Raw genomic sequence first — 144179 nt, 5'->3', positions numbered from 1 at the left:
GTGATTGTGGATTAAATCCTCTTTGGTTAGCTTCTAACAAAGCTAAGTATTCATCCTTCTCTTCATCATTTGAAGGATATGATGTCAAAATTTGTTCTAATGGATCCTTAACATAGTTGAGTTCCTTCTCCATGATTAAATCCTCTAAATCAAACACTATAGAATAGTCATCAATTGTGTCAGGAAAGTGCATAGACTTAAAAATGTTAAATGTTACCTGATTATTCTGAGTGCGCACAGTAAGCTCGCCCTTCTGCACATCAATAAGGGTCCTTCTGGTTGCTAAGAACGGTCTTCCTAGAATGATTGGCACCTCTTTGTCTGCTTCAAAGTCTAGAATCACAAAGTTAACAGAAAAGATAAATTTGTCTATACATACCAATACGTTTTCGATTTTTCATTCTAGATGTGCTAAGGATTGATCTGCTAATTAAAGTGTAACCATAGTAGGTCTAACTTCACCTAACCCCAACTTCCTCAATATTGACATGGGCATCAAGTTGATACTCACACCCAAGTAACATAATGCTTTACCACAATATATTGTTGCAATATTGCAAGGCATGGTAAAACATCCAGGATCTTTCAATTTTGGGGGTAGTTTGTTTTGAAGATATTCACTGCATTCCTTTGTCTAGGCTACCATTTCAAATTCTCCAACTCTTCATTTTTTAGACAGGATATCTTTCATGAATTTGACGTAGTTCGGCATTTGTTCAAGTGCTTCAACCAACAAGATGTTGATATGAAGTTGCTTGAGTACGTCTAGAAAATTCTTGAATTGAATTTCCTGCTTCTGCTTTTGAAGTATTTGAAGGTAGGGTGGTCGACGTTTCTTTACTAAAACTGGTTTATTCGTCTTCTGTGGTAATTCTGCATCTAATGAAGTTGTTAGTTGATCAGAATTAGCTAGTTCTGAAGTTACCTTGTCTGATTTGCAGATTCTGGTTCTTGTGAAACTGGAATTTTAATACTTAGTTGAACTTCCTCTGAGTCTTGAACGTTAGCTAGCTCCTTCTCAACATCGACGGAATTGGGCTTTAAAGTCTTTTTACTCCTCAATGTCAACGGTTTACAATGCTCCTTCCCTGGATTCCTCGGATTCTCCGTATCACTAGGTAAAACACCTTGCGGTCGGTTCCTGAGTTCATAGCAAGCTAGCCCATTTGATTTTCCAGATTTTTCAATGTAACTGCTTGGCTTTTAATTAAGGCATCATTATTCGCTATGTATTCCTTTAACAAATTTTCTAAGCCATTGGATGGTTTAGCTTGGGTTGTTTTTTGAACTTATTAGGGAAAACAAGATGGCTGGGTCGATCTAGGTTGGGTATAAGTGTTACTGGTTCCAGCCCCTTTGTTACTCCAGGAAAAATTAGGGTGGTTTTGCCATGATGGGTTATAGAAATTGGATTGCAGTCCTTGCCTACGTCGATTTTGGTTCTGGTTACCCCTGTAATATACAGATTTTGGGTTTTATGGACATTCTTCAAACAAATGTCATTCCCCACAATAAACACAGACTATATTTTCAAATTGATTTGGTGGTTGTGCTGTAAAACTATTGACCCATTAGTAGTAAGGTTTTTTAACATTGAGGATATTGATAATACCTGATACGAGTGAAGTAAGAGCGTTTACTTCATGTATTCCAGCAACTCATCTTCCTGATGCTGCTCGATTGGCTGGCCATTGATAATTGTTGTTGGCAATCCTCTCAATGATTTCATAAGCCTCATTATAAGACTTAGAAAGGAGAGCATCGTTAGCATAAGCATCCACTACCATCCTCGTGTGAGCATTGAGACCATTATAAAACATCTCAAGTTGGATGGAATATGGGATTCCATGAGAGGGAACTTCCATAATAATGCCTCATACAAGGACTCATCATCCATTTGTTGGAAGACAGTGATCTCATTCCTCAACTTAGCATTCTTGCTAGGCAGGAAATACTTCATGAGAAATCTTTCTGCTAACTCTTGCCATATGGAAATTGAATTTGGTGGCAATGAGTTCAACCAGGTTCATGTTCTGTCCCTTAGTGAATACTAGAACAACTTCAATTGTAATGCATCTTTAGGTACCCTGGCTAACTTGAAAGAATCGTTCACCTCCATAAACAGTCTTAAGTGTAGGTGAAGATCTTCAGTAGTCATTCCACTGAATTGGCCCATTGTCTGAAGCATCTGGAACATGACTAGCTTTAGCTCAAATTGTTGTGCCTCAATTTCAGGTCTCCTAATACCTGGATAAAGATCATTAAACACTAGCATTGCATACTATTTTAAAGCTCTATCCCTATCATTAGCAATAAGGATAGGATTTTGAGCAAGGTCTGCTCTGTTTCCTTGATTCGAATTTTTGAAGTTCATCTCTTTATCCCTTCTCTAACTTGCTTGTCTTTTTCGCTATAGAAAAGTTCGTTCAATCTTACAGTCTATAGGGAGTAAATCAATAATTCGGCCAATACTCATAAACACCTAAAATAATCATAGAAAAATCAATTAAGTTAAAATTTAAACAGAAAAATAAACCAAAATGCAAAACTAACAATTTCACAAATAATGAACTTTTAAAACAGTCCCGGGCAACGGCGCCAAAAACTTGGAACGACGAAAATGTGCAAGTGTACACAATCGCAACAAGTAATAAAGTGACAAGTAAATGTTGAGTTATCGTACCCACAGGGACTATAAAAAGAATTATTTATGAATGCTATTTAAAACACTTTGATGAAGAAAAATATTTTGTTTGAAGAGGGTGATTAAAAACTAAATTTTAAACTAAGTAAACTAAATAAATTAATCTCAAATGCACAATTTCAACATATGATTTTAATTAGGATGACATAATTGTGTTAGAATAATTACATTTCTTAACTTACTCATGTTTATATTGTTACGAATAAATTCATAGCAACTTGGTAATTTGCTAACTTATGAACATACTCACCTACCAAAATCCATTTATCTCTTGACTATATCCCTATGTCAGTTCAATCGATTAAGCAAATCTTTAATAGGCAAATATGTTATTGCACATACATACCTATTAAATTGAAATAATCTATTGTACATATCCCTATGTTAGTTCAAACGATTAATTAAATCTAATAAGCACATAAAAGACTACGTGAGGTAACAAAGTATCCCTACCTTGAAACAGTTTTATCACAATAATCTTGCAAGTTATGCAAGACAAATGTATTGTCAGATACCGTTGCTAATTTAACTCTCAGCTACCTTAGATGATTAAACTTGCACTGATTAAGTACTGTGTCCATTAATTACAATTTCAATCTATTTAAATAATTAATTCATTAGCTACCTCACAATTGTAATGCAAGAATAACTTAGTCATGATTTTACTTAATCAAGCATCTTACCAAGGCCTATAACAACATAAACACAATTTTAACAATTTTAACAAACAAAATACAATCAACCTATCACGAAATAAATTGAAGATAAATTGATTAAATTAACCATTCCAACAACATAAATATTCATAGATATGTTCATCATAACAACAACAAAAATTAAAGAGATAGGGAACAAGAATCAAATTTGGTGTTTTTCCGTGGCCTAACTAGTATGCTCTGTTCTTCCTTCTCTATTGTCCGCGTCGACCAAGGCTGCTATGAACACTTAATTGCTGCTTCAAATGGCTGATGAATGCCTCTTTTCAAAGAGGAGAAATTGGAAAGAGAGCAAGGGAATTTGGAATGGAAAAGAAGAGAGAAAAGATGTGAATGCTTGAAATGTGTTTCAAATGACCACCGAAAGGGGTTGTTATAGCTGAAGAGGGCTGCTAAAAATAGCTAAAATTATTAGCAAAAGAGCCCTCCCTTGGTCAGCCACACATGTGGCAAGGTTGATAGTTTCAACTTTGCTAATTTAGGCTTAGGGCAAATCTATAAAGCCACCAATTGTGGAGAGGTTTGTTTGCAACTTGAACAAGTCTTCAAGGGCCTCTCTGCAAGCTAAATAATCAATCAATAAGCTGATTTGGGTCAGGATATGGACGGTTTTGGGCTGTCCACTTCTTGGTCAGTTCAGTTCACTCAATTTGGCTCAACTCGACCACTTTTTCATAATTAATTAATAATAATTTATTTAATCCAAATTAAACTGGATATAAATTAAAATTAACTATATCATGAATTAATACACATAATTGGATCGACTTAGGCTAAAAATTAATTCAGATTGATACTTCAAATTGCTTCTCGGTTTTCAACTTCTAACAGTGTCTGCCGATTTTGCCCTTTGTGCAAATCTGTCGAAAAATGATCAAAATTAATCAAAATTAATTATAAATTAATTAAAATTCAACACGTTCATAGAAATTGACCGGGGTTGAGGTGTTTTGTGAAAACTTAAAATTTTGAATCTTTAATGATTTTGTTTCTTTGAAAAAAATACTTATTAAAAATATAATCTTTTGAAAGTAAAGTGCCACATTATATTATAATGTCATTTTAAGTTATTTGAAAATAAAGATTTTGTATAATAATTATTTAATAAAAAGGTATTGGGTAAAAATCTTTCGCAGTGGACTTTCATAAAACTACTTAGAAAATTACTTAATTACAATTTTGTTTAAACCATGTAAAATCTTAAATAATTTAAATAAACTCTATATTTTAAAATACTTGAAATTGCATAATTTTTTCTTGCATGCATAGCAGTTATAAGTTATAAAATAACTAACAACCCAAAATAAAAGAAGTGTCCAAAGTCCACAAATAGAAACCACATAGTTTAAAAATCCATAAAATAAGCCATCTCAGAGGCTCCACCAAATGTTGAATCCAATCCCTATGTTTACGTATTACCTGAAAGGTTATAACACTAAAGGGGTGAGCTTTTAAAGCCCAGTGTGGGTCTTTTAACAAATAAATGTAAATAAACACATAATCATCAATCAAGTAAATATTTCACTTTATGCACATGATCATGGCGATGTTGTTTTATAAAACATTTACACAAATTTATTTAAAACATCCTACCCATCACCGCTACACACCACAATCGAGTTCCCCAGAACTCGTCCATCCAAACACTCCAATTTGTGAAGAGTGTCACAGTAATGTAGATAAACTGCCACTTAATAATATTGTGAACAAGCCACCACTTTTGAAAATAAACTGCCACTCTATAATATTGTGTATGAGCCACCATTTTTCTAGATAAACTACCACTTCGTCCTCCTTTCACATATCACACCCCATGCATGTGATGTGGCCACCAAAATCTCTTTTTCACTTTAAAAATCAAATTTTCGCTTTGGCATGTGAGACATGCTCATTATATCACTTAAAATCACATAGGCGTGCTTAACATGCTAATCACATATTTACACAATATATATATCAATATTTCACATTTTATAAATAATGCGAAAATCATGTATGCCATAACATCACATAATATGATAATGAGATTTTCATAAATTTTATATCAATAATAATAATCAAGATCACACATCATAAAAAAAAAAAAAAAATTTGTTTCACTTAGTTAGATATTCCAATTCGGTGGGTTTTTATTCCTCTTTTCGGATACAAGTATTCTTGATAAGCACAATTTAATAATACAAATAAAGTTTTAACAACATGAAACATATTTTCATATTTTTTTAATTAATGAAGAACCCACACATGATTGTACGAAAGCATATTTTTGGTGAGTGTTTGGAATCGCTGCTCGTGGATAACTCATTGTGTAATTGGGAATTTAGAGGTAGCCTAAACCTCTACTCTAAATTCCAAGTGTAAGTGTTCTCACGCCTATGACTAAATGTGATATATATGTGCTTGTGCAATTATGAAAATATGAACCTATATGAGATGCTATGACATGAGCTATAAGCTTGGGATGACTGTTGTGAAAGAGAATATGTAGGTATGTTATTCATGTCATATGACAATAAATATGTGGGTATGTTTTCATACCATGTCTGTAACACCCCAAACCCGGCCCAGACGTTATGGCCGGATCCGACGTGTCACATTGAAGATTTTAAGAAAACCCATGCCTCTTTCAACGTCTTTCTTCGTGTTTTAAAAGATAGTCTTTGCTAAGTTAATAAAGTGAATGGAAGCTGTGCACCAGGTAGGTATTCGAAACAGAGCAGGTGAGCCATGAAGGCTGCTTAAGTACCAAGCTCTTGATTGGATCCAATCCTAGACATGCCCACAACCATTGCCACACTTTAGTGCTAGGTTAGGTTTTGAGAAAAATGAGTTGGAATTCATTTAAGTAGATATTTTTGATAAATTGATTAATTATATCATTGCGTTATTTTGAAAACAATTATCATTTTGGAAACGCGTCCTAGGTCTAACTAATATTGTTATAAAAAAAATATAGGGTATAAGATAAAATAATCCCAGAAAAATAATTAAAATGGCCTTATTACAACCCAAAACCAAATAATAATATTAATAAGATAAAACTTATAAAGAAATAAATCGGCTACTTATTGCAATTAAAAGAAATGAAAACAAGAGTGTGGCCATCTCCGAGTCCCTCGCAGCTCCAAACCATCTAAGCTTAGGGATTACCTGCACAGTTAGAAACGGGGTGAGTTTACGAAAACTCAGTGTGTAATCCCGAACAACAAACAAACAGTGAATAACACAGTGTCATTACAATCTGGGCCAAAGCCCTATTCAGTAACAGTAAAGTCTGGGCCTTAGCCCTTAAACAGTAGCAATATGAGCCTAAGCCCTAATTCAGTCTCGACATATACTGGGCCGAAGCCTTTTCATAAATCATATCACTGGCTAAAGCCTTTACTATAAGTGGTATGGCCCATAGGCCTATTTCAATATCACATGTAATATTAATGAATGTATGTAAGCCCATTTGGGGAGACTACTCAACCCACCATCCGCTACTCTCCACCCGTACCAACCAACACACCATGTGGGGAATAACTCAACCCACCCAACCAAACTCTCCATCGGCAAAGATAGTGCATGATAATATAACCGAGGCCTAGCCTCTTTTAATAATCGGGCAAAGCCCTTTTTGATAAATCGGGCAAAGCCCTTTTGATGAACCGGGCATAGCCCTTTTAGCACTTCCTCCATTTATAAAACCCAACCCATGCAACATGTTATGTATGCAGAATGTCATGCCCATATTTGAATCAAACAATCACAGTCAAGTCATTCATATCACCAATATATATTCACAATCAAATCCATCAACCACACAGTCCAAGTCAATCACTTGCCCACAAGGGCAAAATAGTCATTTTTCATATTATAAGGGTAATTTCGTAATTTTACCAAATATCAGGGTTTTCCATGTTCATTAACAATTATCAATATTTCCGAGTGTTTAAACAATGATCTTTGACCCACTTTATCAAATTCGGGTTTTTGGGCCCAAAACCCCTAATGGCCCTACGAATGCTGATTTAGCCCACTAAGCCTGCTTAATCCAAATTTTACAGTAGTACTAACCGTGTTAACATGAAACTTTTCTAGATTCCATTTTCTATCAGTTTTACCCAAATGGGCCCGATTCCAGCCAATTGAGGCCCAACTTACCATCGTGCACAAAATTGCGCTCTTACCTGCTCCATCGATCCAAACACCGAAATCATATCGTATTTATCACATCTATACCCACATGCAACATTACAAGTTCCCGAAATACCAGTATTTTAGCATTTCGGCTTCTCAGCAGATATTAATCTAAGCTACTACGAGGGTTAGTACACACCTGTTATGGGTTGAAGTTAAAACCTTTCCAAAATCAATCACCTATGATAACCACCACCTATCACTCAAACTTAACTAATCCAATATCAATATATGTAAAACCTAAGCACATCAGTCATACGGAACATAAGGGCATATTTGTCATTTTACCATACAGGGGCTCTACGGTCTTTTTACCTATTAGGGGCATTTTAGTCATTTCATCCTACAAGGGTGTTTTGGTAAATATACAAACCAAGGGCATTTTAGTAATTTTGTAAACCGAAGGTATTTCTGTAATTTTGTAAATCAAGGGTATTTTGGTAATTTTACAAATTGAGGGTATTTCGGTAATTTCACAAACCAGTGGTATTTTGGTAATTTTACAAACTAGGGGTATTTTGGTAATTTTACAAACTAGGGGTATTTTGGTAATTCTATCCTACAGGGGTATTTCAGTAATTTCGAAATCGAGGGTAAAACGGTAATTTTGTAAATCGAGGGTAAAACGGTAATTTTATAAATCGAGGGTAAAACAGTAATTCTGTAAATCAAAGGTACTTTGGTAATTTTACAAGTTGAGGGCATTTCAATAATTGGTAAACTAAAGTATTCTAAACAGGGATAACAATAAAAATGGCCCTAAAGCCCATTCTCGGCCCAAATGGGCCCACACGCTCTATGGTCCTTTTAGCCCAAATCTAGCCACGAATATGAGATTCACCTAGCCTAGTCCAATATTTACTACACAATCAAATAACTTATCCAATTGGGCTGTAGGCCCATTAGGCCCACATAGCCCCTTTCGGCCCATCGCGGCCCGAAGTAGCCATCCTACAGCTAGAGTGGTGAGAAATACACACCTGATAGGAGACTAGAGTTAATCCACGCTCCAAGCACTCTTAGCCGACGCCCAACCCAAACGAGCACGCCATAAGCGAAAGGGATCAGCCAAGAAAGGTACCTTTACTCTCCTCATGGTTCCCTCTATTTAAAGCCAACTTCGCAACCACTCTTATGTTAGCTTCCTGATGTGGGATCCCTCCAACATCAGAGTTTAAATTCAACACCAACTCTTGCCACCCCCTGTTAGCAAAATAAATGCTCCTTGCTTGCCATGGGATTCGAACCCATGTCTCCCCTTAGATGCTCCACACGCTACTTGCCATTAAGCCACAAGGCTTTTTGTGTCATATTTTATCCCCAATTAATTATAAAGTCTAAAGGCCAAAGTCCAGGTTCCCTTAAAAAACCCAAAATAAATTGCAAGAGCCAAGGCTTTAACCCAGGCTCCCATACAACCTTAATGATGCCACAACCACTAGACTACAAGCTTCCTTGTGTCATTTATTTAACACAATAATTTAAAAGGCCCTCATCCAAGCATCTAGGTTTTTTTTTTCACTTAATACCAAAATTTTTGCTATTTCCCCAACACTTCTCAAAGCCATTAACCACTAAAGCAAACATTTAATTGTTTCATTTCATTGCACAATTAAATACCTATATACAACCTCCTTACGGACCCCCACTCAAGGCCCAATACTTTTAGGCCCAAATTCGGGGTGTTACAATGTGGCAGTGATTATAAAATGCTAACGATGTGAATATGCAGTGAAATTAAGCGAATAATCAGTAAGTAAATATGTGATAATAATGTGGATATTTTGGCCTTGTGATTTTATGAGACAGTTGGATACAGTTGGCGTGTCATAGGATTGTGAGTACTCACTTTTGTGATGTAATTTTGGGGTGTTGAGGCCCAAAGATAGTTTTCAGAGAGATAAGGGAATGTGAACTAAGCTCCATTCACCGGGATATGTGTGCTTGGTATGTTGGAGAGTGTTAGCTATATGCATCACTTATGGGACATGATCGACTCTATGAGTCATTTTGGTGTGCTAGAGATCTGTGTATTTGATGTGTAGTGATAGAGTCCACATTATGTTTCATAACCTCAAGAGCCAAAGTATCATATAAAAAGTGACTAAATGTGATTAAATGTGTTTTATATGTACTGTAACACCCCGTACCCGAGACCGTTGCCGGAGTCGGACACGAGGGGTTTGCAGACTTAAATCACTTGCTTTCACAGTCCATTTTAAAAATTTTCAGGCAGTTGGCTAACTGCGTTACTGTCACCTTAAAAATCATATCTTGAGTTCCAAGACTCAAAAATCAGTTTTGTAATTTTTCCCTGAAACTAGACTCATATTTCCATCTACAGATTTTTTTCTAGAATTTTTGGTTGGGCCAATTAGTACAGTTTATTAGTTAAAGTATCCCCTGTTACAGGGTTCGACTACCCTGACCTTCCTGTAATACGACTTAGATAACTCCTTGTACAGGGCTTCAATACTTATGCCGTTTGTTTCTAATGAAAATATACTAAAAAAGGAATCTATATATATATGGTATGACTTCTAATTGTCTCTGGTTAATTTATAGAGAATTTCCAAAGTCAGATCAGGGGATCCAGAAACCGTTCTGGCCCTATTTCACAAAAACTTTAACATCTCATAATATAATGCTCATATGAAAGTTTTGTTACTTTCCTATGAAAATAGATTCATCAAGGTTCGATTACATAATTTATTCACTATTTAATTCCATTCCTACTATTTTTAGTGATTTTTCACATCCACATCACTGCTGCTGCCAGCATCTATTTTTAAGGTAAACTTTACCTATTTCATGATCCTCCATGGATCAACTAGAGTTTGTCATACATATACCAAAAGTGATCATGAATAACCATTCCCATGGCTAACCGTTACCAACATTTCCATACCTCTCGACGGACAACATACAAAATGATTGTAATGCTATGATCAAAGTATATTTAAGCCATTTTCGCATGGCTATCCAAATTTACACAAAACCGAAGGGTTCATGACCAACAACAAAACGGTAGTCCTATACATGCCATTTCAAAGTTCAACCAAAAGTATACCAAAAGGATCTTTGATAGTGTGGGCGACTTCGACTTCAAAATCCCGAGTCCGATAGCTGAAGAACCAAAATCTATAAAACAGAGAATCAAAGAAACGGAGTAAGCATTAAATGCTTAGTAAGTTTTGAGCAAAGAATTTAAGCATATCAGAAGTATAGCATTCATATAACTAAACGGATAATTCCATATATACATATTCTCAAATCATTCCTACTTCACATTCCAACCCCTATATTCATACATAAGGGATCATCTTAGCCAAATACCGAAGCTCATTACTCGATCGAGCGAATATTATTCAAGGAATCAACTATTCCAATGCACATACTGAAACATACCTCATTGTTGGGATTTTACAAGCGTATTAACTGAAATTTTTACAGCAAGATCGCTCATTCCTGAATCACGTACCTTCGGAATTTAACCGGATATAGCTACTCATTCAAATGCCTTCGGGACATAGCCCGGTTATAGTAACTCGCACAAATGCCTTCGGGACTTAACCCGGATTTAGTGACTCGCACCAATGCCTTCGGGCTTAGCCCGGAATTAGTAACTCGCACAAATGCCTTCGGATCTTAGTCCGGATTTAGTGACTCGCACCAATGCCTTCGGGCTTAGCCCGGAATTAGTAACTCGCACAAATGCCTTCGGATCTTAGTCCGGATTTAGTCACTTAGCACAAAGCCTTCGGGACTTAGCCCGGACATCATTCCAATAACCATGTACATTTATCAATAAATCATGACACATCCGTATTTCATTTTCATTACCAAAGCTCAAACACAAGACACTTATCACACTTGAAATTTCGGCTCAATAGCCACATATAAAGAGCATGATTTTGATTTGCTAAAAACATGATCTAATCAAATCATAATCTAAGTTCCATTACTCGAAAACTTACCTCGGATGTGGTCGAACGATTTCGGCGGCTATTCGATAACTTTTTCCTTTCCCTTATCCAACTATGGTCCTCTAAGCTCTTGAGCTAATTCAAACAAAATTTAACTTATTAAGGTCTCATTATGCTAGCTTATGGCCGAGTATGACAAGGAGTTTAATAGGTCATATGGCCACCCTTTAGCTCAAATACACAATGGTCATGCGCATTTTTAATCACATTAAGCAATTTAACACAATTCATTTGAACATCAAAAGAGAACCTCAAGGTACTTAGCCCATATATACATTAGGCATTAGAGCCACATATATATGGAAATCATGAATCAAACTCAACATTTTAGCCCACACTCTCTTTTAGCCGATTATCTAAGCCAAGATAAAAGCATCAATATGCTTGCCTCTAACCGAACACACATACAACACAAATCTATTTCATGTGGCCGAATATGCATTCCTAGGTTGAGGCCGATTATATGCTTAATACTTCCTACAAATATGGTTACTTGTATCGACTACATGCCATTTTGTTTCAAATTCAAAACTCGGCTAATACACACATACACACTAGTAAATCAAACACTAACATTTGCTCTTCACCTTACTACCATTTCTCATCCAAATAACGTGAATAACAACCATATTTCTCCTCTACTTTCTACCATGGCCGAATGCATCACAACACCATACCATTTCGATTTTGGTCATGGTTAAACAAAGAACTTAATGTCTCACTCAAAAATGCTAAAAAGAAGATTCAAGAGTCATCAATCCACCATCACATGCATCATTACAAAGCTTCATTTTTAGCATGTAAATGACATCAACACCAAGCAAGAATGATGCATCCATGGCCGAGTGTCATTTCCATCACATAGCAAGATTTAGACCATGGGCTAGGTAGAACTCAAGCTACCAACTAAAACATGCATGCATCTCATGGAACATCATCAAACATACCTTAGCCTAGTTACATGCATGGCCGAACCTCTTCAACCCTTCTTCTTCCTTCCTCCTTAAAATTTTCGGCCAAGGATGAACCAAAGGATGAAGCCTTCTCTTTTTTTTTTTTCTAGTTCGGCAAAATGGGAGAGGGGGGAAACAACCACACACTTTTTTTTTCTTTTTTTCATCATATTCCCTTTCATTATTTTATTACCATGCCCCTTATTTTATTTTTCCTAACATACATCACTAACATAGCATGTTTGTGACATGTTTCCACCCATAGCATGGCCGGCCACTATGCTTTAATTTGGCTAATTTGACATGCAAGGACAAGCACTTTCCCACATATATTAATAGGCCACTTGAACACTTGCCTAGCATATTTCTAAATTGTCTCACATAAGTCCCTACTAATAAATTTCACATACACTAACCAAATTAAAGTATGGAACTATCACACAAGCATTTACGCACATCATAAACATAGAATATAACATTTAATTATTTATAAGACTCGGTTTCGTGGTCCCGAAACCACTTTCCGACTAGGGCCAATTTAGGGCTGTCACATGTAACACCCCGAACCCAAGACCATCGCCGGTGTCGGACACGAGGGGTTAACAAGCCAAGTTCACTTGTTTTGCCCATCCATTTGACATTTCCAGTCAGGCTGGAAAACTGCGTCACTGTCGCCTTAAAAATCATATCTCGAGTTTCAAAACTCGGAAACTGGTTTCGTAAATTTTCCCTGAATTTAGACTCATATATACATCCATGGATTTATTTCTAGAATTTTTGGTCGGGCCAATTGGTACAGTTTATTAGTTAAAGTCACCCATGTTACAGGGATCGACTGCTCTGACCTTCGCGCGGTATAACTTGAATATCTCTCTGTACAGGGATTTAATGCTGGTTACGTTTGTTTCTAATGAAACTAGACTCAAAATGGAATCTGTACATATAAGGTATGTCTCCTAATTCGTTTTGGATAATTTATAGTAAATTTTTAAAGTTGCGACAGGGAACCCAGAAACCGTTCTGGCCCTGTCTCACAATAGCTTTAATATCTCTTAACATGTAACTCCTATGACCATTTCGTTTCTTCCATATGAAAATAGACTCATCAAGGTTCATTTACATAGCTTATTCACTATTTAATTCCATTCCTACGAATTTTGGTGATTTTTCACATTCACGTCACTGCAGCTGGCAGCATCTGTTTTAAGGTAGGTCTTGCCTATTTGGTAGTCTCCATGAACCAACTAGTCTTGCCATACATAGGTTCATATATGATCATTTTAACCATGCCAATGGCTGATCATATGACCAACATTCCCATTTCCAAGCCATAGCCACATCATGACACCAAATATATACATACAAACCACAATTAGTCTAAGTCGATACTTCACTTTTACGAGCCATTTTCGCATGGCCGTACATATATACATCACAACATATTCAACCAACAAGGGGTAGTCCTATACATGCCATTTCAAAGTTCAACCAAAATTTATACCAAAATAGAGGCGTGAATAGTGTGGATGACTTCGACTTTATTGATCCCGAATCCGATTGCTATCGGCGAAATCTATAAAACAGAGAGCCAAAGTAACGGGTAAGCATTTTTTATGCTTAGTAAGTCTCAAGGAATATAATCAGCTCTAATTACAGCAATACATTCACATAGCCAAATGCATCATTTCATTAATACACATTCTTACTTCACACTTCATCATTATATACTTTCACAAAGTATCAATCAATTCAATAACTGAAATTCATTAGTCGATTGAGCGAATGTTGCTCAAACATGTCGACTTTCCAATGCACATATAACGTACCTTATCCTTTGGGCTTTTCGAGTGTACTAATTGAATTCATTACAGCAACCAACACTCACCTCCAGCCCAAGATTCTTCGGAATATAACCGGATATAATCACGTGCACAAATGCCTTCGGTCTTAGCCCGGATAGAATAACTTCGCACGAATGCCTTGGTCTTAGCCGGATATAGCCACTAGCACAATTGCCTTCGGTCTTAACCGGATATAATTTCCAGCATAATTGTCTTGGGCTTAGCCGGATATCATTCAATTTCTCATGTACACATACATCAATAATCATTGGACATACATATTTCATTTTCGTTACTAAGGCTCAAACGCACATATATTCACAAGCATATTCGCCTTCGAGACTTAGCCCGGGTATCATTCAATTTCTCATACACACATAAATCAATAATCATACACATCCATACTTCATCTCACATAATTCAAGTAAGGTCACTTCTTGAGGACTTACCTCGGATGTTGTTGAACGGCTTTTTCGGCTATTCGATCACCTTTTCCTTCCCCTTGTCCAATTGTGGCCCTCTTAGCTCTTGAGCTTAATCTTGATGCAAACTTAGCCAAATCTCCTTCTAGGTCTCTTCCAACCCAAGCATGAAGCAAAAATCCTCCCCCTTTTCCCTTAGTATTTTCGGCCAAGAAGATGAGAAAGGATGAACAAATTTTTCTTTTTTTCTTTAGGACATTCGCCAAAGTGTTTAGAATGGATGAACAATTTTTTTTCTTTAATGCTAGTCTTTATTTTATGACTTCCTACATACACCACTAGCAAAACATGTTGGAAACATGTTCCTTGCCCATAACCTTGTCATGGCCGGCCACTCCTCCTTAGGAAGGGATTATTTGACATGCAACTCCACCTTTTTGTTAACATGTACTAACAAGCCATTTAAAATTAGCCTATCATATTTCACCATGTTTCACTTTGATCCCTATTTAATACTTTCTCATACAAATGGGTAAAATTAGAGAATGAAATTTCCACATATGCATGCACACACATAGTAAGCATAGAATATAACAATTAATTATTTTTATGACTCGGTTTAGTGGTCCCGAAACCACATTCCGGCTAGGGTCTATTTTGGGCTGTCACATCACATGTACTATGATATATGCTTAAATAATCATAGGGTTAATGTGATGTGTAACATCCCTAACCCATATCCGTTGCTGGATTAGGGTTACGGAGTATTACCATATAATTAGAAACATTTAAACTTAATTTCAATAAATAACATAATCAAATCATAAACCAAACATATACACACATATCATCCCTAAATTGAGCCCTCGAGGCCCTAAAAATAACTTGGGAACAAATCGCGACCAATTTGAAACCATTTGGAAAGTCTAGGAAAGAATCACAAAAAACTGGAAATAGAGGTCACATGGTCGTGTGCCTCACATAGCTAAGACACACGCCCATGTCTCAGGCCGTGTAACCTTCAAACTACGGACACACGGTCGTGTCCCAGCCTATGTTCTCACCCATATAACTCTCTGAGTAGGGTCACACGCCCGTGTGCCAGGCCGTGTAACTCTCTGTGCTGCCTCACACCACAGTGTGTCAAGCCGTGTGTTAGGTCGTGACTAACTTGCAACTTAAGGAACTTACCAAATGACACACGGTCATGTCACCAGGCCGTATGTCTCACACGACTGAGTCACACGCCCATGTCTCAAGTTGTGTGGACCCAAATTTACCTAAAATCAAGCCAATTCAAAACCTTTCCATGCATGAACATTTAAACCAACTATTCACACTTTCAAAACACCAAAACCTCACTTAAACACACATATAAATGCCATTATCAAGATTCTAACTCAATTAACCAATGTGTCATTCAAAGGTACCTCAAATGCATTCAAAAACACTTACCTACAGATGTCAAATTTACCATATTTCAATCCATTACTAGTTCAATACTTTCCAAAACATGTCATAACTTGACCATGATCATACTTATTTGAAACTTACCATAGGAGTCATTCAAAACATGTATCATAAGATAACCAAAATGACACAATCTAGTAAGGTATCAAATGGTACCAACCAAGTTAACTTTCACAACTTATACACGCTAAGTCACCAACTAAACATTCAACAAAATGCCATTACAATTCACCCTATACGTGCCATTATAAAACTTGGCCAAATTACTCAAAAACTACCGATATTTTTGTTGGATAGTGTGATAGATTTCTGATGAGCTTCCAACCAAATCAAGCATCCAATAATCTATCAAACATTGGAAAGAAACTATGTAAGCAATTAATGCTTAGTAAGCTCATATAAATTAATACATAACTTACCATTTTATTTGCATAATATAAAGCATAAGCATAATATAACGCAAACCATAAGCTTGGCATAAGCCTCTACATCACCATCAATAAATAAGTTAGCACACTTTCACATGAATCAAATTAATCAACCATAATATAAGTCATTTTCCATATGGAATACATCAATTAGTTCATGCATTCTTTCCATAAGGTTATGCTTGATTCCATTTGAATACGTACCATTTCAATCCCTTTTCTTTTCTGTTGAACCATCTATAATTTCATCGGATACTCGGGAAAGCTCACACTAAGTTTGCCTTTACATATAACCGTAACCTTTCCTTTGCATCCATGCTCACACGAGCTGTGAAATGGGCCTGCTCACACAAGTTGTCAATTAGAATGTAAGCTACATGATGCTACTTACACGAGCTGTGGAGAATTCGCAACAATTGCAATACCTTAGCCATCGGTAGGACATTCAAGACCAACACCCAAAACATGAAATCCCTAATGACACGTCATTTGTAACTTACGAATTCCTAAGGTTCAACAGAACTCGATAACTGTCATAGAATTGATTTTTTTATACATCGATCTAATCTAAAGCTTTTGCTTTGCCTCGATCTAGGTCCGTACGTGGTTTATCTTGATCTAAATAGACAATTTCAATCGATTTAATACTTTTAGTATTCAATTTAATCCACATTTCATATTTATGCAAAATTACCACTTTTCTTGAACATTTCAACTTTTCACAATTTAGTCATTAAGCTTGTAATTTGAAATCTAATCATTTTAATCCCTCTTATAGGCTAACTGAATTCTTTATGAACTTATTCCAACCCAAATAAACTATCATTTCATAAATTTAACATTAATTTCTACTATTTTTACAAACCAATCCCTAAATGCAAATTTTATTAAAAATCACTTTACAAAACTTGTTTATTTCTCAACAAAGATTCATAATCTACCATTTAACATCAAACACTATTCAAGAACATTCATGGCATAACTCTCAACATTTAACAATTTTAAACATTGATCCATGGGCTAGCTAGATTAAGCTAAAACGAACTCAAAAATATAAAAATCATTAAAAACAGAGCTTGAATGCATACCATGCAAGAAGAAATAAGCTTGGTCAAATTCTCCTCCTCCTTTAATGGCTAAAATCAATTTAGGGTGTTTAATAAGGAAGATGAAACAATTTTGTTTTATTTAGTTTAAGCTTAATTTACGTAATTACCATTTTATCTTTTACAAACTTTAATAATTTCATCAAAACCATGTCCATAAACATCCACTATCACCTTAATTGGTCTAATTACCATTCAAGTCCTTTAATTTAATATTTCATATCCGTTTGACCCTTTTAACTGATAGAAATCAACTTGTCCCTTTATACGATTTAGCCCTTTTCACTTAATTAACCATGCAAACATAAAAAAATTCTTAATGAAATTTTAATACAACCTTAATAAAATATTGTAAACATTAAAATAATAATTTACTCGTCGAATTTGTGGTCCCAAAACCACTATTTCGATATCAATGAAAACGGGTTATTACAACTCTCCCCCTAAAGAAATTTTCGTCCCTGAAAATCTTACCAGAAAATAGGTTCAGGTATTGCACTTTCATAGCTTCATCTGGTTCCCAGGTAGCCTCTGCGATTCTGTGTCATTGCCAGAGAACTTTAACTAAAGTTACACTTTTATTTCTCAATTCTTTAACTTCTCGAGCTAAAATTCTGTTCGGTTCTTCACCATAAGTCATATATGGCTAAATCTCAACATCTACAGGTGAAATCACATGTGAAAGATCTAATCGATACTATCATAACATTGACACATGAAATACATTATGAATCTTTTCTAACTCTGACAATAATGTTAACTGATAAGCTACTAGTCTAATCCTCTCAATGATCTTATACAGCCTGATAAACTGCGGACTAAGCTTTATTTTTCGGCCAAATCGGAGAACTTTCCTCCAAGGCGATACTTTTATAAATATTTTTTTCATTGACTTGAAACTCTATATATTTTCTTTTAAAATTTAAGATTTATGATGATCAGAAGTCGCTTTCAAACTATCAGTATTACCTTGACCTTTTCTTCGGTTTCTCGAATCAAATGACCACCGAATATCTTTTTCTCACTCAACACAGTCTAGTATAATGGAGTTTGACATTTTCAACCATACAAAGTTTCGTACAATGCCATTTTAATGCTTGCTTGATAATTGTTATTATATGCAAATTCAACCAACAGTAGAAATTTCTCCCAGTTACTTTCGAACTCCGAAACACAATATCGGAGCATATCTTTGAGTACTTGAATTACTCACTTTGACTGGCCATCATTTTATGGATGAAATGATGTACTGAAATGTAGTCGAGTACCCAGAGCTTCATGTAACTTACTCCAAAATCATCATGGATCCCTACAAAAAATAATAGAAATTGGTACATTTTGTAGTCTAACTATCTCTAAAACATACAACTCTGTTAATTTCTAAAGTGAATAATCTGTACGTACTGGAATGAAATGTTCATATTTCGTCAAACAATCTAGAACAACCCATACATCATCTTTCTTTCTCAGAGATAAAGGCAATCCCAATACAAAATCCATTGTAATACATTCCTATTTCCACTCTGGAATCATCACAGGTTGCAATAAACTAGAAGGTACTTGATGCTTGGCTTTAACTTGCTGACAAATCAAACATTTTGGTACGAAATCTGAAATCTCTCATTTCATACTTGGCCACTAGTACATCTATTTCAAATCACCATACATTTTATTGCTTCTAGGATGTATCAATAAGCTACTACAGTGAGTTTCCTATAAAATCTTCTGAATGAGATCAGAATTTCTCGGAACACAAATTCTGCTTTTGAAGTATAAACTATCCTTGAAACCAGCATGAAAGTCTGATTTAAATGTAAAATCAATCTATTTTCGTTAGAAATCAATTCTGTATCACTTTTCTAAGCATCATAAATTTGTTACAAAAACATCGGTCTAGGTTTTAATTTAGCTAATATAGAACTATTATCAATCAATGTCAACTGAGTGCTCAAAGCTCGCAAAGAAAATAAAGAATTTCTACTCAAAGCATCAAAAACGACATTAGCCTTTCTTAGATGATAATCAATGATCAAATCATAATATTTCAACAACTCAAGCCATCTACACTGTCTCAAATTCAAATCTTTCTATGACATGAAATACTTCAAGCTTTTATGATCCGTGAAAATCTGACATTTTTCTCTATACAAATGATGTCGCCAAATCCTTAAAGCAAAAACAATAGCTACAAGCTCTAAATCTGGAGTCGAATATTTCTTTTCGTGCAGTTTCAATTGTCGAGAAGCATATGCTGCCACCTTGCCTTCTTGCATCAAATAACAACCTAAACCATTTAAAGAAACATTACAATAAATTAGAAATTCTTTACCGGACTCTGGCTGAACCAATATAGGTGCATCAGCTGACAATGCTTTCAACTGGTTAAAACTTTACTGACACTTTTCAGACAATTCAAACTTGAAATCTTTTTGAAGTAGTTTTGTCAATGGCGTAGTAATTATCGAAAATCCTTTCAAAAATCTTCTATAATATCCAACTAAACCCAAAAAAATTTTGACTTTTGAGACATCTCTCAGAGGTTTACAGTCCACTAAAGTTGATACTTTACTTTGATCAACTTTACTTAGATCAACTCTAATACCATCTACCGATACCACATGTCTAAAATATCCTACTTCTCGAAGCCAAAACTCACATTTGCTAAACTTAGCGAACAATTATTTTTACGTAAAGTCTACAAAACAACTCTCAAATGTTGGGCATGCTCTATCTCATCTCGTGAATAGATCAGAATGTCATCAATGAACACAAGAACAAATCTGTCTAAATACGGCCTGAATATTTTGTTCATCAAATCCATAAACACAACAGGTGCATTGGTCAAACCAAATGGCATAATAAGAAATTCATAATACCCGTACCTTGTTCTGAAAGTAGTTTTCACCACATCCGAGTCTTTAACCCGTATTTGATAATATCCAAAATGGAGATCAATATTTGAGAATACTGTTGCCCTTTCAACTGATCAAACAAATCATCTATGTGTGCCAATGGATATTTGTAACAATCCGGTTAATACCTTAGTCAGAATAGTGGTTTTGGGACCACAAATCCGAGTCAGGAAAATTTTTTAATATTCTGTGCTTATAATATGTGAATCAACATGTGTGAAAGTTTTGTATGAAAATTTGATCATTTGTGTGCTTAATTTTGAAAAAGGACCTAATCGTATAAAATGTAAAAGTGGCCTTCTATTTGTTAAAGTGCCTAATTGCTATGTCTCTTTAATTGTAAGGTCCTTATGTCATTATTTGACCATGGAATGTATTGAATGACATTAATGGACATTAGTTGGTAGAGTTTTAAATGTATATTATAAGGTTATAATTGTAAATTGTGTATTAATGTTTACTAATTAAACAAAACATAATATTGGCTTCCTTTATTCATCATTTGGCTGAATATATCAAAGGAAAAAGAAAGATAACTCAAGCTTAGGGTTTGGCTAAGAGTGGTGATTTAGGTATGTATTTTGTTCGGTTTTTGATAATTTCTTCGTTTTTGTAATCGTTGCTTAGTAATCTATCAAGCCCATGCCTTAATTTCTGATTTTATTTATGATTTTGAGTTATGCCATTGTTGATAATGTGAGCTTTATGAAGTTTGATGGTAGTAAATGAAAGATATGTGTTAGATTACTAAGTTTTGTCAAGTTTTGTCTTTGAATTTTTGATGAATTTGAGTAATTGGTACTAAATGGTAAAAAAAGGAGATTTTAAGGGACTAAAATGTGAAAAATGAAATATATGGGCTTCTATGAATACTATGAGAATTCGGCTTTGTAACACCCCTATCCCGTAACCGTCGCCGGAATGGTAAGGGGTATTACCTGACAGACAGAACATTACAGATCAATACAGAATCACAGATATCACATTGTATTAATGCATAAACAAATCCACAATTCATCCCTTATGGAGGTCTCCAAGACCTAAAACATACTTTTAGAAAAGGGTCGTGATTAAATCAAGCACATTCATAAATTTCAGAACTTAAAAAAAAATTAATTCTGTTGAGGTCACACGCCCGTGTGACCAAGCCGTGTGCCTTACACGGGCACTAAACATGCCCATGTGATCTAGTCGTGCCAAAACAGAGCATACATACTGACTTTCACCCATGGCCAACAGACACGCCCGTGTGCTATGGCTGTGTGATACTTAGCTAGCTACTGACTTAAGCCCACGACCATATGACACGTCCATGTGTCTTAACCGTGTGACCTTAAGAGGTTACTGCTTTGCATACACGACCACAAGGCACGCCCGTGTTCCCTGACCGTGTGGCACAATGTAGGCTTGGTTTAAGCCAACTTGCCACCTCTTTTTGGGTCATTCCTACAAGCACTATTAAACAATATTTATACCAAAATTTCAGCCAATTCCATGCTCATAACATGCTTCAATATAACTAAATCATCATCATTTAATAACCTATTCAAATCTATACCAAAACACATTAAAAATCTTATTACAACAACATGCCAAAATGCTCATTCCATAGCTCAATTATGGCACCTTCTAACTCATGCTTAAACTTACCATTTCTTTAACTTGGCATATTTTAAAATGATCATCACATATAAGGCCATATAACCATTACAATCATACACAATTTGGCATCACAAACCATTTACCAAAACTAAGCACAAACATACCATTTGTTAGCCAACTCTCACGGCATAACATATATACATATCAAAGTTTAATACATAGACCTTCTAGCCTATACATGCCATACTTAGAATATTTACTTCGATAGTGTGGTGACAATCCTCAACTATCCCCGAGCCTTTAGTAGCTAGATAACTGTAAAACAGACAGAAATCACACAGAGTAAGCTACATAGAGCTTAGTAAGCCAAATACAATTGGTTTAACTATAAAAGCATATAAACTAAAAGTCAATAGCATAAATTTATTGCCATTTCACAGAGTAATTCATGAGTCTAACCATGCTCATTTTCTTGTATACATGTCATGTTTCATTTCGAAATTCTATACATACTTCACATTCATTATTTCATAGAAACAGAGTCTTTCATATTCAGGAATTTAGTATGATACAAACGTTCCTATATAGATTATACATTTTATATATTCATTCCCATATTTCATACTCTATCATCAAACAGTTCTGAAACAATACAGATGCTCATAAACGGGTACAATGTTGACGTCCCAGACGTGGTCTTACATGTAATTCAGTATCGATGCCTCTGCCTGAAACAGGGTCTATATGAAATCAGATACGATGCTGATGTCCCAAACATGGTCTTACACGTAAACCTCAAATTGAGGCTTATACAAGACAAGGTCTTACACGATATCTCAGATCGATGTTCACATTCTTTTAGATACATACAGAGCTTTTCAGATACTAGCATATTACCATAATTTAATCAGAATTCATTCATCAGGCTCTCAAGGCCTTCCAATACATATTACAGTTTGTATGCGCAAAATTTAGTCAATTTAACACGTAATTGTAATTTGACTTACATCGTACGGATTTCTGACAAAACGAGTCGACTATTAAACTATTTTGAACTTCCCTCGATCTAAGTCTGATTTTCTTTGTTCTTGATCTAATGCAATTCAAATTGAACCATTCAATCATTCATTTCATTCAAAATAATCCATGAACACATTTTAAGGCACGTTACATTTTAGCCCTTACATTTTCACACTTTGACAATTTAGTCCATTTTTCACAAAATCACAATTATGCAAAATTCACCAAGACTATAGCTTGGCCGAATATACATAGCTACCATAAAAGCCCAATTAACATATTTAATTTACAATTTAGTCCCTCAAAACCTCATTTTCACAAATTAGCCCAAATAGCTCTATTCCTTCAAAAATACAAGAACAAAGCATGATAATCTCACATATATCTTTCATAATCCATATAAAAATATCACTAAGCTCATATAATCATCAATGGCACATTTCATAATCTTCAACAGAAACAGAAATTCAGACATGGGTTTTGAAGAACACGGAGCAACGATCATAGAAACATAGAAATTATCAAAAACAGACCAAGTACATACCTTAAACAACCAAAACAAGTGCCGAAACTAAAAGCTCTTTTCTTTCTTCTTTTTCTTTGATTTTCGGCAAGAACAACATGATAATGGCTATTTTTATGATTTGTTTTATTATAAAACATATTATTACACAAATGACTATTTTAACCTTACCTATTTCATTTTAAAATCCACCAACTATTGTCCATATTTGTCCACCATTAAAACAAATGGTAAATTTGACATGCAAGGACCCTTATTTTAAATGCCAAGGCCAAATAACCCCATTAACAATTAGCAATCAACTTTTGCATTTTACGCGATTTAGTCCTTTATCAAAATTAAGCACAGAAACAGACAAATGAAATCACAGAAATTTCGCAGATATAAATTCACATATCAAGAAACAAAAAATAATATTAAAATATTTTTCAGAATCGGTTACGTGGTCCCGAAACCACTATTCTGACTAGGGCCACAACCGGATTGTTACAATTCTCCCCTTTAGGGACTTTCGTCCTCGAAAATCTTACCATTAAATAGATTTGGATATTGTTGCCTCATAGCATCTTCAGACTCTCACGTGGCCTCTTCAACACCGTGTCGATGCCACATCACTTTAACTAATGGAATTTTCTTATTTCGTAACTCTTTAACCTCACGGGCTAAAATACGGATCGATTTTTCTTCATAACTCATATTAGATTTGATTTCAATATTAGACGGGGAAATTATATGCGAAGGATCGGATCTGCATCATCGAAGCATCGATACATGAAACACATTATGTATCTTTTCTGACTCAGATGGTAGCCTCAATCTATAAGCAACTGGCCCAACTCGTTCGATGATTTCATACGATCCGATGAACCTCGGACTCAACTTGCCCTTTTTACCAAATCAAAATAGTTTCTTCCACGGAGATACTTTCAGAATCACCGATCTCAAATCTGATATCTTTTCATTTTAAATCTGCATAAGATTTCTAACGATCAGAGGCTGCTTTCAGACTATCTCGGATTACTTTCACTTTCTGTTCTATTTCTTTTATCAGATCAATACCGTAAATCTTATTCTCACTAAGCTCAGACTAGTATAACGATGTTCTACACTTTCTACCATATAAGGCTTTGTACGGTGCCATTTTAATGCTTGACTGAAAACTATTATTATAAGCAAATTCAATCAAAGGTAGATACTGATCCCACATACCTTTAAACTCAAGAATGTAACATCTCAACATATCCTCGAGTATCTGAATAATCCGTTCAGATTGACCATTTGCTTGCGGATGAAAAGTACTGCTGAAGTGCAATTATGTGCTGAAAGCCTCTAGCAATTTCTTCCAGAAACGCGAAGTGAATCGTGGATCTCTATCAAACATAATAGATATAGGCACACCATGTAATCTCACGATATCAGAAATATATAACTCAGCTAATTTATTGAGTGAGTAATCATATCGAATCGGAATAAAATAAGTTGATTTCGTCAAACGATTAACCACAACCCAAATTGCATCTTTCTTTCTCGGAGACAGGGGTAAACCCGAAACAAAATCCATGTTACTCGATCCCACTTCCACTCAGGAATCATAATCAGTTGTAACAAACTAGATGGCACCTGATGCTCAGCTTTAGCTTGCTGATAGATTAAAAATCTCGAAATAAAATTAGAAATATCTCATTTCATTCTCGGCCACCAGTATAGTTGTTTCAAATCGTTATACATTTTTGTACTTCCTGGATATATAGAAAATCTACTACTGTGAGCTTCACTCAAAATTGTCCGAATAAACTTCAGATTTCTCGGAACACAAAGTCTACTTTTGAATCTCAGACAGTCATCAACATCTATTTGGAATTTAGAATCAGAATCAGAATTACACTAAGTTCATTTTGCTATTAATTCGTTATCAACCTTCTGAGCTTCGATAATCTGTTGTAAGAACAAAGGTCTCATTTTTAATTCAACTAAAACTGAATCATCATCAGACAGAACTAAATGAGCATTCATTACACGCAAAGTAAATAACGATTTTTGACTCAAAGCATCAGCAACAACATTTGCTCTTCCCGAGTGATAATCAATCACAAGTTCGTAGTCTTTTAGCAGTTCGAACCATCTTCTCTGTCGCAGATTCAAATCTTTTTGCGTCATTAAATACTTCAAACATGTGACATTTCTCACCAAACAAATAGTGACACCAAATCTTCAAGGCAAACACAATAGCAGCTAACTTGAGATCGAGAGTCGGATAGATCTTTTCATGCGGCTTCAACTGCCTCGAAGCATAAGCAACAACTTTTCCTTCTTGCATTAGAACACAACCGAGTCCGTTCAATGAAGCATCACTATAACCAGCGAATTCTTTACCTGATTTAGGTTGCACAAGTATTGGAGCTTTAGTTAACAAAGCTTTTAACCAATCAAAACTTATCTGACATTTCTCAGACCATTCAAATTTCACATCTTTCTGAAGTAACTTTGTCAATGAAAAATATTTTACAAATCGTCTATAGTAACAGGCAAGTCCCAAAAAACTGCAAACTTCAGAAACATTTCTCGGAGGCTTTCAATCCAGAATAGCAGAAATTTTGCTCGGATCAACTCGCATATCGGAGGCTGGTACAATATGACCCAGGAAACCAACTTTTCGCAACTAGAATTCATGTTTATTGAACTTTGCATACAACTGTTTATCTCGCAGAGTCTGTAGCACTATTCACAGATGTTCAGCATGCTCAGACTCATCACGTGAATAAATCAATATGTCATCAATGAATACAACAACAAATTGATCTAGATATGGTCTAAAAATTCTATTCATCAAATCCATAAAGATAACAGGTGCATTCTTTAATCCAAAAGGCATAACTAAAAATTCATAATGCCCGTACCTCGTTCTAAAAGTAGTTTTCAGAATATCAGAGTCCTTTACTAGTAATTGATAGTAACCTGATCTCAGATCTATCTTTGAAAACACAGTAGCACCTTTCAACTAATTAAATAAGTCATCAATTCTGGGTAGAGGATATTTGTTCTTTATAGTCATTTTGTTAAGCTGACGGTAATCAATACACATTCTCATTGTGCCATCTTTCTTTTTTACAAATAGAACAGGAGCACCCCATGGTGAAAAGCTCGGTCTAGTAAATCCTCGATCAATTAATTCTTGTAACTGAGATTTTAATTCCTTTAACTCAGTCGGAGCCATTCTATACAGAGCTATCAAAATCGGAGTAGTACCAGGTACTAATTCAATGCCAAACTCGACTTCTTGAATCGGAGGTAAACCCTGTAATTCTTTAGGAAACACATCAGAGAATTCACAGATGATAGGCACTAATTCAACTTTCTTATCATTCACTTTCGAGTCTTACACAAAAGCTAAGTAGGCTTCACAGCCTTTCTTCACATAATTTCATGCTTTCATTGCAGATATCACAACTGGTAGTCCATTCAGATCACTAGACTCAATTCGAATTATCTCATCATTCTTACACCTTAAATCAATGACTTTTCATTTGCAATTCACAATAGCATCGTGCAAAGTTAACCAGTCCATTCCCAGAATTATATCGAATTCATCAAAAGGGAAAAGCATCAAATCAGTAGGAAAATAGATATCTCGAATCAATAACGGGCAATTCTTGCAGACTTTATCAACCAGAACCTTTTTCCTAAGGGGTTAGATACCCTAATTACGAATTCAGTAGACTCTACAGGTAAAGTCTTACTGTGCACTAAATTCATACAGATATAAGAATGTGTTAATCCAGGGTCTATTAATGCAATCATAAAAGTATCATAAAGAGTAAACGTACCAGTAATCACGTCGGGAGATGAAGCTTCCTCACGAGCTCAGACAGCATAGGCTCTTGCAGGTGCTCTGACCTCAGATCTAACAGCAGTATCCCTAGTAACTCTTTGACCACCACTTGCATTTCTCGTATTTCTAGAAGGTCTACCACTAGCTGAGGTGTTACTCGATCTCGGATTCTGTACATTCTTTTGCTCAGCAAGTTTAGAACAATCTCTTACAAAATGGTCCAGGGATCCACATCAGAAACAGGCTCAGTCATTTAATCTACAATTTCCCAGATGTCTTTTACCATAATGTTTACATTCAAGTTTCTCAGATCGGACATTCCTAACACTTGCAACAGAAGTAGCAGGAGCTTAGAAATTTGAATGCGATCTAGCTCGATCTCGATTCAAATGTCCTACATTAGCCTTAGAACGGCTATGATCATCCCGGAATTTCTTTGACACGAACTGAAATGATCTATTTGAAGATCTCTTTCTAACATCTCTGGCTTCAGAATCAACTTTTCTTTTCTCTTTGCTTAATTCTTCAGCTTTACAAGCTCGCTTAACGAGCACTACCATTTCTTTAATCTCTAAAATCCCAACTAACAGACGGATATATTCATTTAGTCCATCTTCAAATCTTGTGCACATTATTGCTTCATTTGATACACATTCCCGAGCACACTGGCTCAATCTCACAAATTCACGTTAGTATTTAGTAACAGAAATACGACCTTGATTAAGCTCGAGAAACTCTTTACATTTCTGATCGATAAATCTTTGACTAATATACTTCTTCTGAAATTTAGATTGGAAGAAATCCCACGTAACTTGTTCACTCGGAACCACAGATGTCAAAGTTTTCCACCAACGGTAGGCCGTATCTCTTAGAAGGGAAACATCACATTTTACACATTACTCAGGGTTTAGAGACATTTTATCAAACACTCGTATTGTATTCTCTAACCAGAATTTGGTTCTTTCAGCATCATCATTCGTTGTAGCTCAGAACTCTTCCGCTCCATACTTTCTAATCTTATAAACTGGTGGTTTACTCAACTGTACCGGGTTCACTCGTGGCATATCAGAAGTTTGGGGAGGATTAACCAGGGGTGGAGGTTGTTGAACAATCGGATTGGTTCTAATATACTGAGTGAACCAATCATTCATCATCTAATAGAAGGCTTGTTTAGCCTTACCATCACGGCTACTCATAACTGGTCGAGAATCAGCTTGCACCGTCCCTTGTGCGGGAGTAGGCACATTGCTTTCAACATCATCAGCTACAGCTCTATCGGGATCCATTTGCTATATAAAAGCACATTTCAATGTCAGGATTCATCACACTATCGCAGTTTCAAATATATGGCATGTATAGCTAGACTCACATATGCTATAGTAGTTCTAGAACTGACTAAACCATAGCTCTGATACCGATAAATTGTAACATCGCTATCCCGTAACCGTTGCCTGAATGGTAAGGGGTATTACCAGATAGACAGAACATTACAAATCAATACAAAATCACAGATATCACATTGTATTATTGCATAAACAAATCAACAACTCATCCCTTATGGAGGTCTCCAAGACCTAAAACATGCTTTTAAAAAAGGGTCGTGATTAAACTGAGCACATTCATAAATTTTAGAACTTAGAAAATTTTTTCAATTCTGTTGAGGTCACACACCCGTGTGGCTAGGCCGTGTGCTTTACACGGGCACCATACATGCCCATGTGATCTATCCGTGCCAAAATAGAGCATACATACTGACTTTCACCCACGGCCAACAGACACGCCCGTGTGCTATGGCCGTGTGATACTTAGCTAGCTACTAACTTAAGCCCACAACCATATGACACGCCCATGTGTATTAACCGTGTGACCTTAAGAGGTTACTGCTTTCATACACGGCCACAAGGCACGCCCGTGTTCCCTGATTGTGTGGCACAATGCAGGCTTGGTTTAAGCTAACTTGCCACCCCTTTTTGGGTCATTCCTACAAGCAATATTAAACAATATTTATATCAAAATTTTAGCCAATTCCATACTCATAACATGCTTCAATATAACTAAATCATCGTTATTTAATAACCTTTTTAAATCCAAACCAAAACACAATAAAAATCTTATTACAACAACTTGCCAAAATGCTCATTCCATAGCTCAATTATGGCACCTTCTAACTTATGCTTAAACTTGCCATTTCTTTAACTTGCCACATTTCAGAATGATCATCACATATAAGGCCATATAACCATTACAATCATACACAATTTAGCATCACAAACCATTTACCAAAACTATGCACAAACATACCATTTGTTAGCCAAATCTCATGGCATAACATATATTGTGACAGCCTAAAATTGACCCTAGTCGGAATGTGGTTTCGGGACCACAAAACCGAGGCATAAAAATAATTTAATGTTTATTTTGATGCCTATGATATGTGTTAATTCGTGTGTGACATTTTTGATGATTTGATTTAGGATTATAAATGTGAATTTCACTAAAAAGGACCTAGTAGTAAACTTTGAAAGTAGGAGAGGGAAATGTGTGATGACTAATTAAAGCATGCATGCAAAACAATGGTCTTGCATGTCAAATACCCCTCTTTTTACAAGTGATGGCCGGCCATGACAAGGGAGGATGGGCAAAACATGTCATAGACATGTTTTGTTGGTGCATTAGGGAGAAACATTAAACTAAGGTGTATAGGTAATAAAAAAAATGAAAAAAAAATGTGTGTGAAGGCTTATCCCCTCCCCATTGCCGTGAGTTGAAGGGAAAAAAGAAAGAAGAAAATTTTGTTCATCCTTTCTTTGAGCCAAAACTAGAGAGAAAATACAAAGAAAAAAAATGTGTGTGTTCATCCTTGAACATCTTTTGGCCGAAAATTTAAGGAAAAAGGGAAGAAGGGAGTGAAGCATTCGGCTATCCTAGGTCACTATTAAGCTCAAGAGCAAAGGGGAGCTAAATCCGATAAAGGGAAGGAAAAAGTAGTCGAGTAGCCGTCGAAATTGCTCGACAACATCCAAGGTAAGTCTTCGAGTAATGACCCTACTTGAATTATATTGAAATCATGCTCCTTGTGTGTGGCTATTGAGCCGAAATTGTAAAGGTTTGATAAATATTTTGTGTTTGAGCCTTAGTAACGGAAAATGAAATATGGATGTGTCGTGATTATTGATATATGTGTACATGAGCATTTAATGATACCCGGGCTAAGTCCCGAAGGCATTTATGCTAGTGATTATATCCGGGCTAAGACCAAGGCATTAAATGCGAAGTTGTTATATCCGGGTTAAGACCCGAAGGCAATTGTGCAAGTTACTAAATCCGGGTTAAGACCCAAAGGCAATTGTGCTTGTGGTTATATCCGGTTAAATCCTGAAGGTACGTGACTCGGAAATGAGCTATCTTGCTGTAAAAATTTCAGTTTATACACTTGTGAAAATTCCAGCAATGAGGTATGTTCGTATGTGCTTGAATTAGTTGAGTCCTTACAAGTAAGTATTCGCTCAGTTGATAAACGAGCTACCGGCCTTTGGCTAAGTTGTTCTTTTGTGTATAAACATAAGGGTCGGTAATGTGAAGTAAGTATGATTATGAGAATGTGTATTAATAAAGTGATTCATTTAGTTATGTAAATGTAATACTTTAGTCAAAGCTGATTTCATTACTTGAGACTTACTAAGCATTAAAATGCTTACCCCGTTGCTTTGGCTCTCTGTTTTATAGATTTTGCTCGTTAGCTATCGGATTCGGGATCATCGAAGTCGAAGTCATCCACACTATCAAAGCCCCCATTTTGGTACAATTTTGGTTAAACTTTGAAATGGCATGTATAGGACTACCCCTTTGTTGTAGGTCATGTACCTTTCGGTTTTGTGTAAACTTGAATAGCCATGCGAAAATGGCTTATATACGTTTTTAGCATAGTACTATAATCGTTTGTATGTTGATCATTATGAGGTATGGAATTGTTTTGAAACGATTAGCCACTGGAATGGTTAATCATGATCACACTTTGTGCTATGTATACAAAAAGGGCCAATTGAATCATGGAAATCATGAAATAGGTAAAGCCTACCTTAAAGGCGAATGTTGACAGAAGAAGTGATGTGGATGTGAAAAATCACTAAAAATAATAGGAATAGTATTAAATAGTGAATAAATTATTTAAATGAACCTTGATGAATCTACTTTCATATGGAAGAAACGAAACTGTCATATGAGTTATATGTTAAGAGATATTAAAATTCTCGTGAAACAGGGGCAGAACGGTTTCTGGATCCCCTGTTCCGAATTTGGAAATTCATTGTAAATTAACCAGAGATAATTATGAGTCATGCCATATATGTATAGATTTCTCTCTGAGTCTAGTTTCTATAGAAATAAATGGAATCAGTATTGAAGCCCTGTACAGGGAGATATCCAATTCGTAATGCGTGAAGGTCAGTGTAGTCGAACCCTGGATTAGGGGAGACTTTAACTAATAAACTGTACTAATTGACCAGACCAAAAATTCTAGAAAAAATATGTTGATGGACTTATGAGTCTAGTTTCAGGAAAAATTAAGAAACTAATTTTCGAGCTTTAAAATTCAAGATATGATTTTTAAGTCGATAAAGGACGCAAAGAACCAACTAGTCTGGAAATTTTTTTTTAGGACCTGTGAAAACAATTAAGTTAAGTCTGTGTGCACCTTGTGTTCGACTCCGAACGGACTCGGCACGGGTGTTACAATTTTATTGGTATCGAGCTACGGTTTAGTCGATTCTAGGACTACCGTAATACGTTTGGGTCTAGCTATACATGCCATTATGTGATTAATTGATAGTGTGGTGATTTCGACATTTGAATTTGTGTTTATTTATTGTAATGGATCCCGATCCCAACCGAGCGATAGTGATGATGTGGAGAGTGTGGCGCTGCTCCCGACAAGGGACAAGCCGCGGACTCTCAACCTATTGCTAGCAATCCGAATGATGAGGCTAGGCAAGCCTTTTATAGCGTGATGAATGATTGGTTCAACCAATACATTCGAACTAATACGGCTGTTCCACAACCTCCATTCCCAACAAACACAGCCCCCGCACCTACAATGCCTCCGGTAACTGACCAAATAAGGTCGAATAAGCCCCCAGTTGACAGGATCCGAAAACATAGGGCTACTGAATTTGAAGCTACGGATAGCGACGATGCCGAGCAAGCTGAATTTTGGTTGGACAACACTATCCGGGTACTCGATGAGCTATCTTGTACACCCGATGAATGCCTAAAGTGTGCTATGAATGCCTAAAGTGTGCTATCTCCTTGCTACGTGATTCTACCTACTATTGGTGGAGCACTCTGACTTCTGTTGTGCCCCGAGAGCAAGTAACTTGGGAGTTTTTCCAAACTGATTTTCGGAAAAAGTATATCAGTCGAGATTTGTTGATAAAAGCGGAAGGAATTTCTTGAGCTTAAGCAAGGTTCTATGTCGCCATCGATTACGAGCGAAAATTTGTTAGACTTAGTAGATACGCCGGGAATGTGTTTCGTCAGAGGTGTCATGTGTAAACACTTCGAGGATGGGCTGAATGAAGACATAAAAATGTTCGTTGGCATTCTTGAAATACGAGAGTTCGTAGTACTTGTCGAGCGAGCTTGTAAAGTCAAGAGCTTAGAAAAGAAAAACAAAAAGTTGATGTGGGAACTAGAGAGTTTAAGTAAAAGATCCTCGGGAAAGTCTCTTCAACATGCATCAAAGAAATTTAGAGATAATGTGGGCCGGTCTAGAGGCACTTCGGGCCTTTTTAGGCGAGATCGTGATCGACCCCGTGGGTAGACGAGGCACTTGGTCGCCGGTGTTGGAAATGAACGTCGAGACGAGCGGAGTGTCGACATTGTGGCAAATGGCATTCGAAGTCTGAGGTTCCGTGACCGCTCTGTTACAAGTGCGGATCGGTCGACCACTTTATTAAAGATTGCCCGAGGTTGCTCGAATGAATACAAATCGAGTGGGAAACCGGTGCTACCACCGCCGAGGTAGACCATCCGGAAATACGGGCAATGCTAGTGGTGGTCGAGAGGATCTATAGATGCTACGACCAGATCCGAGGCTCGCGCTCCTGCTAGGGCTTATGCTATACGCGCACGCGAGGATGCTTCCTCGCCGGATGTTATTACTGGTACTTTCACTCTCTTTGATACTAATGTGATTGCTTTGATTGACCTGGTTCTACTCATTCTTATATATGCGAAACCTTAGCATCCAAGAAGACTTTACCTATTGAGTCATCGAGTTCGTAATTCGGGTGTCAAATCCCTTGGGTCATTACGTGCTCATCGACAAAGTGTGTAAGAAATGCCCCCTAGTAATTCAAGGTTCCTGTTTTCTGGCGGACTTGATGCTGTTGCCGTTTGACGAATTTGATGTTATCCTCGGTTTGGATTGGTTGACCGTGCATGATGCGGTTGTGAATTGCAAAAGCAAGACTATTGATTTGAGGTGCGCAAATAACGAGATGATTGAATTGAGTCTACGGACTTGAAGGGGTTGCCAACCGTAATATCATCAATGTTGGCCCGAAATATGTAAGAAAAGGGTGCGAAGCATACCTTGCGTATGTACTTGATGATAAGGAGTTAGAAATAAAACCGAATCTGCGGTGGTTTGTGAATACCGGATGTTTTTCCAAGAATTACCGGGTTTGCCACTGTTCGGGAGATAGAGTTTGGTATTAAGCTTGTACCAGGACCACACCGATTTCGATAGCTCCGTATTGTATGGCACCAACGGAATTAAAGGAGTTGAAAGCTCGATTGCAAGAGTTGGTGGATAGAGGTTTTGCTCGCCTTGAGTTTTTCACCTTGGGGTGCACCGGTGTTGTTTGTGAAAAGAAGGACGGAACCATGAGGTTGTGCATCGACTATCGTCGACTTAATAAAGTGACAATAAAGAACAAATATCCGTTATCACAGACGATGATTTGTTCGATCAACTGAAGGAGCCTCAATGTTCTCAAAAATAGATTTGAGTTCGGGCTATTATCGATATAATTCGAGATTCGGACATACCCAAAACTGCCTTCAGAACGAGATATGGTCACTACGAGTTCTTAGTGATGCCGTTTGGGCTCACTAATGCCCCTGCGGTATTTATGGATTTGATGAATCGGATCTTCAGACCGTATTTGGATCGGTTCGTAGTTGTGTTCATTGACGACATCTTGGTCTATTCAAGAGATGAGACCGAACATGCGGAGCACCTGAGATTAGTGTTGCAAATTTTACGGGATAAGCAATTATACGCTAAGTTCAGCAAGTGTGAATTCTGGTTAAGAGAGGTTAGCTTCTTGGGTCATGTGGTATTTGAATCGGGTATTCGAGTCGACCCGAGCAAAATTTCAGCCATACTTAACTGGAAGCCTCCGAGAAACATTACTGAGGTTCGGAGCTTTTTGGGACTTGCCGGTTACTACCGACAGTTTGTAAAAGGATTCTCGATGATAGCCACACCCATGACTAAACCGCTTGTAAAGATGTCAAGTTCGAATGGACGGAAAAGTGTTAGAAAAGTTTCGATCAATTGAAAACTCATTTGACGGAAGCTCCAGTATTAGTGCAGCCCAAATCTGGCAAAGAGTTTGTCATCTATAGTGACGCATCCCTACTTGGGTTAGGTTGCGTATTGATGCAAGAAGGTCGAGTTGTGGCCTATGCGTCGAGACAATTAAAGCCACATGAGAAAAATTATCCGACCCATGATCTCGAATTGCTTGCCATCGTATTCGCCTTAAAGATATGGCGACATTACTTATTTGGTGAGAAGTGCCATGTGTATTCGGATCACAAAAGTCTCAAATATTTGATGACTCAAAGAGACTTAAATCTGCGACAAAGACGTTGTTAAAAGATTATGAGCTTGTCATTGATTATCACCCGGGAAAGGCTAATGTGGTTGCGGACGCCTTAAGCCGGAAATCACTGTTTGCTTTACGAGCGATGAATGTACACTTGTCCATTCTACCCGACAATGTGTTAGTAGCCAAATTAAAGGCCAAACCATTATTGACTCATCAAATTTGTGAAGCTCAGAAAGTTGACGATGAGTTGGTTGCAAAACGGGCTGAGTGTGTTCCGAACAAGGAATCGGAGTTTCAAATTGATGATGACGATTGTTTGAGGTTCAGAAGTCGTCTGTGTGTTCCAAGGAATTCGGAACTCATTTCGATGATTCTGAACGAAGCCCATTGTAGCCGAATGTCAATTCACCCGGGGAGTACGAAGATGTACAACGATTTGAAACATCGGTTTTGGTGGCATGGTATGAAACGAGACATCTCCGACTTTGTTTGAGATGTTTAATATGTCAACAAGTGAAAGCGGAACATCAAGTGCCTTGAGGTTACTTCACCGATCATGATACCCGAGTGGAAATGGGATCGAGTCACAATGGACTTTGTGTCCGGACCGCCATTGTCGACAAGCAAGAAGGATGCGATTTGGGTTGTTGTTGATAGACCGACTAAGTCGGCTCACTTTATCCCCGCGTGCACGGATTTTCATTGGGTAAACTAGCTGAATTGTACGTTTCTCAGTTGTGAGATTACACGGGTACCGATTTACATTGTGTCGGATAGAGATCCGAGATTCACCTCGCGATTTTGGAAGAAATTGCAAGAAGCTTTGGGTACCAAGTTGCATTTCAAAGACCGCCTTTCACCCCCAAACCGATGGTCAATCCGGCGGATAATTCAGATATTTGAGGATATGTTAAGATGTTGCATCCTCGAGTTCATGGTTCATGGGAACGGTATTTACCTTTGATTGAATTCGCTTACAACAATAGTTTTCAATCAAGTATTAAGATGGCGCCTTACGAGGCCTTGTACGGGCGTAAATGCCGTACACCATTGTTTTGGACCGAGCTCGGTGAGAGCAAAATTTTCGGAGTTGATTTGATTAAAGATGCTGAACAGAAAGTAAAAGTAATCCGTGAAAATCTGAAGATAGCCTCCGATCGTCAGAAGTCATACGCGGATCTGAAACGAAAAGACATTGAGTATCAGGTGGGAGATAAAGTGTCTCTTAAAGTTTCGCCTTGGAAAAAGATACTCAGATTTGGGCGCAAGGGCAAATTGAGTCCGAGGTTCATCGGGCCATATAAGATATCCGAACGAGTCGGTCCGATTCGCGATCGTTTGATTTTGCCCCGAACTTGAAAAGATTCACGACGTCTTTCATGTTTCGATGCTTCGACGCTATAGATCTGATCCGTCGCACGTAATTAGTCCATCAGAGGTTGAAATTCAAGCCGATATGAGTTATGAAGAAGAACCGATTCGTATCCTAGCTCGTGAAGTGAAGGAGTTGCGAAACAAAAGGGTTCCGTTAGTAAAAGTGTTATGGCTCAAACACGGGATGGAAGAAGCTACTTGGGAACCCGAGAACTCTATGAAAGAGTGTTACCCAAACCTATTTACGGTAAGATTTTCGGGGACGAAAATTTCTTAAGTGGGGGAGAGTTGTGACAGCCCAAAATTGACCCTAGTCGGAATGTGGTTTCGGGACCACAAAACCGAGGCATAAAAATAATTTAATGTTCATTTTGATGCCTATGATATGTGTTAATTCGTGTGTGACATTTTTGATGATTTGATTTAGGATTATAAATGTGAATTTCACTAAAAAGGACCTAGTAGTAAACTTTGAAAGTAGGAGAGGGAAATGTGTGATGACTAATTAAAGCATGCATGCAAAACAATGGTCTTGCATGTCAAATACCCTCTTTTACAAGTGATGGCCGCCATGACAAGGAGGATGGGCAAAACATGTCATAGACATGTTTTGTTGGTGCATTAGGGAGAAACATTAAACTAAGGTGTATGGGTAAGAAAAAAAAAATGAAAAAAAATGTGTGTGAAGGCTTCTCCCCTCCCCATTACCGTGAGTTGAAGGGAAAAAAGGAAGAAGAAAATTTTGTTCATCCTTTCTTTGAGCCAAAACTAGAGAGAAAATACAAAGAAAAAAAAATGTGTGTGTTCATCCTTGAACATCTTTTGGCCGAAAATTTAAGGAAAAAGGGAAGAAGGGAGTGAAGCATTCGGCTATCCTAGGTCACTATTAAGCTCAAGAGCAAAGGGGAGTTAAATCCGATAAAGGGAAGGAAAAAGTAGTCGAGTAGCCGTCGAAATTGCTCGACAACATCCAAGGTAAGTCTTCGAGTAATGACCCTACTTGAATTATATTGAAATCATGCTCCTTGTGTGTGGCTATTGAGCCGAAATTGTAAAGGTTTGATAAATATTTTGTGTTTGAGCCTTAGTAACGAAAATGAAATATGGATGTGTCGTGATTATTGATATATGTGTACATGAGCATTTGAATGATTCCGGGCTAAGTCCCAAGGCATTTATGCTAGTGATTATATCCGGTTAAGACCAAGGCATTCGTATGAAGTTGTTATATCCGGGTTAAGACCCAAGGCAATTGTGCAAGTTACTAAATCCGGGTTAAGGCCCAAGGCAATTGTGCTTGTGGTTATATCCGGTTAAACTCAAGGTACGTGACTCGAAATGAGCTATCTTGCTGTAAAATTTCAGTTTATACACTTGTGAAAATTCCAGCAATGAGGTATGTTCAGTATGTGCTTGAATTAGTTGAGTCCTTACAAGTAAGTATTCGCTCAGTTGATAAACGAGCTACCGGCCTTTGGCTAAGTTGTTCTTTTGTGTATAAACATAAGGGTCGGTAATGTGAAGTAAGTATGATGAGAATGTGTATTAATAAAGTGATTCATTTAGTTATGTAAATGTAATACTTTAGTCAAAGCTGATTTCATTACTTGAGACTTACTAAGCATTAAAATGCTTACCCCGTTGCTTTGGCTCTCTGTTTTATAGATTTTGCTCGTTAGCTATCGGATTCGGGATCATCGAAGTCGAAGTCATCCACACTATCAAAGCCCCCATTTTGGTACAATTTTGGTTGAACTTTGAAATGGCATGTATAGGACTACCCCTTTGTTGTAGGTCATGTACCTTTCGGTTTTGTGTAAACTTGAATAGCCATGCGAAAATGGCTTATATACGTTTTTAGCATAGTACTATAATCGTTTGTATGTTGATCATTATGAGGTATGGAATTGTTTTGAATTAGCCATTGGAATGGTTAATCATGATCACACTTTGTGCTATGTATAAAAAAAGGGCCAATTGAATCATGGAAATCATGAAATAGGTAAAGCCTACCTTAAAGGCAGATGCTGACAGCAGCAGTGATGTGGATGTGAAAAATCACTAAAAATAGTAGGAATGGTATTAAATAGTGAATAAATTATTTAAATGAACCTTGATGAATCTACTTTCATATGGAAGAAACGAAACGGTCATATGAGTTATATGTTAAGAGATATTAAAGTTCTCGTGAAACAGGGGCAGAACGGTTTCTGGATCCCCTGTTCCGAATTCGGAAATTCATTGTAAATTAACCAGAGATAATTACGAGTCATGCCATATATGTATAGATTCGTCTCTGAGTCTAGTTTCTATAGAAACAAACGGTATCAGTATTGAAGCCCTGTACAGGGAGATATCCAATTCGTAATGTGTGAAGGTCAGTGTAGTCGAACCCTGGATTAGGGGAGATTTTAACTAATAAACTGTACTGATTGGCCCGACCAAAAATTCTATAAAAAACTATGTTGATGGACTTATGAGTTTAGTTTCAGGGAAAAATTACAAAACTGATTTTCGAGCTTTAAAACTCAAGATATGATTTTTAAGGCGACAGTGATGCAGTAACCAGCTAGTCTGGAAAATCTTTTTTTTATGGACTGTGAAAACAATTAAGTTAAGTCTGTGTGCACCTTGTGTTCGACTCCGGTAACGGACTCGGGTACGGGGTGTTACATATATACATATCAAAGTTTAATACATAGACATTCTAGCCTATACATGCCATACTTAGAATATTTACACTTTCAAAAGTACCAAAAATGAGTTCGATAGTGTGGTGACAGTCCTCGACTATTCTTGAGCCTTCAGTAGCTACGATAACTGTAAATCAGATAGAAATCACATAGAGTAAGCTACATAGAGCTTAGTAAGCCAAGTACAATTGATTTAACTATAAAAGCATATAAACTGAACGTCAATAGCATAAATTTATAGCCATTTCACAGAGTAATTCATGAGCCTAACCATGCTCATTTGCTTGTATACATGTCATGCTTCATTTCCAAATTCCATACATACTTCACATTCTTTATTTTATAGAAACATAGTCTTTCATATTCAGAAATTTAGTACGATACAAACGTTCCTATATAGATTATACATTTTCTATATTCATTGCTATATCACATACTCTATCATTAGACTGTTCAGAAACGATACAGATGCTCATAAAAAGGTACAATGTCGACGTCCCAGATGTGGTCTTACATGTAATTCAATATCGATGCCTCTATCCCAAGCAAGGTCTTACACAAAACCAGATACGATGCCTATATCCCAAATATAGTCTTACACGTAAATCTCAAATCCAAGCCTGTATCCCAGACACGGTCTTACATGATATCTCAGATCGATGTTCACATTCCTTTAGATACATACTGAGCTTTTCAAATACTAGCATATTATCAGAATTTAATCAGAATTCATTCATCAGGCTCTCAAGGCCTTTCAATATAGATTACAGTTTGTATGCGTAGAATTTAGTCAATTTAACACGAAATTGTAATTTGACTTACCTCGTACAGATTTCGGACGGAACAAGTCGACTATTCAACTATTTTGGACTTCCCTCGATCTAAGTCTGATTTTCTTTATTCTTGATCTAATAAAATTCAAATTCAACCATTCAATCATTCATTTCATTCAAAATAATCCATGAACACATATTTAGGGCACTTTACATTTTAGCCCTTACATTTCACACTTTGACAATTTAGTTCATTTTTCACAAAATCACAACTATGCAAAATTCACCAAGACTATAGCTTGGCCGAATATACATAGCTTTCATACAAGACCAATTAACATATTTAATTCACAATTTAGTCCTTCAAAACCTCATTTTCACAAATTAGCCCAAATAACTCTATTCCATCAAAAATTCAAGAACAAAGCATGATAATCTCACATATATCTTTCATAATCCATATAAAAATATCACTAAGCTCATACAATCATCAATGGCACATTTCATAATCTTCAACAGAAACAGAAATTTAGACATGGGTTTTGCAGAACACGAAGCAACGTTCACAGAAACGTAGAAATTATCAAAAACGGACCAAAGTAAATAACTTTATCAACCAAAACAAGTGTCGAAACTTAAAGCTCTTTTCTTTCTTCTTTTTCTTTGATTTTCGACAAGAACAACATGATAATGGCTATTTTTATGATTTTTTTTATTATAAAACATATTATTACACAAATAACTATTTTAACCTTACCTATTTCATTTTAAAATCCACCAACTATTGTCCATATTTGTCCAAAATTAAAAAAAATGGTAAATTTGACATGCAAGGACCCTTATTTTAAAAGCCAAGCCCAAATAACTCTGCTAACAATTAGCATGCAACTTTTTCATTTTACGCGATTTAGTCCTTTGTCAAAATTAAGCACAGAAATAGACAAATTAAATTACAGAAACTTCGCAGATATAAATTCACATATCACAGACACAGAAAATAATATTAAAATATTTTTTAGAATCGGTTACGTGGTCTCGAAACCACTATTCTAACTAGGGTTACAACCGGACTGTTACAGGCTTAACATAGGTATATAGAAATTTTGTGTATTTTGTGATTTCGTGAATTAAGGACTAAAGTGTCAAAGTTTGAAAATGTGACGGCTAATTTGTAAAATGCCCTAAATGTGTGTTTGTGGATTTAATTGAATGATTTGGTGAATAAAAGGGTTAAATTTGAAAGTGTTTAGATCAAGAACCAAAGAAAACGGATTTAAATCGGGAAAAGTCAAAAGTTGCCGAGTAGTCGACTCAGTTCGCCCGAATCTGTACGAGGCAAGTCAATATACAAATAAACATGTTTGAGTTGATTTATTTATGTTTATATGACATTAAATTCTTTTAAATGGCTATATGAGAGCTCAATATGTGATATCCGAGAAAGTTCTGATAATGTGACGATGTCCGAAAAGTCCCGTACGAACCATAGGAATAGTTAGGATACATATGTCATGACATAGGATTCGATATGTGTTTTCGTGTAAGACCACATCTGAGATGTTGGAATCGACTTATGATTTAAGTGTAAGACCATGTCTGAAGCATCGGAATCGTATTTGATTTCGTACAAAACCCTGTATGGGACAGTGGCATCAATATTTGATTACATGTAAGACCATGTCTGGGACGTTGGCATTGTACAAGCTTTCTAAGCTATTCGTGTATCCTTTTGATTCCGAACGGTTCAACAAGCATTCCAGAAACAAATGATTATATGAAATGTGTATCTGATTCAGGTATGTTTAAAATTGAGTATCACATTTAAAGTTGAAAGGTTAGTATATGTATCTTTGTGATCAAGTGATTATATGTGACAAAAGTATGAGAAAATATGCTAAATGTGCAAATGAATGGGGAATATATGAAATGTATTTGAGCTATGTGGTTTGTGATAGCATTTGGTTAAGGACTATATGGATATTATGATGCTTATATGTTTATATTGTTAAGTTTATTTGTATATGGCTTACTAAGCTTTTGAAAGCTTGCTTTGTGTGTTTTTCAACTATTTTATAGATATCGTAGCTACCGAGAGCACGGGGATCATCGAAGATCATCACCACACTATCAAACTTCATTTTGGTACCTTTTGAAAATGTGTATATCGAAGTATGGCATGTATAGGATTGAAGTAATTGTATATGTTTTGGTAATGTGTATATCTAGCCATGTGATTTGGCTTGGTTTTGGTAATGAATATGAATGAGTTTTTGGTATGAATTATGTGATGCAATTTTCTCTTTATGATATATTCTTAAATGGCCAAAAGCATTGGTCAATTTGGTAAGTTTTGATATGTGCCTATTATGGAATTTGGTAAGAATTTGGCATGAGAATGAATGAGGTAAATTGATGTTGCAAATCATTTGTTTTGGTATTTCTTTGGCTTATGAATGTTATGTTTTGATTTGTAAATTATGAATGAAATAGGTTGATGAATATATGATATGAATGATGCATGATTTTGATTATGAAATGGTTGAAATTCAATTGTAACCTATTTGATTATTGTAGGGAGGACCCTTAATGGGTGGCAAATTGGCCTTGTAAATGGCCTATTTTTGCCCACATAAGCAGGGACACGGGTGTGTGTCTCAGCCGTGTTGCTCAATGGCCATTTCAAAATAAGCCTAGATAGACCACACGTTCTCACACACGGGCTTGTGTTAGGCCGTGTGATCAAGTCAATTTCGAGCATGTACTAGACACATGAGCGTGTGATTGGCCATCTAACCCAAGCCAGTAGCCTCCCTAATTTTCACACGGCCTGGTACACAGCGTATCTTCTAGCTGTGTGGACAAGTTAGTATGTATGCCCTGTTTTGTCACAATCTAGACACACAGGCGTGTCTAATGCCGTGTAAGGCACACGGCCTGTTTACACGGGCATGTGATCTGAACAACTTTGAAAAATGTTTAAGTTTTGAAATATTTTGTATTAGCTCGGTTTAGTCCTGACCTATTTTTAATGCATGTTTAAGGTCTCGATGACCTATATAAGGGACTCGATTGTAATGTTTGACTATGATTGTGGATGATGTATATGAATTGTTTGTAAAATGTTCTGATTTGTTTGGTAATGCCTTTAACCCTATTCTAGCAACAGATAGGGTTAAGGGTGTTACATTTGGTTGGTATCAGAGCTATGGTTTAGTCGATTCAAGGACTAACGTAGCGTATGTGATTCTAGCTATACACTTCATATTTATGAAATGTGATAATGTGATGAATCCTGACAATGAAAATGTGTTTTTATATAGTAAATGGATCCTGAACGAGCCGTAGCTGATGATGTCGAGAGTAATGCGCCTCCCACGCAAAGGACAGTACCCTCTAGACTGGCTACGATTAGCCATGATGGAGAGGCGAGACAAGCCTTCTATTAGATGATGAATGATTGGTTCACCCAATATATTTAAACTAATTCTGTTGTTCAACAATCCCTAACCCCGACTAATCCTCTGCAAGCCTCTGTTATGTCACAAGCGAATCTGATACAGTTAAGCAAGCCATCGATTGATAAAATTAGAAAATATGGGGCTGAAGAATTCTGTGCTACTATGAATGATGATGCTGAGAGAGCTGAGTTTTGGCTAGAGAATACGATAAGAGTATTCAAAGAATTATCACTAACTTCGGATGAATGTCTCAAGTGTGTTGTCTCGCTTCTGAGAGATGCAGCATATCATTGGTGGAAGACCTTGATATCAGTGGTTTCGAGAGAGTGAGCTACCTGGGATTTCTTTCAAGTTGAATTCTAAAAGAAATACATCAGTCAAAGATTTATCGACTAGAAACGTAAAGAGTTTCTTGAGCTTAAACAAGGCCGTATGTCTGTCACAGAATACGAGCGAGAATTTGTATGACTGAGTCAGTATGCATGAGAATGTGTATCTACTAAGGCAATAATGTGCAAAAGATTTGAAGATGGTCTGAAAGAAGATATTCATTTATTAGTCGAGATTCTTGATATCAAAGAATTTGTAGTGCTTGTTAAACGAGCGTGTAAAGTTGAAGAGCTCAGGAAAGAGAAAAGAAAAGCTAATTCTAAAGCTAGAGATGTGAGAAAGAGATCTGCAAGTAAACCATTTCAGTCTACATTAAAGAAATTTTGAGATGATTTTAGCCATTCAAAGGCTAATGTGGGGCATTTGAGTAGAGATCGTGCAAGATCACATTCGAGCTTCAGAGCTCCAGCTACTTTTGTTGCTAGTGTTGGAAATTTCTAATCCAATTGACCTAAGTGTAAACATTATGGTAAAAGACATCCGACAATTGTAGACTGTATGATTGGGCTTGTTTCAAATATAGATCTTTAGATCACTTTATTCGAGACTATCCCGAGTCTGTTGAACAGGAGATAGCACAAAATCTGAGACCGATTAACACCTCAACTCATGGTAAACCTTCCAGAAATACGGGAAATATGAGTGGTAGTCAAAGAGGGACTAAAGACACTACTGTACGATCCGAGGCTAGAGCACCTGCCAAAGTCTATACCATTCGAGCACGTGATGAAGCTTCGTCTCGTGATGTGATAACTGGTACTTTTACACTTTACGATACTTATGTGAGTGCATTAATAGATCCTGGATCAACACATTTGTATATATGCATGAATTTAGTATCCAGTAAGACTTTGTCTGTAGAGTCTACTAAATTCGTGATTAAAGTATCAAACCCTCAGGTAAAAGTGTCTTAGTTTACAAAGTGTGCAAGAACTATCCGTTAATGTTTCAAGATATTTGTTATCCGACCGATTTGATGTTATTACCTTTTGATGAGTTTGATATAATTTTGGGTATGGCTTGGTTAACTTTGTATGATGCTATTGTGAATTGCAAACAGAAAACTATTGATTTAAGATGCAAGAATGATGAAATAGCCTGAATTGAATCCAATGATTTGAATGGGTTATCGGCTGTGATTTCGTCAATGAAAGCTTTGAGTATTGTGAGAAAAAGTTGTGAAGCTTATTTTGCATATGTGATTGATTCGAACGTATCAGAAAAGAAAGTTGAATCAGTGCCTGTTGTCTGCAAATTCCCTGATGTGTTTCTTGAAAAACTTTCAGGATTACCTCCGATTCGAAAAGTTGAATTTGGCATTGAATTAGTGCCCGGGACTACTCTGATTTTAATAGCTTCGTATAGAATGACTCTAACTGTAACTCCCCGAATTTTGGGCCTAGATGAATTGGGCTTTGGGCTTTGGGTTTCATAAAATTTTTAAGTGAGCAAAAAAATGACAAAAGACATGTTGGCTTTAAGGGTTTAAGGAATTTGAAGTGTCTAGGTTTGTTGGAGAAGTTCTGGGTTCGAGTTTTGTGGCGGAGGAATTTTAATTTAATTATTAAAGGAACCAGGGTTGGGAGTAGCTGGGCTTTTAAATAAAAGTAGGGGAAAATGGCATCAAAAAGACCTTGTGGTGAAGTGGCTAAGTGACGCCACTTAGGGTGTAGGGAGCTAGCGTTAGTGGCTAGCAAGAAGATCCAAGGTTTGAATCCTAGATTAGTATTTTTAGGAGTTTAATTTTGGCCTTCAACAAGGTTGGAAGTGGCGTGAAGATGGACTCCAAGGCGAGTGTTCAGAAGATAAAATTTAGGAAATAGATTGGGGAGTTATCAAGGAGAAAAATAAGGAGATAAGAAGGGGGAAGTGATGGAGCTGAATTGGGAATTGAGGGTCAGGCAGTTTGGCTAGAGGCTATAAATATGTGCTGAGTTTGGGATCCTAAGCTAATGCCAAATTTGTCATTTCCTTCTTTAAGTGCCGATTGGCTTTTCCATCTTTTCTAGTTGATTCTTTTGCCATTCTTTCTCTTCTCAGATCTCTTTTGATTTACCCTTTGGGTTAGCCTATTCCTTCTTCTATCATTCTTCTCTAATTTCTGCCAAATAAACCTTATTCACTATATTAGTTTGAAAGCTGAAAAGCCGAATCTCCCTTGGGCCGATTATTCTTTTGGTGTAAGTACCTTATCTTTTTTTCGGTTAGTATTGTTAATACCAAGTACTTCCCTCCATCACTATTTCTAATCAACTCTGGTAGGGAATTAGTATCGGATCTCAGATTGTAGCTCTCTACCAAATTGCTCCTAAGGTGTTTTGCGATTTTGGTAAGTATTCCTCTCTTTTTGGTTAAGGCCGAATGATCTTAAGTGAGATAAAGGGGTGAATTATGTTGGATGTGAGTCCCGTAGTATTTGGTTTTAATGAGTAAGATTAATGTAGATCTAGGAAGTACGTGATCAAGAAGAAGCTATTAGGGATTGGTGTTCAAGGTAAGGCTAAGGTGAGGTTTTGGTTTTTAGGTAAAATATGTATTAAGCATACAATTAATTGAAGGGTGATATCGTTTGTAGGTTGGTGACTAAGGGAATCGCAGCAAGCTTGCTCACCAGGTGTGCACATACACTGCACACACAGTATGAATTGGCAAAAGTCGAAATGCCGAAATGCGTGTGAAGGCGTGAACACTCGTAAGGGGGAGACCAATAGGTTTCCTGAGACCCACGGGCAATTCCGTGGACTTGGGTTGTGATTTGGCCATATGGGCCAAAATGGGCTAAATGGGCCCGATGGGTTGTTGGGCCCATAATAGGCAAAAACTGAATATTGATGCTATGTGATAGGAATTTGTATGTGAGCATGAATATGAATGTGGCTGGGCCTAATGGGTCATATAAATGTGATTTTGGCGTAATGGGCCATATGCAGGTGATTTGGGCCTAATGGGCCATATGAATATGATTGGGCTTAATGGGCCAGATACGGCTATGTGAATTTGTTTGGCCATTGTAAGGGGTTTTAGTCCTAGTATATGATAACTACATAAGACTTAATTAATATATTGCGACCGTGGACAAGTCACAGGGTTAATGTGTGGCAACGGGTATATGCATGTCTAGGATTGGATCTAAGGAGAGCTTGGTACTTAAGCGGACTTAATGACTCACCTCCTCTTCTTTGGAATCCTACTTGGTGCATAGTATTCGTTCATCTTAGCTCGCGGGACTTGTTAACGGGTCAAGGTAAGTGAAAACCATAATTAAGGAAAAATTACCCAAATGCCCCTAAGGGCAAAAATGACCAAAATACCCCTAGGTGTTCAATGTAAGTTTTACGGATGTGACATGTATACATATGATGTTCTGCTTAGATTTTATATGGGGTGGGGACTTTGGAACGGAGGATGTATATGAGGATCGCATGGTTGCCTGACAATCATGGATCTGCCAACGGCTTTTAAAGCCCATTATGTAATTGAAGGTAGTTCCACAACTGGGCTACCGTTGGTGTGTGGGCTGGGTGGGTCGATATTTATATCCCCATATAGTGTGACGGGGGATGGAGCTGGTGTGTAGCGGATGGATTATTGGGATGGGATTGCATTGCATGTTTGTTGTATGACGATTTTTGAATACTTGTTCTTTTTTATCGAGGGTTGTACACACTAAGTTGCGAAAACTCACCCCCTCTTTTATTTTATTTTCAGGTGAAGCTTAGTAGGAGGTTCGATAGTTGGAGGGACTCTGGGTGGCTAGCTAGCAAGATAAATTGGACTTTTTTTTTAAAAGCATACGAGATTCTATTTCATTAAGTACATTTCAATCCAGATTGTAATAAGGTTTCCTTTTTTTTATTATTTGGTTTATTATTTTTATGCGATGTAATTATAAGAAGTTGAACATGGTTTCTGATTGCATGATTTCATGATAGGTTTTAAATATTTATAATTACTCGTTCTTGAACTAAATATTATCGCGATGTAGGCAAGTGTACCTATCAAATAGTAGTATAGTTTTAGCAAGACCGGATTGTCGAACCCAAAGGAACTAAAAGTACTAGTAATGACTGTCTTTTTATTATCTAACCTAAGAATAAAGAGGTTTTGTTTTAATTAACTAATTATCTAAACTAAGAACTCACAGGGAAAAGAATTGGGGAATTGCTTTTGGGAAAAATCGATTGACTTAAGACAATACCTAAGGAAAAATCCACCTAGACTTTACTTGTTATTCTGGCTTCGAACCAGACGATTTATTCATTCAACTTGTTCCGTAGAGATCCCTAAGTTATGTTATTATCCCTATTCAGGACTAATAACATCTAATCCTTAGATTGAATAACTGACACTTTTCTCTAATTAACACTCTAGGGTTGCATTAACTCGATCTATGGATCCCCTTGTTAGGTTTCACCCTAATCCAGTAAAATCTTGTCACCCTATGTCTGGTCGAGCAATCAATTCCGCTTAATTACGAAAAATGTACTCTTAGACAGGGTCTATTCCTCCTCTGAATAAGAGCTTGTCTTGAATCAGTATCCTGGGATATCAAAACAAGAATTAAGAACACATAATTAAGAACAAGTTAAATATTTATCATACGATTTAGAAAATAATAAGAAGATTCGTCTTAGGTTTCATTCCCCTTAGGTATTTAGGGGATTTAGTTCATAACTAAATAAGAAAACATCTCAGAATAATAAAGAATACAAAACATAAAGAAAACCTTAGGTTTCATTCCCCTTAGGTATTTAGGGGATTTAGTTCATAACTAAATAAGAAAACATCTCAGAATAATAAAAAATACACAACATAAAGAAAACCCAAAACTCTTGAAGGGGAATTGAGGAGAGATCTTGAGTCTTGATGATGAATCAGGCTTCTGAGATGAATCAATCAGCTTCCTTGGAGTAATTCCTTACCCTCTATTCTCCGTCTCCCTTTTCTTTCTCCTTTAGGGTGTATTTATAGGCTTTGAAATGCCTAAAAGCCCTCAAAATTAGCCTTTTTTGAATTGGACTCGACTTGGGCTCGGCAGGGATACGCCCGTGTCACATGCTCGTGTTCGATTACTTCAGGCTGTGTTCGAGCCTGCCAAATTGACACGGCCGTGTGGTCTACCTGTGTGAAGAGGTCAAGGCCATGTTGATTTCGTACTTTGGACCATTTTCTCCGTTTTTGGCCTGTTTCTCGTTCCTTTCGCTCTCCTATGCTCTCCTAAGTATAAAACATGAAATTAAAGCATTAGGAGCATCGAATTCACCAATTCTAATGGGAAATCATTCATAAAATGCATTAAACATGGGGTAAAATATGTATAATTTACGGTTTATCAAATACCCCCACACTTAAGCATTTGCTTGTCCTCAAGAAAAATTGTCAACTCATAATCAAAATAAATTCTTCTCAACTTATAATTTCTATCGATAATATCTCACATTAATCCATAAGTAATCATACACTGAGAATTCAACTAAAAGAACATAAAAGTTCCTAACATTCCAAGTTGAGCATTTTATTCTTGCAAACATTGGTGTCTCCCTTCATCTAAGTAATTACCTCTGACTCAAAATATCATAGAGTTTTGCATACTCACTAAAGATTCACTCAAATCACTCGAGGTGTTTAAGGACAATAAATGAAGCACTCAATAGTCAATAATGAAAAGTCATTACCATAGGCTTGCATGAAAATCAAATCTCCACCACTATAATTTAAGATGATACATCAATCAAAAGGTCTTTAGAGGGTTGTAATAAGGCTTGGTTAGGGGGTGTGGTCACAAGCTGAAAGAAAGGGTTAGAATCGAGGTTGAATTAAAAAATTGCCTAACTAGAAAAAGAGTTAATCTTCACTTGCGTACAACAGAGCTTCTTCTCAGAATATGGAATTACTAATAAATATACATAGTTTTTTTTTTTTAAGAACAAGTTAAATAACATACACTAACTATTAAGAACAAAACATAGCTAAGCAATCCATTCAACTCAAATCTCGACAAAAATAGGGATTAATTTAGGGGATTTCAACAATAATTGTTAAGGGTTAATATTAAATGTAATACAAAGAATGGTTTCTTAGGCTCAATGGGGTTTACTAAGGGTTAATCGTGGAGGTAGGCTTTTCATGGCATGAGTGGGTTAATCCTAAGTGCCTTAATCATTTTGACATATCAAATCAAATGGTGTGGTCTCGACATGCATAATCTGGTCTCGACATGCATAATCAAGCAAGTTCTAGAATAACAGTTCAATACTGACACACTCAAAGTAATAATAAAAGTGAGCATGAAAGAATTAATAGATGCTCAAAAGGCTAAAAAATCTCACAAAAATTATGGCTTTTTGATGTTAAAAATTTGTGAATTCTAATTCAAAGTAATACCTAAACTTTGGGGAAATAGCCTAAGATTTTGAATTCTTAAAAATCAACTCATCATGCTTGATTCTCTAATCTTAAAGTTTAAACAATCAATGCATAATTGCCTATGTTTTAATTCAAGATATATCAATTAAAATCATAAATTAATTAAAATTTATCCTAAATATGATATGAAAGCTTTTCAAGAGAACAAGGCAATCATTCAGGGATTTTTCTGATAATGAAATAAATATCCCCCCACACTTAAGACGTACATTGCCCTCAATGTACAAAGATAGATATTAGAGTATGAAAATAAGGTAGGGAGAGAAGAAAAACTTCTTGTATGATGAATTCCTCGAACTGGAGTTCTGGAGAGTAATCGGTTCGAGAGTAGAGGAGGATACTTCGGCGGTCGTAGAGGTTCATTAGGCCATAAGTCCTGCACCAAAAAGATATTATCTCTAGTGGTAGCTATGGTCGTGGGAGAGTAGGACATGGCTGTCGTGGAGAACCTTTCCCGGTGGAGTTCTAGTTCCTATATGATGATGAGCTTAAGAGCTTGATATAACTCTGATAAAATTAGAAACTTTTTAGGGGATATTAGGAAGAATAATTACTCATAAAGAAACAACCGAAATTAATAATTAAAAATAAAATTCTAAAATCTAACAAAAATAAAAAGTAGTTTTAATAAAAATAAACATAAAAACATAAAATTATAAATAAATGTTTTTAAACATCTTCATCTCTAGATGGTTCGCAAGGTGGGACAGGCGATGAGATGTGGAGGTTCTGACAAATATGCTGTAGAGTAGCATCAATGTTGTCAAATTGTTGAAAACACTGCTGCTCGAATCGAGTGAGGCACTCAAAGATGTCAGTATATGAAGCCGTCGCTTGAACTGGACGAGAGGGTGGTGGTGGCTAAGTCGGTGGGTTCCTGTGTTGTGGGGGACATCATTAGGAATGTCCTCGTAGGCCTCCTCCTCGGTAGATTGGGCGAGACGATACTGGGAGGGTAGGTTCCTCAGTGCCTCTCGATCATCCTCATGCTAACCATGCTCGAGATGCCTTGTGGAGACATCTGGCCAATGAGGGTGAGGGATGATTCTTGGGCCGCGGTGTTGAGGAGCCCGAAGCGTCGCGCCAGTCGAGTCACGTAAGGGCCAATGGAGATGACCCCCTTCCTATGCCGCTCTGTCTGGTGCTGAATCGTGAGGGCAATGAAATAGGCAAGGTCGATGACATGCCCGTACAACATGCACCATAAGAAGTAGGTGTCATGGGTGTTGAAGATGCCGGTGCTCTCTCGCTTCCCTGTAATCGTGTGAGCTAAAATAGCGTGTAAGTACGTCAGGGATGGTGGGAGAACTGATGCCTTGGAGCAGCTAGGATTGTAGGAGGCCGCGCCAGGGGCCAAAGTGTGCCAGCACTTCGAGGGAGAGAAATGTATGTGGCGACTGAGAGCATGTAGTTCATTCTCCTCCTTTAACTCCTCTGTATATAAGCCTAGTGCAGCACTGAACTCTGGGATGCTTAGCTGGCAGATTAATCCGCCTAGGTAAAATTGAACCATGCCGGGATCATCGTAGTTCGTCATTACGGTCTGAAGATAGAACGTTGAGAATAGTTTCATCGTGAGCTCAAGGTATGTTGGCTCGATAATCCCAAAGAGTAGCTCCCAAGGGTCGGTGGTTAGGAGGGCTCGAATTGAATCAGCCAACTGAACTTGCTCTACAGCAGCCCAGTCAATGTAGCGGCCCGCAATTAAAGGTCGGGCTCGAAGTATTTGGAACAGTTCTTCCTGGGGCCCTCGGGGGAACTGTAGGAGAGGGTGACGAATTTTTGCGATCAGACCAGCGGAAGAGGATGCTCCCTTCCTCTTTTTTGAAGTAGGTACGACAGTTTTCTTTCCTCGTGAAGACAACATTAAAAGCCTGTAATGTAAAGAATAATAATAATAGGTAAACGAATTCAAAGAAGTAAAAGGCATAAATTTTGAACTAACTATTTCAGCCAACACTACTAATATGAAATGTAATGGGTATGAGGTTTTCCTAATCTCAATTTAACGTGGAGTGTATGATAACTAACCTAGGAATGCAATTTAAATGATAGAAATTGACATGGTAATAGCATGAGAATAAGCATAGTAATGTCATGGGTATGAGATGTTCCTAATAACTTGATTTAACACGAAATGTATGATAACTAACCTAAGAATGCAAATTAAATGATAGAAAAATGAACAATAGTTCATAAGATATGAAGATTATGTTGATAATAAGCATTAGAAATAAGTAAAATAGAAGTGAAAGGAGTAAACAAACGCTAAGGGAAAGAGATTGAGCGTCAACAATGAAGTGGGAAGCTGCGCAAGGGCGTGGAAGGGAGGCCGTGTGGAGTTGTAGCGGCTAGGGTTAGGGTTTTTGAATGGGGAAGAAAGTGAATAGTGCAGGGTATTTATAGATTTTGGGCCACACGGCCAGGGCACACGCCCATGTTCCCCAATTTTAGCCAGTGTGATTCGCGAATTTCGAATTTGGGCGCGTCTAACATTTAGTACACGCCCGTGTTCCTTGGGCGTATGGGTCCACACGGCCGTGTCGCATGGTCGTGTATGGCATTGTTTGCTTCTCCGACGCCCGTGTAGGAGGGCCCCACGCCCGTGTGGGAGGGCCCTACGCCCGTGTCAATCTAACAGGTTCGACCACGGGTGTTAGACACAAGTGTGTTACACGCCCATGCTATTTTAACATATTCAACCACGGGTCTTCCACAGGGGCGTGTCACGCGCCCGTGTTGTTTTGGCAGGCTTGACCACGGCCATGTCGCACAGCCATGGCGTTTTATTGTAGCCCGTGTTGGGGAAATCCTTGCCCTATTTTCACACGGCCATAAGCACGCCCGTGTGCTTGGTCGTGTCTCTGTGGAAAACCTGTATTCAAGAGCTCCATTAGTAAGTTAGATATTGAAGACTTAATTTTGGAAGAAGTTAATACAGTTAGTGCTCGGGTTGCCTCCTGAGAAGCTCTTATTTATAGTGTAAGCTCAACTAACCTCTTCGTTGAATGATCATGGTGGTTCAAGGAGTTTATACTCCTCATTCCCACTATCAATCTTAAAATAATGTTTTAAACGGGTATTGTTTACCTTAAAAGTGCCGAACTTGGGATAACTCACCTTCACCGTACTGAATGGAAAAATACTGAGTACCGTAAGAGGGATTTCCTCATTCGGAGTGGTAGTGAAAATGTGGGGATCTGCAGCATCTAATAAGACTTTATCACCAACCTTAAGTTGATTTGGAGAGGTATCGGGCTCGTTCTGCCATAGTTTCGATTTATCGTGTGTTCTCGATTTATGTGTTCGCCATTCATCTAGCTCCTCTATTTGCAGCCTTCGTTCTTCATGAATAGATCCTTTACTATTGTTTGAGAGTGGCTCATGTACTTCCTTCAAACTTATCTCCTGCAAAGTGGGTTGTATCATGTGATCAGTTTTAATAGAATGGTTTAGACGATCACCTTCAATTTCCGATGTGTTGTTAGAGTTGCGAGCTTGAAGGGTGAGTGTTTTGTCTCCTACGCGAAGCGTGAGCTCACCTATGCCAACATCAATAATTGTTTTAGCAGTTGCTAAAAAGGGTCTTCCTAGAATTAAAGGGGTGTTGCAATCCTCCTCTATGTCTAAAACAATGAAGTCAATGGGAAATATAAATTTATCGATTTTGACTAGCACATCTTCAATAATACCCCTAGGAAATCTTATAGTTTTATCTGCTAGTTGAATGCTCATCCTAGTCTGTTTGGGTTTCCCGAAACCTAGTTGCTTAAATATTTTATAAGGCATGACGTTGATACTAGCCCCTAAATCAACTAATGCATTATTAACATCTAAATACCAATTAAGCAAGGAATCGTAAAACTTTATGGATCTTTTAGTTTGTTCGGTAGCTTATTTTTCAGAATAACTGAGCACATTGCATTTAGCTCCACATGCGACGCCTCGTCCAACTTCCGCTTATTTGCTAAAAGCTCTTTTAAAAATTTCATTGCATTTGGCATTTGCAATATGGCTTCAATAAACGGTAAGTTAATATGTATTTTTTTAAGAGTTTAAGGAATTTACCAAATTGTTCATATGAGTGGTCTTTCCTTATCGTGTTGGGGTATGGCACACGAGGTTTATATTCAACATTCACCATTTTATTTTATTGTTATCTACCTTACCTTCACTTTTGCTTACCACAGTTTCTTGCCTCAGTTCTGGTTCAGGCTCAACAACTCCTTCTTCATCTTGAATATTAATTGCGTTGAGCTGTTCCCTTGGGTTGGGTTCAGTATTACTTGGCAAACTACCTTGTGGTCGTTCGGAAATTAGTTTGGAAAGCTGGCCTATCTGAGTTTCGAGCCCTTGGACCGACGATTGTTGATTTTTAAGTGCTATCTCGGTGTTCTGAAAACGAGTTTCTGACACCAATATAAACTTTGAGAGCATCTCTTCAAGGTTCGGCTTCTTTTCCTGTTGGTAGGGTGGCTGCTGAAAGCCCAAAGGATGTTGTGGTCCTTAATTTCCTTGGCCTCCCCACGAAAAATTGGGATGGTTCCTCCAATCTGCATTGTAAGTGTTACTAAATGGATTGTTTTGAGGTCGAGGATTATTACCCATGTAGTTTAATTACTTGTTATCCATGTTGTAGCCATAAGGTTGGTATTCTGAATGGCTTGTTCCACCTCCACTTGCTGCGCACTGCATTACTGGATGAACCTGTGAAAAATTAAGAAAACCATCAATCTTTTTATTTAAGAGTTTTACCTAATTAGAGAGCATAGTGACCGAATCAACATTATAAACGCCGGATGTTTTTTTTGGCTTTGTCCTCATGACTTGCCACTGATAGTTATTCAGTGACATCTCCTCTATAAACTCATAGGCATCTTCAGGTGTTTTATTATTGATGGTTTCGCCAGCAGCTGCGTCAAACCATTTGTCGAGTCGAAGGATTCAGACCATTGTGAAATGTTTGAACTTGGAGCCAAAGCGATAACCCATGGTGAGGGCACCTTCTCAGTAAGTCATTGTATCTCTCCCATGCATCGTAGAGGGTTTTTAAATCCATCTGTATAAAAGAAGAGATATCATTACATAATTTAGCCATTTTAGCCGACGAAAAATATTTTAGTAAGAATTTTTCAGTCATTTGTTCCCAAGTAGTAATTAACCCTCGTGGTAACGAGTTCAACCACTATTTAGCTTTGTTCCTTAATGAAAAAGGGAATAACCGAAGACGAATGGCATCATTAGAAACGCCATTGATTTTAAATATATTGCAAAATTCTAGAAAGTTTGCTAAGTGAGCGTTGGGATCTTCATCTACAAACCATCAAACTGAACAAATTGTTGTATCATTTGAATAGTGTTAGATTTTAATTCAAAAGTATTTGCAACTACAGCAGGTCTAACTATGCTAGATTTAGTTCCTGTTAAAGAAGGTTTAGCATAATCATACATAGTGTGTGGAGCAGGATTTTGATTAGCCGCAATTGCAGGAGGTAGCTAATTGTCTTGGTTTTCAGCCATCTCTTCGATTGGGGGTTGAGTATCGTCTCTTACTCATTCTCTAGGTATCGTAAGCTTTGCCTTATTTCTCTTTGATTTCTGCAAACTGTACGATCGATTTCTTCGTTAAAAAGTACTGGTCCTGACGGGTTTCTTCTAGTTATAAATTATAAAAACCTGCCAAGAGAAAGAAAAAGTAAGTTAATAAATAATAATAATAAAATTAAATTAAATTGCAAGAAAAATAAATGGCTAGAGTAATAAAAATTGAGCATTCCTAATATCTTAGTTCCCTGGCAACGATGCCAAAAACTTGATCGCGTGATTTCGTGATAGGTTTTAAATATTTATAATTACTCATTCTTAAACTAACTATTATCGCGATGTAGGCAAGTGTACCTATCGAACAGTAGTATAGTTTTAGCAAGACCGGATTGTCAAACCCAAAGGAACTAATAGTACTAGTAATGACTGTCTTTTTATTATCTAACCTAAGAATAAAGAGGTTTTGTTTTAATTAACTAATTATCTAAACTAAGAACGCACATAGAAAAGAATTGGGGAATTGCTTTTGGGAAAAATCGATTGACTTAAGACAATACCTAAGGAAAAATCCACCTAGACTTTACTTGTTATTCTAGCTCCGAATCGGATGATTTATTCATTCAACTTGTCACCCTAGGGTTGCATTAACTCGACCTATAGATCCCCTTATTAGGTTTCACCCTAATCCAGTAAAATCTTGTCACCCTACATCTAGGCGCGCAATCAACTCCGCTTAATTATGAAAAATGTACTCTTAGACAGAGTCTATTCCTCCTCTGAATAATAGCTTGTCTTGAATCAGTATCCTGGGATATCAAAACAGGAATTAAGAACACATAATTAAGAATAAGTTAAATATTTATCATACGATTTAGAAAATAATAACAATATTCATCTTAGGTTTCATTCCCCTTAGGTATTTAGGGGATTTAGTTCATAAATAAATAAGAAAACATCTTAGAATAATAAAGAATACAAAACATAAAGAAACCCCAAAACTTCTAAAGGGGAATTGAGGAGAGATCTTCAGTCTTGATGATGAATCTGGCTTCTGAGATGAATCAATCGGCTTCCTTGGAGTAATTCCTTACCCCTTATTCTCCGTCTCCCTTTTCTTTCTCCTCTAGGGTGTATTTATAGGCCTTGGAATGCCTAAAAGCCCTCAAAATTAGCCTTTTTTGAATTGAACTCAACTTGGGCTTGGCAGGGACACGCCCGTGTCACACACCCGTGTTCGATTACTTCAGGCCGTGTTCGCTTACTTCAGGCCGTGTTCGAGCCTGCCAAATTGACACGGTCGTGTGGTCTGCCAGTGTGAAGAGGTCCAGGCCGTGTTGATTTCGTACTTTGGTCCAGTTTCTCCGTTTTTGGCCCGTTTCTAGTTCCTTTCGCTCTCCTATTCTCTTCTAAGTATAAAACATGAAATTAAAGCATTAGGAGCATCGAATTCACCAATTCTAATGGGAAATCATTCATAAAATGCATTAAGCATGGGGTAAAAAAATGTATAATTTACGGTCTATCAGTTTCTTAAACTATAGTATGTTTTTCTACGCTTCCGTAACTCAATTTTAGAATGACATGTTTTCATAAAATCATATGCTTCAAACATGTTATGTTAATGAGTTTTTTTTAAGGTTTCTTTTTTTTTTAAGAAGGGTTTTCAATGAAAATACGGTTTTTGCTAAAACACTTCAATGTAACATGCCGGATACGGCCATAACATCTGGGTCAGGTTTGGGGTGTTACATTTAGTGGTAGCAGAGCCTAGGTTGCAAAATGCAGGCCATGAAGTGGGCCTTCTTACTTGATTTGTTTTTGTTTTAAAAAAATATATATGTAGTTTTGATTGAATGACAATGTTTTGGAAAAGGGGAAGTCTTGCTAAACGGCACACCAAGTCTCCGACTTCAAACCAAGTAAGTTCTCTTATTCTTAAACTTATTTAAATTGTTATATGGTAGATAGTTAGAGGACTACTTTAGACAATTAATTAGAAAGGAACTGAAGCTCGTAGGATCTTGAAATTTTTAAGGATTTACGAAAACAACTCTCTTTAAATACTTTCATAAAACATCAGTTTAATTATTAAATTAACTAAAATTTCATAAAATTTTTAATCCATAAAATACGTGAAACGTCGATGAGTGCTAGAAGAGGCACGAGAGGCCGTGGTCGAGGTCGTGGAAGTGCTAGGGCTAAATCATCGACAACAAGCCATATGTCCGATGTTGGAGTAGAGGAGGCACCAGCCTCACTTGTGGCTAGGAATGGATAGTATGATCAGACCACAGGGAATGATGCATTGTAGCATGCAATGCTAAGGATTTTGGAAAGGGTCGCTGAGCCCAATAATGGCACTAGAAATCGGGGGTCCATTCCGGAGCGACTTCGATCGAACGGGGCTGAGATCTTAAAGGGTGTGGCTCCGAACGTAGTGGAATATTGGTTGGAGGCCACAGAAAGGATAATAGAGGATTTGGACTATTCACCGAAACAAAAGCTGAAAGGGGCAGTCTCACTGCTTTGTGAAGAAGCTTACCAGTGGTGGCTGATAGTGAAAGAGGGCATTCTACCCGAGCAGGTCACTTGGGAGTTCTTCAAAGCTACATTCCAAGGGAAGTATGTAGGAGCGGGTTATGTGGATGCTAGAAGGAAGGAGTTCTTGAACTTGACCCAGGGAAACAAATTGGTGGCGAAGTATGAGGCCAAATTTCTGCGCCTTATTAGGTATGGAAGAGTTATGGTGGCAACGAACTACGAGTGTTGCGTTAGGTTTGAGGATGGGCTAAGAGATAGCCTCAGGGTATTGATAGCTCCACAAAAGGAGTGAGTTTTCTCGGAATTGGTGGAAAAAATAAAGATAGCGGAGGAAGTGAAGCGCACAGAGTGCCTGAATCGAGAAAAGGAAAGGGGTAAAAGCAAGAGGGAGGCTGCGACTCCTGGTGTTGGACAGAGGCCTACGGCTAGGGCCAGAGTTGATAGGCCAGTTGGAGTAGGGCCCCCTGCTACTAATCAAGGGGTGCCACCTGTACTGATTGTGGAAGAAGTCATAGAGGCGAGTGTTGGAAGAGAATGAGAGCTTGTTTCGCTTGTGGGTCTATGGAGCATAGGATTAAGGATTGCCCTCGAATGCTAAGTTGAGAACCAGTAGTGGCCCCAAGTGGTGCTCTGCCACTAAGGAGTGGTGAGCTGCCGCCAAGGGGTCCTGGGTAGGCCAGGGGCGGTAACGGCAATGGACGAGGACATGGAGCACCAAGCAAAAATACAGGCCATGTTGAGGCAAGACAGCCAGCGTTGTTCTATACAGCACGTCGTCGAGAGGACGGAGACGCTTCAGAGGCAAATATTGGTACGTGCTTTCACCATAATATGCTATTTACTTAGTTTGGAATTAGAGTGCGCAGCGAGAGCGTGGTGTGGTAGTCTATGTTATACATGTAATATCCCGAATTAGGGCCTAAACAGAATAGTGGTTTCGTGAACACAAATCCGAGACAGAAATAACTATTTTATAATTATTTTTATGTTTATGACATGATTGCATGATTATGTGAAAATTTCGTGATGAAATCCTATGCCTAAAGTGCTTAAATTGAAATTAGGAACTAAATCGAATAATTTGCAAAACTTGCATTCTAGGAGTTTTTAGTATGAAATTGCTTTGGAATATTAATGAGGAGGTCTTAAATAGCAATTTGACCAATTTCAAAGTCTATGGACAAAAATTAGACATGGATGGAATTTTTTTGAAAGTTTAGTAGGAAGGACATTTTAGTCATTTAGTTATTAAAATGAATTAAAAACAAAATTAAAAGCCAATTTTTGTCCATCTTCTTCATTAGGCCAAAATTTCAAGGGTTCTCCATAGCTAGGGTTTGTTTCAAGCTTCCAAGCTCCATAGTAAGTGATTCCAAGCCCTGTTTTTAATGTTCTTTATGTTTTTGGAATTCCGGTAGCTCGATTAAGCTTATGCTAGCAATAATTCAACCTAGGGTTCATATTTGGAAAAATACCCATAGGTGAAATTTGTGTATTTTTGTGTTTTATGATAGAATATGAGGTTTTAAATTATGTTAGAGAACTTGTACTACTCGGTTTTAAGTGAAAACGGCTAAAAGGGCTTAATCGGTAAAAATACCGAATAGTCATAAGTGCATGTTAGAGTGTCAATTTGATGTTGCTACAGAAGGGAAAAATGATTAGCATGTCATAAAACATAAGAATAAGGGATTAAGTTTAATTCCCGAGCCTAGGGGCAAAAGTGTAATTATGCAAAAGTTTAGGGGCAAAAATGTAATTTTGCCAAAGTTCGTATTAAAGACTATTTTGATGAATGTATGTATTAAATAAGATTAATTTGGCATTATAGATTAATAGAAACGAATATTCAAGTCGCGATCGAGGGAAAAATAAAGTTTACGAAGAATAGACTCGATTGCTAATATTTTGTATCGAGGTAAGTTCATGTGTAAATGTAGTAACATAATTGTCATTTTAAGCAATTTAATGTTGTTTATATGATATGATGCTTATTATTATCATGAAATGTTATGTTTTGTAGTTATTGTTGAATAATATGTAATTATGTGAATTACTTGATAAGTATGAACTATCACCGAAGTATCGATTTCGATATTCTGTGGAAGACAGAAAAGATGTGTAATCGAGGAAAAAGCCCATTTGAACCTTGGGAATAGATTAGAATACAAGTGACATATCATTAGGATATTTGAGTTCCGAACTCGTTGAGTTGAGTCCGAGTTCGTGAGATGTAACTAGGCATCCGAACTCGTTGAGTTGAGTCCAAGTTCACTTATGGATGCGAACGCCCGAGCTCGTTGAGTTGAGTCCGAGTTCACTTATGGGCGGGTTACATGGTAGCTTGGCTACATAAGTTCCGCAGGCTATTGAATTTGTCTAGCTGCTGGTATGGCACTTACGTTCATGAAATTCGCGTACTCGAATTATATTCCGATGTGTTCAACGGGTGAATCTTAAGTGAATGAGAAGAATGCCTAAAACGAAGGTGATATATTGGTAAGTGTGGTGAATGAGAAAATTTTACAGGTATGTGCTTAAATCCTCAGGTTGAGAACTTGGTATGATGAAATCGTAGAAAGATATTAAATGCAAATGAAACACGAATGTCTTGATGTTGTTTATGCAAATGATGTTTTATGTGGAATTGCATGATTATGTTACTTGCTATTTGCATGTGAACTTACTAAGCATTTATGCTTACCCCCTCCTTTTCATTCATTGTAGTTGTTGATAAGCCGACTTGAGAATCGAGATAGGTCGAAGACTCGTTCACACTATCCAAAGGCCTAAATTGGTAAAATAGCTTGTGTATTTTGAATGTGCCATGTATGGCAAAATACTCACTTTGTGTAAATGATTTTATGACATGGTTATGGTTTGGTAAGAAAAGGGTTTGTGAATGATTAGCCATATGAATGGCCAATCTAAATCATATATGATGTCATGTATGTTTAAAATGCTATTTAGTCCATGGAAATCTATAGTAAAGTGAAATTTGTTATAAAACAGAACATTGCTGTAGCAATGATGTGAATCTGAAAAATCACTAAAAATAGTAGAAATTGACTTAAATGATGAATAAGTTAAGGAATCAAAGCTTAATGAGTCTATTTTCATATGGATTGAACAAAATAGGTATATGAATTATATTTTATGAGATATTTGAATTTTTGTGAAACAGGGCCAGAGTGATTTCTGGGTCCCCTGTTTTGAATTTAAGAATTCACCATAAATTGTACAAAAATAGTTAGAAGTAATTTTTTATATGTAAAGATTCCTTATTGACTCTAGTTTTAAGAAAAACAAACGGCATAGTCATTGAAATTCTGTACAGAGAGAAATCTGATTCGTAATACATAGAGGTCAGAGAAGTCGAACCCTAAAATAGGGGAGACTTTAATTAATAAACTGTACTGATTGGCCCGACCAAAAATTCTAGAAAAAATTAGTAGATATATATATGAGTCTAGTTTCAGGAAAAATTATGGAATTGGATTTCGAGTTTCGAAACTCAAGATATGAATTTTTAAGCGAATATAACGCAAATTGCCAGCTTGTCTGGAAGTTTTAAAAATAAATTGTTTGAGCTGTATAAGTAATGAATTAAGTCCGTTAACACCTCGTATTCGACTCCATCGACGGTCTCAGGTATGGGGTATTACATTTGGTGGTATCGGAGCAGGTTTAGTTTATTCTCGGACTAATGTGTTGTATGTATGCGTTTTGCTATACATGTCATATATATATTGTGATAGTGTGACAACTTCTGACCTTTTAAATGATTTTTTTTATAGTAAATGGATCCCGATCTAGCTACGACTGATGATGCAGAGAGTAATGCACCAGCATCGGCTAAAGGGGCAGTGCCAACTGAAAATCCACCTCCTACTGTTGGTCAAGGAGGACGAGAAAGGGCTCGGGAAGCCTTTCTCTAGATGATGAATGCCTGGTATACTGAGTTCGTTCCTACAAACCTGAATGCACAACCTCCCCCACCTCCCCCGATTCCTCAACCTGTACCCCCAATGTCTCAATGCGTAGATCTCATGAAATTTCATAGAACTCCAGTTGACAGAATCCATAAGCAAGGGGCCGAAGAATTCAGGGCAAATATTGATGATGATGCCGAGAAAGCAGAGTTTTGGCTTGAGAATTCTATTCAGGTATTTGATGAATTATCTTGTACACCTGAGGAATGCTTGAAATGTGCTATATCATTGTTGAGGGATTCAGCTTATCATTGGTTGAAGACATTGACTTCAGTAGTATCGAAAGAGAAAGTAACTTGGGAGTTCTTTCAAGAAGAATTTCAGAAGAAATACATCAGTGAAAGATTTTTTGATCAAAAGCGTAAAGAGTTTCTTGAATTGAAGCAGGAAACATGATGATTCTTGAATCGAAAGGAGTTCGTCAAAGTTGAGTAAGTATGCTAGAGAATATATTCCTACAGAGGCTAAAATGTGCAGACGATTTGAAGACGGACTCAATGAAGATATCAAAGTATTTGTTGGGATTCTTGAATTAAAAGAAATGGTAGTACTAGTTGATCAAGCTTGCAAGGCTGAAGAACTACTTAAAAAGAAGAAAAAAGTAGAGGCCGGGACTAAAAATTGGAAGAAAAGACCGACGAGCAGTTCATTCTCACAGTAATCCAGAAAATCTAGAAATAAGAATCCTCGTTCACAGGTTTTGGCTGGAAAATCATATGGAAATTTTAAGAAGCAAAATGTGGGTCCTAAATCTCAGACTACTTCTGCGGCTAGTGTGGGAAATACGAGATTTGTTAAGCCCGAGTGCCAGCGGTGTGGCAGAAATTATTTTGGCCCATGTAGAGTGAATGAATGTTTTCAGTGTGGTTCTCCGGATCATTTTATTAGAGACTGCCCAGAGAGAGTCAAGAAAGAAAAATTTCAGAGTGTAAAAGGTAGTGGTGCAGACTCGAGGGGAAGATATTCGAGAAAAGCTGGAAATGAAGCAAGTAGCAAAAATGTAACCATAGATTCAGCAGCTAAATCTAAAGCAAGGGCTCCACCTAGAACTTATGCTATAAAGGCACGTGAAGATGCTTCATCACGTGATGTGATTACTGGTATATTTTCTTTTTATGATATTAATGTTATTGCTTTGATTGATCCCAGTTCTACTCATTCATATGTGTGCATGAAATTGGTGTCTAGTATGAATATAGCTGATGAGAACACAGAATTTATGATTAGAGTGTCGAATCCATTAGGCAAATGTATGATAGTTGATAAAGTATGCAAGAAATGCCTTTTAATGATTCAGGGTCATTACTTTCCGGCCAACTTGATGTTGTTGCCGTTTGATGTATTTGACGTTATTTTGGGTATAGATTGGTTGACATTGCATGATGCTATAGTAAATTGTAAAGAAAATGTTATAGAATTAAAATGTGAAAGTGGTGAAATTCTGCGGGTTGAACCAGACAAATTAGAGGCATTATCTAGTATGATTTCTTCGATGTCGGCTCAGAGATATTTGAGAAAGGGTTATAAAGCTTTTAGAATAAGGTACAGTCACTATGAATTTTTAGTTATGCCATTCGGGTTGACAAATGCTCCTGCTCTGTTTATGGATTTAATGAATCGCATGTTTCGGCCATACTTGGACAAATTTGTTGTGGTGTTTATAGATGACATCTTAATTTATTCAAAAGATGAGACAAAGCATGCTGAGCACTTGAGGATAGTTTTGCAAACTTTAAGAGATAAGCAGCTGTATACTAAGTTCAGTAAAAGTGAATTTTGGCTTCGGGAAGTTGGATTTTTAGGTCATATTGTTTCAGGTGATGGTATACGAGTTGATCCTAGTAAAATTTCAGCCATTGTTGATTAGAAACCACCGAAAAATGTAATGAGGTTAGAAGTTTCTTAGGGCTAGCTGGGTATTATTGATGGTTTATAAATGGATTTTCTATAATTGCTGCTCCTATGACTAGACTACTCCGAAAGGATGTTAAATTTGAATGGACGGAAGAATGTCAATAGAGTTTTGAAGAATTGAAAAAGTTATTAACTGAAGCACCAGTGTTGGTACAACTTAAATAAGGTAAAGAGTTTGTGGTGTATAGTGATGCTTCTCAAAATGGCTTAGGATGTGTACTTATGCAAGAAGGAAAAGTGGTGGCTTATGCTTCGAGACAGTTAAAATATCACGAAAGAAATTATCCGACTAATGATTTGGAATTGGCTGCTATAGTGTTTGCTTTGAAGATTTGGCGACATTATCTGTATGGTGAAAAGTGTCGAGTATATACAGATCACAGAAGTCTTAAGTACTTGATGTCACAGAAAGACTTGAATTTGAGACAGCGAAGATGGTTGGAGTTGTTGAAAGATTACGAGCTTGTTATTGACTATCATCCGGGAAAAGCGAATGTGGTTGCCGATGCTTTGAGCAGAAAGTTGTTATTTACTTTGAAAGCTATGAACACTCAGTTAAAGGTATCAGATGATGGTTCGATTCTAGCAGAGTTAAGAGCAAGACCAATGTTTTTACAAGAGATTTGTGAAGCTCAAAAAAAAATGATCAAGATTTGCAAGCCAAGAGAAAGCAGTGTGAAGCTAATACAGGATCAGATTTCAGAATCGGTTCTGATGGTTGCTTAATGTTTAAAAATCGGATTTGTGTACCAAAAAATGATGAGTTGATTAAAAATATTTTGCATGAAGCACATAATGGTTGTTTGGCAGTTCATCCGGGCAGTACGAAAATGTATAATGACTTGAAGAAAATGTACTGGTGGAGTGGAATGAAAAGAGATATTTTCAAGTTTGTATCAAAGTGCTTAGTTTGTCAAAAAGTGAAAGCTGAACACCAAGTACCTTCGGGATTACTCCAACCTATCATGGTTCCTGAATGGAAATGGGATCGGATTACTATGGATTTTGTATCATGGTTGCCGTTAACTCCGGGGAAGAAAAATGCCATCTGGGTAATAGTTGACAGACTGACTAAATCGGCTCATTTTATTCCGGTACGTACGGATTATTCTCTTAATAAGTTGGCTGAATTGTATATCTGTGAGATTGTTAAACTTCATGGAATACCTTTGTCAATCATTTCGGATAGAGATCCGAGATTTACTTCACGGTTTTGGCAAAAGTTGCAAGAGGCATTAGGTACGAAGTTAAATTTCAACACTGCCTTTCATCCACAAACTGATGGACAATCAGAGAGAGTAATTCAGATTCTTGAAGACATGCTTAGATGTTGCATATTGGAATTTCAAGGTAGTTGGGAAAGGTACTTACCGTTGGTAGAATTTGCTTATAATAATAGTTATCAGACGAGTTTGAAGATGGCACCTTATGAAGCATTGTATGGTTGTAAATGTCAGACGCCATTGTATTGGCCTAAACTTAAGGAAAATCAGATTTATGGAGTTGATCTAATAAAAGAAACTGGAGAAAAGGTGAAAGTGATTCGAGATTGTTTGAAAGCTGCTTCAGATAGACAGAAATCTTATGCGGATTTGAAACGAAAGGAAATTGAGTTTCAAGTTGGTGATAAGGTATTTTTGAAGTGTCTCTATGGAAGAAAGTCCTTAGATTTGGACGGAAGGGCAAGTTAAGTCCGCGTTTTAATGGACCGTATGAAGTAATTGAAAGAATTGGACCAGTAGCTTATCAGTTAGCATTGCCATCTGAATTATAGAGGATGCATGATGTTTTTCACATATCTATGCTACGTCGGTATCGTTCGGATCCTTCACATATAATTTCACCGACAGAAGTTGAGCTACGACTGGATATGACTTACGAAGAAGAACCAATTAAGATTTTAGCTCGAGAAGTCAAACAACTAAGAAATAAAAGTGTCGCTCTCATGAAAGTATTGTGGCAAAAGCACGGGGTAGAAGAGACTACATGGGAACTTGAGGAAACTATGAGAAACCAAAACCCATACCTTTTTATCGGTAAGATTTTCGAGGACGAAAATCCTTAAAGGGGGGGAGAGTTGTAATATCCCGAATTAGGGCCTAAAAGGAGTAGTGGTTTTGTGACCACAAATTCGAGATAGAAATAAATATTTTATAATTATTTTGATTTTTATGATATGATTGCATGATTGTGTGAAAATTTCGTGATGAAATCCTATGCCTCAAGTGCCTAAATTGAAATTAGGGACTAGATCGAATAATTTGCAAAACTTGCATTCTAGGAGTTTTTAGTATGAAATTGCTTTGAAATATTAATGAGGAGTCTTAAATAGCAATTTGAACAATTTCTAAGTCTATGGACAAAAATTAGACATGGATGGAATTTTTTTGAAAGTTTAGTAGGAAGGGCATTTTGGTCATTTAGTTATTAAAATGAATTAAAAACAAAATTAAAAGCCAATTTTTGTCCATCTTATTCATTAGGCCAAAATTTCAAGGGTTCTCCATAGCTAGGGTTTGTTTCAAGCTTCCAAGCTCTATAGTAAGTGATTCCAAGCCCCATTTTTAATGTTCTTTACGGTTTTGGAATTTCGATAGCTCGATTAAGCTTATGCTAGCAATAATTCACCCTAGGGTTTTTATTTGGAAAAATACCCATGGGTGAAATTTGTTTATTTTGGTGTTTTATGATAGAATATTAGGTTTTAAATTATGTTAGAGAACTTGTACTACTCGGTTTTAAGTGAAAACGAGTAAAAGGGCTTAATCGGTAAAAATACCTAATATTCATAAGTGCATGTTAGAGTGTCAATTTGATGTTGCTACAGAAGGGAAAAAATGATCAGCATGTCATAAAACATAAAAATAAGGGATGAAGTTTAATTCCCGAGCCTAGGGGCAAAAGTGTAATTATGCAAAAGTTTAGAGACAAAAATGTAATTTTTCCAAAGTTCATATTAAAGACTGTTTTGATGAATGTATGTATTAAATAAGATTAATTTGGCATTATAGATCAAGAGAAACGAGATTCAAGTCGCGATTGAGGGAAAAACAAAGTTTACGAAGAATAGGCTCGATTGCTAATATTTTGTATCGAGGTAAGTTCATGTGTAAATGTAGTAACATAATTGTCATTTTATGCAATTTAATGTTGTTTATATAATATGATGCTTATTATTATCATGAAATGTTATGTTTTGTGGTTATTGTTGAATAATATGTAATTATGTGAATTACTTGATAAGTATGAACTATCACCAAAGTATCGATTTCGATATTCCGTGGAAGACGGCAAAGATGTGTAATCGAGGAAAAATCCCATTTGAACCTTGGGAATAGATTAGAATACAAGTGACATGTCACTAGGATATTTGAGTTCCGAACTCGTTGAGTTGAGTCTGAGTTCGTGAGATGTAACTAGGCATCCGTACTCGTTGAGTTGAGTCCGAGTTCACTTATGGATGCGAACGCCTGAGCTCGTTGAGTTGAGTTCGAGTTCACTTATGGGCGGGTTACATGGTAGCTTGGCTACATAAGTTCCGCAGGCTATTGAGTTTGTCTAGCTGCAGGTATGGCACTTACATTCATGAAATCTGCTTATTCGAATTATATTCTGATGTGTTAAACGGGTGAATCTTAAGTGAATGAGAAGAATGCCTAAAACGAAGGTGATATATTGGTAAGTGTGGTGAATGAGAAAATTTGACAGGTATGTGCTTAAATCCTCGGGTTGAGAACTTGGTATGATGAAATCGTAGAAAGATATTAAATGTAAACGAAACACGAATGTCTTGATGTTGTTTATGCAAATGACATTTTATGTGGAATTGCATGATTATGTTACTTGCTATTTGCATGTGAACTTACTAAGCATTTATGCTTACCCCCTCCTTTTCATTCATTGTAGTTGTTGACAAGCCGGCTTGAGAATCAGGATAGGTCGAAGACTTGTTCACACTATCCGAAGGCCTAAAGTGGTAAAATGGCTTGTGTATTTTGAATGTGGCATGTATGGCAAAATACTCACTTTGTGTAAATGATTTTATGACATGGTTATGGTTTGGTAAGAAAAGGGTTTGTGAATGATTAGCCATTGGAATGGCCAATCTAAATCATATTTGATGCCATGCATGTTTAAAATGCTATTTAGTCCATGGAAATCTATAGTAAAGTGAAATTTGTTATAAAACAGAATATTCAGTAGCAATGATGTGAATTTGAAAATCACTAAAATAGTATAAATTAACTTAAATGATGAATAAGTTAAGGAATTGAAGGTTAATGAGTTTATTTTCATATGGATATAACAAAACAGGTATATGAATTATATTTTATGAGATATTTGAATATTTGTGAAACAGGGCCAGAGTGATTTCTGGATCCCCTATTCTGAATTTAAGAATTCACCATAAATTTTACAAAAATAATTAGAAGTCATTATTTATATGTATAGATTTCATATTGAGTCTAGTTTTAATAGAAACAAACTTCATAGTCATTGAAATTTTGTATAGAGAGAAATCAGATTCGTAATACACAGAGGTCAGAGAAGTTGAACCCTGAAACAGGGGAGAATTTAACTAATAAACTGTACTAATTGGCCCAACCAAAAATTCTAGAAAAAAATTAATAGATATATATATGAGTCTAGTTTTAGGAAAAATTTACGGAATTGGATTTCGAGTTTCAAAACTCGAGATATGAATTTTTAAGCGACTATAATGTAGATTGCCATCTTGTCTGGAAGTTTTAAAAATAAATTGTTTGAGCTGTATAAGTAATGAATGAAGTCCGTTAACACCTCGTATTCGACTCCGGCGACGGTCTCAGGTACGAGGCATTAAAATACAGCTGTACTAATAGATGGGAATTTCGAGGACGAAATTTCTTCTAGGGGGTAGAGTTGTAACGCCCCGAATTTTTGGCCTAGATGAATTCGGCTTTGGGCTTTGGGTTTTATAAAATTTTTAAGTGAGCAAGAAAATGACAAAAGACATGCTGGCTTTAAGGGTTTAAGGAATTTGAAGTGTCTAGGTTTGTTGGAGAAGTTCTGGGTTCGAGTTTTGTGGCGGAGGAATTTTCATTTAATTATTAAAGGAACTAGGGTTGGGAGTAGTTGGGCTTTTAAATAAAAATAGGGGAAAATGACATCAAAAAGGGCTTGTGGTGAAGTGGCTAAGTGACGCCACTTAGGGTGCAAGAAGGTGGCATTATTGGCTAGCAAGGGGAACCAAGGTTCGTATCCTAGCTTAGTATTTTTAGGAGTTTAATTTGGCCTTCTAGAAGGTTGGAAGTGGTGTGAAGATGGACTCCAAGGGGAGTGTTCAGAAGAGAAAATTTAGGAAATAGATTGGGGAGTTATCAGGGAGAAAAACGAGGAGATAAGAAGGGGGAAGTGATGCAGCTGAATTGGGAATTGAGGGTCAGGCAGTTTGGCTAGAGGCCATAAATATGTGCTGAGTTTGGGATCCTAGGCTAATGCAAAATTTTTCATTTCTTTCTTTAAGTACCGATTGGCTTTTCCATCTTTGCTAGTTGAATCTTTTTCCATTCTTTCTCTCCTCAGATCTCTTTTGATTTACCCTTCGGGTTAACTGATTCCTTCTTCTACCCTTCTTCTCTAGTTTGTGCTAACTAAACCTTATTCACCATATTAGTTTGAAAGCCGAAAAGTCGAATCTCCCTTGGGTCGATTATTCTTTTGGTGTAAGTATCTTATCTCTTTTTCGGTTAGTATTGTTAATACCGAGTACTTCCCTCCCTCACTCTTTCTAATCAACTCTGGTAGGGAATTAGTTTATGATCTCGGATCGTAGCTCTCTACTGAATTGCTCCTAAGGTGTTTTGCGGTTTTGGTAAGTATTCCTCTCTTTTTGGTTAAGGTTGGCCGAATGATCTTAAGTGAGATAAGGGGGTGAATTATGTTGGATGTGAGTCCCCTAGTATTTGGTTTTAATGAGTAAGATCAATGTATATCTAGGAAGTACGTGATCAATGAGAAGCTATTAGGGATTGGTGTTAAGGTAAGGTTAAGGTGAGGTTTCAGTTTATGGGTAGAATATGTATTAAGCATGCGATTAATTGAAGGGTGATATCGTTTGTAGGTTGGTGACTAAGGGAATCGCAACACGCTTGCTTACTAGGTGTGTACATACACTACACACACAGTATGAATCGGCAAAAGCCGAAATGCTGAAATGCCCTGTGAGGGCGCAAACACTCGTAAGGGGGAGACCAATAGGTTGCCTGAGACCCACGGGCGATTTCATGGACTTGGGTTGTGATTTGGCCATACGGGCCAGAATGGGCTAAATGGGCCCGATGGGCTGTTGGGCCCATAATAGGCAAAAACTGAATATTGATGCTATGTGATAGGAATTTGTATGTGAGCATGAATATGAATGTGACTGGGCCTAACGGGCCATATAAATGTGATTTAGGCGTAATGAGCCATATACAGGTGATTTGGGCCTAATGGGGCATATGAATATGATTGGGCTTAATGGGCCAGATACTGGTATGTGAATTTGTTTGGGCGTTGTAAGGGGTTTTGGGCCAAGTATATAATGACTACATAAGACATAATTAATATATTGCGACCGTGGACAAGTCATAGGGTTAAGGTGTAGCAACGGGTATATGCGTGTCTAGGATTGGATCTAGGGAGAGCTTGGTACTTAAACGGTCTTAATGACTCACCTCCTCTTCTCTGGAATCCTACTTGGTGCATAGTATTTATTCATCTTAGCTCGCGGGACTTGTAAACGGGTCAAGGTAAGTGAAAACCATAATTAAAGGAAAATTATCGAAATGCCCCTAAGGGCGAAAATGACCAAAATACCCCTAGGTGTTGAATTTAAGTTTTATGGATGTGACATGTATTCATATGATGTTCTGCTTAGGTTGTATATAGGGTGAGAACTTTGGAACGGGGGAAGTATATGAGGATCGCATGGTTGCCTAATAATCGTGGATCCACCGACGGCTTTTAAAGCCCAATAAGTAATTGAAGGTAGTTCCACAACCGGGCTACCATTGGTGTGTGGGTTGGGTGGGTCGATATTTATATCCGCACATAGTGTGACAGGGGACGGAACTGGTGTGTAGCGGACGAATTATTGGGATGGGATTGCATTGCATGTTTGATGTATGACGATTTTTGAATGCTTTTTTTTTTTTTTTTGTCGAGGGTTGTACACACTGAGTTGCGAAAACTCACCCCCTCTTTTATTTTATTTTCAGGTGATGCTCAGTAAGAGGTTTAATGGTTGGAGGGACTTTGGGTGGTCAGCTAGCAAGATAAATTGGACTTTTTTTTTAAAAGCATACGAGACTCTATTTCATTAAGTACTTTTCAATCTAGATTGTAATAAGGTTTCTTTTTTTATATTATTTGGTTTATTATTTTTATGCGATGTAATTATAAGAAGTTGAACATGGTTTCTTAAACTACAGTATGTTTTTCTACGCTTCCGCAACTCAATTTTAGAATGACATGTTTTCATAAAATCATATGCTTCAAACAAGTGATGTTAATGAGTTTTTTTTAAGTTAATTAAGGTTTCTTTTATTTTAAGAAGTGTTTTCAATAAAAACACGATTTTCACTAAAACACTTCAATGTAACACCCTAGATATGACCATAACGTCTGGGCCGGGTTTGGGGTGTTACATTGACTGAACTAAAAGAATTAAAGTCTCAGTTGAAAGAGTTGACCGATAGAGGATTTACTAGATCGAGTTTCTTACCTTGGGGTAAGACGGTACGGTGAGAATGTGCATTGGTTATTGTCAGTTGCACAAAGTGACTATCAAGAATAAATACCCTCTGCCTCAAATTGATGATTTGTTTGATCAATTGAAAGGAGCTACATGTTTTCAAAGATAGATTTGAGATCAGGCTATTATCAATTGGGAAGTAAAAGACTCAGACATTCCAAAAACTGCATTTAGAACAAGGTACGGCCACTATGAGTTTTTAGTTATGCCTTTTGGATTAACTAATGCACCTGCTATATTTATGGATTTGATGAATAGAATTTTTAGATCGTATTTAGATCGACTTGTTGTCGTATTCATTGATGAAATATTTATTTATTCACGTGATGAATTTGAGCATGCCGAGTATCTAAGAATAGTGCTTCAGACTTTAAAAGATAAGCAATTATATGCGAAGTTTAGCAAATGTGAACTTTGGTTACGAGAAGTCGATTTTCTAGGCCATATAGTGTCAGCATCAGTTATCCAAGTTGATCCAAACAAAATTTTAACTATTTTAGATTGGAAGCCTCTGAGAAATGTTTTTGAAGTCTAAAGTTTTCTGGGACTTGCTGGTTATTATACATGGTTCGTAAAAGGCTTTTCTGTGATTCCAACTCCGTTGACTAAACTACTTCAGAAAGATATGAAATTTTGAATGGTCTGAAAAGTGTTAGAAAAGCTTTGATCAGTTGAAAGTCCTATTGACTGAAGCTCCAGTGTTAGTATAACCTGAATCGGGTAAAGAATTTGTGATCTACAATGATGCTTCATTAAATGGTCTGGGATGTGTTTCGATGGAGGAAGGCAAAGTCATTACTTATGCTTCGATCTGGAACTATCCTGTGCACGATCTGGAATTAGCTACGATTGTGTTTGCTTTGAAAATTTGGCGCCACTATCTATTCAGTGAGAAATGTCATCTTTATTCCGATCACAAAAGTTTGAAATATCTGATGACTCAGAAAGATTTGAATCTACAACAGAGAAGATGGCTAGAGTTACTGAAAGACTACGAAGGTGTTATTGATGATTATCCGAGAAAGGCTAATGTTGCTACTAATGCTCTAAGCCGAAATTCATTGTTTGCATTACGTGCCATGAATACTCATTTAGCTTTTTCTGATGATGGTTCGGCTTTAGCCGAATTGAAAGCGAGACCGCTGTTTTTACAATAGATTATTGATGCTCAGAAAGTTGATAATGAGATAATAGAAAAATGAGCTTAGAGTGATTTAGATTCTGATTCAGAATTCAGAGTTGATAAAGAAGAATGTTTGAGATTTCGAGATCGGATTTGTGTTCCGAAAAATCTAGAGTTGATTCAGATGATTTTGAACAAAGCTCACAATGGTCATTTATCTGTTCATCTGGATAGTACGAAAATGTATAACAATTTGAAATAACATTACTGGTGGTCTAGAATGAAAAGAGATATCTCCGAATTTGTTTCGAAATGTTTAATTTGTCAGCAAGTTAAAGTTGAACATCAAATGCCATCCAGTTTGTTACAATAGATTATGATTCCAGAATGGAAATGGGATAGAGTGAAAATGGATTTTGTTTTGGGTTTTCCCATATCTCCGCGAAAGAAAGATGCTATCTGGGTTATGGTTAATAGATTAACGAAATCAGCTCATTTTATTTCGATACGATTTGATTACTCACTTGATAAGTTAGCTGAGTTATACATTTCCGATATTGTGAGATTGTACGGTGTGCCATTATCTATTGTGTCAGACAGAGATCCGAGATTCACATTACGATTTTGGAAGAAATTGCAAGATGCTTTGGGTATGAAATTTCGCTTCAGTAATACTTTTCACCCGTAAACAGATAGTCAATCTGAGTGGATTATTCAAATTCTTGAAGATATGTTGAGATGTTGCATTCTTACGTTTGAAGGTACGTAGGAACAGTATTTGCCTTTGATTGAATTCACTTATAATAACAGTTTTTAATTAAGCATTAAAATGGCATCGTACGAAGCCTTATATGGTCGCAAATGACGTACACCTTTGTATTGGATTGAGCTTAGTGAGAATAAGATACACGGGGTCAATTTGATAAAAGAGACTAAACAAAAAGTAAAAGTGATCCGAGATAGTTTGAAAACATCTTCTGATCGTCAGAAATCGTGTGAAGACTTTAAATGAAAAGATATTGAATTTGAGATCAGCGTCAAAGTGTTTCTGAAAATGTCTCCGTGGAAAAAAGTACCCCGATTTGGCAGAAAAGGAAAATTGAGTCAGAGGTTCATCGGGTCATATGAGATTATTGAGCGTATCAGGCCGGTTGCTTATAGATTGTTGTTGTCACCTGAGCTAGAAAAGATTCATAATGTATTCCACGTGTCGATACTTCGACAGTATAGATCAGATCCATCACATGTGATTTCTCCGTCTAAGACTGAAATTCAATTGGATATGACCTACGAAGAAGAACCGATCCGTATATTAGCTTGTGAGATTAAAGAATTGAGAAATAAGAAAATTTCGTTAGTAAAAGTAGAGTGGCATCAGCATGGTGTTGAAGAGGCTACGTGGGAGTCTGAAGATGTTATGAAAGGCAATTTCCAAATCTGTTCAATGGTAAGATTTCTGGGGACGAAAATTCCTAAAGGGGAGAGTTTAACAGTCTAGTTTAGACCCTAGTCGAAATAGTAGTTCTGGGACTACAAATCTGACTCAGATCAACTCTAATACCATCTTTCGATACCACATGTCCAAAAAATCCTACTTCTCGAGGTAAAAACTCACATTTGCTAAACTTAGCGAACAACTATTTTTACGTAAAGTCTGGAAAACAACTCTCAAATATTGGACATTCTCTATCTCATCTCGTGAATATATCAGAATGTCATCAATGAAAACAAGAAAAAATCTGTCTAAATATGACTTGAATATTTTGTTCATCAAATCCATAAACACAACAGGTGCATTGGTCAAACCAAATGGCATAATAAGAAATTCATAATGCCCATACCTTGTTCTGAAAGTAGTTTTCATCACATGCGAGTCTTTAACCCGTATTTGATAATATCCAGAATGGAGATCAATCTTTGAGAATACTATCGCACCTTTCAACTGATCGAACAAATCATCTATGCGTGCCAATGGATATTTGTAACAGCTCGATTTAGACCCTGGTCAGAATAGTGGTTTCAGGAACACAGATCTGAGCCAAAAAAATATTTTAATATTAATTTTCGTGCTTATAATATGTGAATTGACATGTGTGGAAGTTTCGTATGAAAATTTGTTCATTTGTGTGCTTAAATTTGAAAAAGGACCTAATCGCATAAAATGTAAAAGTTGCCTTCTATTTGTTAAAGTGCCTAATTACTATGTCTCTTTAATTTTGAGGTCCCTATGTGGTTATTTGACCATGGAATGTATTGAATGACATTAATGGATATTAATTGGTAGAGTTTTAAATGTATATTATAAGGTTATAATAGTAAATTGTGTATTAATGTTTATTAATTAAAAAAAACATAATATTGACTTCATTTATTCATTATTTGGCCGAATATATCAAAGGAAAAAGAAAGAAAACTCAAGCTTAGGGTTTGGCTAAGAGATTTGGTGATTTAGGTATGTATTTTGTTTGGTTTTTGATAATTTCTAAGTTTTTGTAATCGTTGCTTAGTAATCTATCAAGCCTATGCCCTAATTTCTGATTTTGTTGATGATTTTGAGTAATGCCATTGTTGATAATGTGAGCTTTTTGAAGTTTGATGATAGTAAATGAAATATATGTGTTAGATTACTAAGTTATGCCTTTGAATTTTTGATGAATTTGAGTAATTTGGACTAAATTGTAAAAAATGAGATTTTGAGGGACTAAAATATGAAAAATGAAATATATGGGCTTATTTGAATACTATGAGAATTTGGCTTAACATGGGTATATAGAAATTTTGTGTATTTTGTGATTTTGTTTATGAAGGACTAAAGTGTCAAAATGTGAAAATGTGAGGGCTAATTTGTAAAATGCCCTAAATGTTTATTTATGGATTTAACTGGATGATTTGGTGAATAAAAGGGTTAAATTTGAACGTCTTTAGATCAAAAACCAAAGAAAACAAATTTAGATAGGGGAAAGTCGAAAGTCGTCGAGTAGTCGACTTAGTTCTCCCCAATTTGTACGAGGTAAGTCAATATACAAATAAACAGGTTTGAGTTGATTTTTTATATTTATATGACATTGAAATGTGAGAGCTCAATATGTGATATCTGAGAAAATTCTGATAATGTGACGATGTCCGAAGAGTCCCGTATGAACCATAGGAATAGTTAGGATACTTATCTCATGACATAGGATCCGATATGTGTTTTCGTGGACCACGTCTGGGACGTTTGTAATATCTTAATTTTGGGCCTAGTCGGAATAGTGGTTTCGTGACCACAAAATCCGAGATAGAAATAATAATTTTATGATTATTTTGAGGTCTATGATATGATTGCATAATTGTGTGAAAATTTCGTGAAGAAATTTTATGCATAAAGTGCTTAAATTGAAATTAGGGACTAAATCGAATAATTTGCAAAACTTGCATTCTAGAAGTTTCTAGTATGAAATTGTTTTGAAATATTAATTAGGAGGTCTTAAATAGAAATTTTACCAATTTCTAAGTCTATGGACAAAAATTAGACATGGATGGAATTTTTGGAAAGTTTAGTAGTAAGGGCATTTTGGTCATTTAGGGGTAAAATGAATTAAAATACAAAATTAAAAGCCAATTTTGCTCATCTTCAACCCCATGGCCGAATATAGCAAGGAGAAACCATGGCTAGGGTTTTCCAAGCTTCCAAGCTCGATTGTAAGTCCGTTCTAGCCTCGTTTTAATGATTTTTACATTTTGGAGTCCCTTAGCTCGATTAAGCTTATGCTAGCAATAATTCAACCTAGGGTTCATATTTGGAAAAATACCCATAGGTGAAATTTGTGTATTTTGGTGTTTTATGATAGAATATGAGATTTTAAATTATGTTAGACAACTTGTGTTACTCGGTTTTAAGCGAAAACTAGCAAAAGGGCTTAATCGGTAAAAATACCTAATAGTCATAAGTACATGTTAGAGTGAGAATTTGATGTTTCCATAGAAGGGAAAAATGATCAGCATGTCATAAAATATAAGAAAATAGGCTGAAGTTTAATTTACGAGCTTTGGGGCAAAACTGTAATTTTGCCAAAATATGATTTTGGGTCAATTTGAATAATGTGAGTCCTAATTAGACTATATTTTAAATGATAGAGCAAGGAAAAGCTGAAATTGGGTAAAATGGAAAAATACCAAGTTGTGGACGAAATGGTAAAAGTAGCCATTTTAGCATACGAGGTAAGTTCATGTGTAAATAATGTAGCATAATTGTTATTTTAAGTTATTGATGTTAATTATATGATATGCTGATTTTTTATCGTGAAATATTATGCTTTCGGTTAATGTTGAGTAATATGCAAATTATGTTTACTACTTGATAAATATGATTTGCTACCGAGTATCGATTCGATATTCCATGGAAGACGGCAATGTGAGATCGAGGAAAAAGCCGTTTGAACCTTAGGAATAGATTAGGATACAAGTGACATGTCACTAGGATGGTTGAGCATCCGAACTCATTGAGTTGAGTCCGAGTTCACTTATGGATGCGAATGTCCGAACTCGTTGAGTTGAGTCGAGTTCGTGAAATGTAACTAGGCATCGAACTCGTTGAGTTGAGTCCGAGTTCACTTAGGGCGGGTTACATGATTTCTTGATTACATATGAGGCACTTATGTGCAAATTATCCGTGTATCCGAGTTGTATTCGATGTGTTCAACGGGTGAAATTTCTAGTGAAATGAAAGAACACTTAAGATGCAAGCGACGTTTTGGTAAGTGTTGTGAAATGGACACTTTGGACAGGTATGTTCTTAACCCTCGGGTTGATAATAGATACAACAACGATAAGGTAGTAAGATGATGAATGATGTTTAGAAATATGATATATGTTTTGGTGATACCATGCTAAAGTTGTTTGGTATATTTGTATTGTTATGTTACTTGTTATTTACATATGAACTTACTAAGCATTTATGCTTACTCCTCCTCTTTATTTACTATAGTTTTGAACAAGCCGACTTGGGAATCGGGACGGTCGAAGGTTCGATCACACTATCCAAAGGACTTTCATCTGGGTAAATGGCTTGTAAAACTTAAGTATGGCATGTATAGCAATATATTTATTTTGTGTAAATAATTTTATGATATGGCCATGATTGGTTGAGAAAATGTTTGATATTGATAAGTCATGGTGATGGTTAAATTTAGATCATGTTTGATATCATGGAAGTTTAATAGGTTATCTAGTTCATAACAACTCATGAAAAGATGAAATTTGCCTTAAAACAGAATATTGCTGCAGCAATGACATGAATTTGAAAAATCACTAAAAATAGTATAAATGGAATTAAATGATGAGCAAGTTATGAAATTGAAGCTTAATGAGTCTATTTTCATATGGATAAAAAATAAACAGGCATATAAATTATACTTTATGAGATATTTGAAACCTTGTGAAACATTGCCAGAGTGATTTCTGGATCCTCTATTCTGACTTTAAAAATTCATAATAAATTGTAAAAAAATAATTAGAAGTCATTCTTTATATGTACAGATTCCTTATTTAGTCTAGTTTTAATATAAACAAACCTAATAGTCATTTAAATTCTGTATAGAGAGATATCTGGTTCGTAATACATAGATGTCAGAGCAGTCGAACCCTGAAACAGGGGAGACTTTAACTAATAAACTGTACTAATTGGCCCAACAAAAAATTCTAGAAAAAAATTATTAAATATATATATGAGTCTAGATTTAGGGAAAATTTATGGATCTTGATTTCGAGTTTCGTAACTCGAGATATGATTTTTCTGGTAACTGTGACGCTAGTAGCTAGAAAGCTGTGAATGTAGAAACAAAAGATTTGAAGTTCTTAATTTGATAAATTATGTTCGGTAACTCCTCAAGCTCGACTCCGGCGACGGTTTCGGGGGTGGGGGCATTACAACGTTGGCATCGACTTATGATTTATGTGTAAGACCATGTCTGAGACATTGGCATCGTATTTGAATTAGTGTAAGACAATGTCTAGGACAATGGCATCGATATTTGATTACATGTAAGACCATGACTGAGACGTTGGCATTGTACGAGCTTTCTGAGCTATCCGTGTGTCCTTATGATTCCGACCGGTTCAACAGGCATTCCAAGAAATGAATGATTATATGAAATGTGTATCTGATTCAGGTACTTTTGAAATTGAGTATCACATTTGATGTTGAAAGGCAAGTATATGTATCTTTGTGATCAAGTGATTATATGTGACAAAAGTATGGGAAAATATGCTAAATGTGCAAATGAATGGGGAATATATGAAATGTTTTTGAGCTATGTTGTTTGTGATAGCATTTGGTTAAGGAGTATATGGATATTATGATGCTTATATGTTTATATTGTTAAGTTTATTTGTATATGGCTTGCTAAGCTTTTGAAAGCTTACTTTGTGTGTCTTTCAACTGTTTTATAGATATCGTAGCTACTGGGAGCACGAGGATCATCGAGGATTGTCACCACACTATCAAAATTCATTTTGGTACCTTTTGAAAGTGTGTATATCGAAGTATGGCATGTATAGGCTTGAAGTAATTGTTTATGTTTTGGTAATGTGTATATCTAGCCATGTGATTTGGCTTGGTTTTGGTAATGAATATGAATGAGTTTTTGGTATGAATTATGTGATACAATTTTGTCTTTATGATATATTTTTGATTGGTCAAAAGAATTGGTCAATTTGGTAAGTTCTGATATGTGCCTCTTATGGAATTTGGTAAGAATTTGGCATGAGAATGAATGAGGTAAATTGATGTTACAAATCATATGTTTTGGTATGACTTTGGCTTATGAATGTTATGTTTTTTATTTTTGAATTATGAATGAAATAGGTTGATGAATATATGATATGAATAATGTATGATATTGATTATGAAATGGTTGAAATTCAATTGTAGCCTATTTGACGATTGTAGGGAGGACCCTTAATGGGTGGCAAATTGGCCTTGTAAATGGCCTATTTTTGCCCACATAGGCGTGTGTCTCAACCGTATTGCTCAATGGCCATTTTGAAACGGGCCTGGGCAGACCCCACGTTTGTACACACTGGTGTGTGCTAGGCCATGTGATCAAGTCAGTTTCGAGCATGTGCTAGACACACAGGCGTGTGACTGGCCGTGTGACCCAAGTTAGTAGCCTCCCTAATTTTCACATGGTCTAGTACACAGGCGCGTCTTGTGGACGTGTGGACAAGTCAGTATGTATATCCTGTTTTGTCACGGCCTAAACACACGGGCGTGTCTAATGCCGTGTGAGGCACACGACCTGTTCACACGGGCAAGTGATCTGTACAACTTTGAAAAATGTTTAAGTTTTGAAAAATTTTGTATTAGCTTAGTTTAGTCCCGGCACCTTTTTAATGCATGTTTAAGGTCTCGATGACCTATATAAGGGACTCTATTGTAATGTTTGACTATGATTGTCGATGATGTATATGAATTGTTTGTAAAATGTTCGATTTGTCTAGTAAAGCCTTTAACCCTAGTCCAGTGACGGATACGGGTTAGGGGTGTTACAATATTTGTTCTTGATCATGACTTTATTAAGCTGTTGATAGTCAATACACAATCTTATAGACTCGTCCTTTTTCATAATGAACAAAACAAGAGCACCCCAAGGAGAAAAGTTGGGTCATGCAAAACCCCTATCTAACAATTCCTGTAACTGAGCTTTCAACTCTTTCAGTTCTATAGGTGCCATTTTATACGGAGCTATCGATATCAGAGATGTTCCCGGCATTAACTCAATGGCAAACTCAACCTCTTTGTACAGTGGTAATCCTAGTAATTCTTTAGGGAATGCATCGGTGAACTCACATACAATTGAAATTGATTCTAACTTCAATTTTGAAACCCTGGAATCAAATATATAAGCAAGATATGATTCACAACCCTTTTTAACATATTTTTGTGCCATTATAGCTAAGATAACATTAGATGTACCATCCAATCTATCTGATTCAATACGGATCCTTTCACCATTTTGACATTTTAACACGATATGATTTCTTCTATAGTTCACAACAGCATCATACAAAGTTAACTAGTCCATACCCAAAATCATATAAAACTCATCAAAGGGTAATAATATCAAATCAACTGGCAAGTTACAACCCCGAATCATCAAAGTACAGTTTTTACAGACTTTATCAACTAATACATACTGACATAGAGGGTTCGTTACTTTAACCATAAATTCACTAGACTCGAAAGGTGTAACACCCCTAATCCGTATTCTTAGCCAAAATAGGGTTACGAGGTATTACTAATCAATCACAACATGATTCATACATATACACATTCATAATCAAAATACATTCAAACCATTCACATTTTCCCTTATAAGGCTCTACGAGACCTTAAAACATGCTTTGAAGTGGTTCAAGACTAAACCGATAACATTTGCAAACTTTAAGAAACTTAGGAAATTTTCTTTAATTTCAGGGCCACACGCCCGTGTGAACAGGCCGTGTGCCTCACACGGCCACAAGACACGCCTGTGTCACAGATCGTGTGAAAACAGAGCATACATACTGACTTATACCACACGGTCGAGGACAGGTTCGTGTGCTAGGTCGTGTGAAATCTAAGGGGGTTACTGACTTGGGTCACACGGCTGACCACACGCCCATGTGCTAGCCCGTGTACTACACATGTCCAATAGACACGCCTGTGTGTCTAGGCCGTGTCAAAACTGTAGGGTATTCTAACTTTAATTTGAAGGGTACCCCAGGGGACACACGGCCGTGTAACATGACCGTGTGTCACACACGGCTAAGACACACGCCCGTGTCCCTACTCGTGTGGACAAAAATAGACCATTTGAAAAGCCAATTTGCCACCTTACTCGCATGTACACAAAGCAACCAAAATAGCACCACTTCAATACATCTTTAAGCAACCAAAAACATACCAATTCATACTCATATCATGCCATCTATTCATTACCATTTCAACACTCAATTCCATATTCAAAACATACTAAATCAACATGCCACAATTATCAAACTCACATAACTCCTAAATGAATTTTCTCACCTTTCTATTAACCAAATCATGCTTCTCAAACATTCCAATTCATTATCCACAAATCAGACCAAAATTTACCATTCCTCAAGCATTTATAACTAACCAAATCAACATATAAAGCATTATATACAACACATATATCACTTATGAAATACATGATTCAAGCCAACTTAAATGGCCATATTCCAACATTCACAAGCCAAATCTCATGGCTATAATCACAACTCAAAACATACCAAAATGACACTAGTCTATACATGCCATATACCACATATACAAAGCTCCAAAAGTACCAGCAAGTAGTCGATAGTGTGATGATGGTTCCTGATGATCCCCGATGTCCAAGCTAGCTTTGAAAATCTATAAAACAAAGACAAACAACACACAGTAAGCTTCATAGCTTAGTAAGTCCGTACCAAATATACTTAATAGTTCATAATTTACAAATCATCAATTAATAAACAGTTAGTAGTTCTCATATCATCATTCAATTCTAATCCATGACCATTTATCATGTTTATACAATTACATCAAGCTTCATACACATAGTATCAACTACCACTAGGTATCGTATGTACCTGTACTTTCCCGTATTTATTTATTTCATTCTCACCTCTTTGTTCAATACGTTAACTCGTTCGAAACTCTTTCAATCTGGAAACTCGCACATTTAGTGCATAAATGATTAGTCACACTTAGTGCATAAATGATTAGTCAAAGCTATAATGATATTGCACACTTAGTGCCTTCACATTAAACCGAAGCTATCTCACTATCGCACACTTAGTGCCACACAAAGTCGAAGCTATTCCAATTCGTACACTAACTGCCAAACATAGTCAATTTGTCATCGTACACATTTGTAGTCGCATATATACAATTTATACAATATTAAAGCATTAAAAACATATTTGTAACAATGTTTATCACGTATGAACTTACCTCGTACTCGGAATTGACGAATTGGACCGATTACTCGATAACCTTAAATTTTCCCTGATCTAAATCTGATTCCTTTCTTTCTCGAACTAAATAAATTAAAAATTAACTCATTTAATTTCCTATTCATTCAATTTCATACAAAAAAATCCATTTAGGCATTTTTTCACTTTAGCCCCTAAACTTTTATATTTTTTACAATTTAGTCCTTATTCCACAAAATCACAAATTACATAATTTCTTTCTAATTTCATGCTAACTAAATTTTCATAGTATATATATTAGCCCATATTTATCATTTTTCACACATTTAACCCCACATTTTCACATTTTCACAAATTAACCCCTTTTATGCAATTTTACCAAAAATCACTTTACAAAACATGATAATCTACCAACAACTACTCATTTTCCATCATAAAAAATTCAAGAACTCAAGCATTCATCAATGGAAACTTTCAAATTCAAAAATTGAAACATGGGCTAGCTAGAACACAAAGCAACGATCACAAAAACGTATAAATCATAAAAAACCGAGCTCAAAACATGCCTCAATCAAGCTATGTGTGTGTCGAACCCTAAAAGAACAAAATTGCTTCTTTTCTACTTCAATATTCGGCCAACAAGAAGAAAAATGGACAAAATTTCATGTTTTGTTGTATTTTAATTTACAAAATTACAAAATTACTTATTTACCCTTAATGAATAAACATTAAAATTCCATTAAATATAGGCATATTTGTCCATTCATTAATCCAATGGTTTAAAAAAAACATGAGCACTTCACATTTAATAAGCCATAGCAAACAAACACCTTTATCATATAGAATGCAACTTTTGCATTTTACGCGATTTAGTCCTTTTATCAAATTGAGCTATTAAACGATAAAATTAGCTTACGAAATTTTCACACATATATATTCACATGCTGTAAACACCAAAAATAATATTAAGATAATTTTCTGACCTCAGATTTGTGGTTCCGAAACCACTATTCCAATTTAGCTAAAACATGGCTATTACAAAAGGTATTTTCTTATTCGACACTAAAGTTGTCAATACATATGAATACGTTGACCCCAGGTCAATCAAAGAATTAACATTAGTATCAAAGATAGAAAATGTACTGGTGATCACATCAGGTGCTGAAGCTTCCTCTCAAGCACGAATCGCATAAGCCCTAGCTGGTGCCTATGCCTCAGATCTAATAGTAGAATCTTTCATTCCACCTTAACTGTTACCCACATTTCCAGGTTTTGGGGTAGTCTCTCTCTCACAGAAATATTACTCGAACAAGTATTCTGAGCCATTTCTTTATCAGACCTTTATGGGCAATCTTTTAGAAAATGATCGTAGAAACCATATTTAAAGTATGACCCATCTTTCAATTTGCATTCACCGAGATATTGTCTATTATATTCCTGACATTTAGGCTTATTGTTCCTGACACTACCCACACTCGCTACAGATGTAGCCTGAGGTTTCGAGCTCGAATGATGCTTTCCTTTATCTCTCCTAGAAGAACCCACCGAAGCTGATGAACAACTATGAAATTCTTTTGATTTCTCTGATAGAGACGAGAATGATTTTCCCATTGGTCGTTTTCCCATATCACAAGCCTCAGAATCTACTTTTCTTTTCCCTTTACTAAGATCCTCGGCCTTGTGTGCTCTATCAACCAGAAATACGAATTCTTTTAGCTCAAGAATCCTGATTAGAACCTTAATATCTTCATTTAGACCATCTTCAAACCATCTGCACGTATCAACTTTAGATGGTATGCATTCTCGAGCATATTTTCTAAGTCATACAAATTCCCATTTGTATTCAGCCACAGTCATATTACCCTATTTAAATTCTAGAAATTCTTTGTGTTTCTTGTCAAGAAACCTCTGACTTACATATTTCTTTCTAAATTCTGTCTGAAAGGATTCCTAATTTACACAATCCCTTGGTACTACAGCAATCAATGTGTTCCACCATTGGTAAGCCAAGTCTTTCAATAGAGAAACAACACACTCTAAACATTCAACTGGCGTATAAGATAATTCATTAAAAACTCTTACTATGTTTTCTAACCAAAGCACAACCTTTTCAAGATCGTCTTTGGTTGTACCAAGGAACTCTTCAACCCTATATTTTCAAATTTTATCAACTGGAGGCTTGCTTGTACGTATTTGTTCCAAACCTTAAGGAACTACAGGGATAGGTTGGGGTATGGAAGGGGGTGGAGGTCGTTGAGCCAACGAGTTTATTCTCACGAACTCAGTAAACCACTCGGACATTAGCTGGAAGAAGGCTTCTTTAGCCTCTCCTCCCCAACCCTCATATGTAGGCCTACTACCAGTAGAAGCTACTCTGTGAATGAAAGCTTGCATATTACTTTAAACATTATCAGAATTAGCTTGGTTGGATGACATCTTATTTATATGAAAACATAATTCAATTTGAGTCAGGAGTTACCACACTATCACATGTTATATAATTGTATATATTTCTAGAATTCATACATGCTACGTTTAGTCTGAGAATCGACTAAACCATAGCTTTGATAGCACTAAATATAACACCCCTAACCCTTATTGGTTTCCAGATTAGGGTTATGGAGCATTATTGTACAATCAAAAACATTTAAACTTAATTTTAATAAATAACATAATCAAATCATAAACCAATCAATACATACATACCAACCCTAAATCAAGCCCTCGAGGCCCTAAAAATTACTTGGGAACAAATCGGGACATATTTGAAACTATTTGGAAAGTCTAGGAAAAAATCACAAAAATTTGGAAACAAAGGTCACACGACTGTGTAGCCAGGCCGTGTGCCTCACACGGCTGAGACACACGTCCATGTACCAGGCCGTGTTACCTTCGAACTAGGGACACACAGTTGTGCCCTCACCCGTGTAACTCTCTGAGTAGTGTCACACAGATGTGAAACATGCTCGTGTGCTAGGATATGTAACTCTCTGAGTTGCCCCACACGCCCGTGTGTCAGGCCATGTGTTAGGATGTGTAACTTACTGACTTGCAATCTAAGGAACTCACCAGATGACACACGGTCGTGCCGCCAAGTCACACACCCATGTTTCAGGCCGTATGGACCCAAATTTACCTAAAATCAAGCCAATTCAAAACCTTTCCATGCATGAACATTTTAATCAACTATGCACACTTTCAAAACACCAAAACCTCACCTAAACACACATATAAATGCTATTATCAAGATCCTAATTCAATTAACCAATATGCCATTCAAAGACACCTCAAATGCATTCAAAAACACTTACCTAAACATGTCAATTTTACCACATTTCAATCATCAATTACTAGTTCAATACTTTCCAAAACATGCAATAACTTGACCATAATAATACCAATTCAAAACATACCATATGAGTCATTCAAAACATGCATCATAAGATAATCAAAATGACACAATCTTGCAAGGTATCAAATGGTACCAACCAAGTTAACTTTCACAACTTATACATGCCAAATCACCAACTAAACATTCAACAAAAAGCCATTGCAATTCAACCTATACATGCCACTATAAACCTTGGGCAAAAAATTTAAAATCTACTGCTATATCTGTTGGATAGTGTCATAGATCTTCGACAATCTTCCAACCAAATAAAGCTTCCGATAATTTATAAAACATAGGAAAGAAACTACGTAAGCAATTAATACTTAGTAAGCTCGTATAAATTAATACATAACATACCATTTATTTTCATAATATTAAGCATAAGCATAATATAACCCAAACCATAAAATTGGCATAAGCCTATACATCACCATCAATACACAAGTTAGCACACTTGCACATAAATCAAATGAACCAACCATAATATAAGACATTTTCCATATGGAATACAACAATTAGTTCATGCATTCTTTCCATAAGATCATGTTTGATTCCATTTGAATACTTACCATTTCAATTCCTTTTCTTGTCCATTAAACCATCTAGAATTTCATCAGATACTCGATAAAGCTCACACGAAGTGTGCCTTTACATACAACCGTTGTAACACCCCATCCCCGATACCGTCGCCGGAGTCGGACACGAGGGGTTCTAAGACCAACTCTCATGTGTCACACAGACTATTTTTCACATTTCCAGCCTAGCTGGCAAACTGCGTCCCTGTCACCTTAAAACTCATATCTCGAGTTCCAGAACTCGAAAACCAGTTCCGTAAATTTTCCCTGAAACTAGACTCATAATTCCATCTACAAATTTTTTTCTAGAATTTTTGGTTGAGCCAATTAGTACAGTTTATTAGTTAAAGTTACCCATGTTACAGGGGTCGACTACACTGACCTTCGCGCATTACGACCTGGATATCTTCTCGTACAGAGCTTCAATGCTCATGCCGTTTATTTCTAATGAAACTAGACTCAAAAGGGAATCTGCACATATAAGGCAAGACTTCTAATTCCTTTTGGATAATTTATGGTAAATTTTCAAAGTCGAGACAGGGGATCCAGAAACCATTCTGGCCCTGTCTCACGAGAACTTTAATATCTCTCAGTATACTGCTCATATGGTTGTTTCGTTTCATCCATATGAAAATAGATTCATCGAGGTTCAATTTAATAGTTTATTCACTATTTAATTCTACTTATACTATTTTTAGTGATTTTTCCATCTCACCTCACTGCTGCTGGCAGCATCTGTTACTAAAGCAAACAATGACTATTTCATAATTCTTCCATGGCCAACTATTACATCATACATAATACAAACTATGGCCACCTTATCAAAATTAAGGTTTCTAAGGCTCGTGACTATAGGTTTTAGAATCACACTCAACCGACCACATAGGCCATTTTCGCATGGCTTAAAGTTTACAACCCACAATTCAACAAAACAAAATAGCCTATACATGCCAAACGTTCTCCTAGTTCAACTCGACGACAATACCAAAGATTTCCAGCCGGTGTGATGACTTCAACGACGGTTCCGAAGCACGCATAACGATACGAGTCCAAGAGACCTAAAATGGGTGACAAGAAAACACCGAGTGAGTTTATAACTCAGTAAGTCATAAGCATTCGACAACCACCCATTAATAAAGTTATCACAACATGAAACAATAAACGAAGCTAGGTACTCCATCCATATCGAAACTATACCATAATTCCTCGGACCTTTCGGTTCAATCTCATACCAAGTCATACATCCACATTTCAAATTCTATACAATAAGATATTTGAGGCATTTTCACACACCAACTCATTTTCACCACAATCATACAATTGCAATCATCACATAGATTTAAAGCTTACCAAGCTCAACCCCGAGCATGAACATATTGCCTATTCGTCATGAGCTCAAGGTACTTACCCGATCCGCTGTCCGGATTAACTCGATAATGTCGCACACTCGAGTGCCAATTGTAATGCAAGAGCATATAGTGAATCCGCACACTTAGTGCTATATATTTTCAGCTCGCACACTTAGTGCTATATAATTTTCAGCTCGCACACTTAGTGCTATATATTTTCAGCTCGCACACTTAGTGTTGTATAATCAAACTCGCACACTTAGTGCTGTACAATTTTAAACCCGCACACTTAGTGCCAATCTTGTCACCGTGTCCATTTATACCCGCACACTTAGTGCCGAGACCAATACTTTATGCAATTTACCACCTTTATACATTCAACGATGGCATCATTCCATACACATACATTTCCATTTACACATCAATTCATTAAACACAATTGCATATATATTATGATCATTTAAATCAATACCAAATATATGCTTAATGACTTACCTTATATTGGATGAAACGATTTCCAATCGGCTACTCGATTATCTTTGCTTTGCCTTTGTTTGATTTTCCCCCTTTGATGTCTTGATCTAGAATAAATACATTTAGTAGTAAATTTTTTTATTCTAATGTACAACATCATGAATCAACTCAACCGAATTATCTCTATCACCCGAACTAAAATTCGCACCTTAACTTCATCTCATTACCCTTAAAGTCCGAATGCACACATACACAATTTATATACAAATTTCATCCTCACAATGTATATAATTCATTCGCCATTCACCACTCACCTAACAAAACTTCATATCAAATTTCCATGACCGATCACACCTATACTTACATTCCATATAGCCGAACATTACTTGTATATGTACCCATAAATTAAATGTGAGAATTTAGCAAAGTTACCTTTGAAAGACTCACCCGAACAACATGGAAATGTCCAGCTTTGGACAGCATTGAATTTTCAAATGAGACATGCATTAAACTTAACTGAATTTGTCATAAAATTTACAATATTGGACAGCATGTAAAAGCAAATTAAGGCAGCATAATAAGATAGTCACAATTGCACACGTCAACACATATTTGAGCAGCCATACCACACCATTTACTTCACCATTTAGCCACGGTTTCCGAGAGCAAATTAATCCACACTCACCAAACAAAACTATCAAAATCTTACATGCATGTCGCATGCAACAACAATCTCAAGCATCGCAACACTTAAAACCGAACAGCTTAGGAAGAAATATAAAATATTTGCAAAGAACTGACCGAAAATTCCTCCAAGATGGAAATCACCTATTTGATTTGCTCCATTGTATTTCTCTATTATTGCTTCCTCTTCTTCTTCTAGTTACAACAATTGCAAAAGAAAGAAAATATGAACACTCCTTCTTCTTCTCAAGTCATGGTAATTGTAACAAAAATGAGAATGGATGAACAACAAGGATTTTTCTTTCCTCTTCCTCAACTCACGGCAATGAGGGGGACATTCACCATTCTTTTTTTTTTTTTTTATTTCTTTACTACTAGCTTTCTATTTTATTGTTTCCTACATACATCACTAGCCTAACATGTTGGAAACATGTTTCCCTTGCCCATCACTCTTGTCATGGCCGGCCATTAGCTAATATCAAAGGGGAATTTGACATGCAAGTCCACCCCTTTGATTACATGCACTAATAGGCCACTTACATTTGCCCAGCACATTTCTAAGTTTTCTCACATAAGTCCTAATCACAAAAATTCATCTACAATTAAGAAAAATCCAAACATGAAATTTTCACACATTCATATTCACATATTCTAGACAATAAATATTACGTTCCAACATTTCGGTGACTCGGTTTAGCGGTCCCGAAACCACTTCCCGACTAGGGTCAATTTTGGGCTGTCACAACCGTAACCTTTTCTTTACATCTATGCTCACACAATCTGTGAAATGGGCCTGCTCACACGAGTTGTGGGTCAAAATATAAGCTACACGATGCTGCTCACACGAGTTGTGGAGTATCCGCAACAAATGCAAGACCTCAGCCATCGGTAGGACATTCAAGACTAGCACTCGAAACATGAAATCCCTAATGACACGTCATTTGTATCCTACGAACTCTTAAGGTTCAACCAGGACTCGATAACCGTCATAGAATTCATTTTTTTATACATCAATCAATTCACATTATAATTAGCATAATGACATACAATTTAAATAGCTTTAATATGATAACTGTTCATACGAACTTGCCTCGATGACTAGGGGCGTAAAAGTTAAATCGAGCTAATCCAAAGCTTTTGTTTTGCCTCGATCTAGGCCTATACATAGTTTATCTTGATCTAAATAGACAATTCCAATCGATTTAATACTTTTAGTATTCAATTTAAACCACATTTCATATTTATGCAAAATTAACATTTTTCTCGAACATTTTAACTTTTCACAATTTAGTCCTTAAGCTCATAATTTGAAATCTAATCATTTTAATCCTTCTACAGGCTAACCGAATTCTTTATGGACTTTCTTTCATTCCATAAATTTAACATGAATCTCTACTATTTTTACAAACCAATCCTTAAATGTAAATTTCATCAAAAATCACTTTACAAAACTTGTTTATTTCTCAACAAAGATTCATAATCTACCATTTAACATAAAAAACTATTCAAGAACATTCATGGCATAACCCTTAACCTTTAATAGTTTCAAAAATTGATTCCCAAGCTAGCTAGATTAAGCTAAAATAAACTCAAAAACATAAAAATCATTAAAAACAGAGCTTTAATGCATACCATGCGAGAAGAATTAAGCGTGGTCAAATTCTCCTCCTCCTTTAATAGCTAAAATTAGTTCAGGGTGTTGAATGCGGAAGATGAAACAATTTTGTTTTATTTAGTTTAAGCTTAATTTACCTAATTACTATTTTATCCTTTAAAAACTTTAATAATTTCTTCCAAACCATGTCCATAAACATCCACTATCACCTCAATTGGTCTAATTACCATTCAAGTCCTTTAGTTTAAGGTTTCATATCCATTTGACCTTTTTAACTAATAGAACTCAACTTTATACGATTTAACCCTTTTCTCTTAATTAACCATGCAAACATCAAAATTTCTTAATGAAATTTTAATACGACCTTAGTAAAATCTCGTAAACATTAAAATTATAATAAAACAATAATTTACTTGTTAAATTTGTGGTCTCGAAGTCACTGTTTCGATATCACTAAAAGCGGACTATTACATGATGATTTCGTAATAGTATAAATGGAAGATGATTAAATGTGTGAAATATGATAATAGAGTTAATTACATTATGAATATGTGACATGTCTACTTAGTCGATGCATAATGAGTTGTTTGCTTAGTGGTTGTTTTAAGCATTCACTGAGCTTGTTAAGTTCATCCACTCCTCTTTAACCACTGTAGATAAGTAGTATAGGTGTGAGCAGTGTGGTCTCGGTATGGTCTCTAATTGTTTGATTTGTAGGTTTTATTATAATTATTTTTGTTTTAGGAATAAAAGGTAGCGTGGTAGATGTTATGTTGGTTTTGTTATGATTTTTGGTGATTTGCATGACTATTATGCTTGGTAATTTCTGGACTTTAAATATGACATTTGGGACTATTATTTGAGACATTTTAGTGTTTATTATATGAGATAATTGATGCATTATGTTTAGAACCAGTTTGGGATGATCTATGTGATGATATATGTTCTGTTTTTAAAATCTTTTCCTTATTACTTCAACAAAATTTCATTTTTGATGAGCGTTTTATGTTTGAGACTTATTTAACCTCATTATTTCGTATTTATAAATACTTTTTACATACACATATAAAATATTTTTAAACAATAACGATAAACTCGAAACTATACACCAAAACAAACCGTTACCATATCGATATCAGTATGTATGATCAATAAAGAATGAAGGAACAATAGTTTTTGTTATGAGGATGAAAATCAAAATCAAAACAGGATGGGGTTACTTTTGGCTGTATATATATATATCATCAAAGGTCAAAACGTCGGCTATGGTTTCCTTGGCATGTGGAGCTCAACCTAATGGGTGAACCCAACCAAAATATGAATAGCTGCCAACAGATTTTTACTTCTATTGATTTCGTTGTGTTGTAATAATAAAATTTAGAAAGAATTTATATATAAATAGTTTAAAATTTTATACTTTTTGAAGTGCAGGAAGCCAATTTCGCTAGTTGGTATTAATATTTTTCCACGAGTATTGATACTCGTGGTAAATTATCGATACTTTTTTAGTGGTATCGATATTTTTTGTAAGTTGGGTTTTTAAGACGAGAAACAGTAAGCTAATTCAGTGTCAATTTTCCAAGCAATATCATTACCACTTGAGAGAGCTATTGATACCACTCTATCAGTATCAATACCTATGTAACAGTTTTGAAAAAAATTGATAAGTGGTCTTAATGCATGTTTAATGCTTATTTTATGATTATTCAATGAATGTTTAGCATGATTCAACTTCCTTAGAGTGTGAATGACTTACGTTTCATATGAATGCTATTATATTAAAAGAAAAAAATAATCCATGTGTAACAATGTGACGGTTTGTGATAAATACAAGTAGGAGACGTGGTGTAGCATCCTATTCTTGGGCTTGACGACTGGGCTGGGTATAGGATATTACAAACTACATATTAGCATATTTATATCAATCCATATCCCTAAGTACTTAAACACATACCTATATAACTTTCAAATAATCATCAAAACATGCCAACATCAATAAGACATTAACCAATATTACCACATTTCCATACCAATCCACATGTCTTATATGAAACGTATCCAATATCCAAAACATACCATTTGTAAATATGCATCAACTTAGCATACCATATTTCAATACCAACATTGCGTACACATAAGTATTTACATTTGTCAACTCTCAAGTCAACTATTCCAAACATACAAAATATAAAATGACTCTACTAGGTACATGCCATTCAATTAGCAAAGAACTTCACCAACATTGTTCAGTCTAGGGTTGCGTCTCGATGCTAATGTCGGTACTCAGGATCTCATATTAACCTAACCTATGTATGAAAAACAAAACTGTACACTGAGTAATAGACTCAGTGGTATTTTTACAATTCAAACAACAATTGTTGTAACACCCCGTACCCGAGACCGTTGCCGGAGTCGAACACGAGGTATTTACGGACTTATTTCATTTATTTTCACAGTCCATTTTAAAAATTTCCAGACAAGCTGGCTAACTGCGTCACTGTTACCTTAAAAATCATATCTTGAGTTCCAAAACTCGAAAACTAGTTTCGTAAATTTTATCTGAAACTAGACTTATATATCCATCTACAAATTTTTTTTCTAGAATTTTTGGTCGAGCCAATTAGTACAGTTTATTAGTTAAAGTCTCCCCTGTTTCAGGGTTCGACTGCTCTGACCTTCATGCATTACGACTTATATATCTTCCTGTACAGGGCTTCATTACTTTTTCCGTTTGTTTCTAACGAAACTAGACTCAAAAAGGAATCTATATATATATGGCATGACCTCTAATTATCTCTGGTTAATATATAGTGAATTTCCAAAGTTAGATCAGGGGATCCAGAAATCACTCTGGCCCTGTTTCACGAAAACTTAAATATCTCTCAAAATACGACTCATATGATCATTTCGTTTCTTCCATATGAAAGTACATTCATCAAGGTTCGATTACATAATTTATTCACTATTTAATTCCATTCCTACTATTTTTAGTGATTTTTCAAATCCACACCACTGCTGCCGTCAGCATCTATTTTTAAGGTAAACTTTACCTATTTCATAGTTTTCCATGAATCAACTAGAATTTGTCATACAAAGCACCAAAATGATCATGATTAACCATTCCAATGGCTAATCGTTACCAAACGTTTCCATACCTCTCAAAGAACAACATACAAAACGATTATAATGCTATGCTCAAAGTATATATAAGCCATTTTCGCATGGCTATCCAAATTTATACAAAACCAAAGGGTACATGACCAACAACAAAAGGGTAGTCCTATACATGCCATTTTCAGAGTTCAACCAAAAGTGTACCAAAAGGGCTTTGATAGTGTGGACGACTTGACTTCGACAATCCCGAGTCCGATGGTGACGAACCAAAATCTATAAAGCAGAAAATCAGAGAAACGGAGTAAGCATTTAATGCTTAGTAAGTTTTGAGCAATGAAATTAGGCACAATTGAAGTATAGCATTCATATGACTAAACGGATAATTTCATATACACACATTCTCAAAATCATACCTACTTCACATTACCAACCCTTATATTCATACATAAGAAATCAACTTAACCAAAAGTCGGAAGCTCATTAATCGACTGAGCGGATACTATTTAAAAGGAATCAACTAATCCAATGCATATACGAAACATACCTCATCGTTGGGATTTTACGAGCATATTAATTGAAATTATTACAGCAAGATCGCTCATTCCCAAACCAAGTACCTTCGGGCTTTAACCGGATATAGCCACTCGCTCAAATGCCTTCGGGACTTAGCCCGGATATAGTAGTTCACACAAATATCTTCGGGACTTAGCCCAGATATAGTAACTCGCACAAATGCCTTCGGGACTTAGCCCGGAATTAGTCACTAGCACACATGCCTTCGGGACTTAGCCCGGAATTAGTCACTAGCACAAATGCCTTCGGGACTTAGCCCGGAATTAGTCACTAGCACAAATGCCTTCGGGACTTAGCCCGGAATTATCATCCGAATATTCATGCACATATCAGTAAATCATGATACATCTTTATTTCATTTTCATAACTAGAATTCAAACACAAGTCAATTATTAAGCATTCCCATTTTCGACTCAATAGCCACATACAAACAGCATGATTTGGTTTGCTTTATGACATGATCTCTATGCACATGCGGCTACCCATCATACGTATAGACTAATTAACTCAACATATAATTCAAGTAGAGTCAGTATATCACCGTATATTTGTTATGATTATACGTCATGACTTAATCAAATCGTAAACTAAGTTTCATTACTCGAAAACTTACCTCAGATGTTGTCGAACGATTTCGACGGCTATTCGATCACTTTTTCCTTCCCTTTATCGGATTTAGTTCCCCTTTGCTCTTGAGCTTGATTTAACAAATAAATTGATTTAATCATTTGAACATCAAAAAGAGAAACTCAAGGTACTTAACCCATATATACATTAGACATTAGAGTCACATATATACGAAATCATGAATCAACTCAACATTTTAGCCCACACTCTCTTTTAGCCGATTATCTAAGCCAAGATAAAAGCATCAATATGCTTGCCTCTAACCGAATACATGCAACACATCTACCTCATGTGGCCGAATATGCATGTCCATTCTGAGGCCGATTATATGCTTAATACTTCCTACAAATATGGTTACTTGTATTGACTACATACCGATTTGTTTCAAGTTCAAAACTCGGCTAATACACATATATACACTAGTAATCAAATACTAACATTTGCACTTCACCTTACTACCAATTTTCATCTACTTCCTACCATGGCCGAATGCATCAAGACACCATACCATTTCAATTTTGGTCATGGGTTAAACAAAGAACTTAATGTCTAACTCAAAATGCTAAAAAGAAAATCCAAGAGTCATCAATCACCATTACATGTATCACTACAAAGCTTCACACTTAGCATGCAAATGACATCAACACAAGTCCACCTTAGCCAAAACTTAGCTCATCTTCATGCCTCATCACCACAACATCAAACACCAACCAAGAAGACAACACCCATGGCCGAATACCATCTCCATCTCATAGCAAAGATTTAAACCATGGGCTAGGTAGAACTCAAGCTAACAACTAAAACTATGCATGAATCTCATGGAACAACATCAACATACCTTAGTCTAGTGAACCACCATAGCCGATTTTCTCCAAGCTCTTTCCTTCTTTTCTTTCTTCTATTCGCCAAGTTCAACAACATGAGAACTTTTTTTTCTTCATCATTTTCCTTTTCATTATTTTATTACCATGCTCCTTATTTTATCATTTCTAACATAAAGCATTAACACAACATGTTTATGACATGTTTTACCCATCACATTTTGCCCACCCTTATTGTCATGGCCGGCCACTACTAATTAAATGGGGAAATTGACATGCAAGTCCACCCCTTTGATTACATGCACTAATAGATCCTTATAGATTAACCTATCACATTTCAAAAGTGTCACACATAAGTCCTATTGACTAAATTCACATGCAATTAACTAAATCGAAGCTTAGAACTTTCACACATTCATATTCACATATTTTAGACAATAATTATCATATTCAAATAATTTGGTGACTCGGTTTAGCGGTCCCGAAACCGCTTTCCGACTAGGGTCACTTTAGGGCTGTTACAATTGTAACATAAGCTAACATATGCAATTCCATAACAATGTCACCTTAACATATGCAACACGTATAGCTAAAATGTATTAATTATGCTATAGATTTCAATTTAACATGAATCAATGATTAAGTTAGGAGCATACATATTGACATATCTTATTCTGGAATGAATTGTTCGATTCGTCTATAATCATGTCAATCTTCCAATTTACAATCCGATTCACGTAGTATCTCTAAATAATAGCCATTTCAATTACCATTTCTAGATTTTACATTTTAAGTCCCTATTAACCTAACTCAGAATCGAAAAAATACGCGAATCCAACCAACACACCAATTTGGCACCCAGTGCCTCATTAGAGAATTCCAAAGTAAATAAATTGCAACCAGCACTCATCAGTATAACCAAAGTAAAAATACGCCCAACACTCATCGATTCAAAGTCGAAGTAACCCATACTCAATCTATCCTATGGCATGTCAATTATATATGGCTCTGCCCGAACAGTTAATAGAGTAATAACCATTCAACTTCCAATTATAGTCAATTCAAAATTTATCATATTCAATTCATCAATAAAGTAATCGTTTCATTCATATGATAGCATGAGTCAGTCCAATTCAAATTCAATTTCACATTTTCGTGAGTTTATACTATTTTCAATTTAGTCCCTCATTTCGAAAATCAAAATTTTCATGCTAATACAAATCATCTAATCAATCCCAACTTACCTCCATATCTTTCCATGTTGTATAATGAAATTCTGCAAGAATTTAATTAATTAAAATTGTAGAAATACAAACCGAAAACTCCAAGCTATTTGTTGACAGCTTTATCTTTTCCTTTTGACTTTTCATAACTCTTTTGTTTTTCCTCGTGAATTTAGTTTTGATTCAGGAATTAATTTGTTTAATTAAATTATTGCAGTTTACTTGTTCTTGCATTTGATTTATTTCTTTATTCCAATCAATTGATTTGCTACCTCGTTCCCTATTCGACATTAAATCCATGATTATTCAAATCTCTTTTCTTTCTCGAATTGGTCGTGTTCTTCACATGATTTATTTGATCGAGACTGAGATTATGAATAACATGAGTGGCTAAATTCCTTAGGGAGATTAATAAGTGGATGGGGATGTGATTAACAGAAGATTTAGGGTTCCCTAAAAGGATTATTTAGTATGAGTTATGTGTGCTTAAACCGCTAGGATTGAAAAACCTAGAAAGTTATCATAGGCTACACGAGGTCAAGAAATTAATTCGAACCAAGTAAATCATAGTTTATCCTAATTGAGAAAGTAAGGTCGAGAGTTAAGCGAGTATTAACCAATCGATTAGTTAATTAGAAGTTGGGAGGTAATAATTGGTTAATCAGTAGCTAATCCTCCTTAAAACACTAATTTGAAGTTAGTGACAAACCTAGAAGCAAGTTAATCTTTCTGATTGGTTTATTGATTTTAAGTCATCTTTTTTATTTTTCTTATTTATTTTCAATATTTATTTTTATCTCATCAATTTATTTTATGGTTCATCGTAATATAGGAATTAATTAGTACTATTTAGACTTATTATTGTAAAAAAACATTTTTATAATTAATTCTATCCTCATGTACAATCCTCGGGATACTTTCAAAGTATTATGTTGTATTGAACTATATTACCATTTGACCCATGCACTTGTAGACACAACCATTTTAATTCTTATATATTTTTGTGTGATATTTAACAATAAACAATAACATGTTTATAGGCGGTCAAGTTGTTGGTGTCGTTGCCGGGGAGGTTTCGACAATCAATTTTGAAAATAATTTTTTTACAATTAATAAGATAAGTATGAACATTAGGACCTATAGTTACGATTTTAAATTTTTTTAATTTTTATTTTTATTTTATTTTTATTTTCTTTGCAAGTCATTTATGACCCAAACTCCAGCACTCAATTTGAAACACATCCAAATCCGAAGCAGTTACTCAAGCACAATCATCAAGCAATGAATACTAATCCAACCGCGGTAACAGGTTTACCCGAGAAAGTCCATTGTTTGAGGAGCCACTATGAACTGAAAAATATATAGGATTTTTCCTATGTAATTTGTCACCTTTTACTTAAATTCGTTGTTAAAACTAAGTAACTGTTTAATAAATTAATGAAATATGTGAAAATATGAAATTAGGATATAGAAATTATTAAAATGTGATTTTATTCTTTATTATAAAGGTTTCATACATAAAATGGCTTATTTTAGATTTATTTGAACATATTATATTTTTAAGACATAAAATGGGCTATGCATGATTAAATTAAATAATAAAATATAAAATTATATTTAATAATTTATTTTAAATATTTCATTAATAATTTGGTTGTAATTAATTATTTAAATTGGATAAATTTTATTCTTTGGTTTTTTAACTTATTGATTTATTTTGGACAGGTCTGATAGCGCTGTTGGATTGCCAAAATCATCCAAGGGTCTGTTTGTTTGCTAGGAAAATATTTTTCGAAAAATGTTTTCCTGATTTTAAGGTGTTTGTTTGCTTGAAAATGTTTTACATAGGGAGAATATTTTCCAAAACACAGTAAATTTAGGGAAAATGTCTTACAAATTTTATTTCAGTAAGACATTTTCCAAAAAATCTTCCTCCACTCTCACCATATTCTAAAAAATCTTCCTCCACTCTCACCATATTCTTTCTCCTTGTTCCGTTCTTTATCTTCATTCTCCTTCTTCATCTAGTATCTCAATCAAGGTAAGTTTTTTATGCTTTTTTATTTTCTATATTTCATCTGTCTGTTGAAGAATCTTCTTCTTCCTTTTCTATGCGTTTTTTTATGCTCTATTTGTTTATGGGTTTTACATCATTCAGCTTTTTTTATGCTTTATTAAAATTTGTTTGTCTTCTGCTTAAAGCTTTTCCCTTTTCCCCTTGCACTGGATGCGTATGTTGGGTTAAGAAGAGCAATGGTCAAGTCCTTGCCATCAATGAGGTAAATTCTTAGTGTTATTCCTTTAATAATCCATTCTATATCAAGTGATTTATTGTGGGATAATGTGTGGAAATTTGAATAAGAAATGCATCCTTTGCATTCTTTTTTATAGCTAGCGTATGTTGATTAATGTCTAAAGCTACTTTGTGTGGGATTGCCAATGTTTAGCTCATTACACTTCAATTTCACTGGAGATTGTGTTCTTAAGATCTTTAAATTTTTCTTGAGAGCAACAGGGAACATAGATAGCTAAGAAATATCTAATTGTAAGGCTTTCTTACCGACTTCATTTTAGAAAATTGCTTTGTTAATTGTGATTGCATTAAATGATTTATTTGGTCACATAGCTTTTTTGGGGTTTCATATGTAAGACTAAATTTGAAAAGCAAATCCTGGAATTAAAATTGGATGATTTAGGTTTTCTTTTTTTATCCCTATCTCTTTTGTTTTCTTGCTGACCAGAATTCATTTACTGGCTATGTGGTGGAATCCTTATCCAGGAAAAAAATGATGTAGTTAGTGATTGCATATTGATCATCTACACACCCATGGCAACACAATTTCTGATGCATTCTCTGATATTCATTTTAATGTCTGGTATCTAAATTAAATTTCTCTGCAGATATTTGAGAAGAACCCTACCAAGAACATGAATTATGGTATATGGCTCTACTACCTAAGCCATACTAGTTATCATAACATGTACAAGGAATACCATGACACTACTCTAAATGGAGCTTTTGAACAGATGTACACTGAGATGGCTTCTCGCCACAGAGTCCGGTTCCCATGTATCCTGATTATCAAGATTGCAACTATCCCAGCTAAGCTATGCAAGAGAGATAGCACACAAGAATTTCCACAACTCCAAAATCAAGTACCCATTGGTGTTCAAGAAGGTAAAGCCGCCTTCTAGGAAGCTGAAGACCACTTACAAGGCATCAAAGCCTAACTTGTTTATGTAAGTTCTCTCATTGCAATGAAAAGAGAGTTGGTGTGGTTTACAGTTCCAAAATTTTTGGTGGTGAACATCTTTCAGTTTGCTGATTGGATATTGCTTTTCATTTGAGAAGCCTAGGCCACATCTGACTGGTTGAAGTTGAATTTTCTTTAATTTACTATCACATTTTGTTTACTTCGATGAGCTGGTTTGCAAAGTTTGAACTTTATTGGCTAGGGTTTTTGTTTCTCAAATGCAACTAGGATGCCTTAGTAAAAGAAATTGCTGGCTTGATTTCACAAGTTTTCTAATAAATTTGATGGTGTATCATTTTTTGGAGACTTGAATTTGGTAACTGTTACTACATTGGGGCTTGAATTTATTATTGGTCCACTAAGTTAGGCAATTGTTCTTACATTCGGGTTTAAACTAAGTAATTATTTTTGTTTTAAGGATTGAATTTTTGTTTTGTCCAAGTTAAATCCAAAAACATGGCAATGGTTCCTATATAATGATGTAAAATTTTTTTGTCTAACTTTTTAGAGTAAATATAAGAACTTGGCAACTTGTATATGCTTGATATTAAATATAAATTTATTAATATATATATAATAAACTCAATTAAACAATGAAAATATAATAAATTCTTAAATATATATTTGTTTAATTTAAAATAGCTTTTATGAAATATTTTGAAATCGCCAAACAACAGAAAATATTTTACACGGATTCATCCAAACACCAGAAAAGTAAATCATTTCTAGAAAAGTAAATATTTTCCAAAAATTATTTTCTGAAAAATATTTTACTGGCAAACAAATGGAGCCCAAATTGAAGACCAAGTCAACCCAAATTCGGGTACACATGGCGGTCCCCTTAAACCACCTTTTGGTTTAATTACACAAGGTCCTTGCATTGTTAAAGAAATTAGAGATTTGTCCAAAGATTTACATTTGACTGACTCTTAGTCCTAAGTTATTATGACAATTAAATTGCATAAAAATCAAGTAAAAATCAGCTCAAATTCCAATAATTGTGGTCGGTCACTCATGGAAGAAGTTTGAAGAGACTAAACCTAGCTATTTTTAGCAAACTACCCACATCTGTTCACCTATAAATAAGACCCCTTCATTCCCTTATTCATCATCCCTCAACCATCATCATTCTCTCTTCTCTCTTAATTCTCTTTAGCATTTTCCATTTCCCACACCTAGAATCATCTCTTCATAGAGATTTTAGCAATTAAATCCTCTTAAAGAGCCCTTGGTCGGCCACCTTGGAGAGCTACTAGCAAAGGAGCAAAGTGAAGGAGCCTCATCAATCAAAGTCTTGGGTGACAGCCACTTTGATTTGGGTTTAATCTTTCTTTTCTTTAATTTAATCTAAAAATGTTTGCTATGTGTTCTTTGTTCTTGTTTACAACAATTTTAGCTTAATTTTATTTAAGCTAAGATGATTGCTTTGATTAAATAATATTTATTTGATTCATGCTTATAATGTTTGTGCCTCAATCGATCATGTTTTCAATTAAAATCAAGTTTGTATTTCGTTCATACGTGATTGAAATACACCTGAATTAGCTGAGTGATCCTAACCAGAAAACGGCTAGTGGAAAAAGAATTGAAATGTGCATGCTCAATTTAGATCCTAACCTGATTAAATTGCAAGTTGCATAACAACTCTAACCAAGCTCTGTTATCTACATAATTTTTTAGATTTGTATGATTAAACTATTTCAAACCTAACACATCCCTGTTAACTCACACGAATGCTAAGAAACCCTTAGTAAATAAGGATCACTAAAATACATATTTACTAAGTAAAGGATTCCGAAAGGACCTAATGTGGTTTCCAAACTCATGAAAGATCAAGTTGCCATGGAATGTTTTCCCGAATGTTATTAAACATGTTGATAATAAATTGAGTTTAATTAAAGTAATTGTCCTAGTTTATTTATGTTATAATTGTTGCAATTTTTTTTTAATTTTGCTAAAATCTATTTCATTCATATAGTTTGCATACTTAGGATAATTTGCATTAGGGATCATTGCATTTAGTTTAATTTTTATCATCACTTCTCAACCATATTGTGTTTTTATTTACCAAGTTGTTAGTATAATTTTACAATTAAGTGATTTAAGATAAATACAATCCCTGTGGAAACGATAACTTGATACTTACTTATTACTTGATAACGACTGTGTACACTTGCACAAACCTAATCGTTACAAGTTTTGGCCCCTTTGTCGGGTATTGTTAATTGTTTCCATAGTCTTTTTTTTGTGAAATTATTTACTTCCAATTTGGTTTATTTCTAACATTACTAACTTATTCTTTTTAATTTTGTGATTTTCTTTTCAGATGTTTATGAGCATAGTCGAATTATCGATTTACTCCTTGTAGACCCTAAAATTGATCCAACTTTCAGACAAAGAAGACGTGAACGAGCAGCTTAAAGACAAGTCAAGATAGACCTTGGAAATCAGAATCAAGACCAAGGTAATGAAGTCGATCGTGTATGAAACCCCATCCTCATTGCCAATAATAGGGATTGATGCATGAGATAATATGCTATGCCACTTTTCATTATATTAAATCCAGGAATTAGAAGGCCAAATATTGAGGCAACCCAATTTGAATTGAAACTAGTGATGTTTCAAACGCTTCAAACGTGGGCCGATTCAGTGGTATGCTTACGGAAGATCCACACCTCCACCTTCGATTGTTTATGAAGGTGAGTGATCCATTCAAGATAGCTAGTGTGACTGAAGACGCACTGAGGTTAAAGTTATTTCCATACTCGTTACAAGATCGAGCACAAGCATGGTTTAATTCATTGTCACCAAGTTCCATATCTACATGGCAAGAATTAGCAGAGAGATTTTTGGTTAAGTATTTGCCACCTAGCAAAAATGCTAAGTTCAGGAACGAGATCACAACGTTCCAACAATTGGATGACGAGTCTTTGTATGAGGCTTGGGAGCGATTCAAGGAGTTACTTCGTAAGTGTCATCATCATGGGATTCCTCATTGTATCCAGTTGGAGACATTCTATAATGGTCTCAATGCACAAACAAGATTGATGATAGATGCTTCTGCGAATGATGTAATTTTGTCTAAGTCTTATAATGAGGCTTATGAGATCATTTAGAGGATCACGAGTACTAACTATCAATGGCCGACAAATCGAACAGCTTCAGGAAGACGTATAGCCGGAGTTCATGAAGTTGACGCCCGTACTTCTTTATCGGCTCAGGTATCGTCTATTTCCTCTATGTTAAAACAGTTTACCGCAAATAGTGCTAATAATTTTGCAGCTCAGCCACCAAGTTTGCTTGAAGTAGTTTCTTGTGTGCACTATAGGGAAGGTCATTCTTTTAAGAATTGTCCATCAAATCCCAAGTCAGTGTACTATATGGGGAACCAACATCAAAATAAGAGTGGAAAAGGACCCCAGTCCAACTTCTACAATCCTTCATGGCATAATCATCCTAACTTTTCTTGGAGCAACCAAGGAAATGGATAGAACAACAACCTATTGCAGCATAGACCCGACCAATCTCAAGGGTTTAAACAACAAGCTCCAAAACCAACTCAAGCTAAGGCATCAAACAGTTTGGAGAACTTGTTGAAAGCGTACATGGCAAAGAATGACGCTTTGATCTAAAGCCAAGCAGCAACATTGAAAAATTTGGAAAACCAAATGGGTCAGTTAGTTATGGAGCTTCGTAATAGACCGCAAGGAACTTTACTGAGTGATACTAAGAATCCAAGAAATTTGGGTAAAGAACATATCAAGACAATGGCATTGCAAAGTGGTAAAATTTTGAAACCCGATTGATTGATGTTGAAGATAAGCCCGTTGAGAAGAATCAACCAACTGTTAAAATTCCTACACCAAAAGAGTCAGAATCTGCAAAGACTGACAAGGTAGATACTAACTTAATGAATTAAGATATTTTAACATCTTCTTTGGATGCAGATTTACTTACCCAGGGAGTTATCATTTTCAACTGAAAATTCCATCACCTCTATATCCGCAAAGATTGCAGCAACACAAACACAGGATGTGCAATTCAAGAAGTTTTTGGATGTTCTGAAGCAGTTACACATCAATATTCTGTTGGTGGAGGCTTTAGAACAAATGCTGAATTATGTGAAGTTTATGAAGGATATACTGTCCAAGAAGAAACGACTAAGTGAGTATGAGACTGTTGCCTTGACAAATGAGTGCAGTGCATTTTTGCAGAACAAACTGCCACCTAAATTGAAAGACCCAGGAAGCTTTACTATACCCTATAACATTGATAAATCTTACTGTGGTAAAGCTTTGTGTGATTTAAGAGCGAGTATCAACTTGATGCCTAAGTCTATTTTCAAGATTCTAGGGATAGGTGAAGTAAGACCTACAACTTTAATGCTTCAACTAACGAATTGATCTTTAGCATATCACGAAGGAAAAATCGAGAATGTTTTGGTAAGAGTCGATAAATTTATTTTTCCTGCTAATTTCATTGTCTTAGAATTTGAAATAGATAAGGAAATGACGATCATCCTTGAGAGACCTTTCTTAGCAATTGGAAGAACGTTAATTGATGTGCAGAAAGGTGAACTCACCATACGAATTCAAGATAATCAGGTAACCTTTAACATTCTTAAAGTGATGAAATTTCCTGATCTGGCAGAAGAGTGTTCAATTATGGAAGAGATAGAAACCTTGGTTTCTATGGAAAGTAATTTTGAAGAAGATCCTTAGAGAAAGCCTTATATCTTGACCCTTTGGAGGATGAAGAAGGTGAAGAAAACATGGCTTTGATGGAAGCCAATCTGACAAATTTTATTAAATCCACACGGTTTGAACCGTTAGAGTTAGAAGTCAGAGAATTTATGCCACCCAAGTTGTCAATTGAAGAACCACCTAAACTCAAACTAAAGGTACTTCCTTCCCATTTGAAATACGTTTGTTTAGGTAACTGTTCTACTTTACTGGTGATTATTTCAGCAGAACTGACAAACGATTAAGAGGAGCAACGAATTACTGTTCTAAAGAAATTTAAGGAAGTAATTGGTTGGACCATAACTGATATTCAAGGTATAAGCCCTTCTTTTTTCATGTATAAAATTATTTTAGAAAAAGGTGAAAAAGCTCGAATTAATGGGCAAAGGAGGCTCAATCCTATTATGAAAGAAGTTGTGAGAAAGAAAGTGATTAAATGGTTAGATGCAGGAATCATCTATCTTATTTCAGATAGTTCGTAGGTAAGTCTAGTGTAGTGTGTGCCAAAAAAGGTGGAATCACGATTGTTGAAAATGAGCATAACGAGTTGATTCCAACGAGAAATGTTACTGGTTGGAGAATCTATATTGATTACAGAAAATTGAATAAAGCCACTCGGAAGGACAATTTTCTGTTGCCTTTTAGATCGACTGTTATTTTTTAGATGGTTATTCGAGATATAACCAAATAGTTGTAGTTCTAGAGGACCAACATAAAACAACCTTTACTTGTTCATATGGTATGTTTGCTTTTAGGTGAATGCCTTTTGGTTTATGCAATGCACCTGCAACATTTCAACGATACATGATGGCAATATTAACTGATACGGTTGAAAATTTTGTTGAGGTTTTCATGGATGATTTTTCTATTTTTTGTAACACTTATAATATTTGTTTGAGTAATTTGGCTAAGGTACTTTATTTGAGCAATTTTATCATCTTCTTGGTAAGATTGTTGCACCCTCATCAACAGACTGGAGATAACGTAGCTGTTGGATAACTAAAACAATTGTCATTGCTTAAGTTGTGGTTGCCTGGAAAGAGTATCTACCACTCTATTGTTGATTCCTTTCCTATAAATGACCTCAAAAGCATTTCCTATCATCTTAGCTACCTACTTTTACTAGAAAGGAGTTATGGCCACTTGATTAGACAAGAACTTTAAACTTTGGAGATCAGTTTTGATCTTGAAGTACCTTTCAACTAGTAAACGTGCCATTTCCTAATAGCGAAAAGGAAAACTAACATCTCCTTCTTATAAATGGAGAATGATCGATGCCTTGCTCCCAAAGCCTTACTGAAAAAGGCCACTAGTCTATCTGGTTGCTGTAAAACTAGCCCAACCCAAAACCACTAGCATTTGTATCCACAGTGAACTCAAGTGAAAAATTTGGGAACATTAACACTGGTGCTAAATATAAGGCATCTTTTAAAGCATGAAATGCTGCAGTAGTTTGATTAGTCCAACTCCAACCATTCTTTTTCAGCAAATCTATCAAAGGCTTAGCCAAAGAGGCATATTGCCTAATAAACCTTCTATAATATCATGAAAGTCCCAGGAAACTCCTCAATTCCTTGACAGATTGTGGAATAGGCCCTTGGAAGACATATTTAAATTTGGAATTATCCATGGATACTGTCCCATTATGTATTACATGCCCCAGTTACTTAATTTGTGAAGAGCAAAAACAACACTTACTTCTCTTGGCAAACAGTTGTTGGTTTTTCAAAATAAGAAGAACTTTCTACAAATGCTGCAAGTGTTTTACCTAAGAGTTCGAGTACACTAGAATATCATCAAAAAATACCAACACTGATCTCCTCACCAAGAAGACTGAGTTAATAAGAGCTTGGAAACTGGAAGGAGCATTGGTGAGGCCAAAGGGCATTACCAAAAACTCATAATGCCCCTCATGGGTCTTGAAAACTGTTTTATGTACATTTGACTCCCACATTCTGATCTAGTGGTAACCAGATCTTAAATCCAGCTTGGAGAATACCTTAGCCTCTCCCAACTCATCCAGCAATTCCTCAATTATAGGGATGGGAAACTTATCTTTGATGGTATACTGATTGAGTTGCCTATAATCAACACATAACCTCCAACTTTCAAATTTCTTTTTTATCATCACAATCGAAGAAGTAAATGAGCTATTATTGTCCCTGATTATTCCACATTGTAGCATCTCATGTATCATCTTTTTCATCTCCCCTTTTTGGACAATACGATATTTGTAGGGTCGAATTTTAACCACAGCTCTCTCATCTTTCAAAGGAATTTTATGGTATTGCATCTGAGGTGGTGACAATCCCCTTGATGTTTGGAAGACATCAATAAATTTATCCAACAAGCATTGAAGTTATTGATCATTGGAAGTAGACACTTCTGTTGAAAGAACAATTTGAGTAGGAGAGCTTATCACCAAGGCACAGGGTTCAATTCTTGACCAATAGCAGCAAAGCACTTGTAAGTAGAACCAATACTCTCCTTAGCTATTGAACCAGGGACAATTCAATGAATAATATATGGTTCTCCCTTAACAAAAAATTGTATGGTTAAAGAGCCAAAATTCCAAATGATATCTCCTAAATCTAACAACCACTGAACTCCCAACACCATATCACACCCTCTGAATGGAGTCACCATGAAATCTGTATTGAACTGAGAACCTTGGACTTTTTATCTAACACCCATGCACACTCCCCTGGTAAATAAATAGTTTCCATTTGCTATAGTGAACTTCAATTGATCCCGTTACAACATAGGAAGTGACAACTTGTGCACCAATTTGGCATATATGAAATTATGAGTAGTGCGTGAGTTTATCAAGATAATATCCCAAACAGACCTCACTTGAGCTGCTACCCTCATAGTGTTATGGCATTTTGAACCAGTAATAGCATGTAAGAAGATAATGGGAGACTTAGGTGGGCTCTCCTTACAGGCAGCCTTTTCTAACTAGTCAAAGTACTCTTGGAAGTCCTCCACCTTACTATCAGACATAGGCTCAAGAAAAAATTGATACAACTGAGACTTAACTCACTTGTGTCCTATATGGTACTTGGCTCCACACCAAAAGCAAAGACCCTTCTATTTACGTTCAACCATCACATTGGGTGAGATGGTCTTGGAGGTAGGCTTACTGGCAGGAGCACTAGACACAGATGGCATCTGAAAAGTAGACACAGATGGCATCTGAAAAGTAAGAACAGATGGCATCTGAGAAGTAGGAACAGATCTCACAGGTGTTAAGGAATGGCTCGATACAATAGAGGGATTGAAATAGGATCTAGGTGAGTTGTTCAAAGGATCCAGGGTCCTCTTAGGAGAATGTGAAAGAATTCCCTCAACTTTCCTAGCCAATTAGAACCCTTATACCAAAGATGATGGTTGAAACAGTTTGAGGTATTGGCCAATCTCAACCTTCAATTTACTCATAAAAATGCTAAGAGCATACAATTCAGGAAGATACAATTGGTTAAGTAAGCTAACAAAAACATCATGATAATGTTCAACCATACCTTGCTACTTCAAACTAATCAATTCATTTATAAGATCACAAAAGAAACTGGATCCAAACTCCTCTTGTAAGTTCCTAGCATAGACTGGCTAAGTTAACATATGTGTTGGGTTTTTTCACACAGGAAGAAAAACAGAACCAAGTAATCTGAATGAAGTATGAAACTCTGTCAAAAAATAGAGCAACAAAGTAATAAATCCAGATAAAGTATGAAAGAAGTTTGAGCTTCAAAGACTTGAGAATTGCAAGAAAGAATAACTAAAACAGAAGCAAAAACAAATTGTTGAGGAAGAAAATGAATTTTCTCATACATTTCATTTCATCCAGCAAAAGTATATATGTTACAATAAAAATGACAGTTACCTAACATAACTGCTCCCATAAATGCTTGTCAAAGGCTTAGCTAAAATTACAAACAAAATGTAGCTGACATACCAGCTATCACATTCAAATCTTGACCAAATCCTACTAACTTAAAAGTTAAATTACAAAGCAACCAAATCAAGTTACAAATAAACAAAATGATTCTGCTTCATTTGGTTTAGCTCTAATGCTGGTTTGCATGTTGCTTTGCAGGCCAAAGCTTAACATCCTCATTGGACTATATGCAACAAACTCCAATCTTTCTTCTTAAAGCATCAAATCGTGTAGCACCGAGAGACTTGGTTAAAATATCAGCAAACTGATTTTCTGAGCTGCAATAAACCAGATTTACCTCTCTCGATTGTTCAACCTCTCGAACAAAATGAAATTTAATATTAAAATGTTTGGTCTTGCCATGAAAAATAGGATTTTTAGCTATAGCAATGTTGGCTGATTATCAACTCTGATCTTAGCAGCTTGATTCTGTTCTTTATTTAAATCACAACAGTAGCTTTCTAAGCCAAATGGCTTGATTAACAGCTATATCAGTTGCAATGTACTCTACGTCAATTGTTGATTGAGTAACAGTTTGTTGCTTCTTTGAGCTCCAACAAAAAACTCCTGAGCCAAGAGTAAAAAAGTATCTAGAGGTGATTTTCATGTCATTAATGGACCCTGCCCAATCACTATCAGAATACCCTATCAGTTTGAGCTCTTTTTCCTTCTCAAAATTCACTCCATAATTCAAAGCTCCCTTCACATATCTGAGAACTCTCTTAGCTACTTTGAAATGAACAACATTGTAGCAATGCATAAATCTGGACAGTAAGCTAACAACATACATAATATCAGGCCAAGTATCTGTTAAGTAAAGCAAACAACCTACCAAGCTTCGATATTCCTTCTCATCAACTCTCTCTTGATTCCCACTACTAGTCAGATTCTCCTATTGAGCTACTGGTGTGCTGACTGTTTTACATTTTGACATGCAAAATCTATTGAGAATCTTCAAAGCAAAGGCATGTTGGCTAATGAAGATGCCTTGACTAGATTGGTTCACTTTCATCCCAAGGAAGTGTGTCATAACCCCCAAATCTGTCATTTCAAAAACTTCTTGCATTTACACTTTGAACTCATCGATCAGCTCTCTCTTGCTTCCAGTTACAAGGAAGTCATCCACATAAAGTGAGACAATCAAAAGAGTTTCATTTTCTGACTTCTTTATAAAATGCGTAGGTTCACTAACACTTTTTTTCAAATCCGAGCCTAGACAGGTATTCATCAACCCTATCATAGCAAGCACTTGGTGCCTGCTTCAAACCATACAAGGCCTTTTTCAGCCTGTAAACTTTGTCCTCTTCACCATGAACCTTGAACCCTTCTACCTGTTCAATAAAAATCTATTCCTTTATGAAGCAATTTAAGAATGCTGACTTGACATCGAGCTAGTGAATTCTCTATTGTTTCTGTGCAGCTAAGGCAAATAGAAGTTTACTTGTGTCTAACCTTGCTACTGGAGCAAATGTCTCCATGAAATCTATGCCATATTACTGACTATAGCCTTTCACGACGAACCTTTCCTTGTGCTTGTTCAATGAACCATCAGCATTGTATTTGACTCTAAACACCCACTTGACACCTATGACTTTCTTATGATCAGGTCTGTTAACCAATTCCCAAGTGTCATTCGTATGGATCATTTCCAATTCAGCTTCCATGGCCTTCTTCCAACATTTGTCCCTAGTAGCCTCTTCAAAATATGAAGGTTCAACTATTGCAACATCATATCTTTAGTAGATATCAGCAATAGTCATTGTCCTTCTCACAAGTGCTTCATCAAAATTATCATCAACTGGCCCTTCTTCAGCTAGTCCCAAACTGCTGTCCAGCTGATCTTCTTCAATCAACCTTGCATCTGCATCATTCTAGCTCCAAATCTTCTCTTCATCAAATCTAACATCTCTACTCACCAAAATCTTCTTTGTTGAAGGATTATATACCTCGTAGCCCTTATTAGTGCTGCTGTAACCAACAAAGATCCCAGGTACAGATCTTTTGTCTAGTTTGGTTCTCTTTTCAGCTAGTATAAGAGTGTAGCAAATACAACCAAACACCTTTAGGTGTGACACTATTGGTTTGAGATCATGCCAAGCTTCAAAAGGAGTATTTTCCTTTACAACAGTAGTAGGAAGCCTGTTGAGCAGATACACTGAGGTATTGACAGCTTCGGCCCAGAATTTGCTAGGCAGCTTGCTCTTAAACAATAAACATCTAGCCATATCAAACACTGTTCGATTCTTCCTTTCATACTCTATTTTGTTGAGGAGTATAGACTGTTGTTAGCTAATAATGAATTCCAGCTTACTCACACAGCTTCTAAAACTTCTCAGACAAATACTCAGCACCATTATCTGATCTCAAAGCCTTGATCTTGTAGCCTGATTGATTCTCAACTAAGGCTTTAAATTTGCTGAATGCTTCAAATACTTCTGACTTTTGTTTTAAAAAATAAACCCAGCAAAATCTACTGAAATCATCAATGAACAGCATAAAATACTTGCTGTCATTTAAGGAGGAAGACTTCATTAGTCTACAAATGTCAGTGTGAACTAATTTGAGCTTACCTCGAGCTCTCCATGCCTTATTAACTGGAAAAGGCAGTCTTGCCTGCTTAACAAGCTGGCAAACTTCACAAACGTCATCACTGACCTCAATTTTGGACATGTTTTCAACCAAATTCAATCTATCCAGCAAACCAAGTGATTTGTAACTGACATGGCCTAACCTTTTGTGCCATAAACTAGCTAAGTCAGCAGTATTAGTATAGGCCTTCTTCTCTAGCTGATTTACATCTAGCATAAAACACCTATCAGTCATAGCCACTGTAACCAGTACTTGAACAAACGAATCCTCAACAACACATGAGTTATCTTGAAAACTAGTGAATAACCTTTCCCAAGTAGCTGACCAACACTAAGCAAGTTTTGATCTATGTCAGGCACATAAAGTACATCAGAAAGAACTTTGTTACTTGAATATGTGCTGATCACTGCATCTCATTTGCCTCTAACCTCAATAAGGTTTCCATTTCCAACTCTGACTTTGGAAGTAAACCTTCTGTCAAGATTCTTGAATAGTCTTTCATCTGATGCCATATGGTGAGAACAACCACATCAACTAACCAGTTCTTGCTGATTTTTCTTGAGGTTGCATAACAAGATGCAGAGAAAACATGCTCTTCCTAAGTTTGAACATCCTCAGCAGTTTGAGTTTGGTTTTGCTACTGAGTTTGAGCCCTTCCTTTGGTCTTGCACAGTTTCTCAACATGACCAAACTATTTACATTTCCTACACTAGACATCTGGCCTATACTAGCAAAATTTCTCCAAGTGTGTGGTCTTTTTAAAGTGAATGCATGGTGGAAACCTCTTCTTACCAGTATCTCTCTTTGATTTCTCCCTTTTATCGAGCCAAGGTTTCTTCCTTTTCTGACTTGAACCTGAGTTTTCTTTGACCTTTGCTTGGAAAGCTCCTTCAAGATGCTCTTCCTGCCTATTGGCCCTCCTTTGCTCAAGTACATACAAGGAATTTACCAACTCAGACAGTGAGATGGCTGATAAATCCCTTGAGTCCTCCAATGAAGATATCTTTGACTCAAATTCAGGGAGAGTTGTAATGACTTTTTCAACAACTCTGCTCTAACCGAAATCATCACCAAGGAGCTTAATGTTGTTGACTATGGCCATTATCCTATCAGAGTAATGCTTGATAGTCTCTAACTCCCTCATCTTCAAGTTCTCAAAGTCTCTCCTAAGGTTGATCAGTTGCTGCTGTCTTGTTTTGTCTGACCCCATAAACTCCTCCTTTAGCTTCTCTCATGCTTGCTTTGGCGAGTCACAAGCCATTATCCTAGTAAAAATCACATCGGATACTCCATTTTGCAGACAAGCCATAGCCTTGTGCTTCTTGGCACAATCTTCACTACGTTGCCTTATCTGTGCAATGGTGGGATTGGCCTTCAATAGAGGTGGTTCAACATCATTTTCTACAATATTCCACAAGTCGTCTGCTTGGAGATATGTCTTCATCTTTACTACCCAGATGTGGTAGTTTTCTCCAGCAAACACAGGTGGAGGTGATGGCGTAAAGCTCATCTTTGCAGCAAACAAATAGACCAACAAAAAAATACTTCTCCTTCTTTTCTCTTTAATTTTTCTCCACAAAAAAAGACACCAACAACAGAAGCCCTCAAATATGACAGGCTCTTGATACCATTTGTTGGATTTTTTCACACAGGAAGAAAAACAGAACCAAGTAATCCAGATGAAGTATGAAGCTCTGTTTGAAAATAGAGCAAAAAAGTAATAAACCCGAATAAAGTATGAAAGAAGCTTGAGCTTCAAAGACTTGAGAATTGCAAGAAAGAACAACTAAAACAGAAGCAAAAACAAATTGTTGAGGAAGAAAATGAATTTTCTCATACATTTATTTCATCCAGCAAAAGTATATATGTTACAATAAATGCTTGCCAAAAGCTTAGCTAAATTACAAACAAAATGTAGCTGACATACCAGCTATCACATTCAAATCTTGACCAAATCCTACTAACTTAAAAGTTAAATTACAAAGCAACCAAATCAAGTTACAAATAAACAAAATGATTCTGCTTCATTTGGTTCAGCTCTAATGTTGGTTTGCATGTTGCATTGCAGGCCAAAGCTTAACAATAAGTAGGCCACCTTTCTTTTGGGAGTAGAAATAGTGCTAGTCCAAAGCTCGACCCTCCAAATTCAACATCACCTTACGAACCTTGGTTGTCTAAGGGATTTCCTTAGCTTTAAAGAATTGTTCTAACTTAGCCCACCATCCTCTGAAATCAGTGCCATCGAATTTTGGGCACTCAGGGGAATTATTTTACAAATGAACATTGCTCATATCAACAAATGGAAGAGTACTTAACGCAGCTGGAACTTGACCAGGGATTGGAGCAACAAAATCTTTAGGAGCAAAGCCAGGAGGTGCTCCCCTCATAACTCCTTTCCTCTTGCCAGTAACTCCAGCATTAGGTGACCCAAAATATTGTCCAAGTAAAGTTTGAAGATCCCTTTTAAACTCGTCTTTGAACTCCTGAAACTTGATGTCCATTTTAGTGTCCAATTGAACCAACTCTTCTTGGATCTTAGAGATCTCCTGCTGCATCACATTGACCTCTTTTTGCAAATGGGTGGAGAGGCCATCACCAGCCATGGATGGGATTGTAAAAGCTCTGATAACTTTGATACGACCTAGAAAACTGAAGGAAAATAACAGAAAAGAGCAGAAGGAAAGAATAAGAAAAGAAGAGAAGAAAACTTTTACTGAAATTTTCTTTGTTCACATATTTGATAACCACCCACCCCTTACAGCTAAAGCTTAAAAAGAAAGAGAAAATAGTCATGGAAAAAGTTAGTTACAATTGCTAGCTAATTTCGTTATCACCGTGCACCATTTCATTAAAGTCCTAACCTAGGCACGCAACGCACCATTTTCACTAAAACAAAACACACCATTTCAAAGCAATGACTCTACTTCTAAACGCATCGTTTCACCCAAAATATTTCATATTTTTCTAATTTGAATTCTACCTCGTAACAGTCAGCATCGTATTTGTTTATGTTTCCTTTTTTTAATATAATCTTAGATTTTACAAAAATGGTTATACAATACAAAATGTGTTAGAGCTTTTAAAATAATATAGACAATAAGTTTGAATAAAAAAGTTATTTTATTGTGCCTGAGGAATTCGGAACATTTCATCCGTAATAGAAAAAACTTCTTTGTTTTTTTTGTTACAGGTTTAGGCATGACTGGAGTTAGGAGTGCGAAAATCAAGACATTAACTTGGAGACGAATTGTTAAAGAGTTGCACTCTTATTAGAAAGAGGTTGAGAGAGAAGCTTTAAAAACTGCTGACAACATGTTTTACTGTTTTCAATGCCTGCTTTTTATGGCTTGTTTTGGGATGCTACAACTTCTTCTGCTGGTTGATTGCTCCAAGCGGCTGGAGGCTTCATCGGTTGACCTTAAAGGGGATTTGGTATTGTACATCCATTATTATGATTAATTAGAGCTGAAGCTGTTCTTATTGATTGATGACTGCCTTCCAAATACTTTGGAAAAGCAATGGAAGAGTTTCTTTATTATGGAATTTTTGGATTATAATCTTTGTTGTTACATTTGGATTTCCTAATTTCCCATCTATAAAACTATATTTATAAAATAAACAAATGGAATTTGATGAATGACGCATTTAATTTCAGGCGGAGTTGGAGGAAGCAAATGAGAAGGAAGAAACAACTAAAGAGTCGATTATTGATTAATGCAGTCTGCAGAGAGCGGAGGGAGGCAACTTTTACCTCTCAGCTCAGCTTCTCCCTTTAGTTTGTCAAACTTAGCCTCTTTCAAACTGTAACTACTGAGTGCTAGATTGTGTTACAATATGTACTCATGCTAGATTTCTTCTTCTTCTTCTTCTTTTTTTTTTTTTTTTTTTAATTAAAAAAATTCCTTGTTAGTGCTTCAATGGACCAAATTAATTGAATGTAGCATCTCTAGGTTTGTCTCAAAGTCCATTGCTCAAGTTTTGTCAGTGATGAGATTGGCGCATACATTTGGTTGTTGAATTGCCTCAGCCACCTGATCCGTAGCACAGGTGCCAGCTGCAACCAGTGGATGATGCCATGAGGTCTTATTGCCATTAGCAGTTTTAGAAACTTGACACCAATGACAGCCAACGGTGCAGACTAGAATTTGGTTGTCTGAAAGCTAGGAATTTATCAACCACAAGATCTATACACACTGCCAAATGTTACACAAATCAACACAAATATAGAGCCATTCTTTGTTCATGGAAATACATCACCTTAATTTTTTTTTTTTTTTTCATAAAGAATGGCGGGACCCTATCCTTATCTTTCTTCGGAAAGGCTTGCATGCCTCAATGCTCAGGTCAACAGCTGCTGCAAGTGCCATGAAAATGGCAGCATCCTCCACACAAGTCACATGCCGCATAGCTAGCTGCACTAATGGCTTGCTACTCTTACCTTCCCCTTGGACTCTGCAGCTCATTACGAAACCACCGGCAATTGGGCTTAATGCTGAAAAGTCTCCACTGCTTTGCGGACTGGGTATTGGAGTTGGTCCCTGCCGCATTTGTCGGTCAGTATCGATGAAAAATTCCCCACCCTTTTCGGCACTAATGAGTATCTCGGACATGAGAACCTCAGCTCCATCTTGGGCTTCGGACAGCAAGTGAAACCGGCAGCAAATAGAGTCTCTGATGCCACGCTCACGCCACGCCTCAAGCTTTCCCCAAGGCAGCCAACTCTCTGGCCTGCAAATATCAGGACGAACAATCAACCAAGCTCCTGGGTTGGACTTGGCAACCCAATCACAACCTGTTGATGGAACAAAAGGAGTGGTTATGAAGGCTGCCGCAACAGCCGAGCCAGAGAGATCGTGTATCTTCACCTTCCATCCTTTCCTTTCTCTTCTCTCCGTCTCTATATCTGAACTGTCAGCTGAACCTGTCCAATAAGTGCCTAATGGGTCCACCTTTGCTACCCTGCCATCTCAAAGCAACCATTTAAAATTTTATTAACACTAATGAGTAGAAAATAATAAAGAATTGCTTATTGATTTTTCTTAAGCAGCCTGAATATGGTTGTAAGAGTTGTTTAAAGGTGTCCAAATATATATTTTTTTTAAAACTGAGTAATTGCAGCTCTTTTAAAATTGAACTCCACAAATGGAAAATGGACGATGCAATTATATAGTTTTACATCACCTGTCTCGACTAAATTCGCAACTAAAAATTGGTTGCTTGATGGAACCTCGAAGCTGTACTATCTGAGGACTCAGCATGGTCACATCTTCAAACTGAAACACGTATCTTGGATCAGGATCGAGTTGTACTCTCAAATGAAGTTCAGCTCCTGGTTTTCCGCTCTCATGCTTGTTTTTGCCGATGCCAATCCATCCATTGAAAAGAATCACCGGCTTCCCTTGACCCCATTCAGGACCCACCTCCAACTTGAATGTCCCAATCTGCTGTCTCTTGACTCCAACACCACAATGCGAACCCTTCCACCCTGTGAAGACAATGATCTCCAGATAAGCATGGGGGTTATAGAAACAGCCAGGGGTCAGCAAAGCCTTCACATCAGAGTCTTCTAGATAAAAGCTGGAGGCAATGCTGTGAATATCAGGTGTGGCTTCGGGTGAGGACACTAAGGGAATAGATGTTGTTTGCACAGGGAAACCTCGGAGTCGTATCTCACATGAACATGGTGAAGAGAATGCACGGATTCCAGTTTTCGAAGATCTCAGGGCTGATCCAGGAATCCTCAGACCCAAAGAGCCTATTGACAACCTGATGAAAGCCTGAGGATCCATTTTTGTCATAAATATTTCCCCATTGTATAAACAGCTTTTGGTTATGGCAACTCAACCCTGTCATTTCAGCAGTCAATAATATAATTAGATCACAAAAAACAAATTAAGATCTTCACATGTTGATTGCTTGAAATAAGATAATTTTCATTTACATATAAGATCATTTCAATTAAGATCATTTTCACACTAGAAAGGTGAATAATATTTACTACGATTTTTCAGCAGCGAAAAATGAATAAATCAGTTTATTCCCAGATGTATTCGAGGCCATGATCAGTAGTAGTACGATATGAAGATCTTATCATAAACCTCAGTTTATCAGTTCTCCTGTTTGTCTCACCAATTTGAAAATCTATGCAAAAATTAACCCCGAGGGTCTCCTACAAATTAATGTAAATATCTATAAGGGATTAAGCTAAACCATATCAGCTGTTGCTTCCAAGCTAAGCAAGTCGCCTAAAGAGTTTATGCTTCTTTTAATTTTCAGATTGTTCTCCTCTAAGTTAAAAACTTTACAGTCTTCAAAGATGATTGAAATAGAACAAACAAGCTCACAGAAGACTAAGAAACAGGAAACAAGGTGAACCGTCAATTTAAAATTGATATGAAATCTTTGCATTGTAAACGGTGCTTCTTTCATCCAAGCCACACAGAACGTAGACGCAAAAGTTGAACGCGTAATCACCTAAAGAACTGAATTCAAGAGATTTCTGTAACTAAGACCAGTCAAGAAAAATTATATATATGCCTAGAAACAGTCAAGAAAAGCTGTCAGCCATCTATGATAGATTTTCCTAACTAACAGAAAAGATGCCAACCATCTATCATCAGTTTTCCTAACAAACTTTTCATTCATCATGAAAATGATCACATAAATTAAAAGAAGCCATCAACATCTTCTCTAAATATTCATCAAGTAGCTATACAATCTGGTTCCTCAAGTTTCTCTTAAAACAACCAACTGACCTTAGCTAAATCAAAAAAGTTACCATAATTAAGCTTCCATGTGAAAGACTATAGAGTTCAATAAGATCCCAACTGAAAACAACAAAAATGTTGCTTAGAATTCAAATTTCTTATCTTTTAGCATACTTTTCCATCAACCAACCAAAACAAAAGCCTTGCAACTTGAACTCCAATGGAAAAACCACCAATAAATGGAATACCTATATTGAATTTTAACAAACATATGTTGGTTACTTGCAATCATACCCCCGAAAAAAAAATTTAAAACTCAACTAAAAAACCAGCTAAAAGTCTACAGCCAATCAACTTACAAAAGTCAAATTCACTTGAACAACCCCACACACATAATCACCCTCAAAAACCAAAATTCATATTGAAGTTAAGTAGAAGAACAAAAGAAAATAAAAATAAAAAGAACCCACCTCTGAATGAAGCTTTTTCTTCATAAAAAAGCTGAAGGAAACAAATTTCCCAGAAAAGAAAACATATCAAAACATTATTTCCCCCCAAAATCCTCTCTCTTTATGTTCTTTCTACTCCAAAAAAAAAAAGGTTCTTTTTAAGGAATGTAAACTTTTAATCAGTGTTGTTCAACGACGAAAAAGAAGATGGAAGAAAAAGGCTTTTAAAGGGCTTTAAGGCAATCTGGGTTTTCACGTAAGACTCTGGTTTTTCACAGATCACGAGGAAACTCTCTTTTTCCTTTTAATTTTTCTTTAGTTTTATTCCTTTATAAGCCCCTCTTTCTTGGGTTCATTTTTTTTCTCGAATGGGAGTATGTAAATATTATAGTAATTAAAATATTATTTTTGCATAATTGTCACGAAATGGAGGCAGAAAGTAAAGAATTTGTCTTTTTCCTACAAGTACTAAATCAATGGCGGAATAGATGAGAAAATTATTTTAATAAAATACAATACTAAATACAAAAATATTGAGATTGTATTTAAAAATAAAATAAAATAAAATAATTGGAGGAGAGAGAGGACGTGAATACAGCTGTAACCAACGCAAGGGTTTGGTCGATTTGCTAAGCAAAGAAGGTATCGTTTTCGGACACATATGCTTCTCAATTTTTTTTATATACTTTAATATTTTAATTTTTTTATTTTATTTTCCGGAAACTACCCTATATTATATTTACAAAAGAAGACGTACAATTTCCAAATTTTCTTATCTCAATTTGAAAATATTTTAAGATAAAAAGAATTTCTTATTTAATTAAATTATGGATAAATTATGGATAAATTTTGTTTTGATCATTAAATTATTTAAAATTTTTCGTTTAAATCATTCGACTATTAAAATTATTTCTATATGATTTTTATATTCGCATTGTGTGTATCAATTCAATTTTTTTCATTAAACTACTTTGGACATTACGAATCTGCAAATTAAGGTTCAAACAATTTTCTTTTTCTATCTTCGATATTAATCGTCAAACTGACTTGGATCTAAAGTATTTTCTTCTACTCATCGATGGATATTGATCGATCGTATTGATTGTCGAATGATTTCTTAGACCTTATTAGCTAAATTTAAAAAAACTTAACTATTAAATCATTTAAATAAGAATTTTAAATAATTTAATGACTTAAATAAAATAATTAAATTATAAAATTTTTAATTAAATAAGGGAATAAGAATTATGATTAATGATATAGTTTAGCTTTTTATTTTAATATTTGCAATGGCGTAGTGACTTCAAATTTTCTTGACAATACGAATTGATTATTGTTCATTTATATATTGAAAGTATACTTTATATTACTATTAGTATAGTTTATAATTAAATTCCTTTAAAAACAATTAAATTTAAAAATTCTGCTTACAAAATAATAATTCAAATCAACCGACATGAATTAATATAAAATAAAATTCATTCAAGACTCCTTGTGTTTCTTTACTAAATAAACCTATTTCATACGTCATAAAAACTCTTAAACTGTTTTCTGTAATTTAATTTATTTATATTTAATTTTAAAATTGTTAGACCATAATATGAATAAAGATAAATATCTATCAATTCTATTTAGTACTGTGTAGGTAAGGGTAGAGCAAGAATAGACTTTGGCCTTTTGATTTAGTCCTTGTAAAAATAGTAAAATTATAAGTTATACAATGATAAATTTACATTTTAGCTCTCATAAAATTTATAATTCAACTTTGCCTCCCCAAAAAAATTATAGCTTCGCCCCTATATGTTGGACCACTCCTTACACCGAAAACCAATAAGAAGCAAGCTTGGGAACCAAGCATAAGTCCAGAAGGTATTATCCCTTTCAAATCTTTATCTTTTTCACTTAGCTATGATAGTTTGCTCTCTTTACAACCATGGGTCCATGTGTAACACCTTATACCTGGCCCAATCGCCGAGCCTGAATATCAGGATGTCACACCATTGTCACACATCATATGCATTACAAATGGTCTTATTATTTAGCAAACATCTTCTATTTTAGGTTTTGAATAATTATAATTCATACATACTCTAGTCATCATTAAAACATGCTAAACATTCATCAAGCGAGCTTAAAACGAGAATTAAACATGCATTAGAACCACATAGCAAAATTTAGAAACAAATCACGTAGGTATCGATACTGAATCAAATATATCGATATTTTTCTCAAATGGTATTGATACAGCTTGAAAAATTGATGTCAAAATAGTATTGCGTTTCTCGTTTAAAATTAAATCCTCAAAAATTATCGATGCCTTTCATAAAATATAGATTATTTTACCCCGAGTATCGATACTTGTGATGTGGTATCGATACTACATTACGTCACGGACTTCCTACATTTTCAAAAACCATGGAGGTATCATTTTTAAAACCCGAATATCAATACCACTACTCTAGACCACAAAAATACAACCTATTTAAGCATTTAGATCATTCTAACTTATACCAATACAACATGCAACTATTACATTATCAAAAGAACATCAAAACGTCCATATTAATGGTTTAAAGCATCTTACAAATGTCTGAGCAAGCAAACGATATAATGAGAACAATATCCATAAGTTTTAAGAACAAATAAGTTGTGAAAATATCCAAACATCATGACAACATTTATGCAACAATTCTACCACATTGCATTTATTTCCCCAAAACATAAATGAATAAATAACATCGACAAAATAATGCTAAGTTTTGCTTGGATCACTCCCTTGGAACCACATCACTCACACCGGAACACAACTAATCTGTAATGGTTTAAAAAGAAGTGGGTGAGATTTACAAGCTTAGTGAATGATCAAAATAGCTACCACACAAACATGTCATCATGCATTAACGAAACAACTTATATATCACAATTACAGTATTTTCAACTCTAGTGTCATACTACTTATGCATTATTCAGTAGTTCGTTTACATAGTAATCACATACATATTTAGGCATATATCACATTATACATATACACATGTAATGATAATTTGACACTTGAGCTATGAAACATAGAAGTGGAATCTACCACCACACATCAGATACACGGATCTCCAACACACCAAATGACTTATAGAGTCGAACATATCCTAAAAAGTGTAGCATATAGCTAGCACTCTCCAACACACCAAACATGTCCCGGTGAATGGAGCTTAGCTCACATTACCTTATCTCTTCAAATCTGTCTCGGACCTTAACGCCCCAAAAGCACAACACATATAGGTGAGTACTAACAATCCCATAGCATGACATGCCAACTATATCCAACGGTCTCAAAGTTCACAAGGCCAAAATATTCGTAATTAACACACATAATTACTTACCATTTTATGCATTTTATCACTGCATAATCACATTATAAGCACAACAGAATCATTATTATATGACACGTATAACATGCCCACAATCAACTTTTCCACAATAGCTATCATAAGCTTATTTTACATGTCATAATATCTTATTTTAATCCAAAATTTCATAACACATAATCACATATTAAATCAAGAGTATGAAAAAGCTTACACTCAGAATTTAGAGTAGAGGTTTAGGCTACTTCTAGATTCCCAATTAATGCAATGAATCGTGTCTACAATCAGCGATTCTAAACACTCACCAATAATGCTTTCACCGAGATGCTGAAAGCTCAAACTAGCCTTTCCTTAACTTGTAGAAGGCCCTAACAAATTCGAAGCTTCAACCAAATAAATCACACAACAACAAAATCAACATTTAACCAAAAACTCTCCTAAATCAACTAAAAACACAAGCCTAAGCTAAATTCTCTTAAAACCGAAACCTTCGACATAACAAACTTGAATTTCAATTATCTCGGTCTACACTTAATATTTTTTTCTTAAAACCAATTCCATTCATCTAATTATTTACCTACGACTGATTCTCAACCTTTAAACTACGCAAAACTACCCAATTCTTGGTATTGACATTTTTCGACATGTTATAGCAATTTGCATGAAAATTCATTAAATCCTTAGAAATTTTTAACGAAACTTCAAAGTAAGTTTAGAAACCTTTTAATCTCACCAAAACTAATTGAAAAACACTTTAAAACCACGTTTTTACCCGAAATCGACCATTAACGACCCAATTTTTTACTTTTATTTAAAACATGTGATTTAATGTATAGAAACTCAGTTTAGAGGATCAAATAACATCAAAAACTAATAAGGAATTGAATTGTTACCTCGATGGAAGAAAAACGAAGGTTTGGTCGAAAATCCAGAAAACGTACAACTTGAGAGATGACAAAAATCAATGGTGCTTTGGATATTTTTCTTAAAATTCTATGTAGTTTTAAGGCTTAGGGAATGATAGAAATAAAAAGAATGAAGTTTAGAAATAAAATTTGAGGAGGAAGTGTTTAGAGAAGCAAGGGACGGCAACACAAAACAAAACGAGAAGAAACTAACGTGAAACCTGTTGGTGGGGGAAGATATTAGGTTGAATTTTAAATTTTGGTTTAACTGCCTCTTAGACACTTAAAATTTAGACCCTTTTACAAATTAGTCCTTATTGCAAAATTAAAGGTCTTTTCAACATTCTTTTCAAAAATTGATTTGATTTTCTAAAAGCCATAGTCGAAAACATTTTTATTTACCGTGCTACAAAATTCTTGAGCACACTAGAGCTAAAATTCCCATTTTACCCTCAAAACTTCTAGGTTCTATTTTAGGGTGTGACAAATCTCTCCCTCTAAAAGGAATTTCATCCTCGAAATTTACCTGAGCTAAACAAATAAGGATATTGATGCCTCATCACATCTTTGATTTCTCAAGTAGCCTATTTTGTAATTGTGGTTGTGCCACAAAACTTTAACCAACGAAACTCTCTTGTTTCGTAAAACATTCTCTTCATGAGTTAGAATCTCAACCGGTTCATCCTCGTATGTGATATCAGTTCAAACTTCAATCTCCTCCACTGGCACAAAATGTGATGGATCCGAACGATACTTTCGCAACATAGACACATGGAAAACATCGTGAATTCACTCAAGTTTTGGCAACAACTTGAGTCAATAAGTTACCGTACCAATCCTCTTAACAAATTTATAAGGTCTAACACACCTTGGACTCAATTTACCTTTACTTCCAAACCTAAAACCTTCTTCCAAGGTGAAACTTTCAAGAACACCTTATCTCCAACTTGAAACTCGACATCTCCACGTTTCAAATCCCCATAAGATTTTTGCCTATCAGAGGCTACTTTTAATCGATCACAAATCAACTTTACCTTCTTTTCAGTCTCACGAACTAAATCCGGTCCAACAACTCGCATCTCATCAAATTCTATCCAACACAAAAGAGTTTTACATTTCCTACAATACAGTGTTTCAAACGGTGCCATACAAATACTCGCTTGAAAATTGTTGTTGCAGGCAAACTCTGCTAACGATAAATATCGCTCCCAACTACCACTGAACTCGATCACACAACTTGGCAACATATCCTCTAGAACTTGAATTACACTCTTAAATTGACCATCAGTTTAGGGGTGATAAGGCGTACTGACACTAAGCTTCAACCTCAAAGCCTCTTGCAAACTCTTTCAAAACCTTGAAATAAAATGTGGATCTCTATAAAAATAATAGAAATTGGAACTCTATGGAGACGTACAATTTCAGCGATGTACAACTCAGCCAACTTCTGCAAAGAATAATTGGTACGCACTGCCAATAAATGAGTACTTTTCGAGAATTGATCAACTATTACCCACACTGAATCCTTCTTTGTTGGAGTTAATGGCAAACTTGAAACAAAGTCTATAGTGATCCTTTCCACTTTCATTCAAGAATCGCAACAAACCTGAAGGAAACTAATGCTCTACCTTTACCTTTTGACAAACCAAACATTGAATTGCAAAATCTATAACACCGTGCTTCAAACCAGGCCGCCAATACATCTCTCGAAGGTCATGATACATTTTACCACTACCAGGATGCATAGTGTAAGGGCTACTATGCACCTTGATAAGAATCGCTTACCTCAAATCTACATCATGCGACACACTCAATCTACCTCGAAAGTTCAATATACCATCACTGTCAACATTAAAATATCTATTGACACGTTGTCAACTTATCGAATTCTCTTTAACAACTCCTTATATAACAACTGTTTCTCCTTAACTTGTTGCGACAATGTCAGCCTCACTTGAAGTTCAGCTAACAAACTACCGCCACTAGCTAAACTCAAACGCGCAAACATTGCTCTCAACTTTGCCATCGGCTTTCTACTCAAAGTGCCAGCAATAACATTCGTCTTGCCAGGATGATACTCTATCAGATAATCATAATCCTTCAAAAGCTCAATCCAACGCTTCTACCTTAAATTCAACTCATTTTGGGTGAGTAGGTACTTAAGGCTCTTATGATCTGTATAGATGACACACTTCTCTCCATACAAGTAATGATGCCAATTCTTAAGCGCAAATACCACAACAGCCAATTCCAAATCATGAGTAGGATAATTGTGCTCATGCGTCTTCAACTGTCTTAAAGCATAAGCCACAACTTTACCCTCTTGCATTAACACACAACCGAGACCCGAATACGAAGCGACACTATAAGCCATAAAATCTTTTCCAAGCTATGGTTGAATCATCATAGGTGTCTCAGTCAAAATTGCCTTATGTTGTTCAAAACATTTCTGCCTTTCGACAGTCTATTCAAACACTATGCTTTTCTAAAGTAATTCCTCTAAGGGTGCAACAATTAGGGAAAACCTTTCAACGAACCTATGACAATAACTAGCCAAACCCAAGAAACTCCGAACTTCAGTAACACTCCTAGGCGCTTGCACTATAATATTGCCTCAATCTTCTTTGGACTCATTCGAATCCCTTTTGCCTACACAACATGACCTAAAAACACCACTTCCTTAAGCCAAAATTCACATTTACTCAACTTTGCAAACAACTTATTATCTCGCAGAATCTGTAAAATAACCTTTAAACGTGCATCGTAATCTTCCTCAAAATGAGAATATACCAAAATATTGTCTATGAAGACAACAACAAATTGATCCAAGTACGAATGGAATACTCGATTCATCAAATCCATGAGCGCAATAGAGACATTAGTTAAACCAAATGGCATGACCAAAAACTCATAATGCCTATACCGGGTCCTAAAAGTAGTTTTCAAGATATCAAACTCTTTTACCTTCAATTGATAATAACTCGATCTTAAATCAACATTCGAAAACATTGCTGCACATTGGTTTATGATCAAACAAATCATCAATTCAAGGCAAAGGATACTTGATTGCAATCATAAACTAACTAAAAATTTGACAAAGAAAAGTGCACTTATCAATTAATAGTATAGCTACGGTGAGCAAAGATATCATTCCCACTAGGACTAAAAGTACTATTAATTACTTTCTTTCTATTATTTAATCAACAAATTGGGGAGATTGGTTAAAACTAAAATTAACTAAATTAATTGACTAAAAAAAATGACAAAGGACAAATCAGGAAAACAAACAATTAACAACCAAGAAACGAGACAATACCCAGGAAAAAATCCACCTAGATTTCATCTATCACTATCAATCTAAATTAAACAACTTCTTCGCTTAGTATATTAATCCGTGGAAATACCTAAATTATTCTAATATCTCTTTCAAGAGTAAGAGCAAGTGACTCTAGATTGATTAATTAAATTTTTTTTCTAATTAAAACCCCTATTATCGCATTAACTCGATTTATGGACCCCTTTATTAGATTTGACTCTAATCCAGTAGATTTATGTCATACTATTTCTAGGATTGCATGCAACTCCACTAAATTATGCTAGATCTACTTTTAAACAGAGACTTTTCCTCCTTTGATCTAAGCACAACAAATATGGATTAATGGTCTGGAATTATTAAACCAAGAATTAAACACGCATAATTAAGAACAAGATTCAAGTATTTATTGCGTAAAAACAGAAATCAAAAGACATAATTTACCATAGGGTTCATCTTCCTAGGTATTTAGAAAATTAGTTCATAATCACAAATAAAAACATCCCAAAGAAAATATAAGCACAATAAATAAAAAAAATTCATAATAAACTTCAAAGAAATCAAAAGCAGATCTTTAGTCTTGATGGAAATCTACTTCATAGTCGACTTCAATAGTGTTTTTCAAGTTTTTTTCTTCAATATTCTTTGACGGTTTACTCATTTCTTCTTATTTTTGGTATATATAGGTTTTAGAATGCCTGTAAAACCTAAAAATTGCGTTTTTTTTATGTGTTTGGAGTGCATATAGTAATTTTCACATGGTTTGGCAGATGGCCATGTGGTACCCCGTGTAGATCATACGGCCATGTGCCTAGCCCTTATGGAATAACCCAACCCGTGTGGCTCTTAAAACTTGCTCCAATTTTCTAATTTTTGCTCGTTTTTCGCTTATTTTGCTCCCAAATGCTCTCATATGTATAGAAACATGAATTTAAAGGATTAAGAGCATAAAATTCACCATTTTAAATCAAATAATTACACAAAATGCATTAAGAATGAGGCTAAAACATGTTACTTTTAGCACCTATCAATACTTATTCTTAATATTCAACTGCCTATAATCAATACACAACCGCATCGTACCATCCTTCTTCTTCAAAAGCTAAATCGGTGCACCCCACAGAGATACACTCAGTCGAATGAAACCTTTGTTAAGCAACTCTTGCAACTGAATCTTTAATTCCTTAAGCTCTTTTGGTTCCATGCAATAAGGCGCAATAAAAATTGGTGCAGTACCAGGATAGAGCTCAATAGCAAACTCAACATCAAGTTTCGGTGGCAAACCAGAAAACTCTTCAGGAAATACGTCAGGAAAGTCCTTAACAGTGCGAATATCCTGAACTCTCAATGCCTTACTAACCGAATTCATCACATAAGCTAAGTAAGCTTCACAACATTTTCCTATCATCTTTTTAGCCTTCACAGCCAAAACCACATTAAACATAAATCTCGGTCTTTCACCAATAACAAAAATTTCCAACCCATCGCTATTCCTCAAAGTAATTTGTTTTGTCTAAAATCTAACTTAACCTTATGCTCAATCAACCAGCCCATACCAAGAATCACATCAAAATCGTAGAAAGGAAATTCCATATGATCAATAGAGAAAATGTGCCCTTGAATCATAAAGGGACATTATGGTAAACTTTATTCACTCCCACACTATAACCAAAGGAACTGATAATAGTCATACTCAAATCAATAGTCTTTACAAAAATCCCTAACTTACAAGCCAATTCACTTAAGATATATGAATATGTAGAACTAGAATCAACCAAAGAAAATAAGGGAGTAAACTGCAAAGTGAAAGTACCTGCAATGACTTTAGTCTGATCCTAATCCTTTAGCTCATTAACAACATAAACCCAAGTTGGACCTCCAGACTCAACCTATGTAGCAACAGTATGAGCAATAATTTACTGCCCAACCAATTTTCTATTACCTCTACCGCAACCATGACCTCTAGTAAGCGTAGAAGCAGGTGCCGAACTATGAATCTGCGAAACCTCAACTCTATTTGGGCAATTTCTCAGAAAATGTTCCTTTGAAGCACACTTAAAACAACCACATGTCATCTTGCGACACTCACTAGAATGCCTACGTTTACAGTGTACACAAAGTGGCCATCTAGAACCACTAGTTGAACCGCTAGTACTAACCACAAGACTACTCTTCTACCTAGAATAACTCGGTTGAGACCCACGTCTCGCACCCATACTAGAACTATGGCTGTCACACCCTCTTTTAGGAGATCGACTAGATGCACCATCAGAAGTCCTTTTATCATATTTAGTAACCACAGAATGGGGCAGCTTAGCCAAAGTCTCCCAACTGCTTTAGCTTTTTCAACTAACTTATAAAACATCTCTGCGTTTTGAGCTACCAAGTAAACTTGAATCTTATGATTAAGCCCAAAAGGAAACCTCTTACAACGATCCCTCTCAATTAAAACCATCTTATGAGCGTACTGACTAAGTTACACAAACTCTGCCTCATAGTTAGCCACTGATAGATCACCTTGAACCAAATCCAGAAACTCACATTTACAAGCCTCCATGTACTGCTCGCCCATAAACTTCCTTTTAAAAACCTCAAGAAAATAACCCCAGGTCAAACAATCAACAGTAGTACTCTTTTAACCGTATTACTGTCAATTAGGGACACAGTACAACCTAACTTCTCCTTGCCAAAATAGGACATCTGCTCGAGGATCCTTTCAACACCTTCTAACCAGTACTCAGCCATGGTCGGATCGATCCCTTTTACTCCAAAAAACTTTTTACCACCCAACGCCTGTAGACGTTCAAGCGGCAACCCTCGATTAACAAGCGCATGATTGGTAGGTGCAAGAGCAGGGTTAGCACCGACAATCCACTGAAATGCTCCAATCATAGCTTTCATTAAAGGGCCAACACCTTTATCATGTATGTTCACTCTATTATGTGGCACAGGAGGTGTAAAGGATGTACCATCCTCTTGAGTGTTAGCTCTCACATTAACATGTATAGGAGGCATATCTAATAATCTAATGCACAAAAAAACAAGCAAGGGTGTGAGTGGTAGGAAATAATCTAAGTTACATCCCTGTAAGAAAACTTTAGGATTAAGGCAATGTGTTCTCGTTTCCACCCCATATGCAATTCAATTAGAGATTTTTTCAACAATCTAAGCAATTAGAGTAACTTAAACACTTAGGTTTCACAACCCCAATCCGTACAACAATCACCTAAGTTTGAGTATTAGTGAACCTATACTCTGATACAATCAAATGTAACACCTTATACCCGACCCAGTCGTCGAGCTCGAATATCAGGATATCACACCACCGTCAAACATCATATGCATTACAAATGGTCTCGTTATTTAGCAAACATCTTTTTTTTTTAGCTTTTGTATAATTATAAATCATACATATTACATTCATTATTAAAACATGCTAAACATTAATCAAGTGAGCATAAAACGAGAATTAAACATGTATTAGAACCACATAACAAAATTTTGAAACAAATCACGTTAGTATTGATACTGAATCAAATGTATCAGCATTTCTCTCAAATGTTATCGATACTAATTGGAAAATCGATGCCAAAGTAGTATTGTGTTTCTCGTTTAAAATCAAAACCTTAGAAATTATCGGTATCTTTCATAAATTATCAATTATTTTACCTCGAGTATCGATACTCGTAATATGGTATCGATGTAGTATTACGTTAATGACTTCTTGCACTTTCAAAAATCATGGAGGTATTGTTTTTAAAACCCGAATATAGATACCTCTACTCCAAACTAGAAAAATACAACCTATCTAAGCATTTAGATAATTCTAACTTATACCAATACAAGATGAAACTATTACATTATTAGAAGAACATCAAAATGTCTATATTAATAGTTTAAAATATCTTAGTAATATCCAAGCAAACAAACGATATAACGAGAACAATATCCATGAGTTCTAAGAACAAATAAGCTGTGAAAATATCCAAATACCATGGTAATATTTATGCAACAATTCTACCACATTGCCTTTATTTTCCCAAAACATAAATGAATAAATAACACCTATGAAATAATGCTATGTTTTGCTTGGATCACTCATTTGGAACCACACCACTTACACAAGAACACAACTAATCTACAACGGTTTAAAAAATGAGTGGTTGAGCTTTACAAGCTTAGTGAATTATCAGAATAGCTAGCATGCAAACATGTCATCTTGCATTAACGAAACAACTTATATATCACAATTACAATATTTCCAACTCTAGTGTTATACTACTTATTCATACATTATTCATTAGTTTGTTTACATAGTAATCATATACATATTTAGGCATATATCACATTACACATATCTATATTTAATGATAATTTGGCACTTGAGCTGTGAAACATAGAAGTGGGCTCTATCACCACACATCAGATACACGGGTCTCCAACACACTAAATAACTCATAGAGTCGAACATATCCCAAAAAGTGTAGCATATAGCTAGCACTATCCAACACACCAAACATGTCCCAATGAATAGAGCTTAGCTCACATTACCTTATCTCTCCAAATCCGTCTAGAGCCTTACCGCCCTAAAAACAAAACATATACAGGTGAGTACTCACAATCATATGGCATGCCAACTGTATCTAACGGCCTCAAATTTCACAAGGCCAAAATATCCGTAATTAACACACATAATTACATACCGTTTTCTAAATTTTTATCACTGCATAATCACATTATAAGGACAACATAATCACTATCATATGGCAGGTATAACACGCCCACAATAAACTCTTTCACAATAACCATCATAAGCTTATTTCATATGTCACAATATCTCATTTTAATTCACAATTTCACAACACACAATCACATATTAAATCAAGAGTATGAGAAAGATTAAACTCAGAATTTAGGGTAGGATTTTAGGCTACTTCTAAATTCCCAATTAGTGCAATGAATCATGTCTATAAGCAACGATTCTAAACACTCACCAATCACGCTTTCGCCGATATGCCGAAAGCTTAAACTAGCCTTTCCTTAACTCGTAAAATGTCCTAAAAATCTGAATCTTCAGCCTAATAAATCACACAACACAATCAACATTCAGCTAAAGACTCTCTTGAATCAACCAAAAACACAAGCCTAAGCTAAATTATCTTAAAACCAAAACCTTCGACATAGCAAACTTGAATTTCAATTATCTCGGTCTAAACTTAATATTTTTTTCCTAAAATTGATTCCATTCATCTAATTTTTCACCTATGATTGATTCTCAACTTTTAAACTATGAAAAACTACTCAATTCGTGGTATCAACATTTTTGACATGTTATGACAATTTTTACGAAAATTCATTAAATCCTTAGAAATATTTACCCAAACTTCAAAGTAAGTTTAAAAACCTTCTAATCTCATTAAAACTAATTGAAAAACACTTTGAAACCATGTTTTACCCAAAGTCCTGAAATCTACCATTAACGACCCAATTTTCGGCTTTTATTTAAAACATGCGATTTAATGATTAGAAACTCAGTTTAGAGGATCAAATAACATAAAAAAGCTAATAAGGAATAAGATCGTTACCTTCGATAGAAAAAAATCAAAGGTTTAGTAAAAAATTCAAAAAACCCACAACTTGAGAGATGACAAAAAGGAATAGTGCTTTGGGTGTGTCTTTTAAAATTATATGAAGTTTTATGACTTGGAGAATGATAAGGATTAAAAGAATGAAGTTCGGAAATCAAAATTGAGTGGGAAGTGATTTGAGAAGCAAGAGACAACAATATAAAACAAAAGGGGAATAAACTAATGTGAAACCTGTAGGTGAGGGATGATATTGGGTTGAATTTTAAAATTTGGTTTAACTTCCTCTTAGACACTCAAAATTTAGTCCCTTTTACAAAATAGACCCTATTTCAAAATTAAAGGTCTTTTCAGCGTTCTTTTCAAAAATTTATTTGATTTTTTAAAGGTCATAGTCGAAAACATTTTCGATTTACCATGCTACGAAATTTTCGAGCACACTAGAGCTAAATTTCTCATTTTACCCCCTAACACCCTTTAGTGTCAACTCTAACTTCTGGACCATCAAGTTTCAGCATTTTTTTCATGTATTTCCATCAAGCTCTAGCTTGAGATAGATTTTTAGCTTTTTCATGTGATATTTGGGATTCTATTTCTACGAGGTTCCTCTAAATTTTTTATTTTCTTAAACCCTTTTCTATTTTTGATTTCTTTAAGTCTCTTACATTTTTTTTAGTGTTATTGGTCTCTTGTTCATCTTGGGTTTCTTAAAGCTTATCCCTATTTTTTGGTTTCTTAAAGCTCCTAGCATTTTTGAGTTTGTTAAAGCTTCTATTTTTAAACTACATATTTGGATTTCTTAGAAGTTTTCTGTTTTTAATCTACATATTTGGATTTCGTAGAAGTTTCTCTATGTTTGGGTTTATTAAATCTTTCATATTTGAGTTTTATATAACTTCCCAAGTATATTTAATCTTTATTTTTGGGTTTATTAGAGCTTCATCCATTTTTTGTTTCGTAAAGTTTTCATCGTTGGGTTTCATGAAGCTTCCCAATCACATTCAATCTCCATTTATGATTTTCTTAAAGCATCCTCCATTTTTAGGTTTCTTAAAGCTCCCTTCATATTTTTGTTTCATGATGTTTTCCTAACATAATCTATAATCACATTTGTAGCCTAGATTACTCTGGGGTTTCAATTCTAAGGTTGCTATGAAACAATGATTTTGATGTAATGGCTTTGAGGTCATGAAAAATTTTGAGATCATTGCAACCAGAATAAATTCAAGTTTAAACTGCCATTCTTGTTTTCTATTATATTCTTTTTTTATTTCAGTGAAGCCCTGACTCTCTTTATGTGGTTTTTTAGGTACAATTATTTTTATATTTGTTGGTTTATTTTTGTGGAGTTTCAACTTCTTTCAATTTATTTTTTGGTGCAGCTATTATGTTGTTTGTTGGTTTTGTTTTTGCAAAACTTAAACTCTTTTCATGTTATTGTGGGTGCAATTCCCATGTTTAGCTTATTCCATCTTGTTTGTTGGCTTTGTTTCCATGCGTTTTTTTTTCTTTTCTATGTTGTTCGTGGGTGTAACTCTTTGTTTTAGAATTAGTTTTTGTGGTGTTCCAACTGTCCTCCATGTTTTCTTGTAGATTTTGTTCCTTTGGAGCTTCAACTTCCTTAATGTCATTTTTGGATGCAACTCTTGTGAGTATTTGTAGGTTTTATCTTTATGGAACCTCAAACTCTTAGATAATCAATCTGCCTGATCTGTCGTAATTTGATACATCAAATTAGGCTCCCCATTCACTTAATGAGCTTATTTTCGAGCAATTTGAATGTCTTTTCTGTATTTTTACTTAGTTTTAGTTCTTCATGTTAATAAGTGAATTAATGTATTTTATGTTACTTTTGAGACTCGAATAGGCCCTAACGATTAATTGAGTATTGTAGGTAGTCAATGATGACCTGAACATGAATGAAAACATCACCTATAAGGGGGCTATTGTGATATTGAAGCATGAAAACGTGATACCTCTGACAGTGTTGAAATAAGAAGAATTGAGGCCACCTACAATGGTATTACGATACCAGCCTTAGGTATCGCGATACCCAACCTCCCAAGGACCCCCTATTTCAAGACTATCGTGGATATCACAATATCGAGCTATGGGTATCATGATACCCTTGACGAGGGGAGACAAAAATTGATTGCAATGGTAGTCATTGTCCAATTCCAACACCAATAAAAAAAATACACGATGAGGGGCATTTTGGGCATAATTTTTGGATTGTAATCAGATAAAAAAAAAAGCCTTCTTTTGGCTGAAAAAAAAAAAGGAGAAACATTTAGACTATTCATCTTTCTCATCTTTTTAGCTTAAGGTTTAATTACTTTCTTCCTCTTTTTAGAATTCAAGCTTTTTCTTTTCTGGTTCTATGTTAAGTTAGTTAGATAGTTAGTTAAGTTTACTGTAGCTAGGTGTTAATTACTTTGAAATACTTCAATTTTCCTTATAGTTAGACTTTAATCCTTTGGTTTAATCTTATTCAGCTTTGGTTTATTTTACATGTTAAAAATAATTTGTTTGGTGTTTATTTAGCTATGCTACCATTGTTATGTTCTTTTAGCTTTTGCAAGAAATCTTGGGTTTTTATTGCTTTGCTAGGTTTAAGTTGATGCAATTTTTGACAAATTATTTGTTGTTAGGGTGTTTAGATATAATCATGAGTAGCTACATCCTAAGTGGTTGGTTGATGGAAATGTTGGGAAAGTGATTTTCAGGTCTAAGGACAAAATCGTAAAATATGGATTAAATCAAATAAAATTTAAAACTTAGGATTGAGGCTCATAAGGGAAAATTTAGATAAGTGAGACAAAAAGGAGATCTTATTAGGCACCAATTCAATTGTCCCGAGTTAGTGTGGTGGAGGTCAAGAGATATACCAGACTAATTTGTCTAATTTGGTAAAATTGAGACCGAGAGGTAAAATTGAACCAATTTAAGAGTATTAGCGATTTAGATCCCTAATTCAAAGGTTAACCAACAACATGGAAATCAACCAACTGTTGTCTATTACCGAATTTGTTAGTTTCATAGTTTGCATGATTTACAATTTAATATTTTCCATTTTTTAGAAAATTAGTTAGTTTAATTCACCTTTAATTATTATTTGTCGTAATACAGCACTTAGTGAATAGTTAGCTAGACTCCTAAATTGCATGTTATAGTTTAGAATCACTTGAGCATAAAACTCTCTTGGGTTCGATCTTTAGAATACTTGTGTGTTCCATTGTAACACTAAAAATATTACAACTAACCTGTCACACTTGTAATACACTGCACGTAAGTTGATTGTATTTGTGTTGATTCTCAACCTCGGCGGCTGAGGCAGTTATTGCCTTTGTATTGTTTGGCCATGTTCCTGAGGATGTCTAAGTATTTTACCAATGTCCGCTCTTTAACTTTATGTTGACTGTTGAATTGATTTACTACCAATTGAGAGTTTATAAACATCTTCAGGTTTTCAATGTCTAAAGACTTAGCTAATTCCAATTCTACTATGAGCACTTTATACCCTTTATCATCTTTCAATGTGGGGGAAATTAGAGTTTAGTAGTATTGTCATTCTTGTCCCTCTGGATTTATAAATAGGAGTCCTACTCTTACTTTATCTTTATTTGATGAACCATCAATGTACATTACCCAAGAAGAGAAGTGCTTCAAAAAATGACCATATGCCTTTGCTTTAGAAGAATAACAGTTGAGTTATCTGGAGCTTGAAGCTTTTGTGCCTTAGGGGATTCTATAGTTGCTTGCAAGAATAAGCACTCAACCTAGAATTTTGTGGGTACAACTCTCATGTTGTTTTAGATTTAGTATTTTTGAAGCTTTTCCTCTACTCCATGGTTTTTTTCAAATTTTGTTTCTGTGGAACTTCGACTTCCGTAATGTCATTTTTAGGGTGCAACTCTCGTGACTGTTTGTAGGTTTTATTTGTTGGGATCTAGTGTCTTTAGATAGTTTTTCGTCATATGTAATTCTAAATTTTTGAACAGATTGGTTTAATAAAATTCCATCATTCACATTAATATCACTTCTATTTGTCTTCAATGGTTTTTGCATGCAAAGAAAAATGAATAAGCAAATATTGGCTTACTAATTACCTAATGCTTAACTAATGTTAAGTTACATAATGTTGTTGGATCATAATGCGAGAAGACAACTTATATTAGTAAGTAATCTAAAAGGCCCATAGCCTAATCAAAATTCATCAAATCAATTAAAGGACTATTATGTCGTCTATCAAGTCCAAGTGGGAGATACATTATCTTGGGTGTCAGAGCAGATGACTCCCAGAAAACATGGTCATGGATATGGTTGTCTAGACTAAACATACATTGGATAGGACCCATGGATTTATTCTATTTGTGATATTCATAGTGTGGCTTACCTCAATTCTAAGGAAGTTATGAACTATGTGTGCTTGACTTGTATGCTTTAATATATTGAAAGCTAGAGTTCAATTGGTAATAGAATTGAAAGCTTATAAGTTGAGTATACAACTTCTGCATGACATAGCTTCACTTAAAATAATAGAATTCATAACTCAATATAGAGTAAATGATAAACTCTCATTAGCATTACATAATAGATGGAAAAGTAATGTGGTCATAGGTCATTTGTCTAGGACGAATGATTTATTACTATATGTTAGTGGCTGACTTTTTTCATAAAAGAAGATATAATGATTATCATGAGACATAATAAGATCATATTGGATAGACAGATTTAACCCAAAATGATTAAGAATATCCTATGAGGGTAACACACTTATAGAAAGGTCATTAGATGAGCACATGATAAATAGCTTTTGTAATGGTATATAATAGGAAGAGCTCAATCATGTTACTTTAGTGGAATGGCTCTTTGACTAAATAATGTTGTAATTAATAAATGATGAGTCAAAAATTAATTACAAATTATTTAAACCTTAATTATATATGTCCATTCAATCCCTCTACTAGCTCGATACAACCTTGTTGGCTTACATTTAATCGATGAGATAAATATATGAAAACAATGAATTTGTAACACCCTATACCCGACCCGACCTTCGAGCCCGAATATTAGGATGCACATCACTGTCTTATCAACAATCATAGTCAACATCTCATCAAACATGTGATTAATGTCAAATTATTCATCGTAAACGTATATATAGAGTTCCTAATTCAAAAATACTCAAAGTAGCATTAAATTAAGCAATACAAATATCAATCAACATTATTATGCAATTGCAGCATGCATATGAACCACTCAGCAAAATCTCAATATAATTCACGTAGGTATCAATACTGGAACTGTGGTATCGACAATTTCCTTATATGGTGTAGATACGCTTGAAAAATTGGTACCAAAACAACATTTTTTTTCTCGCTTAAAATTAAAACACAAGAAAATATTAGTACATTTCAAAAATTATTGGTTTTTGTACCTCGAGTATCAAGACTTATGATATGGTATCGATACCCAATTACCATTATGACTTTTTGCACTTTTGAAAATCATGAAAGTATCATTTTTAAAACCCAAATAGCGATACCTCTGTTTCGGACAACAAAAATACAACATATTAAAGCAATTAGTCTAATCTAACTTAAGTCCATTCAACATGCATCTTTTATCACCTCAAACAATTGTCAAAATGACTATAATAATAGTTCTAAACATAAAAAATATGTCTGAGCAAGAATCAACATGTCAAAGTCCAAATTCTTAAATCCTGAGAACAAATAAGTTATGAAAATATCCAAAACATCATGGCAATATTTATGCAACAGTTTCACCACATTGCCTTATTCCCACAATTCCAAAATAATAACTATTAAACACATAGTCAAATGCTAAACTACTTGGATCAGTCCCTTGGAAAGTATTGCGCACTGCTTGCACCGCAACGCTAACAGTTTGCAAAGGTTTAAATAGGAGTGGGTGAGCTTTACAAGCTCAGTGAATGATCATAATAACTACCACATAAACATGTCATCATGCACTATCGAATCAACCATATAACACAATTACTACATTTCAAACTTTGGAGTCATTCTACTTATTCATACATTATTCATAGATTCTTTTACATAATAATCAGATACTCATTTAGGCATATATCCTATTACTCATAAACACATTTAATGATAATTTGGCACTTGAGGCTATAATATATAAAATTGGGCTCTACCACCACTTGTCAGATACACGGATCTCCAACACACCAAATGACTTGTAGAGTTGAACATATCCCAAAAGTTTTGCATATAGCTAGCACTCTCCAACACAACAAACAAGAACAGGTGAATGGAGCTTAGCTCACATTCCTTTATCTCTCCAAATCTTTCTCAGGCCTCAATGCCCAAAAAAAAAAACAAAAAATATGAGTACTCACAATCCTATGGCATGCCAACTATATCCAATAGTCTCAAAGATCACAAGGCCAAAATATCTGTTATTAAAGACACATATTACTTACCATTTTCTACACTTTTTCTCTGCAAATTTACATTATAAGCACAACATAATCACTTTCATTTGGCACATATAACAGGCCCACAATCGTCTCTTTCACAACAACCATCATAAGCTTATTTCACATGTCAAAATATCACATTTTAATCCACAATTTCACAACTCACAATCACATATTAGATCAAGAGTATGAGAAACCTTACACTCAGAATTTAGAGTATGGGTTTAGGCTACTTCTAATTTCCCAATTAATGCAATGAATGTGTCTACAAGTAGCAATTCTAAACACTCACCGTTTACGCTTTCGCCCAGTTGCCGAAAGCTTGAACTAACTTTTCCTTGCCTTTCACTTTACTCATAGAAGGTTCTAACGAATCCGAAGCTTCAATAAAGTTCAACACAATCAATATTCAGCTAAACACTCTCTTAAATGAGTCAAAAACACAAGTTTAAGCTAAATTCTCTGGGAACTGAAACTTTCAACATAGCAAATATGAAATTCAGCTATCTCGGTCAATACTTAATCTTTTTGCCTAAATCTGATTCCATTCATCTAATAACTCACCTACGACTGATTCTCAACCTTCAAACTATGCAAAACTACCCAATTCATGGTATCAAATTTTTTTGACATGTTATGAAAATTTTCACGAAAATTCAATAAAACTCAAAAAATCTTTAACAAAACTTTAAACTCAATTTAGAAACATTCTATTTACATCAAAAGTAATTGAAAACCACTTTGAAATCATGTTTTTACTCAAAATCCTGAAATCCACCATTAACGACCCACTTTTCAGTTTTTTTCTTTAAAACATGCGATTTAATGGCTAAAAACTCCATTTAAAAGACTAGATAAAATCTAAAACTAATAAAAAATGTGTAACACCCCAAAACCCACCCAGAAGTTTCGACCAAATCTTGCAGGGACACATTGGCTACCAAGATGGCACTAACTAATCATAGGTTTAAACATATCGACACTTTTCGAAAATCTATTTCTCTTATTGCTTACCTAAAACTGAAACATATTTTGCCAAACGTTTTGCAACCGTTGCAATTATTTTGTTTAAAACTCCACATGAATCTAAATTGGCAACTACTGAGTTAAAACCAACAGCTTCAAGTAAAAAATTTACGTTTAAAGAACTATATTGTCATCTTTGCCAAAAATTCACTTTTAGTTCTAAACTCATGCGTAACCTTACAAATTCAAAGTTTGAAAACCATAAACTCAACACGTACTGGTTATCCAAAAGCAAATGCTCATACCACAGTAGTTAAAATCCTTTACAAACCAACTAAAAATAATAGCAGAATTTTGAAAGTTATTATTAGAACAAACCAAACTTTCTAAGAATCTGAGACCACTGGTATGCCGAATCCAACTTTAAAACATGAAAAGTACTTGAAAGGAAGGAAACTAGGAGGGGGTGAGCTACGTGAGCTCAGTGTGAGTCCGAAACATAAACAAATAGAAAAATACGAGGTTTCAAAAACAAATATCCCATATAAGAGCACATAGTTAGTGTATGAAAATATTGAACCGGTAATCAAAAGTACAAACACATTTCCATAAGCCATTCAAAGAAACACATACGTTACTCCATATACAGAGAAGTATTAAACACATTAAATTATTATTCAATTCACAAACAATTTGAAAATTACATAATCAAACACATAAACTCAAATGCAAACCGAATGCAACAAGTCAAAAACCCACCCTAACCAACCAAGCACCACTTCGACCACCCTACACACCATAATAGAGCCATGAAAGACCCAACCACCCTGCACACCACATAGGACCATAATAGGCCCATCCACCCTACACACCATAAATGGGGAAGTAAGCCACTCAATTAATAATATGCAGCTGAGCTAACATATATACAATATAATGTGGTAAACCGTTGTACAGAAACATTGTAGTAAAACTACCAATTTAGTCTTCCTTCTCTTCACAACCAAAATCCCAGATTTATATGCAAATGCCGGAATGCCCACAATTCACTAACAGACTCACAGACATAGTGATTCATACTTAATTGAATAATTTCAGAATCAATAATGCTTGTACACATTTAATAAGTATGATAACAAGAAAGAATTTCAAGCTCATCCATCATATTACATATGCAGTTCCCGATTATCTAAAGTTTACTCATTCGAACACCCATTCATACTTGAACCCAAGTCGTAGAAAAGTCCCAAACACAATTACCAAGGCTTACCCGAAGGTCAGATTACACAGAAACATGAAACAATTCAATTTACAACATAAAACAAAATTTTGCAAAATAGAGCCACACGGCCGTGTGGAAGAATTCAAGTCGTGTGGGGTCTATACGACCATGTGTAGAGTGACACGCCCGTGTGAAAGAGGCACACGTCGTGTGTTAGAGACACACGCCCGTGTGACCTAGTTGCATGGTCATTTGAGTAGCTCGTGTAACTCACAGTGCAAATGTACTAAATTTAAGCAAAATTAAGAAGCAGATGAGACACAACCATGTGGCTAACGCACACGCCCATGTGGCTGTGGAACACGACCGTGTGAAAAATGACAAAAATCTCTAAATAGTAGCGACATGACTGTGTGGCACTAGAAAAAGTCAAAATCCCTAATTTCTCAACATCACACGGCAGTGTCGACCACCCGTGTACAACACACACCTAGATGGCCACCTGTTTGGTCATGAAACCACATCAAAACATGCTAAAAGTCATAAGTTCACGATATCAAAGCAATCCTAATCACTAATAGTTCAGAAGCACACCAGAATTAGTAGAATTTCATTCAATCAAACAACAATTCAAACCTAAATTAAGTAGTTTCAGAAACACACATGATGATCATTTCCAAAGCACTAAAATCAGCAGGTTCGCCTCTATTCTACCAATCTGAGAACTCAATTTCACATACATATTAAGTTATTAGAATTTTAATTAAACAATCATAAAAGAAGTAGAAACAAAACTTTTTTAATCCTAATAAACAAAGCCTACCCGATTCAACTTCCAATTAGACAAATCACACGAAGACAATTAATCCTTGACCAACGAAAATCAACAAAAATGTAGAAACTAAAAAGAAGAAGAGGAGAATTGAGAAATGAAAGAAGCAAATAGAAATCAACAATCTGAAAATTGGGGAAAACAAAAGAAAGAAAAAAGAAAGAACGTGAAGGAAAATTGAAATTATTTCCCCTTTCTATTTAATTCATTATTTAAAAATATAAAAAATTAAATAAAGTTAAATTAATACCAAAAAGACACAAAATTAAAACAAAATTCTCTCTTTTCTCACATCATGATTCGAACACAAGACCAAGGTAAACTAACAACACACACCACCACAGAACCAGCAAGCTCATTCTAACATTAGAACGTGAAAATAAACTCAATTGTTCAACCTACTTATGACCCTATCTACAAACCTCAAAACTTCTAACCCTAAATTCTGGGGTGTTACAAAATGACTTGTTACCTTCGATGGAAGAAAAATAGAGGTTTTGTAACATCCCGATTTAGACCTTAGTCAAAATAGTAGTTTCGGGACCACAAATCTGAGGAAAAAAATATTTTAATATCATTTTCTATGCTTATAATATGTGAATTGATATCTGTGAAAGTTTCGTGTGAAAATTTGATCGTTTGTGTACTTAATTTAGAAAAAGGACCTAATCGCGTAAAATGTAAAAGTGGCTAGCTATTTGTTAAAAGTACTTAAGTGTTATGTATTATTAAAGGAGAGGTCCTTATGATGTTATTATACCATAACTAAGGTTGATGGACATTAATGACCATCCATTAAGTGTTTTTAAATGGTTATAAATAAGGTTAATATGGTAACTAACATATTATGTTAATGTAATTTAAAAAAAACATTAAATTGGCCAATATGTTCATCATTTAGCCGAAATTGAAGAAAAAAATAGGGTTTCAAGCCTCCAAACATTCGACACTTATTTTGGCTAATTAGGTGTGTGTTTTTTATCCTTTTTTAATAATTTCTATATTTTTGTGATCGTTGCTTTGTGTTTTATCAAGCCCATGCCTCAATTTCTGAATTCAATTATAATTTTAAGATGTTCCATTGTTGATAATGTGAGTTTTATGAATTTTGATGATAGAAAATGAAAGATATGTGTTAGATTACTATGTTTTGTATTGGGATTTTTGATGAATTTGAGTATTTTGGACTAAATTATGAAAATGAGAAATTGAGGGGTTAAAATGTGAAATAAATTAAATATGTGGGCTTATATAAACTAAAGTAAAATTCAGCTAGGCGTGTTTGAAAGGAAATTATGCATATTTCGTGATTTTATGAAATAGGGACTAAAATATTAAAATGTGAAAATGTGAGGGCTAATTTGTAAGATGCCCTAAATATGTGCTTATGGATTGATTTGAATAAATGTGAGATTGAATAAGTCAAATTTGAATGTGTTTAGATCAAGAACCAAAGAAAACGAAATTAGATCGAGGAAAGTTGAAAGTCGTTGAATAGCCGTTTGTTTCTGTTCATTTTCGTACGAGGTAAGTTTATATAGAAATAAATATGTTTGAATTGATTTATTCATGTTTATATGATATTGAATTGTGATGAATGGTTATAGAAGTTGAATATGTGGAATTGAGATAGTTTCGATAATATGACAATGTCTGAAAGCCCCGTACGAACCATAGGAATAGTTAGGATACATATATTATGACATAGGATTTTCGATATTTGATTTCGAGTAAGACCACGTATGGGACGTTGGCATCGATTTGAGATTTACGTGTAAGACCATGTCTGGGAAATCGGCATCATATTTGATTTCGTGTAAGACCCTGTCTGGGACAGTGTCATCGATATTTGATTACATGTAAGACTACATCTGGGACGTTGGCATTGTACGAGCTTT

The 144179-nt window shown here is 35.6% G+C and overlaps 1 protein-coding gene, 1 long non-coding RNA gene, 2 other non-coding genes and 1 pseudogene across 5 annotated transcripts; 3 read left to right on the top strand and 2 right to left on the bottom strand.

The window, feature by feature from the left end:
* The first annotated feature begins 55631 nt into the window (after positions 1 to 55631).
* On the top strand, positions 55632 to 55738 carry LOC128284786 (small nucleolar RNA R71). Its single transcript, XR_008275209.1, has one exon. It is a non-coding gene; the product is annotated as a small nucleolar RNA R71 (small nucleolar RNA).
* Positions 55739 to 59425: 3687 nt separating this feature from the next.
* Positions 59426 to 101221, top strand: LOC108471413 (60S ribosomal protein L18a-2-like; annotated as a pseudogene).
* A 2861-nt stretch (positions 101222 to 104082) lies between these two features.
* LOC128284651 (small nucleolar RNA R71) lies at positions 104083 to 104189 on the bottom strand. Its single transcript, XR_008275073.1, has one exon. It is a non-coding gene; the product is annotated as a small nucleolar RNA R71 (small nucleolar RNA).
* Positions 104190 to 115601: 11412 nt separating this feature from the next.
* On the top strand, positions 115602 to 116988 carry LOC128284143 (uncharacterized). Its single transcript, XR_008274471.1, has 2 exons — positions 115602 to 115900; positions 116124 to 116988. It is a non-coding gene; the product is annotated as an uncharacterized LOC128284143 (long non-coding RNA).
* Positions 116613 to 120056, bottom strand: LOC108474197 (uncharacterized). Of its 2 annotated transcripts, XM_053021814.1 has the most exons (4): positions 119646 to 120054; positions 118143 to 118950; positions 117650 to 117953; positions 116613 to 117427 (listed from the first exon to the last, which is right to left on the bottom strand). In XM_053021814.1, the coding sequence occupies exons 2-4, from the start codon at positions 118264 to 118266 to the stop codon at positions 116746 to 116748; spliced, it is 1110 nt and encodes a 369-aa protein (XP_052877774.1). In that variant the 5' UTR covers positions 118267 to 118950; positions 119646 to 120054; the 3' UTR covers positions 116613 to 116745. The 2 variants fall into 2 exon arrangements, with proteins under 2 accessions (XP_052877774.1, XP_017631613.1); XM_017776124.2 differs by having other exon boundaries at positions 117650 to 118314; positions 119646 to 120056.
* Positions 120057 to 144179: the final 24123 nt, after the last annotated feature.

The sequence above is a fragment of the Gossypium arboreum genome, chromosome 11 (genome assembly GCF_025698485.1).
Source record: "Gossypium arboreum isolate Shixiya-1 chromosome 11, ASM2569848v2, whole genome shotgun sequence".
In the NCBI taxonomy this organism is placed as follows: domain Eukaryota; kingdom Viridiplantae; phylum Streptophyta; class Magnoliopsida; order Malvales; family Malvaceae; genus Gossypium; species Gossypium arboreum.
Note: the sequence above shows the minus strand (reverse complement) of the source record. Positions and strands in the feature narration are given on the sequence as shown.

Coding starts and splice junctions, on each gene's coding strand:
- LOC108474197 (XM_017776124.2), bottom strand. CDS start 118,266: ATGACAAAAATGGATCCTCAGGCTTTCATCAGGTTGTCAATAGGCTCT. Junction 117,428..117,649: donor TGCGAATTTAGTCGAGACAG/GTGATGTAAAAC, acceptor TTGAGATGGCAG/GGTAGCAAAGGTGGACCCAT.